At 42.3% G+C, this 144,179-nt stretch overlaps 2 protein-coding genes across 2 annotated transcripts; one reads left to right on the top strand and one right to left on the bottom strand.

The window, feature by feature from the left end:
- The first annotated feature begins 43,594 nt into the window (after positions 1-43,594).
- On the top strand, positions 43,595-104,025 carry UXS1 (UDP-glucuronate decarboxylase 1). The gene is made up of 15 exons (XM_009911428.2): positions 43,595-43,794; positions 56,897-56,924; positions 59,754-59,802; positions 60,434-60,477; positions 64,206-64,266; positions 68,310-68,490; positions 78,188-78,292; positions 79,810-79,869; positions 81,863-81,984; positions 91,021-91,140; positions 93,857-93,900; positions 95,910-95,970; positions 98,313-98,370; positions 100,689-100,792; positions 102,828-104,025. The coding sequence occupies exons 1-15, from the start codon at positions 43,698-43,700 to the stop codon at positions 102,957-102,959; spliced, it is 1,266 nt and encodes a 421-aa protein (XP_009909730.1). The 5' UTR covers positions 43,595-43,697; the 3' UTR covers positions 102,960-104,025.
- Positions 104,026-110,951: 6,926 nt separating this feature from the next.
- On the bottom strand, positions 110,952-143,819 carry ECRG4 (ECRG4 augurin precursor). The gene is made up of 5 exons (XM_054162984.1): positions 143,616-143,819; positions 117,274-117,373; positions 116,533-116,580; positions 114,179-114,336; positions 110,952-111,475 (listed from the first exon to the last, which is right to left on the bottom strand). Exons 1-5 carry the CDS (start codon positions 143,631-143,633, stop codon positions 111,314-111,316), a joined length of 486 nt encoding a protein of 161 aa, XP_054018959.1. The 5' UTR covers positions 143,634-143,819; the 3' UTR covers positions 110,952-111,313.
- Between the last annotated feature and the right edge of the window lie 360 nt (positions 143,820-144,179).

The following is a 144,179-nucleotide window of genomic DNA, read 5'->3' as shown; positions in this document are numbered from 1 at the left end:
AGAAAAATGATTTAAGATGGTTACTCAAAAGTAGTTCTCATTCTTCTGCACTATGGCTCTTTCAGAAAAACAGAATGATGGATGAAACAAACTCATTGTTGTCCACTTAGAAACACAGCTGGGCAGCCTTCCAGCCATTGCTGCAAGAGCAATCTAAAACTTGAAAAGCATCTTTAACAATATCAGGCTGTGGTGGGTTGACCCTGTCTGGATGCTGGGTGCCCACCAAAGCCACTCTATTTCTCCCCTCCTCAGTTGGACAGAGGAGAGAAAATACAACAAAAGGATCATGGGTTGAGATAAGGAGAGGGAGAGATCACTCACCAGTTAACATCATGACCAGTTCCAGGACCACTTGCCTGCTTCTAGTTGCACAGCATCTCTCACAAACCACAATGACACACCCCTCAAAAACTTGGGAATTGCTCAGTCCCTACTGGGGATCCATTTCCAAGCAGCAACTCACTGTCTGCAAATCCCAGATTTATACAGAAGTCACAGGAAGGCAAACAGGACAGCATCAAAGTGACAAAAGTCATATATTATCTATAAAGAAGTGACTAACAACACTGACTTTGACTCATTCCCTTGTCCATTCCCATGAAAGGAAGCATCACCAGTTGGGCTCATTTTCTCTCTCAGTCGTCTGCCCTTTTTACTTTGGCAGAGGAAGGCACTCAAATCAAGCTACCTCCACATACTAAATTCGACCAGGGAAGTGCTGTCCCTCTCATGTCCATCCTAGTCAGGTGAGTGCAGCAACAGTGGCATCAGGTAGTGAAGGGAATGATGTCTCTGGTGATATATTTGACATTATAAAAAACACATAGCTTGCTTACTGACCCTCTGGTTAGAATGGAGTGTGAGAAGGAGAAACAATTCAATTTAATTTCTCCATTAATTTCTTGCCATCCAAGCACTGGATAAAATGTTGGTGATATTGGCTAATGAATGCTCATTCAAAAGCCATACTTGCTAATATTTGCTAAAGAATGTACAGTCAAAAGACTATCCCTATATCCACTATTAATTTATAGTTAACAGATAAAGCATTCATTTGTTCATGATGTAGATTATGGAGGTGTGTAGGGGAAAGATGTATACATAGGTATGTCTATGGTTTTTACACGAGTGTATGTAAATACAATATGTAAATTCAATGTAGTCATTGAATTGGTGTCATTTAAAGAAAAAAAAAATAGAGAATTGATAAGATTAGAACACAGGAAACAGTTAACAATGGCCATGATTCATAATTGACAAGTCTTCTGCATATCTTGAAAACACTGATGCCAAAGCCAGCATTTCATTGCTTTCAAACAGAACTGGCTCCAAGCCACCAGTCACTTGCACTCTGAGGAGATTAGCACTCATTTGCATACAAAAAAAAAAAAGAAAAAGTCCTTTTGTGAAAAACTATATATTAGATTATGACTTAGATTCACATTAGTCCAAGAGCCAGAGGTGAATAGGAAAAGCCAGAGTTGACATTACAGAAATAAAACGCAAACTGCAGTAATATTATGGTTTCCTAAAACAACACAAAAATGCAATATTAGTCAGCTCATTATAATTACATTTTCCCCCTGAAGTATTTTCCCACTCTGTCCATTTGTTCTTTTTAAGCTACTACTTCAAATCCATTCAATTATATGCTTGCATTTGTAACACATACGTAGTAATGCAGCTGGCATTAAAGGGAAACCCGTATTCAGAAGAAGTTTTAATTAGACCTAAATACAGCCTTATTGTGCCACTAGTTATTTCAAAAGCCTTTTGAATCATCAAAAATTAACTGTCAACATAACTCTGATGTGATTAAAGGGAATAAGTATGTCACATTGACTTGGCTCAGCATAACCAACTATGTAAATCCTAAATTATTGCACTCACTCTAAATCACAGTGTTGTTGAAAGTAGGCCCTTAAAACACTGTGATGAAATTATCTGCTTCTGTCCTAGAGATTATGGTAATGCTGTTCCAGATAATTGGGCTACTAAATATCTGAAAAAGCTGTCCATATTGAGATGATTTTTCAAAGCACTTGCTAGTTTGAGAAATTCCATGGCTTTTGACTTTTTTCTGAGGCATTTTGCTTACTTGAGGAAAAGTTACTCAATCCTCCATAGAGCAGAGCCCCAAAACTCTTGACAAGGATTAATTTGGTTGTAGATTTTGTGTCACTGAACTCACTCATTTTTCCATAGATAACCTGGAGTTAGGCCTGGTGCTACTGAGATGATAGAAATTGCTGTTTCAAATATTTACACTAGCAGCTGATTCTCTTCCCACAGAGGCAGGGTGTAGCAGTGCCAGACAGCAGGGATCAGGCAGGTCTCAGGCTCTTCAACTGGCACCATAGGAGCTGCTGCATCTAAACAAGGCACACAAAATGAGCAGATGGGACTGTGGGTACACAGCTGCCACCCCAGTAATAACAGAATTATCCTAGACACCACGAGAGTATGATTGACTTAAAGTATTGCGCTTCCCAACTTCATAGAGGTGAGCATTTCTCTCAGTGTTGGGTTTGTTGGGAATCTCTTAAGGATGGAAGACAGTCCTTCAAGTCCCCTTTGTGCAAGCAGAGGTGATGGTATCATACCCTGGCCTGCAAGTGGAACTTTGAAAATACTGTGTATTTAGAATAGAATAGAATTAACCAGGTTGGAAAAGACCTTTGAGATCAAGTCCAACCTATCCCCCAACACCATCTAATCAACTAAACCATGGCACCAAGTGCCTCATCCAGTCTCTTTTTAAACACTTCCAGTGATGGTGAGTCCACCACCTTCCTGGCCAGACCATTCCAATGGCCAATCACTCTTTCTGTGAAGAACTTCTTCCTAACATCCAGCCTAAAACTCCCCTGGCACAGCTTGAGCCTGTGTCCACTCGTTCTGTCACAGATTGTCTGGGAGAAGAGACCAACCCTCACCTGGCTACAACTTCCCTTCGGGTAGTTGTAGACAGGAATAAGGTCTCCTCTGAGCCTCCTCTTCTCCAGGCTAAGCAACCCCAGCTCCCTTAGCCTCTCCTCATAGGGTTTGTGCTCCACACCCCTCACCAACTTTGTTGCCCTTCTCTGGACACGTTCCAGCAAGTCAACATCTTTCATAAACTGAGGTGTGGCCTAACCAGTGCTGAGTACAGGGGCACAATCACTTCCCTGCTCCAGATGGCTACACTATTCCTGATCCTGACAAGGATGCCATTGGCTTTCTTGGCCACCTGGGCACACTGATGGCTCATGTTCAGCCTACTGTCAACCAGTAACCCCAGGTCCCTTTCTGCCTGGCCGCTCTCCAGCCACTCGGACCCCAGCCTGTAGCACTGCATGGGGTTGTTGTGGCCAATGTGTAGAACCCAGCACTTGGATGTGTTAAATCTCATGCCACAGGACTCTGCCCATCTGTCCAGCCTGTCAAGGTCCCTCTGCAGAGCTCTCCTACCCTTTAACAGATCAACTCCTGCCCCCAGCTTGGTGTCAGCTGCAAATTTACTGATGATGGACTCAATCCCCTTGTCCAGACCATCAATACAGATATTGAACAGGATGGGGCCCAATACTGATCACTGGTGGACACCACTACTGACTGACTGCCAGCTGGATGTGGCACCATTCACCACCACTCTCTGGGCTCAGCCCTCCAGCCAGTTCCTAACCCAGCACAGAGTGCTGCTGTCGAAGCCATGAGCTGACAGCTTGGCCAGGAGTTTGCTGTGGGGGATGGTGTCAAAGGCCTTGCTGAAGTCCAGGTAGACTACATTCACAGCCTCCCCACATCCACCAGGTAGGCCACCTGATCATAGAAGGAGATCAGGTTGGTCAGATAGGACCTGCCCTTCCTAAATCCATGCTGGCTGGGCCTGATCCCTTGGCCATCCTGTAAGTGCTGTGTGACTGCACTCAACATGACCTGTTCCATAATCTTGCCTGGCACTGAGGTCAGGCTGACAGCTCTGGAATTCCCTGGTTCATCCAACCAGCCCTTCTTGTGGATGGGCATCCCTTTAGCCAGCTTCCAGTCATCCAGGACCTCTCCAGTGAGCCAGGACTGTTGAAAAATGATGGAGAGAGGCTTGGCCAGCTCATCTGACAGCTCTCTCAGCACCCTAGGATGGATCCCATCAGGTCCCATGGACTTGTGGGCATCCAAGTGTCTAAGCAGGCCTCTAACTGCTTCCTCCTGGATTACAGGGGAACTATACTGCTCCCTGACTCCATCTGCCAGCTCAGACCTACATGACCTAGCAACATCCTTAAACATTCCATGGGTAACCTCTCCTTCCTTCCAATGATGATACACCCTCTTTTTTTCCCTTAATTCACCCAGTAGTTCATTGCCCATCCAGGCTGGCCGTCTGGCCCGGCAGCTCATCTTCCAGCACATTGGCACAGCCTGTTCCTGAGCCTTCAAGAGTTCTTCCTTGAAGTAGGTCCAGCTCTCCTGGACCCCTTTGTTTTTAAGGGCTGTTTCCCAAGGTACCTTCTGATTTAGTTCTTTAAGTTACCTGAAGTCTGCCCTCTGGAAGTCCAGAGCAGGGGTTTTGTTGCTCCAACCACCACATCTCCCAGCAGCCCTTCTCTATTGGTAAAAAGAAGGTCAAGCAAAGCCTTACCCCTGGTAGGCTCACACAGCAGCTGGAATAAGAAGCTATCCTACATACATTCTAAGAACCTTCTAGACTGCCTGCTCTCTGCTGTGTTAAGTTCCCAGGAGATATGAGGCAGGTTAAAATCGCCCATAAGAACAAGGTCTGGTGATCTTGAGACAGCCTCTAGCTGCCTATAGAATAATTCATCAACTTCTTCATCCTGGTTGGGTGGTCTATAACAGACTCCAACCAGGATGTCAGCCCTGTTGGCCTTCCCACAGGCACTCAACTTGATCATCCTTAATCTCTAGTTCCACGGCATCTAGAGCCTCCATGATGTACAGGGCCTCCCCTCCACCCCTTCTCCTTCACCTGTCTCTCCTGAAGAGCCTGTAGCCGTCAATTACAGTGCTCCAGTCATGTGAGCTATCCCACCACGTTTCTGTGATGGCAACTACATCATAACTTTCCTGCTGTAACAAGGCTACCAGCTCCTCTTGTTTGTTACCCATGTTATGTGCATTAGTGTACATGCACTTCAGCTGGGCTGCTGGTTTCACCCCTGACTCCAGCTTACCACCCTCAGACTCCTGTCTGGGGGGACTGCTTTCAGCCCCTTCCCCCTTCAAATCTAGTTTAAAGCCTTGTCAATGAGTCCTGCCAACTCCCTTCCTAAAACCCTTTTCCCTTTGGGGGATAGGCTGTTCTCGTGTGCTGGGATCTTTCTCACCCTCTGGGACGGAAGGACTCCATCTGTTGCTAGCTGACCTGGTGCCATAGAAAGTTCCCCAAGATCAAAAACCCCAAAATTCTGTTGGTGGCACCAGCCTCTGAGCCACTTGTTAATTACACCTGCTGTCCTGTTCCTTTCAGTATTCCTTCCTGCAACTAATGGTACTGACAAAAAAAATTACTGCTTTGTGAGTCTTACTGGGTCAAATGTGATTATTCTACCTCATATTATGAGCAGGCTGGTGTCAGATCAGTGTAATCAATAGAGGTGGGGAATATTCTTGTGAGTTCCCATTGCTGGTGCTTAGGGACACAGCAAGCACTTAGCAAAGCAACTGACTGGCTGCTGCTGCCATTCCAGCGTCTGCACTCAGGGCTGTGGGTTCCCATTTCCCCACAAGAAAAGCCCCAAGGACCAAACAATGGAAAGGACACAAGCTCTTAAAAAATTCTGCACAGCTTTGCTTTTTCAGTTTGCTCCTGCACTAAAAATAACAAGAGCTTTGAGATTTTTGAAGGGGTTTTATTTGTTTGTTCATTGTTTTTCTGGCCTCGAACACAGCAGCACGCAGGAGTTTTCTTCCAGCTTCAGCACTTTTCTAAATTCCTAGAACCAGGAGGCCCCAGTATGTCTGAAAATACACTCCTCTCATCCACCTATTGCTTCAAGAACAATCTAAAACTTCCAAAGCAACTTTAATAGTGTCAGGTTATAGTTAGTTACCCCTGGCTGGACACCAGGTACCCACCAAAGCCATTCTATCATTCCCTCTATTCAGCTGGACAGGGAACAGAAAACATAACAAAAAGGCTCATGGATTGTGATAAAGACCACTCCCTAGTTACCATCATGAACAAAACAGATTCAGTCTAGGGAAATTATTTTATTGCAAACCAAGTCATAGTAGGATAATGAAAAATAAAACCAAATCTTAAAACATTTTCCCCTCACACCTCCCTTCTTTCTGGGTTTAACTGTACTTCCAATTTCCTCTACCCTTCCTGACCTCAGAGGCACAGGAGGGCAGGGAATGGGGGTTGTGATCAGTTCATCACATGTCTCTGCCGCTCCTTCCTCCTCAAGGGGAGGACGCCTCTCACTCTCCTCCTGCTCCATCATGGGATCCCTCCCACAGGAGACAGCCCTCCACAGACTTCTTGAACATGAGTCCTTCCCATGGGCTACAGCTCTTCATAAATGGTTCAAGCAAATATTCCTTCTGCAGGGTGTAGTCCTTCAGGAACGATCCAGTGTGGATCCCCTGTGGGGTCACAAGACCTGCCAGCAAACTGGCTTCAGCATGGGCTCCTTTCTTCATGGGGTTACATGTGTTCCCAGGAGCCTGCTCCAGTACAGGCTACGCATGAAGTCACATCCTCCTTCCGACATCCACCTGGTCCTCTATGGCTTGCAGATGGAAATCTGCTCCACTGTTAGCCTCCATGGGCTGCAGGGGAACAGCCTGCCTCACCATAGTCTTCACTATAGACTGCTCCAGAACCTGAAGCACCTCCTTCTCTTTCTTCACTGGCCTTGGTGTCTACAGAGTTATTTCTCTCATGTATTCTCACTCCTCTCTCCAGCTGCAGTTGTTGCTGTGCAGCACTTTTTGCCCTTCTTAGATATGTAATCACAGAGATGCTACCACTGTTGATGAGTTTGGCCTTAGCCAATAGTGGGTCCATCTTGGAGCCAGCTAGCAATGGCTTGTATAGCTTCTAGTAGCTTCTCACAGAAGCCACTCCTGTAGCTGCCCTGCTACCAAAACCTTGCCATGCAAACCCAGTACATAAGTGCAACTTGTCTGCCACTAGGCTCTGCCAGTACCTGAACATGCTATAGCTGGTACTGATACCACTATATAACCACTGTGACAGTTTGAGGCTATGCCTTTAAGAAAGGGACAGTTACTGGAACACTCTAGCTGAATGTTTTGGTGTAAGAATTAAAAGTAAGATATTCTAAATTAATTTCATTTGTAGATTGGTAGAATGCAACTTTAAATTTTAGCTTTAGTTCAGTCTGAATCTCAGTCAGTTCAGTCTGTTGTTTTCCGTCTCTCTGAACAGCTGTCTTCTGTCTGTGCTGGCGGGTGCTGACCTTTCAACTAACCAGATAAGAAACTAATTCTTGCATATGCTTTTAACTAACATAATTTCCTCCTTCATAATTACTTCTCTCTCTCTAACCCTTTTTGGGAAAAAAGGGAGGAAGGGGTTTCTTTGGGGGGGGACCCTTCTCGCTGGAGGAGGGAAGATTTTCTGTGTTACATTCTTTGCTGTATATTTCTGTATATATTGTAAATACTGTATATTGTGTATGTATTCATCTTCACTTCATCCTGCTTGTAAATATAGCTTATCCATTTTTGCTTCTCTGACTGAGTTAGCCGTGGTTTCTTTGTGTGTGGGGGAGAACTGAACTTTCTCTCACCACCACAAACCACTATATACAAACCCAAGACTTCTGCATATTTACAAAATAGAAAAGCTCCAAAGCATCTCAATGAAATGTGTGACAAGAATAATTAAAAAATCTGGCATCCACTGCTAAATCTAGGCTACCTCCCCCTGTTCAAGGAATGACTCTTTCCTAAATGGATTTTGTTTGCCTGCTTCTAAAGATGCAGGTAGAAGGGTTTCCATCTAGATACTCTGAAAGATGGAAAGGGAGTAAAAAAATCACTGGCTTACTTTGTGAGGAAATACAATTTCAGAAGGCTGAAGCTGATATCCACTGGGCACCTAGAGAATACACAGGACAGAGAAGGCATCTGATGTGGTCCTGGGTGACGAGAAACAGATTCCTGACAGTGGATAAGAGCAGGCTGAGCAGGAATAACACCTCTGCTAACCATCACTCCATTTCCTTCGAGCAATTTGTCCAGGCCTCTCCTGAACCCATGTAATGTATTAACACATAGTTACGCTGTCTGATAATCTAAAAAGAATAGGAAGGAGGTTGAAGTAAAACTAGTACAAAAGGTCAAAGAAAAAATCTTAAACTATAGCCATGTATGAGTGACATGCATGCGAAAATCCAGTTGAGGGCAGATATGAAGGCTTGGTGCAGTTTTGCTTCAAGTATATTAACACTTACTTGAATTATGCCTGCCATACTTTTGCTACACTGTAATATGTAATATTTTAAGCTCCATGAGTAACCTGCTGAGAGTCCCTTGTAATAACATTCCTGAAGAATATTTTAATGTCAGCTATTGCAAAATGTGTTAGAAATGTAAGTCAAGGGATGAACATAATTTACAAGCAAGCAGCAGCCTCATTTCATGCCACTCAGCTTCACTGGGAAATGGGCATTTCAAAGACATAAAAGTGATAAGCAAACACTTCTAGGAAGGATAAAAACCCAAAATGCATATTAACAGGTTACATTTAGGCAGCACATGTAAAATGGAAACTGAAGAACTTGTTCCAGACATCAGTTTGTTTCCAAGAACAAATCAGAAAAAAATTGTCCTATTGTGGCAGAGAGCTAGTATGTATTAATAATAAAAGGGAAACAAAGAGGCAAGTACGAGATTAAAATAAGGCTATTAAAACACTTCATAGAAAGTGAAGAATCAGAGGCAATGTCTACTGAAGCAAGTAGTTGGACTTAAGAGAAGTGACTCAGCATGAAAGCAATTAATGCTTGTCTTATATATAAATACAAGATGGTACAGGGCTTTTACTTCAAATGAGATTTCATCCATCCCTCTGGCTATGGAATGAAATTGTCCAAGGGATCATCATTGATTCAAACCTCTAGGTCTGTAAGGGGTTGGGGTGCACTCAAAGCACAACAGGAGAACAGCTTCTGGATTAATATTCATGGCACTCAACATCTTTGAGTGTTGATCTACTCAAAGATAGGACAGGCTTGATCAATGTCAGCTGCATGCGGTTTAACAAGGCCAAGTGACAGGTCACAACGAGACTGTGCAATGCTACAGGCTTGGGGGAGAGTGCCTGCAAAGCTGTCCAGCAGAAAAGGACCTGGGGCTGTTTTTGACAGCCAGCTGAACTTGAGTTAGCAGTGGATGGCCAAGGCAGCCAACAGCCCATGTCAGGAACAGTGTGGCCATCATGAGTAGGGAAGTGATCATGCCCCTGATCCCAGCACTGGTGAGGCTGCATTTCAAATACAGTGTTCAGTTTTGGGCCCCTCACTACAAGAAGGACATTGAGCATGTCCAGAGAAGAACAATGAAGGTGGTGAAGGGTCTGGAGGACAAGTCTTACAGGAGCAGCTGAGGGAACTGGTATTGTTTAATCTGGAGAAGAGGAGGCTGAGGAGAAACCTTATTGCTCTCTATGAGTGTCTGATAAGAGCTTGTAGTGAGGTGGGGGTCAGTCTCTTCTTCCTAGCGTCAGCTGACAGAATGAGAGGAAATGGCCACAAGTTGCACCAGGAGAGGCTTAGATTGGATATTAGGAAAAATTTCTTTACTGAAATGTGATGGTTTAACCTAACTGGAGGAAGAATTGCAATTATCTGCTTGTGTCAATTTGGATATAGACTTTTTAAATTCCTCCTTCAGCTCCTTCATGCAATTCTCAATTTTCCCAGAGTTTCAATGGCTGAAACCAAAGAAACACGTGTGAGACTATCCTCCAGTTGTCTCATTTGATCAGTGAAATGGCCAAACCTAGGAGGAGCTCCACCATAATTTCTTGCCACAATTCTGCTTGTCAAAATAGTAGCATAATTAGGAGGAGCAAGTTTGATGAGCTTTTTAGCAAGACCTGTTCCCACAGGAATTTCATCAGGATTCAGAGTACCATGATTGCCATAGAGCACTTCTCTCACAGCAAACTGTCTCCAATGTTTAATTCCCTCATCTATGGTGTTCCAGGGTTTAGGATTCCATGGAAGGTCATCTTGGGATGGGTATCTCATAAGAGCTGTCAATAAAAGGTGTGACACCTACCTAGATGTCTATCTATCCCATTATCCTTTGAGAGATTGCCTAGCTGAGATGCTGACATGTCTCCCACTATTAGAGCTGGTGCACCTGTATCAAAACACCTGCCAAGCCAAGTTAGAATTGGCTCATTTTATGCTCTGATGTAATCCTTCCTCACATGCCTTATCTCTTGCCTGGGTGTGTTAGTGATCTGAATATCATCTAGATATTGTTCGTCATCTGTCTCATCCTCCTGAAGTGGCTGTCCCCATGCTTCTGCTGCTACTCTCTTAAGGATTTCCTTAAGCTCAGAAGCACCTCCATTAGCTTCTGTCTTACCGGAACCTGTATCCTGTCCTGCATCTCCACTATCCAGTGATGGTCTCAATAATTCAGCTATGTCTTTAAGACAAACCTTCTCTTCCTCCACAGCAGGATCTTTTTTAACAGAAGTTCCCTCACCAGCAGAGGAATCTTGCTGCTCCGCCCATCAGCTCCTGCATCTGCCTTTCTCCCACATCTCCTATCTAAAGCCACTTCTTGCTTAATTGTAGCTGTGTTTGAATTTACAGCAGGCTTAACAGAAGCTGACAGGTTTTGAGACAAAGCAGCTGCTGCAGAGGCCACCTCTGGTCCTGCCAATGAAGAAGGAAATGATTTTGCCTCTCTAATGGCTGCTGAGGACATTGCGGCCACCATCTTAGGAGCTGCCACTGCTCCTGGCTGATTGTCAGAATTACCAATAGCCTTGTTCAAAGATGCCTTACCGACAGCTTCTCCCTTTCTATTCTTAACTGATTACAATTCTCCTATCTCCTCATCACTAGAAATCTCTGGATGTGAGTTAGAATTGCTTCTCCTGTGTCTACATCTGCATTTAAAAATGAAACAGGTCTTAGATACTCGTTTCTTGTGGAGCACAGCTACTAACAAGAACACAATAATTATTACCAGCAGCAGATTCACACACAGCAAACAAATTACTTTTGGATCCCAGCCATCACTAAGAATGACTCTTTCACCTAGTGGGATTTTGGACTCATGGATTTCGATAGGCAATGTTGTGGCAGTCACATTCCTGTATCTCTTAAGCCAAAAGAACCCCAAAAATTGATCATTGAGAAGCTGAATTTTATACTTAAACCAAAGGTACAATTTATACATCAGGTATCTCCCTAATTTATCACAAAAAATCCCATAATGTATTTGTTCACAGCAACACTTACAGCAGAAAAAATCAGATGCGAAAGAACCCAAAACAACTTCATGTTGCTCCCCTAATCTGAGCAGAAATAAATCAAGCAGATCTTGTCCCAAGTCTGGAAGACAATTATTTTTAGCCCCACATTGGGCACCAATTATTTTGTGTAATGTGATGGTTTAACCTAACTACATCCACAAAAGCTCAGCTGAACTCAGTCTGGGGAGCAAATGAAGGAGCTGTATTTTACAAGCAATAATGGAATGCAATGAATATGTACAAAATATACAGTATTTACAATATTATACAAGTATTTATAAAGAGAAAACAGCACAGAAATCCTCCTTGGGCCAGAGGACACTGCCCCTCTCCCCCCCAACCTCTCCCCTCCCTTTTCCTTCTGGTTAATTAGAAGAAAAGAGAAAAGGAGAAATGTTAGGGAAATGTCAGTTAGTTCAAAAGTGTCATTAAGAATTTAGTAATGATTATCTCTAGTTTTGCTGATAAGAGTCCTTCAGTGAAGCAGCCAGCATGCCAGCAGAAAGACAGAGTGAGAAAAGAATGTAAGATCATACAACTACATCCCACACATCTGACCAATGAAATTCGTTTGGAATTACCTTTCTTGTTTTCCTTTTTACGCTCAACTGTGCAGCTAGAGAATTTGGAGCTATCTTTCTTAAAGGCACAGCCTGAAAAAGTGTAGACATGGCACTTTGGGATATAGTTTAACAGCCATGGTAATATTAGGTCAGTGGCTGGACTTGATCTTAGAGGAGTTTTCCAAACAAAAGGATGAATATTTTTTCCCATCATATTCAATATACATCTTCTGGGCTTTTTTTAGGTTATATTAAAAAAAATAAAATCCATTAATCTTGGTCTTAACCAGACTACATAATTGAATCTAAACATACACATAGCTGTTTTCTTACTCTGTGCTCCAATTTGAATAATCAGTCCCACATTACTGCACTTTACAATAGCTATTCAAACTTTCATCATCACTATCTGCAAAGCCCTGTAAGCAGTGGATTGAAACACTACCTGGAAAACTGGGTAGACTAGGAAGGATGCACCAGCAAATGGAATTCACTGCTTTCTATTTCCTCTCTGATTCAGCATGGCCAAATGTGCTGAGCAACTGATGCCAAATCAAACAAGGCTGTGACCGTCTGACGCTGTGCCTTTAAGGAAGGGGCACACTGGCTAAATGTTTATAAAATATTTTGGTAGTCTAAACGAATTTCATTGGCCAAGGATTGTGGGAGGAGAGATTGGACCCAGGGGAGCTGGGAACTTTCTCTCAGTCTTCCTTCCTTCGCTGTCCCTTTCGGCTGGATCTGCTTCTGGGCTTCTTGCCAAGAGATAAGCACTAACTCACTTCCTGTAACAGGCCTGTCCGCTTCTTCCCCTGTCCTGCTAACCATCCTCGTCTCTTCTTCTACCTCTTTGGGGGAGAAGGGAGGTAGGGGGTGAAGGGGGGCACAGGGGGAAACCCCCTCTGTGGGGGGTCTGGTTTCTGGTTGAGTTCATTTGCTGTATATTCCTGTATATATTGTAAAATACCTGTATTTGTTGTGTTACATAGAATCTGTTTCCTTGTAAAATATACTCTCATTTCTCCGACTGGATTTAGCCGTGGTCTCTTTCTCGGTGGGGGAGGGAAAGCAGAGCCTTTCCTTTCAAACCACCACAAAGGCCAACATGGAAAGTGGAAAATAATGACTAAGCAGCAAGCCTTTGCTTCAATATTAATTTCTTCTTATCACTTGCCATGTGACAAATTAGGTGTTATGAATTTTTCAAGCTTACTTTTGGTCACCATGTTCTCCAACTATCTATGAATGTAAGATAACCTTGCAGTTTAACTAAAAGACTTCTCAAAGACTCAGCACCGTTTACCACCACACTCTTGTATTAAGGGCATAGAAGCCGGGAAACCAATATTCTAGCAAACATTAAAAACTCAGTGTTCTAATCATCACAGATACTTTCTGCTGGCTAAAAGAACTGTGTGAAAGTTTTGAACAAAAGCAAATTTTAAAATTTCCAAGTCAAAGTTTTCAGTCAAAACCATAACCAGCAGCAAATCTCACTTCTTTTCTGGGAAAAAAAAATCTTGAAAAGCAAAATATGATTTGTTTTTTGAGAATAAACTATTTCAATAATCAAAAGGATCTTATTTAAGAAGTCTTCATGTAAAACCTTATGCAATTTCATTGTCTCAAATGTCCTTGTTTTCCTTGGGTCAGAAGCATGATTCTCTTTCCCAGAATGGATATCATGTGGGTATTCCCAGTGTAATCTCAAATGATTCATCAAGGCAGGAGACCACAAACACAGCCAGGACTTTACCTGAATAAAGTAGTCTCACCAATACAGAAAAGCATGCCGAGTGAAACCCAAAACAACATGTCCTGTGTGTACCTCCAAGGAAAAATCATACAATGAATCATAAAATGCTTTAGGTCACGGCATGTAAAGGTCATCTAGTCCAATTCCCACCCAGCGACCAGGGACATCTTTAACTAGATGAGGTTGCTCAGAGCTCCATCCAACCTGACCTTGAATGTTTCCAGGGATGGGGCATCTAACAGCTCCTTGGGCAACCTGTTCCAGTGTTTCACCACCCTCATTGTAAAAGAATTCTTACTTGTATCTAGTCTAAATTTCCCCTCTTACAGTTTAAAACCATTACTACTTGTCCTGTCATAACAGGCCTTGCTAAAAGACTATTTCCATCTTTTTTAGAGGTTTACCTAACAAAAGGCCACAATAAGGTCCCCGTGCATCCTTCTCTTCTCCAGGTTGAATCCCAAATCTCTCAGCCTACCTTTGTAGGAGAGATGCTCCAGCCCAGTGACCAGGTTTGTGGCCCTCCTCTGGATCTCCTCCAACAAGTTCATGTCCTTCCAGTTCTGAGGGCTCCAGAGCCGGATGAAGTACTCAAGGTGAGGTCTCACTGGAGTGGAGTAGAGGGGCAGAATCACCTCCTTCAACCTGATGGCCACGCTTCTTTTGATGCAGTCCAGGATGTGATTGGTCTTCTGAGCTGTGAGTGCACATTGTTGTTTCATGTCCAGCTTTTCATCCATCAGTACCCCCAACTCTTTCTCTGCAGGGCTACTCTCATCACATCATTCTCCAGCCTACACTGATAAATAGGGATTGTCCCATCCCAACCCAGGTGTCAGACCTTGCACTTGCCTTGAAGAATCCCATGAGGTTCACAGAGCCCCACTTCTCAAGCTTGTCCATTTCCTTCTGGATAATATTCCATCCCTCCGGAGTGTCAAGTACACCACTGACCTTGGTGTCATCTGCAAGCTTGCTGTGCATGCACTCAATCCCACTATTTCATAGATTAAAATATTAAACAACACTGGTCCCAATATGGAGCTGTTGACCCTCTGAATGTGACCATCCAGCCAGTTCCTTCTCCACCTGATAGTCCACCCATAAAATCCATCTCTCTCCAACTTAGAGAGAAGGATGTTCTGGAGGACTGTGTCAAAGGCTTAATAGAACTCCAGGTGGATGATATCTGTAGTTCTTTCCCTTGTCCAGTAATGTGGGCACTCCCTCATAGAGAGCCACTAAGCTGGTCAAACAGGACTTGCCCTGTCACCCATGCTGTCTGACTTGAATCACCACCCTATAATCCATGTGCCTTAGTGTAGCTTCTAGGTGGATCTGTTCTAAGATCTTCTCAGGTACAGAGGTGAGGCTGAGGTAATTTTAGATCTTTTATTTTTAGCATTTTTTTTTAAATTCATGAATGTTCATCTAATTCCTCTATAAGTTGAAACAAAAGCAAAAACCTAAACAAACAAAACCAAAAACCAACCCCCCCCCTTTGGCATAAAATAGTAGAAAACAAAGTGAAACGTTCTCAAGAAGTAACTCAGTTAACAATATCAAGTCAACAAACACCAATTACAGAAAAGTTCATCTACTGCATTTTTCAGTTTTCAGTGGTGTAGTTTCATAATGGAGTTTTGAAGAGTCAGACAAATCCTGCAGTATACATCAAACAAATAATACAGGTGTTTCTGCAGAACAAAAAGCATTTTCCATGGCAAATATTCTCTTCCTTGCTGTTGCAAAGTCAAGATTCCGGTAAATTCAAGAGCATGATTCAAGACCTGTATTTGTTGACATGTATACTATGTTTCCTGCCATTTATGACTGAAAAGGAGAGGGTATTTGCCATGGGAAGTATCTCATGGTGGAGAAGAGATGGTGGACAATCCATAAAAGGATGTGGCTATTCAACACTTGAATCTTTTTATTCTCCATCATTCCTGACTGACCTTGTCCACTTCACTTATTCTAAAGTTTGAAAAGTTTTGAGAAACACAGAGCTGCAACCTGTGAAACAGACACATGCTCCCTCGTGCTGGTAACATTTGTTTTAAAATAACCTTTTCTCACTTTTTAAAGAACTAGGCAATGACCCTGGCAGAGAAACTGAAATATCAGATTGACAAAAAATTGCTGTACGTTACCTCACTCTCGAAAAGACAAGGCTTACACAAATGCCACCCAGCTGCAAGTCTTTCTTCAGACTGTAATGCCTGGACAAAGTCACTAAATAAGAAATAATTGCCAAGCTACAATTATATGCAACTGCTTCTTATGCTCTGGCCTCAAATGCTCAGGTGAGGGCAGAAAGAAGTCATAGTGCACTAAGTAACTTTTAACATGGTCCTGTGAATCTCTGCGTCCACCTTGTTGGACGTCTCAGCAATTGTGCAGTTCTCAGTAATTCAGTACTTTAAGTTGCTCATGAGAGTACAAAGAGAGGACCCAGCAACAGCTTTCAGCCCTTTCCCTGCGGTAGATCTGAAAGAGAACAGTTCCTCCTCTCTGAAATTCTTGCCAACAGAGGTTTGTAGAGTTTGTTATTTATGCTGCTTCTTTCCAAAAGCATAAGACTGCAAGGCACTGTGAGCTCAGCTATACTGCCATAATGTTGCTCACTCTTTGCTGACAGTATCCCTGTAATTCCTGAATCTTCTAAATCAATCCTTCAACCCCAAAAAGCCACCGTGGATGGAAAGCATTTGGTTCAAGGGTAACAATAGTCATCCTTATGTAATATGATCTAGAAATAAAATTTTTTAAAGTGTTTTGAAGAACCATGTGTAGTGAAGATGTATTTTCTCCTTCTTTTGGAGGAATCAGTCTATGCAGCACTTCGGTAGATTGCATAAGGACTCAGAGTCCCCATTAACTCTTCTGCAAATAGTTACCAAGTAGGGGAAGCAGGTAAGTGAATCCTGAAGATCCCTTCTAACCCACTTTGCCACACTACCAGCAATCCAGCATTCACCATAGCAAAGTAGGCCTGGAGATTTTGGTAATCTTTAACAGATTTTGGATTGTTACCAGAACTGTCTGTGTCACCATTAACATTACTTCAGAGATTGCCGCTATTCTGAAACTGCCAGCTGTTTCTGTGCCAGAACTCTGGAATACTTCAGGAACTTTCAGCAGAAGTGTCATTATCAAACCAGCAACATCACAGTCACAAGAAGAATCAGCATGCTCAGTTAGCCTTAATGTACTGTATTTGTGTTCCTAGCTTAACAGCCTTGCAAACTTTCCTGCAGCAGCTGTTAGGTGCAGCAAGGTCATCAGCTCTTTCATTAGGGCCGAATGGCAGACAGAACTGGCAACATGCAGAGTCTGCTCAGAAGATCTATTTTTCCTGAATGCTTATTAGTTTAGATAGCATTCCTTTCCTACAGAGTCACTCTTGCCCTTCAGTGGGATTGAAATGAGTTAGTAAATGACTACTCTTTAAACTACAATAATTTAATTATGCAAAATTCGGTGAAGGAAGGACTATAGATAAACAAAAATTAAAGTGTTTCATAATCCTAATATACTTTCTCAGCATCAGAGGGAAAAAAAAAAGTCCAGAAATTATATGGAAAGTGGTCACTTCTCAACTTTTTAACCAACATCGTCAGAATTCAGTTGCCCATAAGGAATCCTTGGAAGAGGTGCATAATACATGAGTTTGTTCAGTTCAGATATCTAAAGCAGCAGCACAGGCAGTGTAATCCAGAAGAAAACATGTACTTTCTCTGGGCCAATTGGACATTGGTCATCTACACTGAAGTTTGCCATGGTTGGCTGGTAATTTATTAACTATAATTGTTGAAAATGTAGAAATAGAAACATATCTAGAACTAAAATCATGAAACTGTGAAGTTCACAATTTCGATGCACCCATAGGTTTTAAATAAGATAGTTTTACAAATATAGACCTTCTTTGGGGGTTTTGGTTTTTGGGGGGTTGGGGTTTTTTTTTCATTGATTTTGTTTGTTTGTTTGTGGGTGGTTTTTTGGTTGGTTTATCTTTGTTTGGTGTTTTGTTGTTGTTGTTTTATGAAATGCTATATGGAAGAACAAGAGAAAGCAGATTAATCAGTACAACTGATATTGATCTGGTGGTAGCTATCCCTGGAAGATATTACAGTATCCTGAAACTGAGGACATAATTCAACTGATAAAGTTGCATAAGGCAGCTCCCTCATCAGAATAATGACCCCAGATATTTGCTGGTCCCCAGACTTTATAACACACAAATAAAAGTGGATTTTTACAAGGTCAGTTCCTAGTCTGGTTCACCGCAGCTGCATGAAAGGCAAGATTGCTTCTTTCTGCACATGTATGGTACCTAAGAGCATACAGCAAAAATAAAACAGTTCAGCTCCTCAAAGCTAGGCAGGCCATTTATAGCCATGCTCCTTTTCTTGAGCTGAGTATCTGGTGAGTAATCACAGAGAGACACCATGGCCACTCAGTAATCCCCACAGAGAAATAGGCTATGACCGTCTTTATTATTTTTTGCTTCAATCTGCTACTTGTAAAACTGCAGTGGGGTTACTGTAGGTTGTCAGTGTCCATGGGGCATTCAGCAACTGAGGAAGCTTGAATGAGTGCAGCCACAATGATGGTTTGATAAACATGCAGGGCAAACCTGAACAGACATTTGGGTATTGGTTTAACAGGAACTCTTCTACACCACAATCAGCTTGAAAGATATGCCCACTAACACTGATTCCTGTGCATTCTTGATGTAGGAGTCTTTACAGATAGTCATGCTTGGAATAAAAAATAAAGGCAGACTTTGTGCTTGTTTAAAAACCTCTTTAGCCAGGGAAGGTCGTATTCCAAAACATAAATCCTGTGGTATAAGGATGGTCAAAAATAGTTGAATTCTTCATCTAGTGAAATATAGAATCACATGCATCACCACTGAACACCAAATTCTCTCAGAGAAAGCACTACTGATTTTTATTATTCACTGTTTACAACACCTCAGTTGTGCAATTTCTTGTTGTTTAATTAGAGTTAGTTTACATCCATTTAATTAAACTATCTGCAAGAAATATTCTCCATGTGAATCACTCAACACTTGGCTCTTTTAACTAAACACTGAATACATCTTTCAACAAAGGTATAAGAGACAAGGTTTCTGTTGTTGATATTCCTAATATTAGAAAGTGAAGCAGGAAAAAAGTCTGTGGAGTGCTGCTCATTCTCCAAACATCTTCTTTGTAGATTGCTTGTAATGAAATAGTAGGTACATGTTCACTTGCTGACCCAAAGCCAGTGAATCTGGACAGAGACCAGAGCACTGCATGAGTTTTCTTCTGTACAGACACAGAGGATAGTATTTGTCATGCCAAGACTCAGTAGTAAATGCCAATTTTGCTGATTAAACTTTCCAAAGCAATTGATATATCGAGTCTTTCCAGTCATCTTACTATGTCCCAGTTAAGTTAAGACTATGGGGATCTAAAAACATGTTTCATTTCTTTGACACTGAAGATGTGTGAGTAAAAGAAATATCAGGAGTTTCCATCAGGGATCATGCTTGTCAGCTATTTTTTGCCACCAGTTAGCACCCTGGAAAGCACCTACACAAGTAATGGTCTGTGTCTGCAAGAACATTTAAGGAATATGCAGAAAAAATGAATGTTGACACTGCTAGTCCTCCAGTTCCAACCCCTATATTACTGGGTTTATACTTTACTGTGTTTTGCATTTGTCATTTATTTCTGTTCCACCTCTGTGGCATTGACAGAGAATACAGACTGCCATAAGCTGCCATCAGTCTCATGGTTCATTGTGGTATGGTACAAGTAAAACATAGCAAGAGAGCAATTACGCTTTTTATGTTTAGCTGGGAAAAAAAAGGCAAAGAGGCAGGGAAGTTATCTCACTGCACTACAAAGCACTTAATGGTTGGCAGATTGAATTCCTTAATGACATTCTATTAAGTTCTTGCTGCCAACTGCTGCTTATTTTTGCTGTCAGAACTGTCTGCATTAATAATGAGTAACTGCTTGGAAACTACTTACATAAAGCATTGTTTTCATCTCACTGCCATAGACAGCACCTCTGGGCAGGCGAGAGAGCACCTTGTGAATTACTTCACTGAACAGTCTTTTTTAGGGTACTTAGGCTGGGACAGCATTCCTGTGGACACAGTCACATTGGTTTAGAGTACAGTGTCTCAAGGATGGAGAGCTGTAGCATACTCTTCTTCTGAGTGGTCTCAACCTGTACTTTCACTATGTTTACAACTGAATTAATGCTGCAGTGAAGAAAGGCTTTTAGCTTCTTTTCTAGTTATGAGAGCAGTGAGCTGAAGTAGTTGTGGGAAACCCTCAGACAAGCATAAACACACTGAATAAGCCACTGCCCTAGTGTAATATGTTCCCAGGGGTAGGAGCCTCTTGCAGATGAGGAAGGGTTACAATACAAAAATGAGCTTTCTGGGTAGTCTTGTAGAATCCTGCAAAAATTATAATGCTCCTAGAACAAATAAACCAAAGGAAGGTGACTGTTTCCTCTGCACACTGCAGTTCCTATCTTTTTGCCTTTGCCTCAAATATAATGATGCCCCTGGCTGACATGAGCTCTGTATGCAGAACACATAAAGAATACATAATTTAGAGTGAATGCCCAACAGTGAAATTTTCACTGTGGAGCTGATTTGCTTGTAGTAATTTGTTACTGTGATGATGTGGTCTATGAGTTCTGGGATATTGCTGGGAAGCCACTACCACCAAAACTCTATTTGTGAATAATCTTGTGTGTAAGTATAATCCAGTAACTGCTGATGGATCAGTAATATGTCTTTTCCAGATAAGGTCTAACCCAGATTTACCTCTAATTTTTGAAAACGGCAATCTAGGCTTTTAAGAGTGAGCAGTATATAGCATATGTTAGAGTCCTTCTCAGCTTTAATAAGGTATTACCAAGAACAAGTTTTTAAAAGTGGAAAAGCCATGTAGTGGTAATGAGAATTTGAAGGGGAGGAAAGCTATAGAAGCCTGTAAAACCTCTCAAAGAAAAAAAAAAAATGAGCCTGAAATGATCCTGCATGTACCTTCAAACGTCTTTGTATAGCGTATATAGGACAAACTTTCACACCTGGATTTGACTTTACTGGAAAAAAGCATGGTAACATTGCTTTGGTAACTCAAATACCAGCAAAGCTACATCTAAATTGCAAATTGGAGCCTAACGTACAATATAGTGGTCAGAGGGTGCACAATTTTTTTTCTCCAAATTAGTTAGTTGTAGGAGCCAGGAATTTCATACAGGCAAGAATACATCCCTCAGCTTTTCATAATAAGCCAAATAATAACATCACTGTACCACGGTGAGTATAGCTCAGTGGGTGGGTGACAAGGGAAGATGGAAACTTTATTTCTGGAACAACTACAAAAGTAACAATGTTCAGGTATGCATAAGGTCATAACATTACTTTTTTTTCTCCTCTAAGAGGGCCCTCCTCACCTTTCAAATGGCTCTTCTTTCTTAAAGCAGTCATTGCACAGTATGATACCAGGCTACTGCTAACAAACCATACCTGCTTCCATGAATCTCTCTGTCAGGGAGCAACAGGGTCCAGCTGTACCATAAAGAAAAGGCAGTGGGGAACCAAGCATGATGAAGCAGCTGACAGACAAAGGAGATGTGCCCTAGTCCTACAGTACTTGAGTTAGGTGGCCCAAGAATATCTGGTGACAGCAGTCAGATTAGGCTGGACCCTTCTCCAAGGCATCTTTCAGCTATTTCTTCACAAGAGCTCTTTTCAACAAACTGCCCTTGAATGAAGCCAGATAAGCTCTTGGATTTAATCCTAGGCAGGCAGACTTGAGGAGGGGAGAAGGGATGTGCTTGCTGGACTTTGACCATCACCACTCTTTGTGGGTTTTCCCTCTAAATAGTGATGAAATCTTGGGAGAAATAAGAACACAATTGTACTAATATGGAATTACATATTTTCAGGGAGGCTATAATATATTTTAAGAGTAATGAGGAATCTGTTTCCTTTGCTCTGTGGTCAAAAAAGATATGTGGCTGTAAGGAGTTCTGTAAACCACACAGGATACTGCATCTAAGAAAAACAGGAAAACAAACTGCTGTCTGGCTGGGTTTAAAAATGGATAGAGATTGTTGCAGTTTAGGTGGCATCCATCCCATTTCTCAATGACAGATGAAAAAAGGAATATCCATTCACACAGACAAATGCAGTCAAGACTTTACTCTTGGTGTTGAAATCAGACTCGTCAATGAAAAATATTGAATCAGAATGTAAGATATAGTTAGCTAGCTGAATATGCTTTGGAGAGGCAGAGAACAACTGAAATCTCAAAATACTGTAGATGCAAACAATAGTAGAAGATGTAGATAGGAGCCTTGATATGAAGTTCTTTATAAAATCTCCATGAATCTATAAAGTAGCCATTCCTTCAAGCTTACAATGATAACCTTTTCTATTTAAATCATGTAATACTGATTTTGCTGATTGTGCAGCCACTTCAACCTGCAACCCCAGGGTATTTTAGGATGCTACATTGTTTTCCTCTTTTTCATGAAACAAGGGGGAAGATAGTTGTGATCTAGCCCCACGGTGATAACCAGTGCAAGAGAGGGCTTCCCAGAATGAAGGATGTTCAAAAGAAAACAAGTCCTTGTGGGAAACTGGTAGGCATTTTTAGCTAGAGATGATTAAGAACATAACCACCTAAAATTTGAACACCACCACCTAAAAAACTGAGCCCCATACATTTTAACACTTAGATATCTGACCCCAAAGTTGAAGCTATACCCCTGTGCCTTGGGTTCTTTGATAATACACGAGGAGTATCAACCATGTCAGGGCAAAATCTGAACAATGAACTATAAAGTGTCTCCTGTGATCCTGGTTTTGGGTAAGTCACACCCCCAGTAGATTCAGGACCTTCAATAGGCTGGATAAAGGGCAGAGTCCAACAGGATGGCATTTAACAAGTCAAAGTGTCGGGTTCTGCACTTTGGCCACAACAACCCATGCAGTGCTACAGGCCGGGGACAGAGTCACTGGAGAGCAGCCAGGCTGAAAGGGACCGGGGGATACTAGTTGACAGTAGGCTGAACATGAGCCAGCAGTGTGTCCAGGTGGCCAAGAGGGCCAATGGCATCCTGGCCTGGACCAGGAATAGTGTGACCAGAAGGAGCAGGGAAGTCATTCTGCCCCTGTACTCAGAACTGGTTAGGCCAAACCTTGAGTATTGTGTCCAGTTCTGGGCCCCTCCATTTAAGAAGGACATTGAGTCGCTTAAACATGTCCAAGACAGGCAACAAGGCTGGTGAGAGGCCTCGAGCACAAGCCCTATGGGGAGAGGCTGAGGAACCTGGGGTTGTTTAGCCTGGAGAACAGGAGGCTCAGGGGAGACCTTATTGCTGTCTACAACTACAGATACCTGAAAGATGGCTGTAGCCAGGTTGGGGTTGGTCTCTTCTGACAGGCAACCAGCACCAGAACAAGAGGACACAGTCTCAAGCTGCACCAGGGGAAGTTTAGGCTTAAGGTGAGGAGAAAGTTCTTCACAGAAAGAGTAATTGTCCATTGGAATGTGTTGCCCAGGGAGGTGGTGGAGTCACCGTCCCTGGAGGTGTTCAAAAAAAGACTGGATGTGACACTTGTCGCCATAGATGTGTGGCTTAGGGATATAGTTTAGTAGTGGACTTGGTAGTGTTAGGTCAGTCATGGGACTAGATGATCTTAAGGGTCTTTTCCAAGTGGAATGATTCTATGAATTGGTTGTTAAATATGTACCTTAACACTGTGTTTGCAATGAACCACTCTCAGTGATTTGCTCTCTTGAAATTTACTTTCCTTATTTTCCTTGGTTTTAACTTGTGCTTCAAGGAATTCACCTAATCTCTTGTATAAGGCTCTTTAGTAACTTGGTGGTGACCCACATTCATAAAAGGCATGTACTGTATATACAGGTCCCATTAAATTCACAGGGAGCAGAAAGACTGTGAAAAAGTGTATTCTGTGAGAGGGGCAACATACTATATATTGAGGTGTCTGACTGAGTGGCCACCTCTTAGCTCTTGTATTCCCTTCCCTTAAGTTAGGCTGCTCCCATAAGATTGGAAGGAGACAGCATTAACAGAAATATATAATGATTCCCACATTGAAACCAAAACAGTGAATAGGTAGATTATAAATAGACCTTTCTTAATTTTATCAGATTGAAGTGGAATTATATAAATTATGTGATCACTTCTGCTGATGGGAGAGATTTTAAATAACATTTCTCCAGGTCTTGTTTGGAAAACTGGATGGCCAGATGATAATTACTCTATTTCCATTTCTAAGTTATTGCCAGAGGAGGCTCAGCTATTGCAATCTAGCAGAGATCAACACCTCATCAGAATCAAGAGGCAGTTAAACTACTGAAGTCTGAAAAATATGCAGCCATGAACACTTTTTCTGTGACTTGGATTAATTATTCTAAAGGCTTTACTTACTATCTTTGAATTGTCTGTGGTGTAAACTGGGAAGATATTCTGTGTTATGCTAATTGAAATACTATATACATGAAACAGATGAAAAAATTCCCCTAACTGCCTCACTTCTAGGGATTGATTTCAAAGAATAAAGCTGAGCAGGTTCAAGACAGAGTATTTCAATGGGTAAATCAAAGATCTGAGCTGTAGAATGAGCGCTTGCTTTGTTTTTACTGTAGGTATGCATAAATTCGGTACTGGTTGCTTCACTATATTCAGAGCTCCACCTTTCCACAATGTCTGGGGTTTAGAAAGGAAAGACCACTGCAGAAGGAAGTGTCTGTATGTTTGGGGGAAAATTAATTCCTGAAAAGCTGTAAGTAAAAAACCCAAAAATCTCAAGAAGAAGCCATATCCAGGGGCAGTCTTAGTGCTGAAAGCAGTATTTTGCAGACAAAGTAACTGAAAATACAAATTAGAAAGTATAAAAAGTCATTACAGCAAAAGACCTCCTAACACTCACTCTCCTTTCAGCCTGCATGTTTCTTGTTTGATTAATGAATATTGATAGCCTTCTGAGTTTCCATGCCAAGTAGACCAACAGATGGGAAGGAACTCTTGCAAAAACAGTGAGGCATTTCATACGAGTGTACAGGAAGTCTGAACAGCTCCCTACCTCTAACTGGACATTATAGCCATCACTGCAGTGCATGTCTATCAGCATATGAACCCATAGGAGTCATCAAAATTGGGAGTGGGATACACCACATGGCACATTGAAAGCTGGGAATAGGGAATACAAAGATTTTTGTGCTGTTGTATCAGCTGTTGCACTCTAATGAATGCACTCTAATGAAAATTTTATATGTGGTTTGAGACTAAACAGTGAAGAAAATCAGGAATTTGGTATTAGGATGTCCTTCAGCTCCCAGTGAAGGACAATGGTCCTATACATAGCATCTTAACTAATTGCAGTGTACAATATAGGTAACAATTACTGCTGAAAAGACATGTTTCTTTGCCCTGGTAATAAACTGTAACTATTCCCCAAACTACACAGCCACGATGAAGGGCATCAGAGGTCCTTAATAACTGGGGGTTTTATACAGTTTTTGTTCAGGCATAGCTATTTCTATTCAGTGACCATGCAGAATACCTATGCTTATAAACATATGAGCATAGCCTTTACTAAAGCTGGACAAATATGAGGGGTGCCACATGTAAGAGTATCACAGATTTTATAATCTTACAGGATTAATTTGGGTGCTATAAACTACAAGACTACATGTCTGCAAGCTTTGAAATAAATGATAAAGATAGTCAGGAGAATCTTGTTGGAACTTCTATAGAAGAGTACACTAATCACCAGACAAAGATTGCTGATGTGGTCTTTTCAATATGGTAATTTTCTTTAAAAAAATGTAAATGGATAACAATGTCATTCGAAGGCATGTTCTTTTGAAATGTTCACTAGCGTGACAAAAACATACAGAAGAGAAATGAATGGCCTGACAGATGGAGTACAGAATTGGTTTTGCTTGCATTTGCTCTCCAGTTGACTGGATTTAGAAAATGAAGGCTGCATGAGATGCATGAGTCCCTACAGCCAAGTTCATTTTGGGTGAGACTGGGTGGGCTGAGCCAAGGCACACTATTCAAGTACCATTCACATGGAGGACACCATTCCTTCTTCTCTCCTTGTACAAGCAAGCTCTTTTTTTTGTAAACACCATGAAGTAATGGGTGTGGGGAGTAAAAAGGGACCCAAAATCTACTTTAGAGTGTTATCACCTGGCACTCTTAAAATTCTTGACAGACACATGGATAATTAGTGCTTCTGCTTCAAGATATTTGGGCACAGCTTCTTAGTTTCCACAGATTACTTGCTTTTCCTTTCCCCTTTCCTCACTACTTTCCCCTTTCCTTACTACTTTCCATCTTCTCCAGCAGTATATCTGCTCCTGGGGACTGTTTTATTTCTCCTAGGCAGCTGGCACAGTGGTCTTTACTTTTTGGTTTTGCTTCAACAATTAGTAACCCCAGAAAAAGAACAGTTAATGAAGACTGATTTCCAAAGAGTTTGTGTCTTGTGATCAGATTGTTTCATATCTAAAAATTGTGAGCTGATTGGAATTCTCACAGTCACAATGTTACAATGTCTTTCTCCTGCATGGATGCCTTGCTGTTTAGTAAGACTTAAGTAGAACGTACATATTTTCTGTTCACTTACCATGAATAAATGCGTAGGGAAATAACATCTCTGAGACCTATGCTCTTTCAGGTGAAACAAGACAGTGATTAAAAAAATTATGGAGGGACTGGAGGGGCCAAAGGGACTGGAAAGCAAGGAAAGAGCCATAAAGAGACACAGGAATGTGTGGATGTATTTATACAGGTGTATGCACGCAGGCTGAAAATATCACAGCCATCACCAACACAGACACTAGAGCACAATTTCTAGTAATAAGTGATATTACTGATACTGCTTGATTCTTTCCAGGGTACTAATTATTCTATAATCTATGTGGGCACATTTGCACATCTGGCACATCTGGAAATGAATCCACTACAACTAGGTTGGGAAAGTCTTCTGTATTAACAGATACTGGAGTTTGAGATCCTTTTCCTACCTAGTCAGCTTTCCATGTGTGCACAGAAGAAAGGTTTTCAAATCTTTTTGATCTACAGCCTCCTCCACAATTCAGAGGTAAGTCTCCTGATAATAGAATTACTTTTTTCAGAACCTTTTTCAGAGTGCTTCAAAGTGGTTCATGTGTTAAAACTTCAGGATCTAGTAATACTTCCCAAGGCAGTTCAGGTGTATGTTCTAGCTTTCTTTTCACTGTATTCATTCCTCAGCCCACCATTCACCTCACAGTATTGCTTCTATAGCTAAAAATGGAAGGTTGCATGAGACAGTAAAGTAATTTTGTATTGTTTGGGCCAGACCTAATCAGATTTACTACCTAGTGTGAAGCCCACTATAAATGTTAACTCGCTGATCTACAAAGCCTTCTCACAGAGGCATTGGCATAAAAAGATAAATATCTGATTACTCTTTTTGATCTAATAATGTGAGCACTGTATGCATTAGACTTTCACTGTCTTTTGTTGTTTGCTTTTAATAAGCACTGTGGCTGTAACTCTTCAGTGTCAATGAGAGGCACAGGGTAAAATTATACAATGTCATATTTTTTAATGCAAGTGAGTTTCCTACTCAAAAGTTCATATTGCTTTTACATGATTTGGGAATCAGTGCTTTTACTAGCAGTGAATTTATAGTCTATAACAAGAAAATTCAAGGGTTCTTTTATTAATTTTGGTTGGTTGGTGGACTGCAAAACAATTTCCAAATTAATTTAACTGGTATTCACTAGGGGGATTTACTGTTTATGTAAGACCATAATTTAACTTTAGAAGGCAGCAATGAAAGTGTATTTGGTTAAATCTCATTAGCTACTGGAAAACTTATCTGAAAATTCCTTATCATCCTTAGTTCAAAACAGAAATGTGATACAGTAAATTACCTTGACTATAGGCTGTAATTCTAAAGCCTGTAATTGCAAAAGAGAGTGAGGTTACACAGGAGGCTGTTCATTAATGTTTTTACTCACATGAATATTTCTACTGAGATAACTAAAGGCAATTTATACAAAGGCAGGCACTCACCTGGTTTTGCACCTATTCAGCTGTATCCAGGAAAAGAACAAAAGTCCATAGCTGAGTAAAATATGTGGTTCTATGCTTTTGTTTGCTTTGTTAACAACAAATCACAGGATAGTTGAGGTTGGGAGGCACCTCTGGAGGTTATCTGGCCCAACACCTTGCTCAAGGAGGGCCACCAAGAACCAGCTGTCCAGGACCATGTCCAGACAGCTATGGAATATCTCCAAGGATGGAGACTCCAGTCTATTCAGCTAACCTGTGGTAGTGTCATCAGTGTTTAGCAGAGGGGAAGAATCACCTCCGTTGACCTGCTGGCAGCACTTCTCCTAATGAAGTCCAAGATACCATTAGCCGTCTTTGCCATATGGGCACGTAGCTGGCTTTTGTTTGGCTAGGGCCCTGTGACAGTTTTGGGCTGTGCCTTTAAGGAAAAGACAGACACAGAATTATCTAGCTGAATGTTTTGGTGTAAAAAGGAAAACAAAGATAATTCTAAATTAATTTCTTTGGTAGATCAGTAAGAATGTAACTTTAAGGATTTTAGTTTCTGTTCAGTTTGTTCAGTCAGTCTGGGCAGCTGTCTTCTTTCTTCTGTTCTTGGCGGTGCTGACCTTGGACAAATGGAATAAGAAAACTAACTGCTTTTTTTCCCTTAACAGCTGCTTTGAACTAACAAAATTTCCCTTAATATCCATTTCCTCTCTAATTCCTTTTTGGGAAAAAGGGAGGAAGGGGGAAAAGGGGTTTTGGGGGAACCTTCCTCCATCGGGAGGGAGTTTTCTGTGTTACATTCTTTCCTGTATATTTTTGTATATACTGTAAATACTGTGCATTTTGTATATATTCATTACATTTCATTCTGCTTGTAAAAATATAGACTTTTCCATTTGCTTCTCTGACTGAGTTAGCTATGGGGGGGGGGGGGGGGGGGGGGGGGGGGGGGGGTGGGGGGGGGGGGTCGGGGGGGGTCAGAGCTGAACCTTTCTCACTACCACAGGCCTAGAACCTCAAATCCTTTCCAGCTGTTTCACCCCCAGCATGTACTGGTGCCTGGGGTTATTCACTTGCAGGTGCAGGGCTGTTCACTTCTTGTTGAACTTGTGAGGTTCCTGTCAGCCCATTTCTCTAGCCTGTTGAGATTCCTCTGGTAGCACACCCCTGTGATGTATCAGTGACTCCTCCCAGTTTGAATGTCATCTGTGAACTTGCTGAGGGTACACTTTGCCCCATCATTCAGATAAGCCTGCTACATGCAGCTGTTCTGTTTACAGCTGTTCTAGATCTTTCTTCAGAAGGAAATGGGCCATTATAGATAAGGACCACATAAACTTAATAATGCTTCTGTGTTGCATTCCAGAAATGTGTGAGTGCACATGCTCTCTCTGTAATTAATCTAACTTCTCTGGCACCACAGTTAGAGACATTTGTGGAAGAGGAACAATATGAAACATCAGTAAGAATTTGTGTACTCCAAATACACTGCAACTAGGCTGTGATGCAGACACTCCTCCATAGTGTCTTTCTTACAAATTTAACTGTACAAGTTCTCTAACACCTTTAATGACCTTATTGGATTTCTGTTTTATTGATAGCATTAGAGTAGTTGAACAGCACTAAGTCTTCTCTGCCTCAGAGGACAAAACAGCAATAGATATATCCAGACTGCAGAGCAGATGTGCTCTCTAGCACCTTGCTGCTCCAGTTACTCAGCATCAGCTCCTTATTTGCAATTAAGCTAATAACCCTCACAGTGGTGTAACACTGAAACACTGTCACAGAGGTGGCTTGTAAACCATCTGCCTGCAGCTTGCATGAAAAAAGGAGAAGAAAAACTTTCACACAGAATACAGTTAAAACAGCTGAAATCATATCCAGCAAGCGTTACTGCAAATAAAGATGTAGAAGGAAAACAGCTTCCTTGTTCCTAGTGCTGCACTGGCAAGCACAGACTTCCAGGTTAAGCCCCAAGTGGGTTTTCTTAACAAAGACCAGTCCTCAGCCACTACATCACATGCATGATGTACATGCATGTACATTCCTGGCCCACCCCAAGATAGGTTTACTCTTGTTCACTTTCTGGGCCAGTGAGACACTGGGAAACAGAGACATATAGCTATGACTGCTCAGTACCATCACACAAAGAAGTCATGGGCTTCTTTAGTACTAATTCCATTAGGATCTGGACTGAATGCAACCCGAAATAGATCTATTCAAAGCCACTGCTTCCCAAGTGCTTTAGGGTAAACAATGCCAACTACAAAGTTCCAAAGGGCTTGAGGAAATTCTGAAATGTAAAACAGCAGGGAATGAATAACGTACTTTCTGACCTAGATTACTAAACAAGCTTCTTTGATGGATGATGAAAGAACTTTGAGACACAGCCATTTTAACAGACCACAAGTTTTCCTTCTCAGTCATTTAGCCACTATCTACTATTCATTCTCACCCGACAATCTTGCATGTGGCCTTCTGCATGTCCAGCATAGTTATAGCAACTTAGTGTCTTTTTTTCCAACTTTGAAAATGTACAGGGCTGTCCTCAGTTACCTCAGGAGAAAAATGCATCACCAAGAACAATCACTGTATGTTGGTAATGCTAGTAGTCAATTTAGGAATGCTATTTGACTGGGTTTTTTTAATCTAGTCAGTATATTGATTTCAAGACTGAAGCCTGAAGCAACTTTTCTGAGTAGAGTTCTGTGTTAGGTTTATATATGCTTGATGTAAAAAGGTGCCTTAAATTGTACAGAATGAAATCTTTGGACTGCTTCTGTTGCAGCCACCCTTCTGAGGGCAGCTCCTGGATGTGTGCAGAGTGCATGATTCCTTAGCTGACCGATTCCTTAGCATGCGGCGTAGAGCAAAACAGTAACATTCCATGTGTGCAAAGAACAACATCCTCACATCGGCACCCTTTGATTGGGACATGCTGCAGAAGCCACCTACTTGACATACTGACACCTCTTATTGGGAAAACATTCTAGATTATATATGTGGTTGGATTTTACTGGTTAAGGGATTGATAACAAAGGCTATTAAAAATAGCCACGCTGAGCAAGAGCTGCCTTGGTTAGGGATCTTCAAGTTAGGGATCTTTGGTTAAGGATTCTGCTAAGTCTTCAGTGTAGGGATGCTGCGAGGGATACTCTTAGGACTCCAGTTAGCCGCTTGATCTGTTAAGGGCTTCCAAGGACTTCTGTAAGTCCGACTCTGAGACTCTGTAATGTTGGGGATTCTACAATGCAGCAATAAAGGACTTCTGTGATTCTCTGCTCTCTGCATTTCTGGAATCTTGTTGCTATACGGCAACGGGGTTCATGCCTTCATTCGTCACCCAGTGGCCCCTGAATCAGTTAGAAAAACAACATGCTTCTGCATGATACTTAACAAAATTGGTTAGAAAAATAGAGGGACTGTCCCATAGCACTGTAGTTTGAAAACAGCTATTTCCTTGTAACAGATATAACAATTTTGCATCATAATTTATTATTTGCAAATAGCTCTCTAAATAATTAAATGATTCACTTAATTCTTGCAAATATGCACTTAAGTAGTTATATTCATTTCATGCCTTGACACTTGCTTGTTTACATTCACTGGATGATCTGTCTCTGTGTGTTTTCAAGGTTTGGGATTGTCTCAGTTCTGCATTCATGTAATACTTAGGACAGTTGTGATAGAGTTGTATTTGAAATTGTTTACTGCCATAGCCTTTCAAATAATAAATAATAACTGTCTGAAGCTCTTGGCAGCTTTCTTTTGCTTTTGAGATGTTAAAAGAATTGACGCTGTTCCCAGAACTGCATGTTCTCAATAGTCTTAGAAAAAAAACCAAAACACAAACCATTAAACTTCGAACTTTCTCTGAAAAGAAACACTGATAGCTTTAATATTTTTATTTTTTTTTTTAATCTGAGTTCACCTCCCCACCATGACTTGCTATTGAAAGCAGTGTTCACCAAAACCCAACCAAACCAAACCAAACAAATCACATTCCAATGTTTTGGGGTTTTGAAAAATATTTCCACGCATTTTTATGTATGCACATCTGTGCACACAGAATGGCATCAGGTTTGCAAGATTATCCAGGGGTTTCTATGACTGGATTGTTGTGCTGATGCTGCACAAGAGTGATAGTCCACAGAAAAACATGCAGACTTATTAGAGGAGGCCCAAGAGCAGAATAATTTCTCTCAGGTAAGTATCACTAGCCATGGAATGCAGCTGAATGGTGAAGAAGTGCATGCATAGCCGTGCAACTAGATCTGTATTACTTTCTTTGCTACATCCAGCCTTAACTAACTTTGAGACCAAAGTGAGAAGGGAGGATAGGAGCGTGGTAGTAGTAGCTTATTTTTATTTTAGGATTTTTTCAGTTATTTGCAATTCCTTTCCTTATCTCATACACAGGAATTCTTTCTGCTCACGTCTCCGTGTCTAGGATTCACTTCTGTTTCCCAGATCATACAGTGGAATATCATCTCTTGCAGAAACATGACTAGAACAGAAAGACACAATCTTCCCTGAATTTACACAAGGCAGAAGAGTCTCCCTAACACAGCATGGTATGGAAATCACGCAAATTGTGGCAGTTGTTTGTTGGTGGGGTTTTTTAGGTTGGTTGGTTGGTTGGTTGGTTGTGTGTGTGTGTGTGTGTGTGTGTGTGTGTGTGTGTGTGTGTGTGTTGGTGGTGGTTGGTTGGTTGGTTTTTTCTTGATTCTGGAAGAACTGTTGGCTAATTGCACAGTTCTGATCTGATATCAAAGAAAGGAACATTGTGGGGGTGCTGTGAATTCTAAGCTCATACTGGTAACTTGGGTAGATACTGTAGTGAATGATGCTTATGGTCAGGATTGTGCCCCAAACATTTCTAGGATATACTTCTCTGTGTGTTAACCCTCCTTTGTACCCCCTCCTTTCTGGAGGCGGCAGGGGGGGATCCTGGCACCACTGAGTCCAGGTAAACAGCCTACCTGGGCATGGTCTCACCCCTGTGGTACACAAGGGCCAGGCTATATGTTTGTTTCCCTGGTTATAGCATATACTTATGCCGTATTTGGTAGGTGTCAGTTCATTGGTTAATCTTTGTGTTAGCAACAGATGCTCATTGGAGCAGTATTCACTGGGGCAAATGGTAAATAGGGGTCATTTGGTAAATGACACCCCCACATTCGTGTTGGAGCCTGCATCTGCGTGCGTGCCAGTGCTGTTGTGATTCACCTTGTCCGGGACTAAAACCAGTGCTCCAAGAGGCCTCGCGGTCCTTTGCCACCGTCACCCAGCTGCGTGCAGTGGCATGGACAGTACCCCGTGGGATCAACCACTGCGTGATCCATTGCAGCAGGAGAAAACCTGGTAGCCCATGTGAACCAGCATTGCTGATATGCCACAGCATCACCCTCCAAGTGGGGAACCTTTGTGTCCTGGGAGAAGCAGCAGCCACGCGGTGCAGCCACGCGGCCGGCACCATTTCCTGTCTCCTTATTACGGCATATCCGTGCCACGTTCTCTGGACTATAAACATTCTTAAGGGAAGACTTCATGAAGTTCTCAGCTTGTAAGTAAGCCAAGCCTTTCTTTATAGAGTTTCAATTAAGGTAGCATTTAAATTGCTCCGGGTGGAGGGTTGCCGGTCACTGACCAAACCCTCCCCCACCGCTCTCCGACTCAGTTTCAGTTCTAAGTTCTGTGAATCATTTGAGTTAAGTTCCCATACATAAACATTCTGTAAAGATAGTTCCACTAACCGAATAGCAATACCTGTGACGGGTGACTGTAAATACCCCGTTACAGAGTTTGTGTATATATATATAGAAATAAACTTAACATATCTTTTCATTGATATATCTGCCACTCATTTCTGAGGGCATATTCACAACACCTGAACATCTTTAATAATTAAAAAATAAAAATTAAAAACATCCACTGTTTAAACCCATTGTTTTACAGGCTGTGGTTTAGTGAAATAAAAAAAAAATCAAGATGGCCTCATAACACACTTTGAGAGCTGAAGTTGAAAACTGCAGTACAGGACACAAGGTGTATTGCCTGGAAACCGGCCCAAGGAGGACTTTCATTAGCTGAAGTCATGCTATCAGCCTTATTAAGATAATGACCTGAAGGTAGATGGATGCCTATGCCCTGATCTATAGTGCACTCCTGAGTCAGCACTCAAAAGTGTATCATCCTTCTTTCTCTGAACAATTACATTGGTGAAGGGACAGACAGACAGTGTCTGCTCAGCAAATTTGCTGATGATACCAAACTGGGAGGCTTGGCTGATACACCTGAAGGCTGTGGAGCCATTCAGTGACACTTGGACAGGCTGGAGAGTGGGCAAAGACAAACCTAAAGAGGTTCAACAAGGATAAGTGCAGAGTCCTGCACATGGAAAGGAATAACAAACTGCACCAGTACAGGTCAGGAGGTGATCTGCTGGAGAGCAGCCCCATGGAGAAGGACCTGAATGTCCTGGCGGATATCAAGTCACCCATGGTACAGCAATGAGCCCTTGTGGCTAAGAACACCAATGGTATCCTGGGGTGTACTAAGAGGAGCGTGTCCAGCAGATCAAGAGAGGTTCTCCTCCCTCTCTACTCTGCCCTAGTGAGACCCCATCTAGAATACTGCATCCAGGTATGGGCTCCCCAGTTCAGAAGAGACAGGGATCTACTTGAGAGAGCCTAATGGGGGTCTGCAAAGATGATTAAGAGACTGGAGCAGGTGCCTTATGAGGAAAGGCTGAGAGACCTGAAGCTTTTTAGTCTGGAGAGGAGAAGACTGAGAGGGGATCTAATAAATGTATATAAGTATATGAGAGCTGGGTATCAAGAAGGAAAGGACAGCCTTTTCTGACTTGTGGCCTGTGACAGAACAAGGGGCAATAAATGCAAACTACAGCACATGAAGTTCCACCTCAACATGAGGAAGAACTTCTTTACTCTAAGGGTCACTGTGGCCGTTTGACGCTGTGCCTTTAAGGAAGGGGCACACTGGCTAAATGTTTGTAAAATATTTTGGTTTTCTAAACGAATTTCATTGGTAGGATTGTGGGAGGAGAGATTGGACCCAGGGGAGTTGGGAACTTTCTCTCAGTCTTCCTTCCTTCGCTGTCCCTCTCGGCTGGATCTGCTTCTGGGATTCTGGCCAACTAAGATAAGATACTAACTCCTGTGCAAGGCCTTTCTTCCTTTCCTGCCCTGTTAACCGTCCTCGTCTCTTTTCTACCTCTTTTGGGGGAGAAGGGAGGTAGGGGGGTGAAGGGGGCACAGGGGGAAGCCCCCTCTGTGGGGGGTCTGGTTTCTGGTTGAGTTCATTGGCTGTATATTCCTGTATATACTGTAAAATACCTGTATTTGTTGTGTTACATAGAATCTGTTTCCTTGTAAAATATAATCTCATTTCTCCGACTGGGTTTAGCCGTGGTCTTTTTCTCAGTGGGGGAGGGAAAGCAGAGCCTTTCCTTTCAAACCACCACACTTTTTTTTTATTGGCTCACCAACGTGGGGCCAGGTAATTAAGTAATTAAGTTGATTTATTGCTTGTCTCAGCCGGAGAAACGAAATGAAGGTGCTCTGGGTTTTAGAACGTTTATTCTTCTCGGTTTGTGGCATGTTGGTCTACCGGTACTGCATCGGGTTGATGTTAGACCAGATAGGTAAATATTTAATGCGTAAAATCTATTTGTGGTTTATGCATAGGATCCAGCTGTTGTATAAACACTGTTTGGGTTTTTTTCGGCTCACTAATTACGGCAATAGAACGTCTTCCACTTTGCCGATCGAGATAAGGGAGTTTAACACTTCAGGAGGTCAAAGAGTAACTTTAAGTGCTGGCTGGGATCTTAAGGTGATTTATTTGACGGGTGTAATCCTGCTGTCGCTGATAATTAATGTCTATCTGCTGTGGGCTCTATATATAGAGAAAAAGGTTTCTCGACCATGTTTTGTGATTAAACAAAAATCTAGAAAGCGTAGGCGTTCCTCTAAATCTGCCCCAGAGTCCTCGAGTGATGAGGAAGGGGCTGCGTCAGTTAGAAAAATAGCAAAACCTATTGGCAAAGCAGCCTTAAATGCTCCACTCTATGACTTTGGCAAGCAGCCAGGGGCGGCTCCCATTCCCAAGATGGCGACCGGTAGTGAGGCAAGGTCATTTCCGTCCGCCATGACAGGACCGGAAGGGGCCCCCACGGCGGCTGATTTAGATCAGGACCTGTCAGCTTCTATCAGGATGGCTGTAAATTCAAACACAGCTCCAGTTAAACAAGTAGCAGTCTTAAAGACCAGAGGTGGAAAGGCCAAAGCTGATCCAGGAGCTAGTGGAGCTAATGGAGGAGAAGAGCAGGAGACTGATCCTGGTGAGGCAACCTCTGCTAAACAGGATGATCCTGGTGAGGGAACCTCTGCTAGGAAAGTGCCTGCTGAAGATGAGGAGAAGATTTGTCTTAGAGATATAGCTGAGTTATTGAGATCATCACAGGATGGAGATGCAGCTAAGACAGCAGCTGGCAGGGGCGCTTTTCAGCTTAAAGAGGTCCTTAGGAGAGTGACAGCAGGATTATGGGGACAAAACGTTCAGGAAGATGTGATAGATGAAGAGGAGGATGACCTGCAGAGCTGCTCGTCACCGAGGGAGGAGATTCGCAATGTCCGCAAAGATTACCTCAGAGCAGATAAGGAACCCATCCTATCTTGGCTTGCTAGGTGTTATGATACAGGTGCTCCAGCTCTAATAGTTGGAGACAAGTCAGCAGCCCAGCTAGGAACTCTCTCAAAGGATAATGGAATAGACAGACATCTAGCCAGGATTCTCGGTAAGGTTAATCTGTGGATACGCCTTTTAATGGCGGTTTCCCTGAGATACCCTTCCCGAGATGATCTTCCATGGAATCCTAAGCCCTGGACTACCATAGATGAGGGAATTAAGCGTCTGAGGGAGTTTGCCATTAGAGAGATACTCTATGGTGACCATGATACTCTGAATCCTGATGACATTCCTGTGGCAGCTGGTCTTGCTAAAAAGCTCATCAAACTTGCTCCTTCCAATTATGCAAACATTTTGGCAAGTAGAATTGTGGCAAGAAATTATGGTGGAGATCCTCCCACGGTTGGCCAATTCACTGATCAACTAAGACAATTGGATGATAGCATGACACGTGTTTCTTTGGTTTCAGCCATTGAAACACTGTCTGGAAAAATTGAGAATTGCATGAAAGAGCTGAAAGATTCCATATGCCAATTGGCACAAAGAGATGATTCCAATTCTTCCTCCAGGTGGGTGCAGGTTTCAGCTGTGAGGAATAGACATCCTCCAAGGAGGTCATTCCAAAACAGGCCAAACCAAAACAGACCACCAAGGCAATCACGTAGGACCATTTGGATAACTCTACGTGATCAGTTTGGTGAGAACATGAACAGGTGGGATGGCCAACCAACTTCTAATCTTTTCAGGAGACTGAGGGAACTGCAGAGTGGCAGAACCCAGGGTAGCAATACCAGAAGGGTAGCTGTTACTTCCACAGTTCCCCAGGACAACAATGACAGCTCCAACAGTGACTCCAGTTCTAACACTGCACAGTGTGCTCGTTGCACCTGTGGAAATGTTCCCCATAATTAGGGGTGCCCTGCCTCCCGCCAGGGGGAGGAGAGGGATAATGGAGATAACAGAATCTATTGGGATGTGTACATCCAGTGGCCTGGCACTTCACACTTTCAGAAGTACAGGGCCTTGGTTGACACAGGAGCTCAGTGCACCATATTGCCATCAAATTATCAGGGATCAGAGTCTATAACTATTCTGGGAGTCACTGGTGGATCTCAAGAGTTAAGTAAGGTGGAGGTTAATATAAGTCTAACTGGTAAGCAGTGGAAGAAGCATACAGTTGTGACCGGACCTGATGCACCTTGTATTTTGGGAATTGATTTTCTGAGAGAAGGGCGTTTCAAGGACCCTAAGGGTTACAAATGGGCTTTTGGAGTAGCTTCTGTAGAAATTGATGGACAAAAACTGAAGCTGTCTGCTAGACCTGAACTTTCTGATGAATCTGCAGTTGTGGGACAACACAAGATTCAGGACATTAAATTGCCGGTTGCTTCTCAGACTGTGCATCACAGACAATACAGAACCAACCGTGACTCTTTGTTGCCCATTCAGAATCTGATTCGTCAGTTGGAGAGTCAGAAAGTCATCAGCAAAACTCATTCACCTTTCAACAGTCCAGTGTGGCCTGTGCGAAAGCCGAATGGAGACTGGCGTCTGACAGTGGACTACCGAGCCCTAAATGAAGTAACACCGCCTATGAGTGCAGCAGTACCAGACATGATGGAACTCCAGTACGAGCTGGAATCCAAAGAGGCCAAATGGTATGCTACCATAGACATTGCTAATGCATTCTTCTCTATTCCCATAGCAGAGGAATGCAGGCCTCAGTTTGCTTTCACCTGGAGAGGAATCCAGTACACTTTCAACCGACTGCCGATGGGCTGGATCCACAGCTCCAGCATCTGTCATGCAGTAATCCACGATGCTCTGGAGGAAGGTGGTGCTCCAGAACATATCCAGTTCATCGATGATATCATCGTCTGGGGTAAAACTGCTGAGGAAGTCTTTGAGAAAGGCAACAAAATCATGGACATTCTTCTGAATGCAGGTTTTGCCATCAAGAGAGACAAAGTGAAAGGTCCTACCACAGAGATCCAGTTTCTGGGAGTGCAGTGGCAGGATGGACGCCGACACATTCCAGTGGATGTGGTAAATAGAGTCTCTACCATGGCAAATCCCACGAACAAGCAAGAAACTCTACGTTTCTTGGGGATAGTGGGATTTTGGAGACTACACATTCCTGGATACAGTCAGATTGTGAAACCTCTGTATGATGTGACTCGGAAGAGGAACAGTTTCCACTGGGGACCTGAACAACAAGCAGCCTTTGACCAGATAAAGCAAGAAGTGGTACAAGCAGTGGGACTGGGACCTGTCCGAGATGGTCCAGACATTAAGAACATTTTGTACACGGCTGCAGGTGACAATGGTCCAACCTGGTGCTTGTGGCAAAAAGCTCCAGGTGAGACACGTGGACGACCTCTTGGCTTCTGGAGTCGAGGTTACAGAGGTTCAGAGGCTAATTACACTCCAACAGAGAAAGAGATTCTAGCTGCCTATGAAGGAGTGAAAGCAGCTTCTGAAGTGATTGGAACTGAATCACAACTTCTCCTAGCTCCCAGATTGCCAGTTTTGAATTGGATGTTCAAAGGCAAAGGTTCCACACCACATCATGCTACAGATTCCACCTGGTCCAAGTGGATGGCTCTGATAACACAGAGAGCTCGAATGGGAAATCTTGAAAGACCTGGTCTGGTGGAGGTGATCTCAAGTTGGCCTGAAGGTACCAACTGTGCTAAACCTCTAGAGGAGAGAGTAACTCGTGCTGAGGAAGCTCCTCCTTACAATGACCTTTCTGATGATGACAAGAAGTATGCTTTGTTCACAGACGGTTCCTGTCGTCTCGTCGGGAACAAGCGAAGGTGGAAGTCTGCAGTGTGGAGTCCAACACGCCGAGTTGCAGAGGCGAAGGATGGAGAAGGAGAGTCCAGTCAGTTTGCAGAGGTAAAAGCTGTCCAGCTAGCTCTCGACATAGCTGAACGTGAGAGATGGCCAAAGCTTTATCTCTACACCGACTCATGGATGGTAGCCAATGCTCTATGGGGTTGGCTAAAGAACTGGAAGAAGAATGGCTGGCAGAGGAAAGGAAAACCCATCTGGGCAGCCGACCTGTGGCAAGACATTGCTGATCGAATCGAGAGAATTCCAGTGAAAGTGAGACACATTGATGCTCACATTCCTAAGAGCAAAGCTACTGAGGAACAGCAGCACAACCATCAGGCAGATTTAGCTGCAAGAGTGTCTCAAGTAGACAAGGACTCTGAACTTGATCTCGACTGGAAACACCGAGGTGAGATATTCTTAGCTCGGTGGGCTCACGATTCATCAGGACATCAAGGCAGAGATGCAACATACCAGTGGGCTCGTGACAGATCCATAGACATTTCCATGGATGCTATCACACAAGTCATCCATGACTGTGACATTTGTGCTGCTATCAAGCAGGCAAAGCGAATTAAGCCCTTGTGGTATGGTGACAGATGGTCCAAGTACAGGTATGGTGAAGCTTGGCAGATTGACTACATCACTCTACCACGTTCTCGTTCTGGTAAGCAGTACGTGCTTACTATGGTAGAGGCAAACACCGGATGGCTGGAAACTTACGCAGTCCCACATGCAACTGCACGCAACACCATTCTCGGTCTGGAGAGACAGATCCTGTGGAGACACGGAACTCCAGAGAGGATTGAGTCAGACAACGGAACTCACTTCAAGAACAACCTTGTAAAGAGCTGGGCAAAAGAGCACGGTATTGAGTGGATTTTCCACATTCCTTACTATGCACCAGCTGCAGGGAAGATTGAACGCTACAACGGTTTGTTGAAGACCACTCTCAAAGCCAAGGGAGGTGGATCTTTGAAAAACTGGGAGAAACATTTAGCACAAGCAACCTGGCTGGTGAATAGTAGAGGTTCAGTGAACCGAGCTGGACCGGCACATTCAGATCTGCTACGGAGAGTAGAAGGTGATAGAGTTCCTGTTGTTAGAGAAAAGAATCTGTTAGGTAAAACTGTTTGGGTATTTTCACCCTCAGGAGAGGCTAAACCTGTCCGAGGGGTGGTTTCAGCAGAAGGTCCGGGTCACACTTACTGGGTAATGCAGGAGAATGGTCAAATTCAGTGTATTCCACAAAGAAATTTAACTTTAGCTGAAAGAGTTTAATTTCAGACTGTTGTACAGCTACAACACGCCCAAAGGAAGAATCCCTGAGGAATCTACCGTGCACGAACCCTGAGAACCCTGAGAGCCCTGAGTCAACTGAGAGTCCCTGTGTTCCTGTTTGCCTTTTCTTCACTTTGTCTGCAGAGAGACAAGCTGGTTTCCATTTTCTTATTTCCTGACTTTTTTGGACTTCTGAATCATCTACATCTGAGTATAGCCGGAACGGACTATGAACTTTACTCACGAACTGCAAATATTGTTTCCGATTGGATGGACAGTGCGAACGACCAATGAAATTGTTTAGAAGGGGTGGATTGTGGCCGTTTGACGCTGTGCCTTTAAGGAAGGGGCACACTGGCTAAATGTTTGTAAAATATTTTGGTTTTCTAAACGAATTTCATTGGTAGGATTGTGGGAGGAGAGATTGGACCCAGGGGAGTTGGGAACTTTCTCTCAGTCTTCCTTCCTTCGCTGTCCCTCTCGGCTGGATCTGCTTCTGGGATTCTGGCCAACTAAGATAAGATACTAACTCCTGTGCAAGGCCTTTCTTCCTTTCCTGCCCTGTTAACCGTCCTCGTCTCTTTTCTACCTCTTTTGGGGGAGAAGGGAGGTAGGGGGGTGAAGGGGGCACAGGGGGAAGCCCCCTCTGTGGGGGGTCTGGTTTCTGGTTGAGTTCATTGGCTGTATATTCCTGTATATACTGTAAAATACCTGTATTTGTTGTGTTACATAGAATCTGTTTCCTTGTAAAATATAATCTCATTTCTCCGACTGGGTTTAGCCGTGGTCTTTTTCTCAGTGGGGGAGGGAAAGCAGAGCCTTTCCTTTCAAACCACCACAGTCACAGAGCACTGGAACAGGCTCCCCAGAGAGATTGTGGAGTCTCCTTTTCTGGAGACTTTCAAGACCCATCTGGATGTGTTCCTGTGCAATCTATGCTAGATTTTACGGCCCTGCTCTGACAGGGGCCTTGGACTCAAAGCTCTCCAGAGGTCCGTTCCAACCACTAACATCCTGTGATCCTGTATTCTTGGCTCATTTGGAGAATGACACAGCTGGCTCTTGTGTCAAGGCCCTGTAAAGGACACAGTCAGGCTGCTGCCCATGGGCTTCAAGCCTCCTCCACTATGAAGATCCATAAAGTATTCTGCTCCTTTGCTCTCCTTTTTCCCATCTTCATGGATTGCAGCCTGACTCAGCATAAATATAGGGCTGAACACTGAGTGTGGTGCCAAGTAAGGTATCTTACACAGGCAGCTTGATGGAGTCACAGATTGCATAGTCCATCTTAGGGCAGGGCAACTACTAAGTGTCTTGCCTACCCCTAAAGGCTTGTGGAATCAGTATTGTGTATGCAGATGCCATTATGGAAAATTCCAACTGCAAACAATGGAAATTTGAGGTGTGTGGAGGAAATAATACTCGTCTAATACTCTCCAGCTTTCATGAAGTGCTAATCAGCTATAGCTTTTTAATAGGCAAAATTACTCTGGTATAAAACTGTTACTATTCGAGTGATTATTGCACAGACAAATTTGCTGGTAGATTTGTGTTTTAAATGGTGATATTTTTATTCCCTTTTCTCCACATGGCTACAAGCAGTGGAATCAACAGGGAAGTCATGTGTATCAGAAGAAACTGAAGTCCAGAGGAAAGGAGTGGCCTTATAATGAAAGCACAGGGTTAGGAGTTAGGAAATTTCAATTCTCAAGGCTTCCTCAATAAAGTCACTTTGCCTCTCTGGACCACAGGAGGATATTCTTAATCACACTGAATAGCATCTTACTGCATCTTTCAAGACTCTCAACACATCTGACTGACTTTAGTCCTCGTAATAAGGAGGGGTTAGGTCCTGTTAACTGTGTGGGTCTCTGACTGAGGTCATAGTTTCTTTGTTGTAAACAAGCTGCCTTTCTCTACTATAATTAAATGATCATTTAACTCAAGAACACTTGTTTTCTCAGACTTCTCACATGGGAGAGGAGTGTGAGAAAGAGCATCCCTTAGGAACTGTGACAGCAGTAGTGCCCAGTGGGGAGGTTGGTTTGTGGAGAAAGATTTCTCTTCAGGTTAAGTGAGTGTATTTCATTGGCAGAAGAACATGTTTTTGCACACAAGGAAGGTGCCTATTATTCTGGGCAAATACGAAACTGCTGTTTGCAACAGGCCACAAGGACTTGGATGGAAGCTGCAGTGGAAATGTAAACCATTTAATAGTAACTGCAATCCTGCTCCCCTAAACAGAGGCAAATTCATATCCTTTTTTTTTGGAGGGGGGGTGGGGAGAAGGGAAATCCTACAATTTCTCTTGTGCAGTAGCAAAAAGATGTGTGCATACATGGAAAGGACATTTGGGATGAGGCCAACGGTGCTTTCAAAAGACCAGGCGCTGAAGAAGACAGCGTGACACATTTTGTCTACGTGTGTGCCCCACATCTGTCCGTCCATCCAGGCAGATCACCACTCAAGTGCTACCACGGCAGGAGGAAACAGGTGACCACGACCGTCAACGCTGAGGCACCGTAAGGCCAGGCCAGAAACTCGGAGAAGGTGCGGGTACCCTTCCTTCCCTCAGACATGCTCTGTGAGAAGCGGATACCCTCCAGGCAGTCGCTAGCCAAAACCCCATCGCTTGTTACGAAGCAAGAATATAGAGCACCCAGCCCCGCCGCCGCCAGCGGCTCAGGCCGCTGGGCGGCAGCGCCCCACGCATGCGCCGCGCGGCAGCACTGGCAGCACTACCACCGCTCCGGCCGCCGTTGGCTGCCGACTGCCGCCGACCGCATCCACAGCGGAGGAGAGGAAGGGGAGGGGGAGCCGTTGCGCCTGCGCGGGTGCTTCCCGGGCTGCCCGGGCACGGGAGCTGAGCCGAACGTTGGGTGGCGGCGCGCGCGAGCCCGGTGGCGTGGCCGGCCGTGCAGGAGCCTGGCACTGCGTGCCGCTGGGCATGGTGAGCAAGGGGCCGCTGCTGCGCCTGTTGACCGCCATCAACCGAAGGAGGATGAAGCTGCTTATGGGGCTCGCCTTCGTCGCCTATGTCGCCTGTGAGTGAACGGGGGTGGGTCTGGCCCAGTCATTCATTTGCTTACTGACCAGGCGCCACTGGCTTTCCATGCTCTCTGTCGCCGGCCGTGGGGGGAGAGGGGGAAGTAGGAGGTGGCGGGTTTCTCCTCGAGCGCCCGGTTGCACTGCCCCGTTACGAGGCGCCGCAGCGCGGCTGTTCCGGCCCCGAAAGGGGTGTCCCCGCGGCGGCTCTGCCTCTGGGCAGCGTGGCTGAAGGCTTCCTCCCTTTCCCGCCTCCCCGCGCTGCCGAAACTTTCCCAAGTCCGGGGGGTAGCCGGCTAGGCCGTGGCGTGCTCGCAGGGCCTCCGGGCGGGCCGTGCCAGGGGTCCTCGTTAGGCAGTTTCCCCCGAATCTGTCCCGAGGGCTTGTGCGGGCGGTCCCCCCGCTGTGTCCCCTCAGGTGCAGAGTGGGGAGACGTTGATGCTGGGGGTGGTTTCTTCTGGGGGCTGTCGGCCGCGCTTCCCCATGGTACCCCGCGGGAAGGGGCACTCTGTGGCTTGCCGGCGACGTGCGGCAAGCCGCCGGCCTTCAAGCCGAAGCCCGGGCGTGAGGTGGGGTGGGCATGCTGCCGAGGTGCCTGGGCAGAGGGGAAGCGGTGTGAGCGAGACGTGGCTCCAGGAGTATTTCCGCAGCCGCTTCTCAGACCGCTCTTTGTCCGCCTTGGTCGTAACCTGGTAGGTGTGTGAGGTGAGCCTGCTAGGAAGTTTTCCAGGGCAGGGCCCCGTCATTTTTTCGTAAAATGCTCCGATGTCCTCTGGGAGCTAAATAAGCGTTCGTTAGCTTAGCACGTAGCTTGAGTCTTATGAGCCTGAAGAGAGGCATAAAGGTACTCGGGAGAATCTTAGTATAGTTGCTGACAGTGATGATTATGACTTCAATTATCAGACATGAGTCACATAGAGTCTTGGATTTATAATGCGGTCCTGTCAGCTCTCTTGCCTTTCTTGTCCAGATTTTTTCGGTTTAATTTTTCATATTCAGTTTACTTAGTGTTAGTTTATTTTGCTTTTAGATTTTGGTAGATTTAATGTACATGGAACACCATGAAGAAGGGTCTTTGAAGTCTTGTCAGCTTAGCTAGAAACAAGTGTTTTGACGCTTCAAAATCCACATGGGTGAATTAGCTCTTGGGATGGGTGTGTGCATTAGATTTAGGATCCTCCCTTTCTGTTTGGAGAGGTACAACTAAAGTAACCTGGCAGAAGAGGTGGTGTTTCGTACCACAGAAACAAAACATAGCAATTCTCTTTGATACCTTATGTTGCTGTTTGCAGGACCTCATTGCTTAGATACTGCCATTACCGTTGAAGCTGTGTGACTCTTGTGACAGTTCATCCAAGTAGCTTCAGGCCCCATGAACACCAAAACTAGGACAGCATAGTCTCTTATTATTTTGAAAAGGCTTGATGTTTTGTCAAAAGTTATACTTGATTTGGAGAACAAAGTTAATAGGCTACTGTGGAAATGCTGGAATTGCATGGCAATTGATACGGTCATTGGGACCTGGCCATTGATTAGATTCTATAAACAGTTGGTGTTTGCTTTCTAGATTAGTGAGTAAAGTTAGCCTTAAGGAAGCTTAAAAAGGGGACATGTTGGTGTCTGATTAGAGATGGTTTTTGCAAAACTAACATGTCAGATTGCTGTATTTTCAATTGACTAGTGCTCAAAAGTAGCAGAATAGTAAAAACTGATGTGTGTTCAATATAGCATGCTAGCAGATGCCACTGTTCTCATAGATTCTAGAGAGACTTTTTTTTGTTTTGTATGGAAGTAATTATGATCCCATCCCCCTATCCTAAAAGTGTACTCCTTGCAATATTACTGAATCATCATTGTGCTCTGGTTGCAGTCAGATAATACCAGACTAAAATAGCACAGAATCTGAGAAAACTGAGCTGCTGGTGTAGGTGTTGGCACTTCTTCCATTCCTTCTTTCTCAAGTACTCTCCAAATGACTAAGTGTTTTCAGGCTTTGCACCTCCTTTTCATGAATTTCCATTCAGAGTTAGTACATGGGGAATCAGATTTGGAGCGTATTATGTTACAGGGAATGGAATCCTTGGCAAGTACATTTTTATTTTTTTATGATCTAGGAGGTAGAACTTTTTGATAGTGCCATTTTGCTGGTTTGTGTGTGAAACTCTGAGAGGCTCTTGGCTATCTTATTCTTGAGTCATTGGATGTCTCTCTTGGTGGTTTCATGGCACAAGGTGTTGGATGGCAAAGCTGGCTTATGTAGCCCTATTCCACATCTTCCATTTCCCCAGCTTCCACTGTGTGCAAGGACTTAAATTTCTCTACTGTGTACCTGGTAAAGTATCCAGTCTGGACTAAGATTATTTTTTGAGATTGCAACCATTTAACAATGTGGGTATTCAGCCAGCTCTTTTGGCCCAGCTGAGGAGGTGGTGCAGTGATGAATTGGGCAGCTGGGAGTACTGTTGGCAGTGTTGCCATCACATGTTTTTTACAGGTCTAAAATTAGTGTCTTGCTTAAGGAGTCTTGTTGACGTTCGTTAAAGTACCACCATGACGTGAGGTGCACAGTCAGGCTTATGTTAAAGATACCTAGAACTCTTTCCATGGTCTTCACTGGTTTCTTGAGTGGCACTTAAAGAGAATACTTATTTACATCTGGGTTTGAATTCAAGTAATATTTGATGTCTTATTTTTATGAAACTTTTTTTTAATATTGTTCACTTGAAACAGCATGCTAAGCATAGTTTGTGTATATAGAAGTAGAACCCAAAAGTAGCGTTTCTGTGCAACAGGCAGTTAAAAGCTGTTGTAGTTTAAGCAGCTGCTCCTTGGCAAAACTGAAGTGATCAGGCTTTGAGTAACAGTTGCATTTACCTTATCTGCAAGGTCTAGGTGAAAAGGGTGTTTTCCCCCCCAAATGGCTCAAGTGACAAATCTGGAGATGGTGCAGCTAGTGAGTTGTCTGAATCACTCGAATCTGGTAGAATGCTATTCAGTTTTTACACCACACCCTTCCCCCCTCCCACCCTGGTATTTTTTCAGAACTAGCTTGATTAACTCATTTGCAGTGCTGTCTCCTTCTGTGAGCATTGCATGGCCATACTCTGCTGTATATAATGGGAAGCCTTGCCCAAACACTGAATTTTCATTGCCCTTTTAAAGGGACAGAAAAGAGATGAGAGTTTATTGTTGCTTTTTAAAGAGTTCACCTGTTTGTGGATTGGTATGTCAAAACATGAGACACCTTAAACTTGTTCCCTTCAAAGTTTTAAATGTTTATTCAGCTTTACATGGGCATACTGAGATGCTGTAGTGAGACTATTGTAGAATTCAGGCCTTAATGAAATTTTTGGAAATAATACTGTAAAACCTTGTAGCTAGCATTTAAAGGTCAGAGCTCATCAATTTGCATGGTTTCCTTTAATCTTGGTGCTACTGGAAATAATCTGCAGGTGTCTTGGTATAATAAGGGAGTTGCACATTATTAACAAAAATAAAGTAAGAGCTCTGTTTACAGTAAAGAAGTTCTCTTTGCTCATTTGTAGATCAAATAGTTCTCAGGAAGTATGTCAGTAGCATTGTTCCTTTTTGGGGGTGGGGAGGGGAAGGAATGTGTATTAGAGTTCTGTCATAAGATCAAATATTAAGAATTTGTTACCTTCATAAGGTACAGCAGCTACTAAAACTAACTTAAAAGCACAATGTAAAAATAATGTGAGGGAAGTATATCCTGGAGTGTAGTGGCTTGAATTCTCCCAGCATTGTTAGTTTCCATGAGTGTTATCCTTTGTTTTACAAGGTTAGCCATTTGTTTTTGTCGGATTTCCATGAGCTGTGAAGAATGTATAATGTGCTCTTCTCGGAATATCAAGATGTAAGATTTCAATTTGAATCTTACTAGCCCCTTGCATGTTGCCTGTCTTGCATGTGTTCAAAATGGAGGTTAAATGCTACTGCATATTTTGTTCTGATAAGCTTTTACTTTCACTTTTGGTAATAGCAAAGTAGTTGCAATTTGGTCCTGTCCTAATTGCTCAAAGCTAGTTGAAAGTTACTCAGTATTGCTGTGCAGAATACCAGAAATCTTCCTTCCACAGCTGTTCTACAACTAGACAGAACTGACTGACCTTAGAAGAGTTAGAGATGGTGTGATGTGACATCAAGCTCTCTTGGTTTTTATGTCAGCATGCCATGGATTATCTACCCAACACCACAAACCAAAACCATTTGCTTCCTGGCTTCATGTCTTGCAGAGCTGCCTTTCATCTGTGGGTTTATACAAATAAGTTTGCTGTCTTCGGCAGCTTCCAGTTCCCTGCTCATCAGGCTTCCACTAGCTATAATCATACAGTTTATGAAAATTTGTTCTTGCTTCAGTTGAATGTGTCAGGAACTCTGCTTTGCTAGCCATGGTATTTTAAACCAGTTTTTTACATTCTGGAGAAATTCATCCTTATGGTTCCCAGCTTATCTCCATTTAATATTTGTCTTCAGTATTTATCTTTAATATTTTATCTCCATTTAGTGTGTTTTCTGTGGCATGTGCAGAAGGTGGTGTTGTCATCATTCAACTCAAGAACAAACACTCTTGAAGCTTTCACTTTTTTTTTCCCCCCATTATGTTTTGGCAAAGAGGAAAGATTTTATTAATATTTATATTGCTTGTTTCTTTTCTGTAAGGTTGGTTGGCCAAAGCAGAGTTTACTTGAAATTAGTGGTTTTCAGTTTCTAGTTCATGGACCCTAGAGAAGGAGAGATGGGGGTTACTGCATCAACTTACTTGGAGGGAATTGTAAAAAAAGTAACTGGGAAAAGTGTCTGTTTTGCTTACAGTGCTGACTATTGGGGCATGCTATGAGTCTGCTGAAAATTATCTTAGCAGTCAACAAACTTAAAATGCTGAAAGTAATTGATTTGAATCATGAGCCCTCATTTCATTGCCATCTTAATTTAAATTATGTTACCTTAGGTGGCTGCTCTTGTTTCTGGGGTTTGACATGCATGCCAATGTATCATTGTTATCTTGAGTGTGTAGAATATTCTCTGCCTCTGATTTTATTGAAAAATGTCCCACAGTACTGCTGGCTGTGTCTGAGAAACAAAAGGTCAAGGACTAATAGAGATGACTTCTCCTCTTCTTATTTTATTTTTCATTAATATTTTAAAAAGGCATTTGAAAACTGAGGGCTGCTATCTAGATGGGGTACAGCATGATTTGTGTAAAACTGCATATAATGCATGATGAATATGATGTATTTCTCTTTCTTTCACTTTAAATAGGGAGATAAGTGACCCAAACAGGAGCACTCACAGGTCTGTTGACTGAGAATGGTTCTGGTGGTTTCTCTAACCTGCCATGTTGCTTTAAAACAAAGGGAGAAAATGCTTTTTCTTAAGAGATTTTATTAATTTGAATTGCATAGGTCAAATCTATCTGGAAGTAGATGCCATTTCTTACTAGTTCACTCACTGTCTGCAGCTGAACAAGGAAAGACAACTTATTGTCTATTATTAGGTGAAGAGAGAACACGGGGTTGTTAGCATTTTAGATTGCTTAGCTTACACATTGCCAAAATAATTTTGATCCAATTAAAAATGTGCTACTCCACTTAGGTATAGGTCAAAATCCTGTCTCCTTTGGAAGTTCAAAACTTTTGTAGGCAGTTAATGTATTTGCAAACCACTTTGTTTTTTCAAGCAGGTAATTTAAAGCTAGAAAAGCATTATGATGTCCAGACCTGCTTAAGTATATGTGGTGATGAAAACTGAAGGTGCTGTTTGGAATTTCATAACTGTGATGAGTTATGCATTCTGGTTTTTGTTGCAAATACTGGAGGTTTTTTTCTGTTTGTACTTACAGACATTTGGAGCACATTACCTTAGTTGTGGCAAAATACAGACAATGGATGAGTAGTGGTAAAGAATTGCATACTGAAGATATGAGATAGGAAGGAGCAGAAATACTGAACAGAGAACTGTAAAAAAGTGACTTAATAGAAGAGTTGGAAAGAATTTACAATCTGGGAAACAAAGAACAGAATTGAATCATAAATTGACAATGCTGACTGAAATGTTAGAGTAAGTATTTATGGTTAGCTTCCCATCCACTATGAAACATCATTAACTCTTGTAAGGAAAGAAAATTAGCATAATGTTACCTCACAGCAGTAGGAGTGCGTCATTTTGCCAAATTTAAGTATTCATTCTTGAGAGAAGGCACAAAATTATTGTCTTAGTGGCTGTGATGACTAGCTGAGAGATTTAGCATAGAATGGCGATGTTATCCAGGTTGAAGAGAGCATCTTTCCCATCACAAAAGCCTGTATCTGGGTGACTAGGGAAATTTCCATGTGGTAAAATTTACAGTTCCTTTCTGCTGTCTTGGAGTTGGGGTGGGAACTTACTGCAGATCAAGGTGTCAGTTCAGGAAATAAACCAGGAAAAACTACTTACCATACAGAAATCTGTATAGACATACCTGAGGAATATTGCTGTGTGTTCCCCAAAGTCATAATCATAAACATTACCAAGGAAGGTGATATTCTGTAATAGGGAGTTATGAATAGTAGTTTTGTCTTGTCTTCACTGATACTGCAATGTGGCCTGGAATGCTTAGAGGGATGGGACATCCACAACTTATCTTGGCTGCCTATTCCAGCATCTCACCACTCTAATCACAAAAGTTGTTCCTTGTATGCAATTTAAACATACTCTCTTTCAGGTTCACACTGTCGCTCCTGCTCGTATTACTGCAGGCCCTGGTGAGAAGTCTGTCCCCATCTCTCACACAAGCCTCCTTTAAGTACTGAAAGGCTGCAATAAAGTTTTCCCAGAGCCTTCTCTTCTCCAAGCTCATCAACCCCAACTCTCTCAGCCTTTCTTCACAAGAGAGGTGTTCCAGCTCTGTAATCATTTTATGGCCCTCCTCTGAACCTGCTCTAAACAGGTCCATGTGTTTCTTGTACTGGGGATGCTGGAGCTGGGCACTCAATTCTGCATCTAATTGAGATCTTAAAGAGAATTAAGTTAACACTGATGTGTCTATAATAGTAAGCATTTTGACACACACACACCCCCTTTTGCCTCCTTTATCTTTTTGTCAAATTTTTCTCTGGAGACAAAAAATTTCTTTCTGCCAGGAAACTGAAGTTGCTGAGTGACTGGAGAGTCATATTTAAGGGAAAAAGAAGACCTCTTTTGAATGACATTGCATCTGTCTGAAATAGAAGGTTTTGCAGAAGCAATTAATTTTGGGCATTCAGCGCTTACAGTTTTGCCTAGAAATTCTGTTTATGACTGTCTATCAGTTCATATTGTTCCCACATGCTGTTTCTATTGATAGAGATCCATTTGAAACAGACATAATCCTGTCAACAAACAAGGGCATTTGGGAAGAAAATTATTTTAAAAGAAACTGCATCCCTTTTTGGTACAGTTGAATGTCTGGGCATCATGGTCTCACTCTTTAAAAATGTCTCTTTTAAAATGCATGTGATGCTGAAACTCATATTGTCACTGATAATTCCAGCTTAAGAGTGTGTATTATCACCAATGCCTTCTGATAGTTTATGACTTGATTTGAATGCCAGATATAGAGCCCCAAAGAAGAAGGGTCATGCTGGGGTAAAGGCACAGGCTTTCTTTGAGACTCTTTTTCCACCATCAGATAGTGATAGTGTTATTTTTATGATTTCCCAGCCTGTTGTGGTTTGATTAAGGCACATACCATTCTCTGAGAAGTAATCTGTGTTTTATAGAAACCTATACAGTAAGTAGTATTGCAGCTAACAGGTTCCAAGGATGTTGAGGTGAAAACATACATCCTTTTCCTGCTACGAAGTGCAGCTGGTCAGAGCTAAGTCTGACTGTGGCTGCTCAACAGTAAATTGCTTGGGATTTCTGTTGTGCTTTTTCCAGTGTGACTTAATAGATTTTGTGTTTTGTTTTTAGTTTGATTTTTGTTTTTACTTCATGCAGGAAGGATTGGTTTGTATCCAAAAGATGGCTCTTGGAATTTGCCTTTGCTGAAGGCAGCCCAGTTGTTGTACTACTCTGTTGTACTACTTCAGAAAGGGTTTTGTCTAGAAAAAATAAACAAATCTTCAGTAGAAAGAAAAATGTTCTTTACTTGTCTGTGATTGCTTGGCTTTTGTTTAAAGTAGTTTTAAGAAGTCTTGGAAATCTACCACAATTTTTCCATAAGGCTGTGTTTGCCAAATAGGTACAGCTTTATCTCTTAGAGGGTGCAGGGGGAAAACCCAAACAACAAACCAAACAAAAAAGAACATTGGGATTTTCTGAAAAGCGTGAGTGATGAATGTTTAGTTGGCAAAATGTAAACACCTCTCTAATAACAATACTTTGATTAAGGCTTTAAGAAACAAAACTCTTTTAGAAAAGTACAGCTTGTTATTGCTTTATCCAAGGCATGTCATTCTTCCCTGGAAGTTGTCACTTAAAAGTGAAAAGTCTGTAGGAGTGATTAATGGCTCTGATATATTTTTAACCTTCATGGCACTTGCAATTAATCTTTGCAAAAATGCTACAATAAAACTTATTTTTCTCATTATTTTGTGCAAGGGATGAAGTGGGGGAAAACATCCCAGAAGAGGTAGTCAAAACGGGGTTAGACCTTTCTCATGCAGGCCATTAACCCAGGTTTTTGTGGGTTTCAGAGCAATCCAGATGTTCTGATTACTTACTACTTTATTCAGTCAAAAAGTGGAACCTCTGTTTCTTCTCTCTTGTAGGTGAGCATCTTGTTTGGTTACAAGTCATGCTTCTGTCTCTGTAGTCCAATTCATCATGAATTCTTCTCTTGTGCAGTGTTTCAGCAGATGACAGGAAGATTCTCTGTCCATGAATGCTCTCTAATTGGGTGAATAGGAAGTTTTTCATAGAGTGTGTACTGTATATGACTGTTGATGGGTGAGGGTGTTAAATCTCTAAGGTTTGAGATTAGCATGGGACTGTCATCCTGGATGAATACCTCTTGACTTAAAAGATTTGGCTTTAAAGTCAGAATTGTTTTCATTGTTTTTTTTTAAAGGCTGGCTTTTGCAGTGCAGTGGGATGCTCTGTTATGTCAGTTTGCTCAAATCAGATTCATTAAGAAGTTGATGCATTTGAAAACTGGGTTTATACATAGTGCTTGATTCATGACCTTCCTGGAAAGGACATGGTGGGTCTGTCAAGGTTTTTTATGGTGCCTGTGAGGGTTTTTGTCTTGGATTTAGCCTTGCAATTCTGCATCATTCAACTTGTGGGTTTGGGCCTACTTGCCTGATATGTTTCCATCATTCTTGCCTGAATGCCAGGCTGGTCTTGGCATAACCCTTTAGGGCAAGGAAGCAATAAGTCAGGGAAATACTCTGTAAGTCGTACTTGCACTGTTGATTCTGCAGCTGTTTAAGCCAATTATATAAAAAATTGTGGTGTACTTTAACAAACTGTGTGAATGTGCAGTAGCCAGAGATCCTCCTTAGAATTGTGCATTCATAATACTTTGTGAGGGTGTGGTAGTTTTAGGCTGCGCCTTGAAAATTTTCCACAGATCTTGAACAGACAGTAGTAGAATGTAAATACATTACTATTAGATGTAAAAAGAAAAATTATATGCTCTAAATAATCCCATTGGACAGATATCTGCCATAAAACTTAGATCTGTAAATTGACTCACTCTCTTTTTGCTTCCTCCCTCTGAATGGTGCCTCTGCTGGTTTTTGCTGATGTTGGCTGCATTGCTGTGTTGTGGTTAAGTACTAACAAACAGCTCTCTGCTCTTCTCTCTCCTTTACTGTATGCAGGGGTGTAGGGAAGGGAACAAGGAAGGGGAGGCTATTAATAGCCCCCTGATTCTGGCCAGGGAGGTTCTTCTGTTGTTTATAAGTTGTACATATATGTAAATATTGTATATTTTGTACATATATATTGCATTTCATTTTAGATTGTAGTTTTGCTTAGATACAGCTTTATTTGCTTTCAACTGAGCTGCTCTGGCAGTTTTTTATTGGGGGGGAGGGGGTGGGTGTGGAATGTTCAACCCACCGCAAAGTACTTCAAGTGAGTTTTTGCTGCATGTGAAAGAGACTTCAGGGTTCCTCAAATCCTTCCATATGGTATTTGCTATGTGGTTCATTTTGCAGCTTCATTCTTTTATGCAATGGTACAAAAATAGACTTCCTCGAAGATAATTTGCTTTTACAGAGCTAGGATATCTAGTATAGTGTTTCTGGATGTACGTTAATGTCTTTCTGAGCTCCCTTTCCTTGCTGTGGACACTGAGCATGCAGAATTAACATATTTTCTTTAGAAAACCTGTTTCTTGTATACAGTATAGCTGCACTGCCTTTGCAACAAGTCTGGCAGGGTGGCATTTGTGGTGCAGCTGGCAACTCATGTTTTTTTTCTTCAGTTTGTGCTTCACCAAGCCCAGATGTTTCCTGCCCCATTGTAGACAGTGTTTCATTATTTGTACAGATTTCTGTAGCCCCCCCAAAAAATAACTATTCTAAATGTTGCTGTGTAATGTGTGACTTGATAGTTCTGTACTTGTAGTTCTAGATTGTCATCATTCACTTTAATGGATTTTTAATTTTTTTTATTTGTGTCATCATAAATAATTCTATAATTCTAGCCACAGGGTAAATAACTTGGATTTAACTTAGTGTTCAGTACTGTATCCCATTTTCCAAAGGAGAATTCATTTTATCTAATATTAATATAAAATTCACAGGCTTTCTTAAATTCAGTTGGATTTTGTTGATCCTCTGTTCTAATATGAAGCTTCCTTATCCTTTTCTTCAGAAAATGACATGGGTTTTATGATACCACCAGAGGTATCTTAGTGTCCTGCAGTTCGTTTGATAATCTGTAACAGATTGGAGTTACTCTTTGAGTTGCTCAGCACCGCTAAGTTGTTACAAGCAGTTTAGTCACTTTGCCATCCCTTAAGGGGTGTAATGGTGACTGCATTATTGCATCCTCAGTCGATTTTCCCTGCTGTCCTTTCCTTGGTGTTTCGTTTCTTCTTTGGCTGAGGAGGTGCCTGTGACTATGACATCATTTTTAATGTTTCTGTAACACTTGGTTGTCTGCTTGAGAATCAGTAAGTACTAATCATGAAAGTATGTGCAAAACCTGAAACTAGGCAAAATACTTCATTATCTGCAATGAGACCTGAAGTGCAACTTGCAAAAACTGAGGACACTTCAGAAGCTTTTTGTATGTATATACTGTATATATACTTCTCCTCCATCTTATGACTTAGTGAAATTAGGGTTCTTGGGTTGAGGCTTATCTCCTAAAGAGCAGTAGGAGCATGATTTTTCTGGAGGTATTTGGGGTGGATTTCCTGCGTTGCTTTTTGTTGCAGAGTCACTTACATAACTGTTCTATATTAATCATTTTTGTCTTGACAATTTGAAGCTGTCCACTCTCTAGTGTAGCTTGGTTTCATGTTAAACCACTTTCTGTGTCCTAGTTGAAAGTTAAAATGAAAATGAGTGTTTGTCTTCCTTATAGCTTTTTTCCATACAAACGGTGTAATAAATGAACTTTACTTGCATAGTGAGGCATTTGGTTACATTGCTTAGGTACAATAGTTACATATTTAGAGAGAGAACACGTGTGCACAAATACTTGCTACCTGTAAAGCAGAACTCCTGTGGCATCAGTTGGCGGGTGTTTTGACTCTTACCAGTCTGCAGTTTCTAGTTTGTGTAGTTCAAGGTCCACAGGAGGATTTTTTTTTTTTTCTTGCTGTTTGTTGGGTTTTGTGTTTGGTTTTTTTTCAATATCCCAGGTTTGTTTGATGTGTGCAGTGTCAAGGTATAGTAGAAAATTCTTGTACGAGTCCATCATCAGTAAATTTGCTGACGACACTAAGCTGGGGGCAGGAGTTGATCTGCTGGAGGGTAGAGAGGCTCTGCAGAGGGACCTGGACAGGCTGGACAGATGGGCAGAGTCCAACGGCATGAGATTGAACACATCCAAGTGCCGGGATCTGCACATTGGCCACAACAACCCCATGCAGAGCTACAGGCTGGGGTCAGAGTGGCTGGAGAGCGGCCAGGTAGAGAGGGACCTGGGGGTGCTGGTCAACGGTAGGCTGAACATGAGCCTGCAGTGTGCCCAGGCAGCCAAGAGGGCCAATGGCATCCTGGCCTGCATCAGGAACAGTGTGGCCAGCAGGAGCAGGGAGGTCATTCTGCCCCTGTACACTGCACTGGTTAGGCTGCACCTCGAGTACTGTGTCCAGTTCTGGGCCCCTCAGTTTAGGAAGGATGTTGACTTGCTGGAGCGTGTCCAGAGAAGGGCAACAAAGTTGGTGAGGGGTTTGGAACACAAGCCCTGTGAGGAGAGGCTGAGGGAGCTGGGGTTGCTTAGCCTGGAGAAGAGGAGGCTCAGGGGTGACCTTATTACTCTCTACAACTACCTGAAGGGGGGGGGGTTGTAGACAGACGGATGTTGGTCTCTTCTCCCAGGTAGCCAGTACCAGAACAAGAGGACACAGTCTCAGGCTGCACCAGGGGAGGTTTAGGTTGGATGTTAGGAAAAAGTTCTATACAGAGAGAGTGATTGCCCATTGGAATGGGCTGCTGGGGGAGGTGGTGGAGTTGCCGTCATTGGAGGTTTTCAGGAGGAGACTTGATGGGGTGCTGGGTGCCCTGGGTTAGTTGTTTAGGTGGTGTTGGATTGGTTGTTGGGTTGGATGCGATGATCTTAAACCAACCTGGTTTATTCTATGTAATTCTATGTAATTTTATTTCTGTAATACAGTGTGGGGATAATGATCAAATAAGTGTATCTGCTCATTTACTAGTTGGGTAATTCCAGGTGTGACTTGGAATAATCTAGTCCTTTTATTGAATTACTGTATTTTCTTTCTCTTTGTTACAGTCTCATGTGATTTCGTCAGAATTCCTCCCATACTCTTAAAATGTCTTTTAGTCACTTGGAATGTGTGTGTATGTATCATGTATGTAACCTATGTAGGTAATTTCTGATTAACATAATACTGTTTTAAATTCCTTCTGATGATAATAGGAAAAATGTACTGTTACATGGCACTGTAATATTCTCTCTCTTCTTATTTTCCAGCTGTATGGGGAAACTTTGTCAATATGAGGTAAGGTGTATGTATACAGTTTTTGTATTTAATATCCTTATCTGAAATAATGTTACTTTTCCCATCTGAGAAAACAGAACAGCAGCTCACACTGTTGTTTGGATGGTTTCTGTGCTGCTGTGATAACCATTTTTTGCATACAAGGTGTTCAGGCTCAAAAAGGCTTTTATGTTTGCTGCAAGTCTTACCCAGGATCTTACTCGCACTTCAACATCTGCTTTCCTTACACAAATTCATCCTCTGGTTTTGAATTCTTCAGCCAAATATCTGAAGCACATAGTATAGCTGAGGACATAGTCTTTGATTCTGCTTTTCTACAATGCAGTTCTGACCATCTCTCAATGACAATAAAGGTTTAAACATTGAAGAGCTGCAGATCTTGCTTTCTATAATTATATATCTGTACATATAATTGGAGAAGGTTTTTTAAAGGATTTTTTCCTTGTCTACAATTAATTGGGAGAGAATCCAATGGTTTTAACTGTTGAAAAGAAAAACGCTCTAATGCTATCTCCCAGAATTTTTATGAAGCAAAACATGCACATTACCACAGTGTTTCTACTCACTTATGAGCGTTTGCCTTCTGGCAAAATTCGCCGAGAAGGCACAACTGAAAAAACAAGAGAGTATGGGGACAGTTTAACTACAACAAAGTCTTTATGTATAGAGGACAAAATATTTCAGCATGTTGTTTTGCTGGTAGAGAGTTTTGGTATTCTGTCGCCATTCTTAGCTGCACAGAGTAAAGCAAATTTACAGCAAAGTAGGAAAACTAATGATGCCAGTGCAGCTTATCCTGAGATCTGTTGCTGTCCCAAGCAGTCCTCTTCTCTTGGAGTTTCCCATCCTTGCTGTGAAGTGTTCAGCTGTGAGGTTAACAGCTGCTGAGCTGCCAAAGCTTACAGATGGGACCTATCATTTAGATTACCATATTACTGTGACCAGCAATCTATGGCAGCTTAACAGCTGTAACATGAGCAGCTGAGTGTGTCCAAAGGAAGGACAAGAACCTGAGATGAGTTCAAGAGTAGGTGGGTATGGGGTCCAGCATGTTCATTCCCTGATAAGCTGTCTTTACCGTAAAAATACTGCTGTTAGCTACATCTGACTTTTTGAGTTGTCTGTTACAGACTTGTCAAGGGGGAAGACTATTTCTGAAGGTCTGATATTGGCCTCAGTCAATAAGATGGTCTTTGTTTTAAGGAAGAGCTTATTAAAAACTGCAGGCTGCCAGTCCCTAAATTCAAGGATTTATGAATAAACAGTAGTATGAAGCATTATTGAGGGAACATATTCATACTCTCTTCCAAATTTTCCTTGCTCCTGTAGCAGAGAGGAAGGGCTAGATGTTGCACAGATTGTACATACAGGTTTTTGTAGAATTATATTATTTGAGAAGACATTTGGAAAAAAATGACAAGAATTGCATAACATTGCATATTTTTAGTAAATTCATAGTCTGTCAACTGAAGGTTTTTCATTTGCCACTACTACAATAAACTACAATTTGTTTTGAAAAGTGTAGGAGTTTACTCCACTTTATACTGATAGGACAAAACTGATCTATATGATTTTTTTTGCCTTACTTCTGGAATGAAGAGAACTCTTTTGTAGGAGAGTTTTACAGAGGGATATGAAAGGAATCATTGCTCTAATAGCATGTGTATATTCTGTGTATATATGTTCTGTTTCTCTAGGTGTAATGACTTCAGATCACAAGTAAAAGGAGCTCTGTTCTATTTGAAAGAACTCCATTTTATGTTGGATACCGGTGCATTCTTTCGTATGCAAAGTCTTACTACTGTAAGATAAATAATTACCCTTTGGGGAAGATTTGATTGAAAAAAATATTTAAAATATATTTAAAAACTTATGTTCTATGCTTGTGGAAGTTTACTCAAAGAGATGAACACAACTAAATGAAATAGTTTAGACAATTAGATACTGAATAAAATTATACAGATTTGAGCAAGGCACCAGTTTTTTAGTACTCTGTTTTCACAAGTTACTTTGACATCCTTCATCTTTGGATTCATTTCCAATGAGTAGCATTTGTATGAAGTCATTGTTGTCCATCAGATGGTCAATTAAGACAAGTTTTAATGTAGGGTTGTTTCCATTACATTTGGAAAAGTTCAAAGCCAAATGCATTTGTCATTTTATCCTTTTGATTGATGTTACAGTTATGGCATTAAAGGAAAATGTTCTGTTAGCACACTTGTGGCATAAACAGAGACCCTCTGTAACAGTTTAGCACAAGGGCTAACCGCTAACCTGCCTGCTCTCCCAACACAAAAGTGGGGGGAAGAGACACAACCTAGGATTGAGATAAGGAGATAAGAGTTGGGTATAACATGAGATATCATGAGCACATTGTGTAATTACCTTAGGTAATAATGTAATTAATGTAATAATACAATGTAGGTCTAATAGTAATACAATGCATGATTACCTTAGCTTATCCTATTTGCAGAAGCAGCACAGTGAAATGCAGGAAAAACCCAGCATAAAACAGAAAATCAAATCTACACGACATCCACTCTTTCTGCCCCCATGTCTGCAGAAAAAGAGACCATACCCCAGAAGCAGCAACCAGAACAGGAAGCCTCACATGTTGCAGTCTGAACTTCAAGCCCTGTAGTACTTTGCTCCAGTTAGCACTTTCATTTTTTTGAAGCTGGCATGACTGTGGCATGGTATGAATAACGGCAGCGGGTTCAACTCAATCCATGACACCCTCCAAAAGCATGATGCAGGTGTAGTGGAGCAACTGCTGCTTAGATATGGATTATGTGGTGGGTTTAGTTGTTTGTTTGTTTTTCCCAACAGGTCTCTTCAAGAAAATGGAGATCAGAAGGTGGAAAGCAAAATAGAGGAGGTTAGTTTGCCAGCACTTGCAGTCTGGGGGTTTTTTTGTGGTTTTTTTGAAGACTTGGTTTCACCCATTTTACCATATTGAAAGAGGGTGTTTAATTCTATGTCACTATTCTCCATTCTCTAAAGTCATTCAAAGCATTGGATTTGTCTGTACATACCTTTCTGAACTGTTCTTCACTATAGTCATGTTTCATAAGTAAGTGTATCTGCTGTCAATTTAAATAGTTGAGGTTTTACTGACTGTCTCACTGTGCTTTTGCTCAATGTAGATTGCCTCTAGCAACCTCAGATAAGTAAATTCTGACTTAGCTTTGCCAAAGAGGAATTGTAACATTGGAAGAACTTACCAACAAGGCTGTGATATTCACAGCCTTGATGTGTTTTGTTTTCAGTGGTAAACTAAGGATTTTCACACTGTAGCAGAGGATTTGGTATTTGGTGTGAAAGGTTAGAGGGTATTTTAACATAAAGGGTGCTTTAAGTTGCAAGTTTCTTGGAGCGTCTTCAGTGAAACTCTCCATAGGAGACTGCTTACCATGATTTTTTTTCTCTAAAATAACTTTTCATTTGCATGTTTTGTGATGTGAATCTTGTCAGTTCTTCAGAGATTAAATGTTGTTCCATTATTTTAGGTTATTGCACCTCTAAGGGAGAAAATCAAAGATCTAGAAAAAAGGTACGTCTTGTGTTAAATTTGGGAAGCAGTTAAAAAGTAACCGTTTCTGTTCAGTAGTGGTCACTTCTGTAGTTGTGCTCTTGAGAATAGTGTATACTCTCAGGACATTTGGATTTCTATTATATCAAAGTGAGGATGGGGTTCTGCAATACATCAATGCTTAAGGTATTCTGATTGATTCATTCCCCTAAAGTAAATTGGGGCGCTGGGTTTTTCTAAAGTCCAAATCCTGTGACGGAATTTGCTGGTTTGAGTCCAGCTGGTGAATGCATTACTACGGTGTAAAAAGTCCAACACGAATGTGTGCTAAAATATTTGTTTCGGCATCAAGAGACCAAGAACATTTTCCCTCACATTTCTGACACTTGTGGTCTGTTATTGTGGTTCAACTAATGTAGTATGATTTGCTTGTGAATTTTCTTCTGTACATGTGCTTTGGATGAGCTTGACTGACTTACTTCCCTCAGGATTTGTAAGGGAATATGTTAGCTTGGTTTAAACTGGATGATGCAGTTGAGGGAAAGCAAACTAGGTTTTTTATGTTCTTTAGTTTGGCAAACACCTTAAATTGACATAGTTATTAAACAAAAACAAAAGAAAACAAAAATCTATGCCTGATCTATTTCTCCCTCCCTGTGTTTGTGTCCAACCTGCAATATCAGATCCTCGCTTCTGTGCCATCAGAACCACTCTCCAGCCTGGTTGCCTTTTGACCATCTGAGTGTTCTCATGGGGAGATGCTTTTCATCACAAAATAACTAGAGATGGGAATTGTCAGTTCTGATGATGAAACTGCTGCTTTCGACATCAATACTGTTTCACAGGTGGCACTGTTGATGTCCCAAACAAGGAGCTAGCTGAGAATGCTGCATAACAGAGAGCCAAGTCTGGGCTTAACCAAGCAGTACCAGTAGACTGTATGGTTACATATGGCATACTGGTGCTCGTGTCCTGTTTGTCTGGAGCGGGGCCAGAATCCCGTTGCTCTTTGCCAGAGGTATGCTTGATACCTGCAGTGGTGTTTTGGTGTTTTGAGTTTTGTCTTACCAGTGAGCACTTGTCCCTCCTCCTCCCACCTCACTTGTGCTGTGAAAAAAATTAAAAATAAAAACAAAACAAAAAGATAAAAGGAAGAATAAAAATTGTCAATTCTGGTTTGGTTTGGTTTTGTCAATTGATTTGACCTGTCAATTTGATTTGACCTGCCACATGTGATTTATTTCAGTAAGAATACTAATCTGATTGCTCATCTCTTAATATAAATGTGAACTTCATGGATTGAACTAGTGATGTACTTGCTACATGAAACAAATTTCAGACTGCATCACCTATTGTAGCTAAATGTGATACTACCATACCAATTGTTATAGTCAAATTATGGAGTAAAGATTTTATGTTCAGAAGACAATTTCGATGTCCTGCCTCTATTCAGATGACTTAATCTTTATTGATAGCCCAGTGTATCTTCTATTTCAGTTGTTGGCAATTCATGTATTTCCTTCTACCATTCACAGAGGACCTCTGTGGGAGATTATCCTGATTGGCTCTTTTTAAAATAATTGTTATTTTTTTTCCCCAAATGAACAATGATTTCTTGAGTGGAACTGTTAAATTAAAACTTGATCCAGGAGCCACTTCAACGGCTTTTTCTTCTCGTGTTTGCAGTGTATTGATGAGTCTTGTTTCAAATGTCTGGCAATGAGGAAGAATTTTTTTTTCTTAGCCTCTGTATGAGCCCATCTGAGAAATATACCTTCACCAAGTGTAGGTTTATGGGCTTGTATGGTCTATAGGAAATACTGGCTTTTATTGTTGTTGTTTTAAATAGCATAGCCATTTATCTCTGGTTCATGTGAGTTGTTGCAATTAATAAAGTAACAGTAAAGAACCACTCACCACAGTCAGATGCCTGAAGGCTGATCCTGTTTGCAAAGCTTACTGTTTAGTGTCAGTGTTTCATTTACCTCATAAGCTGATAAAACCTGAAACCAAGCCATTGTCATGCTTTTGGGAAGCAGGAAAGAGAAGAATTCCTTAACGCTAGTCTCATGACATGAGGTTGTTTAACTGAAGCTGCAATTGGAAAGTTTTTATTTATAATTTGCACAGCAAAAGCATTGCCATGTAGTCATCAAAGCAAGCATTAGGTCAGGGTAAACCCAATGGTGTTGCCAGAAACTCATTCAACTGGACCAGTTCAAGACTTCTGCCCGCTGCCTCTAAGCTAGTACTTGTGTAATGAAAGGCGCAAAAATGGTTGGGAGGTCCCTTTAGCAGCAGTATGATGACTCCACGCTGGATTTGTGTGACCTTAAAACAGTGGAAACTAACTTTACCTTGCATTGATTTATTTGGTGCATGACTTAAAAAAAAACAAAACAAAACTCCATAAATCTCTTGTTGGTTGGTTGATTTGCCTTTTGCTCTCAGGAAGGAAGGCTGTGCTTACATCTCTGTGTTATTCTTAGGCACTGCTGGTTCCCATTGCTTCATCTTAAATCAGATAAACCAGGGTTACCATTAGTGACCCATGTAGTGATACAAGGCAAACATAGGTAGATTTTTATTTCAGTCTACCTTTATGGATGTCATTGGAAGATTCTGCTGCCATATTTCCTCTATCTTGGAAATTGAAAGCAATTTTTACTCTGTTGAAAAGCTGATGAAAAGTACAGAAACATCACTGCTTTACCTCTAAAGAATTCCTGTTGAGCCAGTACTGCAGGTTAGAAGCATAGGAGGTGCTTCAAGATCAGAGGTGTAGGGTCAGTTCAGTCAGAATCTATTTATGAGTAGATGAAAATGTAATCTTGGCATGAACTCCTGACATGTGTATCTCCTGCATACAGTTGCATCCAGTCGCATCTCTAACAGCTGGATTTACTGAAGGAGAGGAGTAACCATAGTTTGGTTTCTGTCCAGTGTTACACTGATACTTAATTAAGAAAGACCTGAGCTATGAAAATACTGCCAAGCCTGCAGTGCCAGTTACTGAAATCAATAAAAATCACACCTCTCTTTGGAGGAGTTTGTTTCTCTATGCAGAATGCATGCTGGGGGTGGGGAGAATGAAGTATGTAATTCCATGTCCATGAAAGTCATCTAAGGTTCTAAGAATCAGGAGCTTGAGAGAGCACTGAGGATTTGTATGTTACATGATCAAAATGATAACATTCTAAAATTACATTCCTATAAAGAGGAAACTGCAAAACAAAACAAAAAAAGAAAGTAGCTTTAAGAAGAATTAAAACTTCACATTATAAACTTCACGTTGAAACTTCAAGGAGAACTGTTTGGAGTTAATACAGTAAGTCAATGACTTGCTTTCTGCTACAGAACATTTACAAAGGTTATTTTATTGGAAAAGAACAGGGTTTTTTGGTTGTGATTTTTTTATGAAGTCCCATTACTGCTCATGTTTTGCTCTTTTGTTCTCTTCCGATGTCATGCCTGGCACAAGGTCTATCTATCAAAAGACAGAAGTGATTCATTTTAGTAAATGAATGCAGATCGATTTTGGTATTTCTCACAGTACTTTTACAAAGAATAGGCACCTGCTCATGTTGGCCCAGATACTTTAGAGGAATGAACTAAACATAGACTTAGCAGAACTTTAAGAGTGAGCGGTTTCCAGAATTGTTTTTCATATTTCAAAGACAGATCTGTGATAGAAGCAGCAAGGCTGAAGCTTACACAGTTTCTTTTCTTTGTTTTGAAATGTTCTGTAGTTTCACCCAGAAATACCCACCGGTGAAATTTTTGTCAGAAAAGGATCGTAAAAGAATTCTGGTAAGTTGGTATTTACTCAGGGGTTACTTTTTGGGAAGTTAAAAACTATATATATTAAAAAAATCTGTGAAATGTCATCAATCTTGTAGAAGTAGTGACATGAGCAGGAATAAAGAAATGGCCTTAGATGTCATATGTGCTGCACAAAGTTTCACTTTGTTTTCAGACTTAGCATATGGATGGCCTCAAACCACACTTGGGCTCTGGAGGTTTAATGTGCCAGTTAAACTACTGCTTGTAACATCTCAGGAATGCATTACTAAAGGGTCCTTCTGTGTGCCCCCAGATGGTTTTAAATTGTAGAAACTGGGAAACTTTTTAGGCATATCTTGACAGAAAGCTCGTGTGACCTAATTGGACAAAATCTAGTCAGAAGGCTGGAAGAGCAGCTGCACTGCAGCCCTGTTAAGAAGGACCAGTTAATTAGACTGAGGGTATGTTCATACCTCTTGTTCTTTGTTGGTTCTGGTATTTGCATCATAGGTATTTTGGGGTGGAAGAGAGGGGTGGGTTAAGTCAGGCCAGTTAGTTGTCCAAGTAGTTGTCCAAGGGATTCTTATCTCAGCAAGTTGTGATGCAACTTTGGCTTTCCAGTTTGTCTACAAACAGCTGTGAAGTTAACAGTGCCCCAAATTGTTCCTTGTTTCAGACTGTCCTGTGGAAGGAAAAGGGGAAAAAACCTCCATGTTATGAAGGGACAGAGAAACTATAGCTACTTGAGGTATAAAAATAAAAGAGTGTGAACTTATGGAGTAGAGAGCAAAAAAAGTTTAGGACAAATCCTTGCTAAAGTGCCTGACTTACCCAGTGTTCTCTCTCACTTTGACTTTAACATTTCAAAGAACACTGAAACGATGCAAATAAACACAAGCTTTGCTTTTACTGCGTCATTTGTCTTAATTGCTATTGCAAAACTTCATAAAGAATAAATATTACCAATTTAGTTTAGTTCTGCAATGTTATTCTGTGATTTTTTTTTTTTATGACAGTCTGAAGGAGGTAGACCTGTAGACTGTGATTCCTCCTTAAATATGGAAGATCTGCTGAGGAAAATAGCAGAGAGGGGTTTAATAGTGAGATTCCGGAGTTGTGTGCTCACATGTGCAAGGGTAATAAAGTTACCTTAATGTCATGTTTTCTGTGTAAGCCAGAAGGTGCTTTCAAGAAAAGTGTCAGTGCAAGTTGCCAGTAAGTTGTGGATCTCTTAATAGTAACTTACAGACTGCCACTGAAAGATAATGGCTATTTTGTTGAAGTCTATTGTTTCAAGAGGCAGGTAGTTGGAATTAGGAGTGTGTAGCTTTTTGGCGTCCACATGCTACTTTTTTTTTTTTTTTTTTGGGTGTAGTTTAAATTACTAAAGAGAAAGCTGGGTAAAAGGATGAGCAAGTTGTTCAGTCATTCTGTTGTGGTCATGATGGTGGTCAAGAACTAGTTCAGCGACAACTAGAATGGGTATTCACAAGCCTCATAAGCACAAGTCATCATACTGTTGTGCATGATTGATCTATTTGCTCAGTTTGCTGAAGGGACTAGGCCATGGTGTTCTCTATGCAAGAGAAGGAATTCTGTTGTTTTTTGGTTGTGGATTTATTTTTTTTAAATAGAATATAGTAGGCTGATAAAAGCATGAAATAATGTAATTTCCATATGGGACAGCAAGTGTTTTGAGAGAGCAGAAATGGCCCCATGCAGTAAATACACAAACTTTCGGTGGAGGAAATCATCAGTAATACTTATGTCTTTTAGTAGAAGCTGAAGTTACCAAGCATATTGGTACTACTAAGTAATGAAATATTTTTATTAAGGGTGTCTTACAAGAGAATGCCTATTGAAGCAGGTGCTGGTGCTTCAGCTCTGATCTAGAAATGGTTCTCATCCAGTATACAGTGTATGATTTTGTGGTTTAATATATCATTGTGATCTGGAAGTCATGTTTTGAAATTAAGTATATTGACCTTGCTTTTATGAGTAAATTACAGGAAGATTATACAGAGAGCTGTAGTGATGAATTGTCTTTGCTTTTTGAATGTAGTCTCAAGTAATGATTGAAAACAAATTTACACCATTGTTTACTTTTCCAGGGGAAATTCAGCTCCTTTTCCAAGTAGTTCTTTATCTTATACTTATGGAGATATAAGGCTAATGTATATTTATCTAAAAGTATTTACAGATTTGAAGTAATTTGAAACTTCTTTCCAGACAAAATTGGTTTGTGCTTTTTTTTAATTATTTTTTTGCTTGCATATAGCAAGAAGAGTGGTGTAAGTAGTGCTTGGTTTGGTATGGTTTGTGGTTGTTTTTTTCAAAAGGGAAATGGGGAAGATGACTTTTTACTGCACCAAAGACACCGAGTTTGTCTTCTCTGGAGTCCTGGAAATAAAAGTAGCAGCAAGGGATTTCCTTGACCCTCAGCAGAAAGAATAGGTTTAGGCTATCTACAGAGAACTTTGTCATAATCACCACAAACACCCCTTGGAACTTCCAGCAAGGGTGCAGCTCACTTCCAAGTCAGGATAAGCTTGTGGCAGTAGGTTTTCTGTGCATAATATTTTTTGCCCTGGTAAGTGGAGGCACCTGGCAGAAGGCTGTTCTCCCTTAGTTACTATCCTCCTCTCCTTGTTCACAACATTCTGCCAAAAACATGTTCTCTCCTGTCTATTTTGGAGTAGTGGGAGCCTTGACAATATTTCTTTTGTTCAAAGAGAGCTTCTCTTAAATCCTTTCTCCTTTGAGTTTGTCAAGGAACTGAATTACATATTGAATCTGCTACAAAGAAGCCCTGACAAACCCAGAAGAATACTAAATAGACCAACTAAATCATTCTTTTATTAACTGGTACTTAGAATTGTCTTCAACACACTGGTGGCCCTGAATTTTTAATAAGAAAAACAGTGTCAGAATACAAGAAGTAGATATTCAAGTTCATACAGAAGAAAACAGATGTAGTTAACTTTTTTTTTTCCCCCTCCCCAATTTTTCTTAGCCTTTGTCTTTCCTAGTTGTTTGTTTGTTTTTAAAGAGAACTTTTGCTAATCTGGCTTTTTTCAATAGTGGGTGGCAGGGGAGTGGATAGGATAAATGTTTATGCTTTGACTAGCCCAAAGTGAAGGAACTTCAGACATCTGTATCCTTCTCCACGGTGCTTGTCACTGCAGCACACCATCCGTTCATTAGATTCGTTCTTGACAATTACACCATGTCCATGTGTTGTTTACTTAGCTGTCACTGCAGCTGAAGAATGGAAATAATGGCTGAATCGCTTTCAAAAATGTAAATCTCACTATAGGGAAATATCATAAATTTCCAAGACAGGCAAATGCTGAGTGTTGGAGCTAATGGTATAGAATGGAATAGAGTATTTTCAGTTGGAAGAGACCTACAGTGTTCGTCTAGTTGAACTGCCTGACCACTTCAGGTGGGAATGATGTGGTCTGTGGATGTATTAAAACACAAAAAAGAATAATATTTGGTTTGGCACATATCTTAAATGAGAAATCTCATCTAAAAATACCCTTCCTTCCCTCTCTGAGTGGTGAAAGAATTTGTAGCACACACTTAAAATATCCAACACGTCTTCAATTTAAACTGGGTAAAAACTGGACTTTACACATCTGATGCTGTAAATCTTACACAAAAATAAACTGGATTTTGTCTCATTTTTCAGAGAAGTGGGAATTGCAAAGACTGCTCAGTTTACCTTTCGGGGACTCCTTAGGCCTTGCCATCACAAAAAGGCACAATCCAATTTAAAGGAAAGAAAAGGAAATTAATCTAATCTGAAAAAGATTTTGTTGGTATGAATGGTTAGCTGAACTTCTAGCCTTGACAGTGATGAAACATGTCAAGCAATGTATCTTGAAATTTTGAATGCTATAAATACTGGGGAGAAAAAAATACAAAACAAAACATGGAAATGGAGTTGTTTCCCCTGGAGTAAGCAAAGATCTGAGAGCTACTGTTCTTCTGTCTTCATGTTTGTAGACTATGTCTGGTGTTTCTGTAAAAAGAAAAAGAAATTTATACCAACTGTCCTAACGCAGATAACTGGAGGAGCAGGGTTTGTGGGTTCTCATCTTACTGACAAACTAATGATGGATGGCCATGAGGTTACAGTTGTGGACAACTTCTTTACGGGCAGGAAAAGAAATGTGGAGCACTGGATTGGTCATGAGAACTTCGAACTGATAAATCATGATGTCGTTGAGCCCCTGTACATTGAAGGTGAGTAGTCTCTGCTTTGGTATCTACATTTTGTGGTTTACCCTTAGTGCTCTGACTTCTGGATTGATGTAATAGCTTTGTGCTTTATTTATTATTAGCCTATTTTCTGTGACCAGTGTGGGGTGAACCATTCGGAGTGCTTTTTTCTTTGAAATAATTTCTTACTTTCTGAATGGATAGGACCAAAGAAATCTTTAAAGACTTTCTATTGGGGACTGATACTGTGGAAAGACAAGATGGCAACAGGTCAGTCTATCAGTCCCATCCGTTGTCTTGCATCCCTGTGTACTTGCACAGGCTTGCACACAGAATGTGTTGTCTAAACACTACAGTAGTGACATGCATACTGCACCTGCATATGGTCAGTTAAAAGGAGAATAAAATCTTTTAGAGGACAAGTCAACTCACTTTCCTTAGTAGCCTTAAGTTTCTTCCATGGGAAACATTGTTCCTGCTACAGGTACAAGCATTCCACAGCCTGTAGAATAGGAAAATGGCAGTACTGAATTTTTCCAGTTTTCAAGATTTATTTTTTTTGTTGATACAAAACCCTAAACAAACAAAAATCAACAGCAAAACCCAAAAGTTCTGGTTTGAAGAATTAGAAGTAGCTCAACATCTGAACTATCGGAAGCCTCAAACTATTACGACAAATTGTAAGATAGCATTACCATAGCCATATTTGAGAGAGATTCCCAACAAAGTCTAGAAATGCTGGTATGTAATTGTATAGTGAACCAACAAAAGCATTACTGAAATTATACTGCATTTCTGGTGAATTGGTTCCATCCCTTTAAAAATACCTCAGATTTTTTTGTTTAAAAAAATATTAAACAACTACATTGCTATTAAGTTTTAATTTTTGCTGAATTCTAATGGAAGGCATTCCACAGGGAAAATCTCTAGTAATTTAATCTCTTGTCTTGGTTTTTTGGTACTGCTTGTGATGAATTCCTGACTACAGTTAATACAGTCCTTCATACAAATGCTCCTTCTCTGCTCTGACAATGTACTGGTTCAGTTACTGCTTATTTTACTTCAACCTTCTGCCTCCACTGACAGGATGATGGAGCTGGGATCTTACTAATTGGCTCCAGGTGCTGGTAGCTTATACCTCAGCCAGTTCAATTTGTCAACTTGCCTAATCCCTTCTTTTGTTACCTTTTGGATTGATTACACTTGAGACCTTCTTAGAGAATGATCATTGCTAATACTGCTGCCCTGTTAAAAGGCACTAATGAATGGGAGTTCTGAGATCATTCAGCTATGTCTCCCATGTTCCATGTAATTAGGGCACCAATTCCCCATTTTATACTGAGAACAAATTATAGCATGTTATTCAGTAGGTAGTTTATTGAATGTGTTCTCATCCTCCAGCAGTGTAAATTAGAGCTGGCATGGCTAAATGCTAACATAAAATTAACCTTGATACAGTAAATTAGGAAGATGATAACATTTAATTTCAGAGCAGATTTCGTAGTCCAAAAAAGAAAACAGGTGAGACAATGAGGGATAAGTATTGTAACAGACTAACAAGTTGTTGCATAGATCAGTTCTTCATAGTCCCAGTTTCTCCATTTTACTTGGATTGACTAAAGTCATGACAAAAGAAGTTTTGTATCTAAAGAACTCCTGTTTATTTGCTGCCCTGTTTAAACAAGGTCATATAAGGTTGTTTGGCACTGAAATTCCTGAGAGAGTAATCAGTGCTTTATTTCTGAAAGAGACCTCATTTCTGATCTAGAAAGAACAGTGTATGCACTTTTGATATGAAAAATGAGTTCAGTCTCAAGACGCTTAGCTTTCACTAAATCTCTTGATACATTTTTTTTAGCTTCACAGTGATGCCTACGCACAATCTGCTTTGTCTGAGTCATTATCTTTGATCCATGACATGAAGTGGCACTCAGCATTCTTGTATCTTGATCTAGATTGGCCAGAGACAGCAATAAATCACCTAAAAAGAAATTTTATTTCTTAGCCCTGTGGTAACTATAGTTAACTGTTCTGGTGACTGACTTTGTCCTCCACTAGGATTTCCTTTGCTTTAGCATTGGGCAAAGATGTCAGCAGAAAACACACAAGAATATAGTGTTCACTAAGGTTTTTTCAAGCAGAAAAGCAAAGGCCCTGGATTCTTTAATGGGGTAGAAGTGGTTTGGGAGTTTTGAAAGTCAGGAAAAGTGGGGGGGAAAAAACCAAACCCCAAAATTTTGCATAGTAATTGTATTAACCCTTTTTTCTCTTGTAATTGAGTTCTGTTTTTTTTTTAAGTACTTGGGTTTTCTAAAGATACTTTAATTTCAACCTAACCCTCATATTGAGGTTTAATGCAGTAATAAATTTGGAGGTCTGGTTATTAGCTACCTTTGTGCACACATATCACTATGTCTACAATAGCTCCATTGGTTGAATAAAACTGAAGGAAAACATCAGGCAGATGCACAGCCTCTGTCTTTCTTCTGCTCGTGTTTCTCCTGCCTGCCTGCTCAACAATCATTGGAAGCTTTAGTACAGTCTTTTATAAAGTGATACATACACATTCCCTTTACCTGCAGCTGTCATTTGCATCTGAAAGATACTCTCCTCAATGGAACTGTTTCACAACTCACATGAACACATTTAGACCTTTGGTTTCTTTTTGGTTGTTTGTGGGGTTTTGGTTTTTTTTTTGGGGGGGGGGGGGGGGGGAGTATTTTTGGGGGGTTTTTATTACTCCTTTCACAAGTTTGAAAGTAAGCCAGGCCTGACAATGCCACATATTTCCAGTCAATAGTGGAAATAATTGACTTAGTTGACCTGATTTCACTTCCCTAATCACAAATGCACAGTACAATTTGCATGCTCCATCATTATATCCAAAAAATTGTGTAGTTTAAATCATAGCAACATGGAATCATTTTGGTTGGAAAAGAACTTTAAGATCATTGAGTTCAGCCATCGACCTAACACCACCACGGCCATTAAAGATCCTCTTCCTTCAGAAAGGTGTTCAATGTAGTCCTCAAGGGTTGTATTTTTAGTTGTAAGGCTTCACTTAAGAGATTTTTCGTTTGCTTTCCAACTTAATTAGGTCACTCTACTTGCTCTGATTTTGAACCAAAGAAGCACAGTTGCATAGTAGGAATTTTGTTGCTGGGCTCAAGTATTTCATGGCATAAATAGGAACTTTTGGTAAAACACAGAATTTTCAATTGGAAAAGAGCTTTGAGTACAACCATCAGCCCAAAACTACCACACTGCCATTTCTACACATTTTTTTTTTAACACCTCCAGTAAATCAATTTTTAATGATATTCAATCTAAATCTCCCCTGATGCAACTTGAGGCCATTTCCTCTCATCCTGGCAGTAGAATACTACTAAAATTGTGGCCCGTGACGGCTGAAAGCAAAATAGGTTTATTTATGTTTGTACAGAGTAGCAAAGAGTAGTTGCATTCTGACACTCCGACTTTTTAAAACATATGCAAATGCACTGCCTATCTAATGCAGTATGCAGTGCTGTTTAACATCTTTGTCAGTGACAGGGGCAGTGGGATCAAGTGCCGACAGCACCAAACTGTGTAAACATGTTGGAGGGAAGGGATGCCACATAGAGGGATCCATGCCAATGTCATGAAGTTCAACAAGGCTAATAGCAAAGTCCTGCACCTGGGTCAGGGCAATCCCAAGCACAAATACAGACTGGGTGACAAGTGTATTGAGAGGAGCCCTGCAGAGAAGGACTTGGAGGTGATTGATGAGGTGCTTCACATGAGCCAACAATGTTCACTGGCAGCACAAAAACTATATGCTGGGCTGCATCAAAAGATGCAGGGCCAGCAGGTCAAAGGAGGCAACTCTGCCCCTCTGCTCTTGTGAGACCCCACATGGAGTATTACATGGAGTCCCTAACACACAAAGAACATGGATTTGTAGAGAGGCCCCAGAGGAGGGCCCCAAGGATGGTCAAGGGGCTGGAGCACCTCTCTTATGAGAACAGGCTGAGGGAGCTGGGTCTGTTCAACCTGGAGAAGAAAAGGCCTCTAGGGGGACCTTATCGTGGCCTTTCAGGACCTGAAGTGGTGCCTACAGGACAGATGGAAAGCAACTTTTTACAGGGGTACTTGGTGGTAGCCAAGGGGCAATGGTTTTAAACTAGAGCAGGGTAGATTTAGATTAGATGCTAGAAGGAAGGTCTTTGCTATGAGGGTGGTGAGACATTGGAACAGGTTCTCCCAGAGAAGTTGTAGGTGCCTCATCCCTGGAAGAATTTAAGACCAGGCTGGATGTAGCGTTGAGCAACCTGGTCTAGTGGAAGATGTCCTTGAAAATGGCAGGGATTAGAACCAAGTATGTTCTTTAAGGTCCCTTCCAACTCAAGCCATTCTGTGAGTCTGTGACCAAGAAGAATGTTCATAAGTGGTGTACCACTTGTGTCCTGAGATTAATTGAACTACTTCATGTGAAGATCAGTTAAATAAAGCTGTTCAGTTTTGGTCTCAGTTTGTTGTGGGTTTTTTTTCATTCTTATTGCCAGCAGTCCAGTTTCTGACAAAACATTTCTTAAAGGTCACCTTCAGTGACTGTTGTGAATGCAAAAGCAGTTGGGGATTTTTATCGAAAAGCTTTCCAAATGATAGAATGAAACCACCTTTGTCAAGTTGAGGGAAATGCTATAAACACATGGCATACATAGTAAAAAGGAGATTGGCTTTCAGAGTTCTCAGAAGGTATACAGTTAGTCAATAGACACAGATATATTAAATATAGAACTGTAATGGATCTTTGACTTAATTTGCACTAAAAATGACTTTGGCTTATGGCTCTGAGTTGACATTAAGGCTGAAAGCTGCAGTCTCAGCAAATTGGACGAAACAACAGCCTATAGCTGCCTTGAGAATAGCAACTTTCCAGAAGTTGTGATGATGAAATTTTACTAAATACTGTTCTCCAGGATCCCAGATTGATTCAGTCTCCAAGTAATCTCACATGTAACTTAAGGCACATGCAAACAGAGCTTCTAATTTTCTGTGCCAGTACCTTTTCTTAATTTTGTTTGTCCAGAGCCAAGTTAAAAGTAGTGTTTGGGCCTCTGGTAAAGCTCTCCAAAACTACTGCATTACAAGTGATATGGTAAATCTGTATAAAGGTATTTTAGATTGCCTTAATTTACAGGCAGATTTTTTTTAACATCAGGAAAATGAGTTTGTGTTTGTAGTCCTTTTTAGCTTAGTGCAGTAGAAATGCTTGACTGTGTCGGTATGACCTACAGTAATGGAACTGCTGTAGCTGTTCTTTACAAGGCAAGTCCATATGTTTAAGCTGTAGAAACTAGTTTGTATGCTTTTGATCAATGATTTTCTGCTTAGTACTTCCTGACTAGCAAGTACAGTGAATGATGCATGTGCTTAGTAGACTTAGTGACCCATTTAATCCTTTCTGGTACCGTGACCCATTGAAGGTAGAAATTGAAGATGAAGGTCATTCATAGAAAAGAATGTAATTTACTGTCACAGGAAAGGTGCTAGATTCTGCCCTTACGGTCTACCTAAGAAGCATGCAGAACACATGTAGTGATGCAGATAGAAAATAAAGATAGATGCTATGAAGGAAGTTTTATTGCAGTGTTTTGTGAAAGTGATTGTGTTGATTATCATACTTATTTAGCATTAAGGAAAACACAAGACTGCACATTTGTGCGTGTATTTAGATGTTCCATATTCCATGTATACTCTATTAAAAAGGGGTGGATTTTTATCTTTTCACATAGAAAAGGGCACAACTGACAATTTTTAGTTGCTGTTGATCTTACAATATGTTAATAACATTTTTACTGTTGATCTTAGATTATTATACTTGTCACTGTGTACCTGATGGCTTGAATGTTTATCTTAGATTCTGCGTTTCTGCTGTTTTGACATAAGCTTTAATGGGGGGTTTCTGCCTTTTTTTCTCCAGTGAAATTGTAACATGAAAAATTTGTTTAATGCTTTTTAACATTAGTTTACTATCCTGTGCTTGGTAAGCTATCTCTTGCTTCTGTGTTCACAGTGGTTTACAGAGTCCTAGCCCCTGATGCGAGTTACATACAAAACTTGCAGAATAATGTTACTGTTATTAGTTTTTCTTCTTGTATAGTCCTTACCTATCTATGTACAACTCTGCACAACCTTTCACACAGTTATTTTCAATTAATTGCACTATGGCTTTATTGCAAAGCTAGCTCAAGGTTTCTTAGCAGGCACAGATAAAACTAAAACTTTTTTTTCTTTACCTCATAAGAAAAGCAATGTGGAGGTCAGTTACAAGATGCAATTATTCCTGTCCTTCGGTAGATGCTGTCCCAGCCATGCAAACAGTTAATCCTCTGAAAAGCTGTAGGTAGGATAGCTTGCCATAGTTCTGCCTTGAGAATAGTGGAAGTTGTCTGCTGTCTTTAACTGCCAGCTTTGCAGCAAAGCACACATGGTTGTCATCCAACATAGGTAGATGACTTTGTCTAGCATGTCTGGTTGGCCTACCGAAATTCTGAGACAAAAAAGTATGTGCTTTTTAGACCTGACAGTAATAGAGGGGAGGTGGAAAGAGAAATAATTGTGCTGGGCTCAACATCTTCAGCTTAATGGCTCAAATGTGACCAGTTTGGAGTAGAAACTTGTCTTTCCACACCACTGAAATACCCAACATTCTCTAAATGTTTTGGAAAACCAGTCATGTTTTTAATTGATGTGAGGCTCAGTACTGGAGAGCCAAATTTTCTTCATGGGTGAAAGAGGAAAAGTCCTGGAGCTGCCTGCCCCTTTGACCCAGAAGATGGTCATATGAGACTTGGTAAATGCTCCATCTTCCATCCGTCTGCTAGTACTGCTCTTGATGTGCCTTTTTGTCATGGTGGTCTATTTCTGCCTTTTTGCATCTGGGGAAAAGTGTCACAGGATGTTAAAAGTTGGGAGGGAGCTCCAGAAATCATCTAGTCCAAAACCCTGCTGAAGCAGAATCGCCTAAGGCAGGCTGCAAAGGCTGCATCCAGGTGGGTTTTGAAAGTCTCCAGAGGAAGAGACTCTACAACCTCTCTGGGTAGCCTGTTCTATCACACTCACAGTAAAGTTTCTCCTTCTATTGAGGTGGAACTTCCTGTACTCCAGATAATACCCATTACTCCTTGTCCTATCACTGGGCACCACCTCAAAGAGTCCTAATCACCTTCATCTTGACACCCACCACTCAGATATTTGCAGACATTGGTAAGATCCCTTCTCAGCCTTCTCGGTCTTTCTTCCTAAGAGAGGTGTTCGAGTCCCCCAGTCATCCTCATAGTTCTCCGTTGGGCTCTCTCCAGCAGATCCCTGTCTCCCTTGAACTGAGGAGCCTGAAACTGGACACAGTATTCCAGTGCGGTCTCACCACTGGGCAGAGTAGAGGGGGAGGAGAACCTTCCTAGACCTGGACACACTCTTCTTGATGCACCCCAGGATGCTGTTAACCCTCTTGGCCACAAGGGCACATTGCTGTGCTATGGGTAATTCTCTGTTCACTAGGACTCCAAGGTCTTTCTCCATGGAGCTGCTTTCCAGCAGGACAATCCCTAATTTGTACTGGTGCCTGGTGTTTTTCCTCCCCAGATGCACAGCTCTACGTTTGTCCTTTATTGAATTTCATGTCTCCATGGAGACTCAGGTCTCCATCCTGTCCAGTTCTTGTTGGATGGCATCACAGCTTTCTGGTGTATCAGCTACCCCTTGCATTGTACATTGACACAATGCAGACTCAGACAGGCAAGACTGGCAAGGAAAACTTTTTCCTCTCCAGGTCCTTCTCATTGTTGCGTTTAAAGCAATTGCCAGCTGGAATGCAAAAGAAGGAAGAAGTACTAGGAGGAGGAAAGCATCTTCTATTTTTTCTTTTTTGTGGGGGCCACTATGCATTACACTTGTTTAAAAATGATAAGGAACCTTTGGAGTTTTGTGTTTTGTTTGCATTTGTTGCTAGATAACAATTACACAAGCACTTGGATAATCACAGGCCTAGCTGTATGCTGGTGCAGCAAAAGAAAAGGTGTTCTTTGCTCCTGTTCATCCAAATTGCCATGTACCATTAGAGGATGCACTCGTATAGGAGCTGCTGTGTGGCAAAGTTCAACAAGTATCTAAAAACTAAAAAACTTTAGTGAATAGGGAGTGAGGCAGGAAAGCAGTAACTTTGGGGCAGTAAATTACTGGTGGAACACAATGCTTTTAGTGTGATGCTTTTCACTGCAACAGTTACACCACAGCTTGTTGAAAACTAGATTGTGAAAGGGTTGTGAAGGAAGAGGTAGAAAAGCATAAAATTCAAGTCAGAGTTCAGCTTTGAATTGACTAAAGGTAGCCAGCTATTGCTTTGCTTTGTTTTTCTGAGCTACTATGCTCAGATTACCTGCTGCCTGCAAGCTGCAGACAGTGGCTTCTTTGAATGCTGGGTCTGGGACTGGTTAGAGGGCCGAGCCCAGAGAGTGGTGGGGAATGGTGCCACATCCAGCTGGCAGCCAGTCACTAGTGGTGTCCCCCAGGGATCAGTGCTGGGTCCTATACTCTTTAATATCAATAAGTTTGCAGCTGACACCAAGCTGGGGGCAGGTGTTGATCTGTTAGAGGGTAGGAGGGCTCTGCAGAGGGGCCTTGACAGGCTGGACAGATGGGCAGAATCCAATGGCATGAGATTGAACACATGCAAATTCTGGGTTCTACACATTGGCCACAACAACCCCATGCAGTGCTAAAGGCTGGGTTTGGAGTGGCTGGAGAGTGGCCAGACAGAAAGGGACCTGGGGGTACTGGTTGATAGTAGGCTGAACATGAGTCAGCAGTGTGCCCAGGTGGCCAAGAGGGCCAATGGCATCCTGACCTGTATCGGGAGCAGTGGGGCCAGCAGGAGCAAGGAAGTCATTGTGCCCCTGTACTCAGCACTGGTTAGGCCACACCTTGAGTCCTGTGCACAGTTCTGGGCTCCTCAGTTCAAGAAAGGTGTTGCTGGAACATGTCCAGAGAAGGGCAACAAAGCTGGGGAGAGGTTTGGAGCACAAGGCCTATGAGGAGAGGCTGAGGGAGCTGGGGTTGCTTAGCCTGGAGAAGAGGAGGCTCAGAGGAGACCTTATTGCTGTCTGCAGCTACCTGAAGGGAGATTGTGGCCAGGTGGGAGTTGGCACCAGAACAAGAGGACACAGACTCAGGCTGTTTAGACTGGGTGTTAGGAAGAAATTCTTCATAGAGAGAATGATTGGCCATTGGAATGTGCTACCCACAGAGGTGGTGGAGTTGCCATCACTGGAGGTGTTTAAGAAGAGACATGATGGGGTGCTTGGTGCCATGGTTTAGTTGATTAGATAGTGCTGGATGATAGGTTGAACACAGTGATCTGGAAGGTCTCTTCCAACTGGTTTATTCCATTCCATTCATAACTGAAATTTTTACAAGTGGAAAGTGTCAACACCCACACAGATTTCTGTATCTTTGCCAACACTGTTGATATATATTATGCTTCACTTCTGGTTTTATTAAAAATTAAGTCTTTCTTTGATTTACAATAGATTTGCATACATACAACCCATAGGTAGCTGAGTTCCAATGCTAGGAAATGCAGAAAGAAGTACTGGTTTCTTGACTCTGATGCTTTCTCCTTTAATAAGTTGCATGGGAAAATAATAATGCTTTCTTTCCTACCTCTGGTTTTCTGTAGTGGACCAGATCTATCATCTAGCATCTCCTGCTTCTCCTCCAAATTACATGTATAATCCTATAAAAACATTAAAGACCAACACGATTGGGACATTGAACATGCTGGGTAAGTGGAAATCTATTTTTCTTACTTAGAAGTTGGTTACACATCATATAATGTAGACAGGGTTATTTGGGACAGGGGGTGATGGAGCAGATGAGTTATACATTTTAAAATAAGTTGTTTCTCTAAGGAAAAAAAGGATGGGGTTTTTCCCTCATGTGAAAAGTTTTCTTTTTTTGTTTTTCCCTTTAAGTAGATCTGCAGATGAACTCTGACAACATGCAAACTTGTCTGTCAAAGCACAATAACTTCATCTCTGTAACTTGGCTATGGAGCATGCAGTAATTATAGAAGTCTTAGGAACAATTAAGAGATTGGGATTTTTATAGCAAAGTTGTGTCCATGACTGCACTTCTCACTTTCATGACTGTGAAACGTCTGTATATTTGCCACAAATGACTGTTTCCACCACATCAGGTGTGAAACTACTTATAACTGTGTTGACTCTGTAAACTCCAAATATGAAGAGTACTGCACCCTCCCTCACTTGGCTGTCAGATTCTACAAGCAAGTCTAGCTAACGCTAGATAATTACAAGGCAACATTTCAGTTTTGTCTATTAGTTTGGATGCCTCATACTTTCACTGCTTTTCCCTCCTGTCTTTGATCCATTTGCCATGTACTGCAGCTTGAACATGGTATCAGTAATCCTGAATATTACTATAAGGCAAAAACACCTGGGCATTAGCTCAGCTGGGTTTCTCATTTGGGTCACACTCTAGAGAGTGCAATTCAGAGAATTAAGTGATTTAGAAGTTAATGAGGTAGTAGACAGTTGTACAGCATAGGTGAGAGCTTTGTTGATTTGCCATACCTGAAGCCAAGAAAGTCATTGAAAAGAAGTGCAGAGAAATCTTGAGAGATGAGTAAGATTGTCCAGGCAGTTTGAGGGGGCATAATAAAGGTAAAATCATAGAATCATAGAATTATTAGGGTTGGGAGGGACCTCAAGGATTATATAGTTCCAACCCCTCTGCCATGGGCAGGGATACCTCACACTAGATCAGGTTGCTCAGAGCTACATCCAGCCTGGACATAAAAACCTCCAGGGATTAGGCTTCAACCACCTCCCTGGGACTGATTTTCTCCTATAACATATTATTCAGTATTGGTTTCTTTATGTACCTTATCTTAAAGTTTTGGTAATCCTAATACAGCATGTTGTGTCAAGATCCTGTTTTCATAACTGGGGTGGTTTATTCCTCATTGCCCTGCCTTTAAGGTGTGGATCTATTAAGTTCTTGGATCTTGATTCAATGTAACTTTTAGTCCCAGAAGCAAACATACCACATATGCAGGTGCTTCTCTGCTAGTTCTCAAGTTACCTAGCTTGGGAGTGAACGGATGTGATTTACATATACGTAAATGACTCTGATTTACAGCTAGATTTATCTAGTAAGAGAATTTGAATTCTCTTTAAAAAGATGTAAAACAGGATCACACTAAAGTAGTTAACATGACTGAAAGATTCATGCACTTGCTCTAATGACATTGATCTTACCCTCTCCCCCATAATTTAGGGTTAGCTAAACGTGTTGGAGCACGGCTGCTGCTGGCCTCTACTTCAGAGGTATATGGAGGTAAGAAAGATAAAAATGCTTAGAGCTTTTGAGATGTGATTGTGTAAAAGGATATTTACAAACCTTTTGTGAGCTGATAAAATGATACATTTTCATCACTGTCTTAGCTTGATTTCTTCATCAGATATATTTCTTGCAGTTTAAAATCTGGGTGTCAGTACTTGGTTTAAATACCTGGTCAGAGTGGTGGAAGGAGACTCTGACTGTTGCCTGTAACTTTCCAATGTCTTTGTTCATGTTTCTTTTTCCAAAGGGCATTTGGGGGAATTTTGAGTATTGAGCTCTAATTAGATCCAGATGCCATAACAAAAACCTGTGAGAAAAGATAATTTAAGCAGTTAATCTGCATGTCTCTTCCCAGTCACTTACGTATTTTTGTGATTTAACAATTGCCCTGAAGTGCAGAAGACAAGGCTAATCTCCAAGCTAAGAAAATCATGATTGTGCATGCAGGCTCTTGTGGTATCTCTTAAAATGTAATATTCAACTATTGTGCCAGATCTCTGTCTTCCTTTTATTGTTACAAAGAAATAAAGTAGTGAGAGAATGGCTGATAGAACTGCTTACTGAATGCAGCAAGAACCTTCAATACTTCCTTGGGGGATGTGAGACTCTGTGCCTACTAGAGAAACTTCCTGCTGTTGTGTACTCTTGCCTTATTGATAATATCAGTGTTGTGAGATTAATGGAGACACACCAGCCCAGTCACCTGCTCAACAGGAGCAGCTGTGAGAGTCTAGGCTTTAAAGAACCAACAACCAGACCAAAAATACTCGTCTATGTAACAAGTGAGAAGGAGCAAAAAACATACCTCAAGAAACAGACCCCTGGTGGAATAGTTTTAGTCTAGAAGATTAAAGGTAAATATGCAAGCAAGAGATGAGTAAATCTGGAGTGGAAAATTTGAAACACATTATCAGGCTTGGGAGAGTCTGCTCAGATTAGACTCTGACTAAACAGGCAAAGCAATTTTGCTGAAAAATAAAGGACAGTTCTCAATGCAGTGTTGTTCAGAGAGTTTGGAAGTGCTTCATAGGGCTGCCTCTGTCAGAAAGGGGACAGAAATTGAAGTGCCCTTACAGATCGCAGCAGATTCTGAGGCCCCCTTAAGGTTGCTACAGGCTGTTATAATCATGAAAAACCTTTCTGCATTTACCATTGTTCTATGGTTCTTGCATGGTATGCTGCGATCAGCATAAAAACTGGAGAGGTTAATCAGACCTGACTGCCAAAGTTGTTTCAAAATGTAGCCTGTAACACTTTTAAGTTTTGTAGTAAAGTGCGCAAACTGTTGCAAGCCCATAGGAAAGTGATTGTATCATTTCAAGCATATAGAGTGTACAGATTCCTAGGAGATTTTTAGTTGGTTGGTTTTTATTGTAGTCAGGAATTTTGCATTAGATCAAACCAAAGGATTGTCTAACCTGATTGTGCCCAGTGCTAGTAAAAAAATGCTTAGGATAAAACGGAAGAAACATGGCAAGTACACTGTGGCACCTCACTCTACTCTTGCTTTAAGAAACGCAGTACTTCTCCATTCTGTCCATTTTTCTTTTATTCTTTCTTATTTTATAAAACTTGAAGATGCTTTCTTTTTTCCCAAATATGATCAAAAGTGATGCCTATATAACCTATAATATTTCCTGTGAATTAACATTAGGTAAGAGTCATTTGTGCCCTTGAGGTGGTCTGTCTTTGCAGAGAAGCGTTGAATTTAACCCTCTGTGTGCTCTCTTTTAGGGGAAAACAGGTTATGACTATTGTTTGCTTGTACTCTTTTATCTTACTAGTCTCATATCTTACATAGCTGTAATTTTGGTGGTTCTAGTAAATTTTGGTTTTAAGGAATGATATGGAAACTTAACCTTTTTAAAATTCATAGTTCAGTCATGAGATGTTGAATTGTCTAACACAAATGATCTACTAAAAGACTCATTGCATATAGTCACCATTTCAACAGAAGATCGTTTAAGTGGTTTTTTTCACCCTATAGATCCTGAAGTTCACCCTCAAAATGAGGATTACTGGGGACATGTGAATCCAATAGGACCAAGAGCCTGCTATGATGAAGGAAAACGAGTTGCAGAGACCATGTGCTATGCATACATGAAGCAGGTACTGAAGTTGTCTCAGATTTAATGGATTTTCTGTAATTAATGATGGCTAAATGTATGGCAAAACTGGGATATGTGTATTTAGGGGTAGGAAGGCAAAAGAGAATGTCTTTTGTAGCAGCCCTCATAGTGTAGTTGTGATGTCTGTTTTCTTGAATGCAAAACTTCTGTTGCTTCCATCTGTTGTCTCTTTTTCAGGAGAGCATTATTCTTCAATAAGATGTGCTTTAGTCTTCTTAGTAGACATAATACAACTTAGGGTATCGTAAATAGTTTTTAGCTTAAACTGAGGTGACTTTACTAATTTGTGAGCCAGATAAGAGTTGGTTTAAAGTTGGTTCTGTACTGAAAAGTGCTGTGCTTAATAGGGCCATTACTGATAAATGTGGAATGTTAAATGAGCATAATTGAAATCAGAATATAAAGGTAAAGATGACTAAGTTTTTTAGTGTGTACCTGTATAGGAGCAATGTACTTTAAATCTCTTCAGAAACATCTTAACATTATGTAGGTATAAATACAGACCTTAAGGGAAAACACGAATACTTGGCTATGCAATGCACTTTTTCAGATAAATACAGTAACATGAGGATAAAAATGCAATTTAAAATATGTTTGTGAAGTTATACATGTCAGTTTCCCTTAGTTTCATAATCAACAAATTGAGACTCATTATTAGCTAACCCTGCAGCAACTATTTACCTGCAGGTGAATCTTGTTTAATTGCTGTTCAGCTAGCCTCTGGGAGACGATTCAGTTAAGAAATGTGGCACACTAAAGGAAATCCAATCACTTTCTTTGTGCTTGCAGTCTTAATATACAAAGGTTTGGGATGGAATCATATTTTTGTATAGAGGCTGTATTAATTTTATCTCTTCTGCTAGACAGAGAAGGCAGAGGTTTGTCTCTCTTGTTCATTTGAGGTCCAACATGACAGTACTGCTTTTGTTCAGGTTGATGTCTTCTGTATTTTGCTGTAGCAAAACATTCTTTGTGTGTCTGAAAATCCATCCACAGTTGAATATTGTACTTTTTATGAGAAATTAATTTGCTCATAATGCAAATGAGTTCTCGCTCCTAGAGGTAGCTCTATGAGGTATTTCTTGTACTTTATTATGGGTCAGTGAAGTCTGCCCAAGTGTGTCCTCTATTCAGGTATATTCTGAAATATTGCTGAGCTGGATTTTTTCAGATTAGATGATTCACCATTACTAGTGGAGAAAACATTATCTTTTGCTAGTGGAAAAGTCTGACTTCTACTATAAAAATAAGTATTATGCTTTTTATAGGGTTTTCAGATATGATTTAAATCAAAACAACTGCATTTACAGGGTTTCAGGCTAAAATATCTACAGAATCTTCTCAGCTTCAATAAAAAGAAACAAGAAAACTTACTTCTGCATTATTTATCTTTTTTCCCCCCAAAGTTCTCTGTCATCATGCATGTTGTTATGTGCCTTAAATACCTAATGTATTTTTCAAAAAAAACATAAAAATTGAGTTCTACATCATACTTCCAGACAGGATATTCGAATCAACTACCTGAATTAACTACCTGAAGGGAGGTTGTAGACAGACGGATGTTGGTCTCTTCTCCCAGGCAGCCAGTACCAGGACAAGAGGACACAGTCTCAGGCTGCGCCAGGGGAGGTTCAGGCTAGATGTTAGGAAAAAGTTCTATACAGAGAGAGTGATTGCCCATTGGAATGGGCTGCCTGGGGAGGTGGTGGAGTCGCCGTCACTGGAGGTTTTCAGGAGAAGACTTGATGGGGTGCTTGGTGCCGTGGGTTGGTTGTTTGGGTGGTGTTGGATTGGTTGATGGGTTGGACGCGATGATCTTGAAGGTCTCTTCCAACCTGGTTTATTCTATGTATTCTATCAAAACAGTTCTTGAATCTAGTCAAAGATTCATTCAGAGTTGTCAGAGTTCCTTGGTAGGCTAGTCCTGACCAAGACCTTTTTCGTACATTCTTTTCTACTGGTAGCATTGTTTTGTTCGTTTATTCTGACCCTGTGAATTAAGTGTTTCTTGAGTTTATCTCCCTTTACAGCTCCTGTCTTTCAAAAATGCAAACAGTTCTCCGTATCACAAAGTCCAAGGGCAGTAGTGTAACATTCAGTGCTATGTAAGCATCTGTTTGAAAGGAGAGAGATAGAGGGAGCAAAATACTTGCTGAAGAATTGCAGGGCTCTCAGATTCAAAGCACATATACAAGTTCATCTTGTGAAAGGCACCTGAGTGTGTGGTTTGAGGAGGTAGTTGCTATAGGCTTCTGGGATCATCTGTCCTTCCATAAATTCATGTGGGAGGGTGGGTCAGCCAAGCTCCTTAGTGTGAGTGGAAGTGCCTGCTTCTAAACATTTCTCAAGTTACTAGATCTTCAGTTCCTTGTGCTGTTGAACTGGGAACCAAGTTGCATCCTCTGATTCAAACTTCAGCATTGCCTTCACCTCTTTTTTTCAGTGCTTGTTAGCACTCCCCTCTGGAAAGCCTTTCTCAGTTCACTGAGTTGCCTTAAGATGCAAGGCATAGTTTTGAAACTCTCTTACAATGACAACTTGTTGATCTATTTGCTGTCTTCATTCTGTACTCTTACCTTTGTTACTATTGTGCTTATCCTTACCTGTCCTTCTCAAGTTCTCTTCTGCATAAACGTCAAATATGGGTGCATGACTTGCTTATAGGTATGATACAGTTGCATAGCAAGTATTTTTTCTCCTCCCCAGAACTTCTGTTTTACTAGATAAGGTAATACTACCATTTTCCAAATGCAAGTAAGATCATCCTAGACATGTGTAGGTGGAGAAAACATAGAGGTGCAGGGAGGATAACTAGGTGGGAGAGGACTTTCAGCATGTAGTGAATGTTTTGTATATTAAGGGTGTTTTGGGAACTAATTTAATTTCTCCTCTTATACCATTGATCTGTATGGAAATTCTCCAGAGGTGAAGCAACACTTGAGATCACTGTGGAATGTTGCAGGGCTCAGTTGTACTTGACATGATGTGACAGGCATTTTAGATAGAGGTGAAATTTAATATATTAGTGTGAGAGAGTAACATGGAAGTGCATTGCAATTACAGCATGAGGATGATTTTTCTGGTTTAATTCACAAATTGAGCTGGTTTCAATAATCATAAAACGCTTTCATGTAAAATGTAGAGTTATTGAAAGCTCTTGATTGAATTGCAACTGAAAAGGCATTAAGTAGTGAATAATGAGGTAGTTATTGAGTAATTAGAGAGAAAACAAATAGCAATGTTGAATTAAAGCAGTTTGGTTTAATGTCTTTTGGGAGTTTATCCTGTATTCTCTCATTATTGCTCATTGCAATCTTTTCATGATACTCAATTTAGATTATTTTTAAGCACACAGCATTCATTTTTGGCATTGGCACATGAAGTTTGCTGGCAGTTTGTTTAAGAAAAATGCAGAATCGGTGTTGTTTTTGTGGAGTTATGGTGTTGAATTGTTTGTGGTTCTGACAGCAAATGGGGAGAAGAGGAGGCATTGCATCTCCTGAGGGCAGTAGTCAAAAGCCCAGACAATAGTCTTTTAATGACATACAGTGACTACTGTTGGATGTATACCAAGCCAAAGCAGGTGTAGTGTTAAGAGCCATCATGGATCCCTTCAGCTGTTTAGAAGCAGTACAGAGGGATATCGAGGAGTGTTAGTGAAGCGAAATTTGGAGAGGTGAGTCTGTAAGATGATCCAGGAAGGTCAGCTACCTTGGGCATTGCCTGTAAGGTACAGTTGAAATACTACAGTTCTCTTACTGCTGATTCAAAGGGTGCTGACAGTGCAGGCATCAGCACCGCAACTGGTGTCCCATCTGAGTTATCATTTACTAAGTCAGTGGAATTCTGAAAAAAAGAAAATAAATCATCCACCATTCCTCTACAAAGTGTGAGAGGTTTTGCACTCACAGTGATGTTAGTATTTTCGATAGGTGTGGCAGTTCCATTGAAATGATCAAGTATTCTTCGTTATTGGTTGCTTTTATCTTGGTTAACTGGCTCTGCTTTGAAAGAGGAAGTAGTGCTGCTTTCAATCATTGTAACTGCATGATTCACTATTGCTCTAAAAACGTTAGTAAGGCGTGTGCTTTCACCTGTAACTGTCACTGACTCATTTATCTCTGCAGAACTCTTCGTTAGGCAGATGACTGGCCTACATCAGAAATAGTGTGGCCGGCAGGAGCAGGGAGGTCATTGTGCCCCTGTACTCAGCGCTGGTTAGCCACACCTTGAGTACTGTGTACAGTTCTGGGCCCCTCAATTTAAGAAGGATATCGAGACACTTGAATGTGTCCAGAGAAAGGCAACAAGGCTGGGGAGAGGTCTGGAGCACAAGCCCTATGCGGAGAGGCTGAGGGAGCTGGGGTTGTTTAGCCTGGAGAAGAAGAGGCTCAGGGGAGATCTTGTTGCTCTCTACAGCTATCTGAAGGGAGGTTGTAGCCAGGTGGGGGTTGGTCGCTTCTCCCAGGCAACCTGTGTCAGAACAAGAGGACACAGTCTCAAGCTGCACCAGGGGAAGTTTAGGCTTCAGGTGAGGAGAAAGTTCTTCACAGAAGGGGTTACTGGCCCTTGGAATGTGCTGCCTGGGGAGGTGGTTGAGTCACTGTCCCTGGAGGTATTCAAGAGGGGATTGGACATGGCACTTGAAGCCAAGGTTTAGTTAGTCATGAGATATTGGGTTGGACTTGATGATCTCTGAGGTCTTTTCCAACCTTATTGGTTCTATGATTACAATTAAATTGTCTGGAGTATATATTGCTGTCTGTTTGCATGTATTCCTGACCCTTATTGGAAACTTCCTGGAAGCTGTGATACAGCTCTCGTTCACTGAGCATTATTGCACTGGTTTTGCTATCTGTCACCTCATGTTCAGAAGCCATGTTGTGCAGTAAGATATTGAAGGTAGAAGTCCTGTCTGAAGGGAGTAACCTCCAAATTCAGATATATGTACTTAAGTGGGTATGCGTCCCTTCCCAATAGCAATACCTCCATTGAAGTGTTGGTGGAACAGGCCTGGGCTGTTTGCATTGCCCATGTACAGTACATATAAGAGGCATGCAAGGTGAGGCAAGTGCTAGAAGTAGGACACTTTTATCAGGGATGCGTAACAAATGGTTTGAGAAGACCTCAGAGGGAAATTGTACTGTCCCTAGTCTGGTAAGTGTTGAACTATAAGCATGGCAATATTTCAACTGTAAGATAAGCGTACTGGAGGTGCTCCTCAGCTGTATTCAGGGACCTGCATTATGCCAAAAGTAGAGTCAGATAATTATGATTGTCTTTTCTGGCTTGATTAGGAACTTTACTGTGCGTGAAATTCAGATCTGAGCTTCGCTGTTTCTGTGAAACATTGGTAATCAGGAATTAATCTTATTTTGTTTATACAGTAGGCAGTACATGTATGTAAAATACTTTCCATCAAGCCTCAGTGTAAAGTATTGTAGTTAAACACATCAGAGATGGATCCTGGTGAACACTGTGCTAGTAATTCTGCGGTTACAATTTAGGGGTTTGGGAACAACTTTGTATTAACGATCTCTGAAAGATGTGGGAAAGAATATGAATCAGTAAGAAATGGACTATTAAAGCAAGGGATGCAGGCAACAGTCTTAGTAATTTTAGCTGAAGCATTGATACAGGCTAGTGTCAGGTCACACTGATAATCATGTAACTGTCTGGGCTTTCCCTGGCAGATTCTTTTAATTCATGCAAATTGCCTGCCAGAGAGCAGCTTATGGTGGCTTTCCCTTTCCTGATTCTGTGTGCAGGGAGATTTACTTCATTTTTTTACATTCAGCTGGATCCACACACTCTACAGAGAAGGAAGCACTGTTAATTAGTAAGAGCAGCTTGCCTGATATCCTTGTGAATTACAGCCACAGCCTGCCATTTCAGTTAAAAGAACCTCTTGACAATTGAATTGTTTTCTGTATTGATCTATTTTCTGAAAAGTCAATGCAAAGAAATATTTTTGTAAAAGACCTATAAAACTAAAGTACATATTTTAAAATTAACATGTTATCCTAGTATCCTTGATACTTTCTGGAGCAGGGATCTCTAGAATTAAAGTAGCAAAGAATTGTGTTGAAGACTGTACAAGTTTGTTCAGCAGGGGAGACTGGGTGACTAATGTTATTTTCTGACTGGCACCTATAGAATAGTCTGAGTGTTCAGAGGAGGTATCTCTGTAAGCCATAACAGTCTTTTCTGCATCTCTCCTCTCTTTTCCCTACATCTGTATGGTCTTTGTGAATGTGTCTGTGCTGATAAATAATAGAGTGAGCCAAAATGCTTTAATAGCTCACAATGCTGCATTTTATTAGCTTGCTCCTAGGCCTTTTTTGGATTACTCAAGGGAATTTCTCTCTGGTTAATGTGCTGTAAGAAGGCATAGTCTTAAACTCTGAAGACAGAATCCAGTTAATCACTTGATCTCAGTGTCAGGGATTAGTCTCAAGCTGTCTCTAGCCAAGTAAGTTTTTCTCCTTTCTATAGGATATAATAAAATATTGTATGTGACTGACTGCCACAAGTCTGGTTAAGTAATGTGGTGGAAGTAGTCAGTCATAGTTAACATGTTTTTAATATTCAGAGTAACAGGACATCATAGGTCAGAGTGTACCATAAGTATTTTTAGGCAGTTAGTACAAAAAGGCATAGTTACTCAATGTGCAAAAAGGATTGTTTCAAAGGACATGCTAGTGAAATGGCAAATGGAAACAGGCTTCAGAATCTCTTATGTAGAAGAGTTTCTTTTGCAAAGATAGATCCCAGTTTTGCAGGCACAAATAAACTAAGCTGCACAGAAAATAGTTTTTTTCAAAGCAGTAGGCTGCACAGAAAAGCTTTGCTAGATAACACTATAAATAAAAAGTTACTCATTTTAAAAGACAACATTACACTGGTGAGAGGGAAATAAACAGAAGGGAGAATAGATACTGGATTCACTGTGGCTATGAGTAAGTGCCTATAGAGGATGTGTTGTTTTTTTGCTTTTTCTAGAATCCTGTCTATTTTCCAGCCAATACTGGGAAATACTGTAGCTAATGTAGTACAAGAGAGGCTTTTTGGTCAGCATTGTTAAATGAGTTGGTTTTATCTCGAGTACTATCTTCCAAGAGCCTCATTTTCTGTCCTTGTTATTAATGGCAATATCTGGAAAGCCCACATGAATTGCAATCCCTGCCTAAAGGAGTCCGTGTCCTTTTTAAGACAGAGTGGTGAGCAAAACCAAAAAAAAACCCCAAGCAACTGTCAGAGTGTTTATTTCCAGATACAGCAAATGCCCTGGGAATGGCTCTGTAACATGCTACTGGAAGTGCATGTTTGACATGTTACACTGGTGTGCCTTTTTAGCTAGCAGGAAATTACGTGTTTATTACTAGTGCATTTTGCATGGGAAGGGACTTAATGCTCTTTCCAGCATCTCTTAGCTAGAGTCAAGTGGATAATTTGAGGTTAATATTTTGGCTCTCTTGTGGATGCAAGCTTGTTGTGTGCCCAAAACTCCACAATTTTGTTTTTTCTATGGCACAAGTTACCTCCTGGTTACTGGTTGCTTACAATTTGGTTGCAAATAGAAGCGGTAATCATGGCAACTGAAACCCTACCTGCATTTAAGCAGAACTGAGTATTATTTGTCCTTCTCCATACTAGGAAGAGTTGGCTATTACCTATACCTATACCATGTGGTGCTTCCCATTTCTCATCACCAACTGTTAAAGTTGCCTTTTGACACTCACTCTCATCTGCAAAACAATAATGCTCTTGGTTTCACAGATGATCAGATTTCCCTGCAAGTTTCTCTTGTATGTGAAGCTACATTTATTTCCATGAAAAAATGTGTTTCTGTGTCTCTGCTGTGTGAAGTGTATATGAGCTGCAGCCTTCAGCCACAGATGTGGCTCTTTGTCTTCTAAGAAGATGACAAGCATTGGTCTAAGCCCTAGTAAAAGGCACTGGAAATACTGGATGTTCTATGTATCCTCTGAAGGAGTAATTGAATGTTTGCAACTCCAGAACATTGTTCTTGTGACTTTAGTTGCTTTGGTTGAATCGGCAGCACAAAGTTTGCTTCAGATCAAAAGTGTTTCCTTGTGACTGATACAAAGATGACTTTTTCTGGGAGGGTGGAAGACCAGAAAATGTGAGGAGGATGCATAGGACTGGGCTGAAGTTGGCACTTTCTTCTCTGCCTTATTGCTATCGCTATTGCATGATAGCATCTGTCTGTTTACAGTGCACCATACTGCTCTGAACTCACCAGCAGCCAAATGCATGCTTGAGCTCACAAAGACCAAACATCCTTCTTGTAGGCTTGTTTGTCCAAATGAATATGTCAATAAACCAAATGTGTCCAATGTGTGTCAATAAACAAAAAATACCTAGAGACAACTTCAGTCTGCAGTCTCTCGATGTTCAAATGTTTTGTCCAGACAGCTTCCAGTTTTACAGATTTGTTGCATTTTGCTTTGAATATTTGCAAAATATCATGCAGAAAGGACTTCAAGGAATGATAGAAGTGTTCCTTGGAAAAAACTAAGCCATCAAAGAGACTTGGATTCTAATGCATGTGTTTACACAGCCTAATGAGTAGAAGAGAGCTAAGAAACAGTGTTGATTGTGGTTAGAAATCCACTCATAGCATTCATAGAAATACTTACCTGAAGTGTTAAACTTCTCTAAATTTTGGAAATGCTGTCTTGGTGCTCTAACTGATGATTGTGAGACTTCAGTTATGTGCAGAAATGAATAAGTCCCAGGTGAAATAAGTTATTGTTGGAAGGGTACTACTGAAAAAACTCAGAGTTCTTGGAAGAAAAGGCACGTGCTGAAATCATCAGTTGCATGCACTGCAGTTTCCAGTAGTTTGGAGGAGAGGTTAGAAGTATTTAATGGTGAGAAAACAATAGATGTAACATCTGTAAGAGGGATCCCTAAAGACAGCTTTTGGACATGGCAGATTTAATTTCCACTCCTATTAAGGTAGTAACAATTCTTTTTCTGTGGCCTACAGGAAGGAGTTGAAGTGAGAGTTGCCAGAATATTCAATACCTTCGGCCCTCGAATGCACATGAATGATGGTAGAGTTGTCAGTAACTTCATTCTACAAGCTCTCCAGGGAGAACCACTGACAGTAAGTAATGGCAATGACCTCTCTGTGATGTGAAGAACTGATTTTGTTTATATCCTGTCTTTATGTACCATGAAAGAGGATGATCCTGTCCTAAAAATCTAGTCTTTCAGTATACCAAGTTCAGAACACAGAATGTTAGGAGTTAGAAGCAGCCTCCAGAAATCACATAGTCCAACCCACCTACCCAAGCAGGATCACCCAGGGCAGGCCATACAGGAACACATCCAGGCGGGTTTTGAGAGTCTCCAAAGATGAGACTCCACAGTCTCTCTGGGCAGCCTGTTCCACTGCTCCATCACCCTCACCATAAAGAAGTGACCTCCAGGGGTCCAAGTGCCAAGATCCCCATATTCCAAATGATTCTCCTAATTATGTTGACCCATACATAATGATTTCCAGTCCCTTACAGTGTCTCCTCACGTTGAGGTGGAACCTCCTGTGTTCCAGCTTATATACCTACCCATTGTTCTTTGTCCTGTCACTGGGCACCACCTAAAAGAGACTAATACCTTCATCCTGACACCTACCCCTGAGATATTTATAGACATTGATAAGATCCCCTCTTGGCCTTCTCTTGTCAGGACTAAACAGCCCCAGTTCTCTCACTCATTCTTCCTAGGAGAGATACTCGAGGCCCTCAGACATCCTTGTAACCCTAAGTTTTCCTTGTGTGATGTAAAAATGAAGGCTTTCAGCCTGTATCACATACTAGAAAATAAAGATAGTCAGGATGGGTGTTGTTACCGTTGACAGACTGGTGTGGCAGGACCTACCTCTATGCAGCTAAATACTCCTGCTGAAACAAGTTGCCACATCCAAGCTATTTGCTGTGAATGGTCTTTGGCTCTTGATAACGCTTAAGTAATGTCAGATCATTGTCTGGGAGAGCAGGAGCTGGCGCAGGCCAGTACTCTGTCTAAGATGCTGCTGGTAATTTAGCAATAAAGACAGCGCCTGACCTACACCCTGATCCTGTCTAGTTTACTGTTATAATACAATCCGTGGGATATTTCAGAGTGTCAATAAGAGATGTCTGGAGTCAGTACTGTGGGAGGGAATACTGAAAGCTTTTTTAAACAATTATTTTTGTACCTGCTGTTCTGTCTAGATTTTATCCAGAATGTAACAGAGGACAAAATAGAACATTTTGCCCAGCATCACTGTGCTGCAGGGACTAACTGTCCTACATTAAAAAAATACTAAATATTAAAAAAAAAACTAAGGGAAGTTTTTTAGCTGACCAGGTCAAATAAAATCAACTGTCAGCAATAAGCAGTAGTTGAGATGAAAAAAAATGTCACCCTTGTGTCGTCACAGAATTTGGCTGACTGGGACACTAAGTGTTGAGCTTTTTTAGAAATTGAATGTGTTGACAGTCTCTTTAAAGTAATTGTTCAAATGAAGTAAATAAACTCTTGAGAAATCAATCTCCTTAATGTGAAGAAATTGCAGCCTATGCTAACGTGCCCATTGTTGCTTTGTATTGCTGTAAAGGAAGGGCTTATTAAGAGAAACTGGGAGGAGGAAACTGCATTGTATTTTCCAGCCACTGCCTGTGAGGCAGAAAAGGTGGACACATGGATGACTTCACAGAAATCATGCACAAATAGATAATTCTCTAAGTCTTATCCTATAAACCAAAAGAAAACAATCACGGAGCTTTATACACACACACACAAAATCTGCTTCCTATTTGCTTCGAGAGTCCATCAAGCTGTCAATGTGCTCTCCTAGTGCATTTCTCTCAGAATCAGTTGCTGGGTAAACCTCAGGCCCCTACAGTTACCCAGTGCCTACTGAAATGTGAGCCCTTTTGGTTCTGAATTGACCTCAGAAAGCAGCAGGCTTACCAAATGACAGATGATGGCCTGTACACCAATTGTATTGTCTTTCCTGAAAACAAACATGCTTTCTGCTCTGTCTTCCTAAAAAGCTTTTCTATCGTAGCAGATCGATGGTAAGATGCACGTGTCTCAAGCGAAACTGAAGAGTTTTCACCTCTTCAGTATGCCTGTTGATAGCTTTCAGAATTTAAATATTCCTATTCTATGGAATTTAATATGGCACACAATTCAACTGTGAAAAAAATCACCTGATACTGTCATATACACTCTTAGTAATAGTTTTATGCCTGTTTCAGCTTAAACAGCATACTTGCTCCAAAGCAACATCTCATAACCTGAGAAAAAAAATCTGATTTTTTTAAGTTTTATTTTATCTGTCCTGGTTGCTTTAAATGCTTACAGTGCTACTTTTCTTGACAGTTTTTTAGAGACCACTAATGTTTGGTGGTCTCTTTGAAGCTGACTGTTGTTAATGAATGAATAAAAATTATTCATCATAACCACATCTTAGTAGGCTGAGGTTTGCTTTAAATATTTGGTGTTCTTTGCTGGCTGAGTGCATGCTGCAGCCTCTTGCAGTGTTCCAGGAGAGGACAAAGCAACACTGTCCTACATCCCTGGGAATGTTCCCTACATTCAGAGTTCTGGTTAACAAATTGCCTGAGGTTACGTTTACCAGAGACATGGAAGGTTAAGAATACCTTCAAAGAACCAATATTCTGCCAAAGGCTCTGCACGCACAACGTTTTCCTTTCCTTTCCTGTAACGTTGATCATGTTTCTCCTTGAGACATTTTTCTAGAATAGTGAGGAAAAGATTATTGGGCTAGAGAGGACTTTTATGTTACTTTTCTTATTTTCCTCTGGTTTTAGGTCTATGGACCTGGAACTCAGACAAGAGCTTTCCAGTATGTCAGGTAAGCCTTGTTTGTACTCTCTGATGTTTACTTAACTTGATGGGTCTTTGAGCTTGGCCAACTTAGCCTGGAGAAGAGAAGGATCAGGGGTGACCTCCTTGCCCTCTACAACTACCTGAAAGGTGGTTGTGGACAGGAAGGGGTTGGTCTCTTCTCCCAGGCAACCAGCACCAGAACAAGGGGACACAGTCTCAAGCTGTGCCAGGGGAGGTTTAGACTCAAGGTGAGGAAAAAGTTCTTCACTGAGCGAGTCGTTCATCATTGGAATGTGCTGCCCAGGGAGGTGGTGGAGTCACCGTCCCTGGAGGTGTTCAAGGGGAGATTGGACGTGGCACTTGGTGCCATGGTCTAGTTGTGAGGTCTGTTGGGACAGGTTGGACTTGATGATCCTTGGGGTCTCTTCCAACCTTGGTTATACTGTGATACTGTGATACTGTAAACTTTGCATACATTTGCATTTTAGCAAAAGAAATTCTGTCCATCCTTAGGCCAGCCTTAATTTCAGAAGGGAGACAGTGAAGCTTTTAAAAGTTCCAAAACAGAAACAAACAAACAAAAATTAGTTGAATATTGACATATTAATGTATTCTTCCCTTCAAGGGACAGCAGCTAGCAGGCAGGTGAGTTTGTAATGTTGAGCAGTTTGTCACTCCCTGCATTTTAATGCAATGCTGCCACCGTGTGTCTTTGGCCATGACGTGGTCAGCACATCTGCTGTACATCTATGCATCTAGGGGAAGGAACTGCTTTGAAGGGTGTATTGCTGTAGTTAATGTTTGCAGTGTAAGCAGTGCCAGAATGTTATTTTCTCAATGAAAAAGTGTATCTGTTCTTTAGAATCTTTTGTTCTGTCATGCTAGCTGAACTTCCATGTCAGTCTTCTGGGTTTTTTTAATCATTCTCCAGTTGGAAATGTTCTCTACCTCTGCTAAAAGTAATAAGGGCTATAAGGATAAGTAAAAGACAGTCCTCTCTTATGAGGTAAGACTGAGAGACCGGGTGCTGTTTGGTCTGGAGAAGAGAAGGCTGAGGAGACCTTATTAATGTCTGCAGATACCTGAAGGATGACTGTCAGGAGGTTGGAACCAGTCTCTTTTCAGTGCTAGCCAGTGATGAAGCGCAATGAATGGAAGCTCAATCACAGGAAATACCACCTTAACACGAGAGAAAAATGCTTTACAGTGAGGGTGTTGGAGCACTGGAACAGGCTGCCCAGAGAGTTGTAAAGTCTCACTCTCTGGAGATCTTCAAAACCTGCCGAGACACATTCCTGTGTGACCTGCCCTAAGCGGTCCTGCTTTGCAGAGGGATTGGATTCAATGATCTCTTGAGGTCCCTTCCAACCCTTAGCATTCTATGATTCTATGAATAACAGCAATTTACAGACATTATGGATACCCCATCAGTTCAAAGTAGCCACTTCTTACCTAATGGTTGTAAGTCATAATGAAAGGCATCTGGATTTGCATGTCCAGTGGCAAGCTGCTAAGATTGTTACTGATAACATTGGGTTATTTTGCTGGGGAGACCAAAATACTGATTTTTAACAAACTTGGTTTAAGATTTTCTGAAAGCAAGAAAGCAATTCAGACTGCAGAGCCAGGTGGTGGTGTCCTGTGCCTCTGTATTACAACCTACTCTGTTGTTGTGAACGTTAGAAATAGGCCGCTAAGTATGCTTGGGTACTGGAGGGAAGAGGAAATATTAATTGTTTTTTAGTAACTTGACTGGTTTTTTATATTCTTTGATACACTTCAGTAAGCCAAGGTATCCCAAAGATAATTACTCTTCCAAAATAACTTCCAGTTCAGTGTATCTTAAAATGTAGACTGTGTAACAAACAGCTGAGAAAACGTGCATCCATTGAAGTATACACTGTAAATCAGATTTCAGTATTCCTTGGTTACCTGATCTGCTTTACTCGAGCTCTAAGGAGGCAATTCTTTTTTAGACAAAAGTACTGCTTACAGGGGAGTGGAAATTGCCTCAATCTGTTCTTTTCTTTGTAGTGATCTCGTGAATGGATTGGTGGCATTGATGAACAGCAACGTCAGCAGTCCTGTCAACTTGGTGAGTATCAGAACTTTGCTCTACTGTGTTTAGTTTGCAGTGGGCAATGGCACCTGTTTTCCTCCTCATCACTGATGCTGATTTGTAGAAGAAAGAAACTCAGCAAACAACCCACCTCTTCCCATGATGAATAATGTAGTCTTCCATGTTATTTTCTTTATACATAGGAATATTAAGCCCCGAGGCATTGAGATCACATAATTCCAAAAACAGAATGAATTTTCTGGTGTTTTTCATTTGGTTTAGTAAAAAGATCTATGTAATTAGAATGGGGGGGGGGAAGAAAAAAAAACAATTGAGTGGGAACACAAATCACACCAAGGAAATGACTAGTCTGGTTTTAATGAAAAAAACACTGAAGGAATACTTGCTTCATACTAGCTTTGACTAGAGGAAAGTGAGATAATAACTGATGGAATAAGTTTTTTATCTTGATTAAGGCTACTTAGAAGTTAGCACTTACACTCAAAAGATTTTTGTTCTGTCCCATTGGTTGTCAGCTTGTTGTCAGCAGTGGATATAAGAACAGGAAAAGAGTGCATGTGCCAGGTCATTTCTGCATATGCCAACTTCTGACAAATCAGATGTTGAACTCTGCAGGGCAGTTGTTCACTAGAATTTCCCTTTTTTACTGTGGCCATGAATTAATTTCTATGTTTCTATCCAAATGCTGATATTTTAAAACATCATCATATATTTTGTCTCCAGAAAACTCAGTATTTAAATCTGCATGTCCCTCAGTGTTCAGCGGTAGGACAAACAAGATGTAATAAAAATAGATTTTTCCATAAGGTAGGGAATGGAGGGAACTGATTCTGATGAAGGTGTTTTGGGATTAAATAAATGAGGCAGGAATTACAAAAATATAGTTATCTTTAATTTCCTCAAAACCCCACCCCAAAATTATATACAAAACTGATTACATTTGTTTACAGGTTCTACTCAGTCATGAATTCTACAAAGATGCTTATGGGCAAGTTTAACACAATTTAGAGAATTCAGAAAATGGAAAAGGCTAAGCCACAAAATAGCTTTGCCCCACTTATAAAACCAGAGGCAATCCAGGACCCTAGGGAAAAGCTGAGAATGCCGGTTTTACTCAGAGGAGAGAGCAGGAATTTGGAGATGGTCCCTAGGGTCTGTCTTCCGTGGCAAGCTCCAGAACTGCAAGTTTATAATCCAATGTGTGGATAATGCGGCACAAATCCAAAGGGAAAAAAGGGACCCACTGAAACTAAAGTGTCCTCAGACACAGCTCCCATGAGGCAAACTCATGTAGCAGCACTGTCTGAGCAATGCAGGAGAAGCCACACTACCAGCCTGTTCCAGCCACCAGCCGCAGTTTTACAGCGGGCTGGGTCACTCCAGCAGCAGGCAGGGAGCAGATCTGGGGAGCAGCCAGGTCTAAGTGATGATCTCTCTAATTTTGCCACAAATCCAGACTGAAAGCAGAGCAAGTCCAAAATGAGCACCGAGAATGATCCCAAAATGAGAGCCCAGACTGCTTTTAAGATTTTCCTAGACGATGTGTCCAGTGCCAAATTATACTAGGCACGAAGAACCCAGCCAATCACAATTCCAAATCCCAGCGCAGGCTTCTCCCACGGGTGAATACATGTGCGGGACCTCAGCTCCCAGCAGGAAGTGTGGGCACCTTTTTACCTGTCCCACAGCAGGAGGGGAAGGCAATTTCGTACCTTTGTGGGGTGAAGAGAGGTTTGGAGCACCCTGCAACAGAAGGTGAGCTAGTGCTCACAGGAAGCCTTCAGCATTTCGTTACGAAATGTTGATCAGGAGTTCACATGCAGGTTTTGTTAAAAAGAAAACGTTAAGAAAAGGATTATTTTATAGGAAAGAAACTAGCCCTTATGCATATTGATATGTAAACCCTCATAAAGGCAGAAGTAATTATTTGCTGCTAAAATTCGTTTTCTTCCCTAATTTTGGATGAACTGAGAATATTGTATACTACTTTGTTACATCCTCTCTCCTCAACTCATCAGAGTCCTTGAATCCGGATTTCAAACTGATGATGTGGTTATGCGGCCCGCTGAATTGCATATGCCTTTACTGTGCTTGAGGTTTATTACCCTGTTCTCTGCAGACTGATTTTTTGGGCCCCATTGAACTACCAAGGCAAATGTAATGGCAGGAGACTTTCCTGATGAGTATGGAGCTTCTCAAAGATCTTTTGTTTTTTCATCAAAGCAGGAATAAGGTGTAATGTTTAGTTTTGTCAGAAAGAGTTTAACATGACCCTGTTAGAAACATCTCATGTCAGAAAGCTAGCATGTCATTAGGTATTTAATTGTTATTGTAATGAATATCCCTCCTATTTCTAGGGAAACCCAGAAGAGCACACTATCTTAGAATTTGCCCAGTTAATCAAAAAACTTGTTGGTGAGTATGATAAGTAATTCATAATAAAACTGCTGTAATACTGATTATTACTTAATTGGTGTGTGCAATATATGGATAATTTAATAGGTCTTTGGATTTATTTGTAACTTTATCAAAGACATTTAATTGTATCCTGGTCATATAATTAAATATTAATAAGATAATCCAAATGCTCTCAATTACAAGTAAAATACTGCATGAACAGTGGAATGAATATCTGTGCAATCTGTACTTATTATTTTGCATGACATTTATGCATTTTTAAATTTGTTTTGGCACGAGGGCAATGTGTAAATGAAATGTAAAACACCTGAGAGAAAACAGCTGGTTTTTCACACTGTTCTCCTCCAGCTACCATTAAAAACCTCCTGCTGTGGTGGAGTCTTTCTATACTTTTCATTGATCTACCAGTGACTCTTGCAAGGGCTTTCTGCACTTCCCTTGTATGTGACTGGGAGGAAAACACAGTGACTTTCTCTTCATTCTTGCTCTGATACCTGTAGCAAATCAGAGTACTCAAGGATGGAAGCAAAGGTCTGTGCTTGGTCTTCTACTGTGACTTCCTAATGACATGAAACATACTGATGCCATTAGCTAAGGAATTTTAGTCTATAGGTTCCAGAAGTCCTTCTGAAGAGTCTGAAAAAGACAAGTTCAAACATACAGTACAGAAGCTGATGCATGTGATGTTACTGGTAGAGGACTGTTCCCTCTGGAAAACTTCTATGAATCCGGAGATCAGGGAAGGAAAGTGAAAATCATACCACCAAACTTACCAGGCACCTATAATAATTGTTACCTCCATTTGTCTGCTCACAAATGGATCTGTTTCAGTCTTCACAAATAGGCAGTATGGTTTTACATAAAATCCCACAGTAGCATGACATATAAACCATTTGCTAGATTTGGTGTGAGAAATTGTTCGGTTTCTGTGTGTTGTCATGAAGAAAGGCAAGTTCTGTGTTGTCTATTCAAATCAGACTGGAGAGTCTGGGCAAAGAGCAAGTGAAGCCCTTTTACAATGCAAAGCACTAACAGAATCACAGGCTGGTTGAGGTTGACAGGCACCTCTGGAGGTCATTTGGTCCAACCCTTCTACTGCTGGCAGTCGCACAGGACCATGTCCAGGTTGCTTTTTAGTATCTCCAAGGATGGAGACTCTAGAGTCTCACTGGCAATCTATGCCAGTGCTGGGTCACCCTCAGAGTAAATCAGCATTTCTTGATGGTCAGAAGGAACCTCCTGTGTTTCAGAGGCCGACTGCCACTGGTCTTGTCACTGGACACCACTGAAAAGAGCTTGGCACCCTCTTCTTTACTCCCCTATCAGATATTTATACAGATACATAACGTCTCCCTAGGCTGAACAGTCCCAACATTCCTAGCCTGTCCTCATAGGAAAGATACTTCAGTCCCTTCAATAGTCTTAGGAGCCATTCATTGTATACTCTCTTCAGTATGACCATCTCTCTCTTGTACTAGGGAGCCCAGATGTGGATCCAGTACTCCAGATGTATTTCATCAGTGCTGAGTAGAGTAGGAAGCTCACCTCTCTTGACCTGTTGGCAGCACTCCTCCTAATGCATCCCAGGATATCTTTTGCCTTCTTTGTGGCAAGGGCCCATCACTGGCTCATATTAAACTTGCTGTCTATTGGGACCCCCTGGTCCCTTTCCTGCTAAGCTGCTGTCCAGCTGGTTGTCCCCCAGCACATACCAGTGCCTTGGAGTTGTCGCTCCCCATGTGCAGGACTTTGAGCTTCGTATTGAACTTCATGAAGTTCTCACAAGCCTCCTGCTTCCTTTCTTGGGGTCTGTCTGGATTACAGCACAACTCTCTGGTGTATCAGCAGCTCAGTATTGACCCTTGGGATCACTAGTTGTCAGCCTTCAGCTGGGTCACCACCCTCTGGGCCCAGCCAGTTTTCAATCCTCCTCAGTGTTTATTCATCCAGCCCTCAATAAGGTTGTTATAGGAGACAGTGTCAAAAGCCTCATTGATGACAAGGTAGATGTTATCCACTGCTCTGGTCTTGGCTACTAAAGTGGTCATTTCATTGTAGCAGGTTATTAGACTGGTCAAACCTAGCTTCTTTTTTGTGAATCCATGCTGAAAGCTTTGTGAAATGCTTTGTGAGAGTCCGTGTTGCTTTGGGACAGCTGGTTCACCCAGGTGTTGCCTGCAGTGTAGCTGTTTATGGAAAGCATTTCAGTGGTAGAATTATGAAACAGAAAGCCTTAACGGTCCAATAGGTATGGAAGATGTAAATGCAAAGCATAGTGAATTGTGGATGATAATGCTCAGTTTCTTGTTTAATAGGGAGTGGGAGTGAAATCCAGTTTCTCTCAGAAGCACAGGATGACCCTCAGAAACGAAAACCTGACATCAGAAAAGCCAAGTTATTGCTTGGCTGGGAACCTGTGGTATGTACAGCTGTATTGCCGTTGTGTGTGAAAACTTGGGGAGGCAGAAGGGGGTAAGGGAGGACCACACGATAATGATTTGTTTTCCTTCTCAGAGTATCTGCTTAGTATAAGCTTCAGGACTGCTGTTTAAAAGACTGTGTCTTGTATATTGTTGTAGCTTATGATTCAGGAAGTGCTGGATGAGACTGTGTGGCCTGTACCATGCAGAAGAGCATGTTAGCATTCCTAACTTAAGTAGGAAAAAAACCAAAACCAACCCAAAGAAACAGAACCCAACCACGTTTTTAGGATAGGCATTTTAACTTAGTTCACTTGCATACTAAGATGTTTTTACCTTTCTGTAAGCCCAATGAACCCTTTGAAATGCGTGGCACGTAGTTATGGGTGCTAATAAGGGTTGCTGCAGTCCTCCTTCCTGTTTTACTCTGGTAACACAGATTATGGAAGAGAAAACTTTGCTTTGATTTTCTTAAAATATTTTTAGAAAATTTTTGAAGTCTATTTTTATGGTGCTCTGTGGCATCACTGTAACCAAAAAATTTGGTTGGAGTAACATGGTGTAGTATGAGCACTAGAAAAGTGTTCCAGTTTTCAGTTTGTTTAAAGGGAAGTACATTAAACTCAGGTGAAAGAGAAGCCAACCAGATTTGGGGTTGCTTATTATTATTATTTATTTATTTCAGCTTTATTTTATTTCATATTCTGGTGAGTTATGGTCTATGGGTGTGTGGGTAGAGATAAGCTTGAAATGTGTTCAGGGTTTGTCTCACATTTCACCACCCACAAACCCACAGTAATGTCTGTCCACCTCTAAAGCTTAGTTTCCAGCCGTCTGAGGCAATGTCAAGATTGTGGTTGTTCTGCACAGCAGTTGCACAGGAAATGCAAAATGCCCATGCTTGCTGTTTTTTGCTTCCTTAACCTTTTTGATAAAGTTGTCTGTGGAAATGTGTAACCAGGCATAGCTAGTAAAAGCTGCTTGATTCAGGGAGGTAAGGTCTACTTAATGCCCAGAAAGGTTGTGACTTTCTTAGCCTGCTCTGCATTCTAGCTAGCACAGTGGCTTGCAGGATTTTTTAGATTTGCAGACCAATTTTTTTCCAGGAAGCATGTGAACCTATCTAGTAAATGCAAGCCTATTAATAGAAAAAGGAAGCTCCAAATCCCTCTGGAAGGATTCACAGAGGCACCAGATATTAATAGACTGTGTCTGAAAGCACAGGAACTATGGCAAGTGTTACAATCACAAAAGGTTTACAACAGTTACCTTTTATACTTCTGACCTTTTGTGTTCAGCACAGTCAGTACCAAAACTTACTCTGAAGGACAACGCAGTGTTGGTACATCAAGGTGATTAGGTTTTGTGCTGCTCTTTTATCCTCTTGTGTTGATGGTGGTGTCAGCAAGCGTATCTGAGCAGATGGCTTCTGGGAAGAGCAGGCTGTATGTCTGTTGTTCTGTCTACAAGTTAGAGTGTTTAAATACAGGCACAGAATACCAAAAAAAATAACAATTACTTGTATAGGATCTAAAAATACCAACTGAAGATACTGGATGATAATTTGTATCCCTTTTTCTGTGTATCAGTGGAGCTCTGAAGAAATAAATAAAAACTAAAAGAAAACCCCACCACCTTCATACCTTTCTGTGATAGCATTCCATGAGATTCTGCAAAAGAGGATCTTTAATCAGTAAAACAGAAGGGGCTTAGATTTCTGTGTGCTTATCTCTTCCAATGCATTATGAATCAAAAGTAGAATTATGTAAGTGTTCTGACACTGAACAGACGGATCATAACCATCCGATGAGATTACAATTTGTTGTGGTTTTGGCTGGGCACATCAGAAATGTGTGTGTTGTGTTTAAAAGCTAACATGCATTAGCAGTGCAGAGATGTAACCAGTATGTGGTGCTGTTAATACTTCTATTGGCTGTGAGTGAAGCTTCCCAGCAGTCATTTGATAGCTGTATGAAAAAAGATAACTGTTGTGAACTTAGAGTGAAATTATTCTCTCTTCACTTTTGGGAACAGGTCCCACTGGAAGAAGGTTTGAATAAAGCAATTCATTACTTCCGTAAAGAACTTGAATATCAGGCAAACAATCAGTATATCCCCAAACCAAAACCTGCAAGGATGAAAAAAGGAAGAACAAGACATAACTGAAGACTGTTAGTTGGACAGGAAATTCCTTGCTTGACATTTGACAGATGTGATTTTTTGTTTGTTTGTTTTGTTTTGTTTTGGGAGAGACTTTGAAACAGGTATCATGAAGAACAAACTGGAATTTCATTCTGAAGCTTGCTTTAAAGAAGTGGATGTGCCTAAAAATAACAAACCATTATTCCCCTTCCCCTGCAAATCTTGCCTTGCACTTTTTAAATCTGTCTTTTTATGTAAAATAGAGTAGAAGCATCTTTTAGTATCTTCAAGTTTTATATCTTGCTGTGAGATCATTTTGTTGTGACTGTCCTTGACAGTTTTATTTACTGGTTTCTTTGTGAAGCTGAAGATAAACACAAATGGGGTGGAAAATGCCAATTTATTTATAAATGGGAACTATAAAATATGGTATGTTCTACTATGCATAAGAGAAAGCTAGTGGTGTTGTCAGGTGACAGATACTGACATCTAAGCATTGAGGAGTTTGAGAGAATTCTGTATGAGAGCTTTATGTATTCTTTAAAGGAGAGATTTTTTTCCAAAGGTTTAGTTTTAGTTGTACACTTGAATTGGAGATATTTTCATTGATTACCATGGATAAGGATATTTTGAATCACTACTGTGTTGTGCATACTCTGGGAATAAAGTTAATGTATTATTGGTTACAGTGGTTGAATATGCTATTTTAATAAAATATTGAAACTTCTATTTACTAATTTCAGGGTTTTACTGTGGGCACTTCTCTGGCTTTAAACATCTGTGCATTTATGGTGTGTTAATTAGAAAGTAATAGTCTGTAAATAATTGACTCACAGTTAATAACGTTGATTTTTCACTGCTTGTCTCTTAAGAGATAAATTACAGGTTGCAGAATGTCTGTTGAAATAGACTGGACAAAACCATCAGGATTTATTCCAGTTGAGATGGTTGATATAGTTGATGCTGGAGTACAAGATATTCTCAAAGTGTAGCCTCCCTAATGGAGGAAATGTTCCTGTTTCAAGCAGTTATTGTATTGCCAGTAAACACTTTCAGCTTTGATGATGATGTCTGTCGTATAAAAAAACCCCAACAAACTACCCCAAACAGACATAAAAACCATTGCCTTTCATTTTTAGTAGTTCCCCTTTATTTTTTAATACTTAACACTAAATACCCAGGAAGGGATATTGACAAAGTTTTTAAAAGGTATTGTGGCTTAGTGCCACCCAAAATTAAAAATCCTATATCTCATAAAGCAAAATAAATTGACTTTATCTCATTAAAGCTTGGTGTTTTATTAGCTTTTGAGTATCTTTAGATGGATGGTTGAAGTGGGCGTTACCTGTAGCAATGACCTGATGCCCAGACCAAGAGAAGATTGTGAGAGCCATGGTGTGTAGGCCACCTTGTCTGAGCGTACCATTCACCAGAGCCTCATGATGCTTTCAAGGCTTGGGAGCCCCATCTAGTCTGTCTGGTATAGTTCCCCAGGAGTCCAGCAGTTCTGGGGCTGCTGTGTTCATTTGTGTGGCCTGCCTGGACCAGGTCTGCAGTGATCCTTTTAAGACAACACTGTTTCTTCCCTGCTCACACAGGCAGGTTTTTCTTCCAGTGGAAATCTGCCATGCAGCTAAGATGGAGAGCCAAGGATCATTTTCCTGTCTGGACTCAGATGCCAAATTCAGGCATTACACATTGCCTCCATCTTTTCACAGCAAAGCAGCTTGAGGTCTTTTTGTTTGAAGCTTTTTTTCTAGGTACTGCTAGGGCATTTATTTCATACTAAATTGCCTAAGAAGTGCCACCATGGTGTGCAGTACTCCAAATGTGCCTGTGACCTGTCATTACTGATAACACTCAAAGCACAGCCTCTCTTTGTACTTGAACCCACAGCTGGATGTATGTGAAAGTAGTGCCCCCTATTTTAGTAGTTCTGTGGTGAGAACTGTTAATCATCTCCCAGCACGGTGGTTTTAACACTTGAGCTCTAGACATAGAGGAAGGTGCTCTTTCTCCTTGGATTTTACTGCTCATACAGATTGTGCCATTGGAAACCAAAGCATCTGTGGAGAAGCGCACAAGGGTGCAAGCCTGGTCCAGCATTTAGAGAATAAATAGGAGCTGTGGGTGCCAGCTGTGACTTCCAGAGCTGGTTTTCATTCAGTCCAATGACTGCAGTGCAAAGTATGCAAACTGTACTGGAACAAACGTGCTTCTGGAGGCTAGCATGAAATGTGCATTTTCCAAAAGAAAAAAAATAAATTCCCTCAGGAAGTCAGAATGTTTGGATAGTACACATACGGATTTAAAAGCATTTTAGGTTACCTCACAGCCTGACCTGCTTCATAAAAGGAGAAAATTGGAGAGAGGGCAAATGGCTGGTACCAGTACAACCCATCTGTGAGTATGTGGCATGCCTCCCACTGGGCCAGAGAGACAGATTGTGCTGATTTGCTACTTTCTGTGTACTGTTTCTAGTTTTTGCTTCAGAGGTTTCTGATTCAGTTCCCATATTCTTTCTAAATGGTGTCTTCCAGAAACAGCAGCTGAGGCAGCTGTTGCCCATTGTGTTAGAGGCCTTCTAGCTGATTCAAAAGGTGTGAATCTTGAGTGTTCAAACAGAGTCTGCTAGTGCTTGAGACTGAAGGCCTGGGGTAATCTCAAATTTGGTCTAGTCTGAACAGAGTCCTTGAGAAGGCAGATGAGGTTTTGCATATTGGTGCTTTCTGCTGTCTGGGGTTAAACATCTTGGCATGAGAGATGCATCAAGTTTTCAGGGAGCCACAGGTGAGAAACAGCTGCTGCCTCTCCAAAATAGCCATTTTTGATGGAGGGAGGTAGAATACATCACTGAAAGCTTGGAAACAGGACTTGGGAGTAAATGAAGCCAAGATGTGTTCTCATCTCCGTGCCTGAACACAATGTATTGTAAATTTACTTTTTTACTATTATTTATTTCCAGGACATTGGACAGTTGGGATTTTCTGCTGTCACCTGATCAGGCAGGCAAGGTAAAACTTAACGTGAGCAGACCTGAGGTGCCTATTCATTCACACTGATCTGCGTGAATGGGCAGCTCAGCTGCTGTTAGGTGTAGTCCTCTCTCAGCAGGGTATATGCAATGTAGCAGAGGTCTCTGCCGAACTGGCCAGCTTTGTGCTGGTGCTGCCTTCTAGAAGGGGAGATGTTCAAGGCATCCGCTGATGTGGATTCCTTCAACCTCATAAGGACAACCACATTTGCTGCTGAAAGTTCTTAAGAGTGTGAGGTGCATAGTTGAATTTTATTCTTTTAAACATAGCGTACTTTTGCTTTATTTCTATACGTACAGTGCTCAGAAGCATTGTAAACCACATTGCTGGTCTACAGACAAGCTACAGCGGGGCTTGCAAACCTGATTTGTTTGAAACAGTTCTGTGAATGTGTAGTCTGGAGAAGCCTCATGTCTAGCTTTAGGTTAGAATTATTATTATTTTTTTTTGGTCTGTGGGGAAATCATGATCTGACAGTCCTGTGTCTGGGATGTTTGCAGCTTCTATTAACCGAGATAGAACCTGATGGGTTTAGTAGCCAGTGAGCTCACTGTCCTCTGGGCATCTGTGAATGCCTTTTGGTCACCTGTTGTTTCAATAGATTTGAAAAAACTTCCACTTTTGTTGTATGGCGTTGGAACTGAGTTTCAAAGTTGAGGGAAAGAGGTGGGGGGGAAGGGAAGACACAAAACATAATAGCATAAATTCATTAGCCTTAGATAACAGATTACAGAGGGCAAAACAGAGCTTTGATTAGTGTGACAGAGTCAGCTAGTCCACAGGCCTTTATGAGTAGCGGGTTTAATGCTACTTGGGGCCAAGAAGTCCCTGAGGGTTGTTAAGATGCTGATCAGAGAAGGCCTGTTCGCAGGAAGAAGATGCTTGGTTAATAGTAGGGAAAGTGTGTGGTCAATGTTGCTAACATCCATGCATCCCCTTGCTGAAATCAGTAGGAATGTTGGTCTCGTCTCCCAGGCAACCAGCACCAGAACAAGAGGACACAGTCTCAAGCTGCGCCAGGGGAGGTTTAGGCTGGAGGTTAGGAGGAAGTTCTTCATAGAAAGTGATTGGCCATTGGAATGGGCTGCCCAGGGAGGTGGTGGAGTCACTGTCACTGGAGGTGTTTAGGAAGAGACTGGATGGGGCACATGGTGCCATGGTTTAGTTGATTAGATGGTGTTGGGTGATAGGTTGGACTCGATGATGCCTTGAAGCGATCAGAAACAACAGCAGTTCATGTGAAGAAAAGCACAGCTCCTTCCATATAGCAAGAGGTTCCTGAATACGATTCCATATCAGGAGGGAGGTTTTGCTAAAATAATTCGTATTTCTTGCAAAAACCAGACTCACATTCTCTATTCCTTTTCCCAGTCTCTTTCCTTCTCTCACTTGCATATTCTATAATATGCAAATGTGGAAATGACTTTTTGTCCACCTTGTCTTGTTGCCATTTACAGCCAGGAACAAACAACAATGGGTTTAATCTTGCTGTTTTCCCTAGTTTCTGACATGCTCTTCAGCAAGGACAGGGGTCCTCTGAATTCCTGGGATCATGCTGTGGCTGAAACAGATGGAAGTTCCAAATCATGAAGCCACAGAGTACTATAGGATGGATTTATGTACAACAATCTGGCTTTTGTCCAGTCCACTGCAGATAAAGCTGTTTTGAGCAAGGAAGTTACGCCTTTCACCTGGGAAAGGACCTGAGTTAAAAGTGCTAAATCCCCATCCCCAACATCTGTGACTTACAAGTAGGAGCTTTAAGGTAGTGAAGGCCTCAAAATAAGAAAATAAATATATATTTAAAGCTGCAGATGAAGACACTGGATCTGGAGAGAGTCATCTTTGTCTAAACTCAGGGGAGTATATGAGAGTCGCTACAGGGGTGTGGCATTAGTACTTCTGTGGTTTGATACTGAGGTTACCTGGCAAGTATTACCAACGAAGGAGATAGGACTGCCCCATCAGTCTGCTGGGCTTGCCTGGCTGACACCCACAAGCTGGGGAATGTGTTAACACTGGGTCTTGAAGAACCGAGCTATGGCCAAGCTGTTCCTCCTCTGTAAGGGAGGCACAAGAACAATGGCTGCTCCTCTGCCTTGGTGCAGAGGTTGCATCATGTCAAAGCTGGGGTGGCTGGGGATTATGATGATATGAAGCACTCTGTGCTGTTTGCATAGCAGAATAGACAAGCTGGGAGAGAGTGCAGTTTTGTTTGTTCTGGGACAAATAATCAAAGGAAATTAAGTTTGTTAATGTAGTTTGAAGCACTCTGCATATTTGACACACATTTTTAAATAGTTTTCCTCCTTTCGTCTAATCCGGTGATTACATCATTGCAACTGCTGCACCTCAAATCAGCTGGACCCCTCTGCAAGAAGGAAGGTGCCCTCAACTCAGAGCTGGGTTGACCCCAGCCAGCAGCCAGGTACCCACGCACCCATTCACTCCCCCTACCCCAACAGGACAAGGGAGAGAATAAGAAAAGCAAGATGTCAGCAAACTTGAGGATTGAGGTAAGAGCAGTCTGATAAGTGAAGGAGAAAATTAAAACCCAAGTAATGCAAAGGACACTTAATATCTCCCTGATGCCCAGCCAGTCTCTGAGCAGTGACTACCATGGAGGGCAGAACTCCCATCCCTTTGTTCCTCTTCCTCACTTTCAGCATTGAGCAAGTCATCATGGAATGGAATTAGTCACTTGGGGTCAGCTGTCTCACCTGTGTCCCCTGCCAGCCTCTCACTCATCCCTAACCTACTTGTTGGGAGACAACCTGAAACACAGCCTCAATGCTGTGCAAGCACTGTTCAACAACAGCAAAAATGTTGGTATGTTATCAACACTGGTTTAGTCAGAGATCTGAAACATGGCATCACACGTGTTGCTATGAAGGAAATTAACTCTGGTCTAGCTAGGCCTCAATATGTGGTTGGAAACTAGCATGCAACATATCAGAATCATAGAACACACTGGGTTGGAAGGGACCTCCAAAGGTCATCTAGTCCAGCTCTGCTGCAGTAGGCAGGGACATCCCCAGGTAGATGAGGTAAATACATCACAAAGATCTGTTACTCAAAAATAATGGAAAAGATCGTTGGAGAATCTAGAAGACAGAGATTGCAGTGTTCATTGTGAGCTTGCAAGGCACAGAAAGCTGCTGGAGTCAGCCTGCAGGGACGGCCTGGAGAGGGATGGTACTTATGTACAGGAGTTTTGGTGGGGTTTTTTTAGTGTTCCTTATTTGGCAGATCTAAATTCCTACTTGTTGTAAATTCTGGGAAATGATGGAAATTATCAGCATGGTTCAAGTGTTGCCATACTGGTGCTGTGCTTTTTTGATAGGACACAAAATGGAAGTATTCTTCCAGGAATAGGTGTTTTCCAGCTGTGCAAAAGAGGGTGTGTTTGACTCATTATGAGTTTTCCGTATGTGTAATAACGACTCTTCTACCAAGGAAATACACCCCTTGAAACTGATGAAACTGGCAAGGATTCTGTTGAAAGCAAGCACTCCAAAAACTAGGGGAACGCTGAGGTTTTGGAGCACGTTAGGCTAGTGTGTATCCGTGCGTGCAGAGGAGAAGTGACTAACATGTTTGTCCAATTTGGCTTCCCCAACAAAAAGCTGTCTCCTTGGAAGCATTCCTGCAGCGAGTAGCATAGTGCTGGGCTGCCTCTCCCGGATACTAGTCCCTCATGCAATGAGGGCTTGAAGTAGGAATTGTACTCAAGAGTTAAGAAAGCAATGTAAAGAATGGTGTTGCTATGATCCATGCTTTGGAAATTTCTTTTAAGCTCTGCATGGCAGACAGCTTAAAGCACCCATGCTGTCTGACTGCTGTAGTTTGCAGCACACATTTCATCTGTCTTTATCCTGATTCTTCAGCTCTAGAAGTCATGGAGAAGCCAGCTTCATTGCCCTTCTTTGGACACAATCCAGCACCTCAGTGTATTCCTTGTACTGTACTTACTGCAGTATTTGAAGTGTGGCCTCATGCAGTACCAAGTACAAGGGGACAATCACTCCCCTAGTTCTGTATTCAGTATCACTAAGGTTGGAAGAGACCTCAAAGATCATCGAGTCCAACCTGTCACCACAAACCTCATGACTAGAGTAGGGAAGACACTAGTGCCCACTGCAAGCTTGAACTCATGACCTTCCCATTAAGGGTCTTATGTGCTACCAACTGAGCCACACCATAGGCTGACCATTCTATTTCTTGATACAAGCCACCCTTCTGTTGGCCATCTTGGCCACCCAGGCACACTGCTGGCTCATATTCAGCCAGCTGTCAGCCAACATCCCCAGGTCCTTTTCCACTGGGTACCTTTCCAACCACTTTTCCCCAAGTCTGTAGGGTTTCATGGGGATGTTGTGGCTCAAATGTGGGACCTGGCACTTGGCTTCTAACCTCTTTTAGGTTAGATTCTCTGCATCTCAGCAATTCTGAAGATGAGTTCCTGCATCTCTTTCCCTGGAGAGGTCTTTCTTTTCACAGGCTTTGCAGGTAGGTGCAAAATGTGGTGGGTTTGAAGGGAGACCCCCAGTTACCAGCTGACGGAGGAGGAAGAAAAAGTGCTAGACCCCGCACTGGATCTTATAGTGGTGCAAAGAATCATGGTAGGAAATACACACAATTTCCTGTGTCCACCCCTCTGGGCTGGACTCCTGGACACAGGAAGTGAACACATCAGGGGGCACCCAGCTCAAACTGCAACAGCTCCTCTGCACTGAACTTAGCTTTAGTGAACATCTGAGTCCTTACTTCAAGAGGAACTGTAGAAGGGCCACGTCACACAAGTTTGGAGGGCTCTATGAAGTAGGTATGGAAAAAACCAGAGGAGGCAGCAAGACAGCAGTTCAGTTGAGAGGAATGTTTTTGGGTTGTTTTCCCCCAAGAATAATGGGATTTACTTGCTGACACAAATTGGAATAAGCAGGCACATCTGAAATGTATTGGCTCACATTAGATATTGTATATGCCAAGCTAAATGATACAATGTAATTTTGCAACTGATTGTAGGAAAGCAAATGAAAAAGCCCTTTGAAAAGGAATCTGTAGGAATACACTTGGAATGAAACTTGCTGTCACAGACTACTAAATAATGGCAACCTGCTTATTTTCTCAAAAAACTTTATTCCTACAACACTTTCTATACAGTGTACTACTAAGTAATGATGATTAAAAAAAAGGTCGTGTTGCTTCCTTTGAAGTTTGGCATTTCCTTTACTCTTGCTGTTTTACGCGACTGTAAGGGAAGCAGGGCCATTCTGAGGGAGGGAGGGCTCAGCCTTGCCCAACGCAGCCCTGCAGGCACTAGCTGTAGTAGGATAAATGGCATTAGTAATCATCGTAATTGACACCTGCCCCGTGCCTGAAGGTGTGCGGATTTTGTGGCCCAATTGGTGAATCTTCATCATAATGGTGTTGATAGTATCCACCATAGTATTCATTCCGAGCACGCCCCAAGTTTGTCCAGTAGGACATGTCATCTTCAAATTTCTGCCAAAAAAAACCAGGAAATGTCTCTGTCAGAAATTCAGATCTTTTATGTATTTGTCAAAATGAAATGTTTAGAGCTAAGGGGGGCTGTGACTTGCGCCAACGTTCTCTGTGGGATTTTCAGGGTCCCAAGTGCAGGAATCATTCTGCCCACCTACATCTGGGAGGCACCCCCACACCCTCTGCCCACCTACATCTGGGAGGCACCCCCACACCCTCTGCCCACCTACATCTGGGAGGCACCCCCACACCCTCTGCCCACTGTGAAGTGCTTACACTCAGAGCTCCTGCAACTGAGACATGTGCTAAGCATGTTTAATGTTCCTGTTACCTCTTCAGCAGTGAACTATGACAACATTTCCATGTTTCATACTTAAAAATTGAAAGGTTTGATTCTCTGTTGCCTTGTGCCTTTAGTCAAGATGTCCCTGACTGCAAAGTGGTGCACCAGGCTTTTGCTTTATGCCTGTGACCTTTCACTCTCATTTTGCATGGATAAAAGTGAAGGTACAGCACAGCCTTCTAGCTATGGAAATGCAATAAGCAGTTCAATTCTGCTCATACCAGCAGAGGGAAAAACCGTGTGCAAGGATATCAAATACTTGCCAAGGCAAAAACCTTTCCATCTGAATGAGTCTTTGGAAATATTTTTGGCTGAGATTTGAAAAGAAAGAGTCTTGCAAAATACACAATGAATAAGTATGGCCTAAGTCTTTTGCTGGAACAAACAGCTATTTCATTGTTAAAACTGTGTTTTAATACTCAAGAAAACCTCCTAACTGAATTCATTGTATCCTACAACAGGCCTCATTTCAGTTTTTGAAATGCATACAGGAACTTGGAGAAGAATTCATCTTATCTTAAGTTTTTTTCCTTGCTACCTACTCGTATTTGCCCCCAGCCTTCAGTTTCTGATGCATAAAACCACATTTTTCCTATTGCTACTGGGGGGGGAGGGAAAGGGATATAGCCATGCTGTTAGAAAGTCTTTTTTATGTGCATAATGTCCAGGAGCAACAAAAAAATGTATCCTTCATTTTTCAGTCCAAGCAAAGGCTTATTTTCCTAATGGTTCCAGCTTTGAAAATGAGTGCATTCATCTTCTAAGCAATCCACATAACACGAAGGTCCAAAATGTACTCCAGATTGCCTGTGCCAGCGCGATCTCATTAAATGTATTCATGCAGCTGACACAAGCCAAGAACTCAACATCTATGACTATTTTTACCTCTTATTAAGGTAGAAATTATTCTGCATGTGGGACCACAAGTAAATGCACATTTTTTTTCTCTATTACAGTATCTCTTTAGTAGAGCCTTGTGTAGAGCTGGGTACTCCTGATTCCACATCAGCATTTTTAGAAATCAGGTCTTTTTAAAGAAAAAAATGTCTTTCTCTCTCTTTGGAAGGGAGGTTGACTGCACACTACCAAATTATTTTTATAGAATCATAGAATCAACCAGGTTGGAAAAGACCTCAGAGATCATAAAGTACAACCTATTACCTGTTGCCTAACACCTCCTGACAACTAAACCATGGTTTCAAGTGCCACATCTAATCCTTTTTTGAACATCTCCAAGGACGGTGACTCCACCACCTCCCTGGGCAGCACATTTCACTGGCCAATTACTCTTTCTGTGAAGAACTTTCTCCTCACCTCGAGCCTAAGCTTCCCATGGCTCAGCTTGAGACTGTGTTCTCTTGTTCTGGTGCTGGTTGCCTGGGAGAAGAGACCAACCCCTTCCTGGCTGCAACCTCCCTTCAGGTAGTTCTAGACAGCAACAAGGTCTTCCCTGAGCCTCCTCCAGGCTAAACAACCCCAGCTCCCTCAGCCTCTCATCATAGAGCTTGTGCTCAAAACCTCTCACAAGCCTTGTTGCCCTTCTCTGGACATGTTTGAGCAACTCAGTGTCTTTCTTGAATTGAGAAGCCCAGAACTGGACATAGGACTCAAGGTGAGGCCTAGCCAGTGCTGAGTACAGGGGCACAATGACTTCCCTGCTCCTGCTGGCCACACTACTTCTGATGCAGGCCAGGATGCCATTGGCCCTCTTGGCCACCTGGGCACACTGCTGGCTCATGTTCAGCCTACTATCAACCAGTACCCCCAGGTCCCTTTCTGTGTGGCTGCTCTCCAGCCACTCCAACCCCAACCTGTAGCACTGCAAGGACTTGTTGTGACCAAAGTGCAGAATCTGTTAAATCATTGTTAAATGCCATCCTGTTGGACTCAAGACACAGCTGCCAGTGCTCACAAAGTTTGGGAGCTGCCCACAGTGCAGAGGCACACCCATGCATTAGGTACATGACAAAAGTTAGTGCAGTTCCAGTCATGACCAGTTTGGTGCTGATTTCTCAGCACATTCAAAAGGAAATTGATTGGGCTGAGGCTGCCAAATTAATTTCCTGGAATACAATTGATTGCTTTGGGTCTGGCTGCCCATTTTTCAGGACAAACTTCATTTGTACATCCATTATTAAACTTGAGTTTGGTAGCGGGCAAGAGCTCCACACAAGATTTTAATGTCATCTTTCTCTACTAACACATAACTCTAACAAATAACAGCGCTTCCATTTCTGTGCCACATTTGAAAAACATATAAATGGCAGTGTCTGTGAAGGGACACCAGGCAGTTTCTCCCTGGCTGCCCCCGTGGCTGTGTCCAGGCTCACAGCTGTTCACTCTGAAAGATTTCCACTCACCGCCTCATCAAACCCCAGGTACAGGAACTGCTGGTACCACTGCTGTACGTCGGGCTGGCTCCTATCCCACAGCTGGCGTCTCTGGCGTCTCAGGCTGCTTAGGAACTCCTTGGCTGCTGTTTCTTTCACTAACACCTCAGGCTTTGTGGCAGCAGGGGCTGAAATTAATCCACCACCGCCCCCCCCAAAAAAAATGAAAAAAATGAAGGCATGCCAGGGAATTATTAGTCAGCCTGAAGTGTACTGCTTGCAGCAAGTAAGAAAATGCTTCTCATTTGGCAGTACGATGCATGTAGCAGCAGTAGGGCAATAAACCCAGGAGTCGTTGATGAGACAGGGCTTCTCAGCTACCCTCATTCTCCCAGACTTTTTAAAAGCTGCTCAAGCTCAAGAACAGAAGCTAAGTGAGAAATTTAAATAAACAAACCCAGTGTGTTGAGGGGAAAAGAGGAGACTGGCCTGCTGTAGCTGTATCAGAAATTGAAATAAAGATGAGAAGTGACGCTCAAAAGCTGGAAAAACACTGCTGACTTACCAGGCACACATAAAAAGATAAGGTTTCTTTAATCTGTTGTGTAAAAATGCAGCTTTTAAATCATGGATGCTACTAAATGCCCAGTATGCCTGAAAGTAAAAGCCCAGCAGCCTTTCACGGCATACTGCTTGCTGGATGCGTGGAAATGCTCTCAACCTGCCAGCCTCAAACATGCCATCTGGCTGTCCCCATGCCTTGGAAGCTGACAGTTTGCTGTGGCTGCTAGGGGGATTTATGTATCTCTAAAAGGTACGGATATGAGGCCTGTCTAGCTCCCTGCCATGCTTGGAAATTATGAAATGTGGTATGATATTTGGTCTTCCCACGAAACAAGAAGCACATGTAAGGAATGTCTTTACTTCAGAGGGTTCGTTGCAACAAGGGATAGACCAGGAATACTGATGTGGATAGGCATTCTTGGAGGATGTTGGGGGTCAAGACAAAAAGGGAAATCAGGTGGAGATGTGAAAACTCTTGAAGCAGAAGCTGTTTAGACTCACAGAGGGAGGAAAAAGCCTGCATCAGAAAGGAGATGCAAGAGGTAAAAGCAATAGATGAGTTGTAGCAGGAAGAGTGGGAAGCAGGAGGGTGCCCTGTAGTGATGAGCTGGAAACATAACTCACTGTGTGCTTGATCAGAGTGTTACTGCAGGAAAGTGAGACAGCTGAACAAATGTCATGTGAATGAGCCTTGAACAAAGGGCACTGCCAGCCAGGGACCTGTACTGTGTACTGGTGTGCTTGCTTTAGTGCACAACTGGAAAAGGGGAGTTATACTGGAATTAAGCAAACGCATAATACCCTCCATCAATCAGTTCAAGGCTTTGCAGCTCTTCCTCATCTAGGCCATGTTGTCTGCGTGCTGCATAAGTCTCCCTTTAGGTGTTCTTCTCACCAGGGGACCTGAACAAACAAGTGGACTGATGGTGTGATGCAGGGAGGCTTGCTATTGCAAGTGGTCATGCCTATCTGCATGCAAGCATTGCAGAGGAGTGAGGGAGGGAGGGAAACCATGTGCATGGAAAACAGCCATAGATGGGACACATGTTTTAGGGCTGTCAAGACCTGGTGGGTTATGCCAGAAGAAAAATCCAGTGAGCATTTAAGGCAGGCTTGCTGCAGAAGTGGAAGTGCCCCCTTAGCGGGTTATAAATTCTTTTGCTTCAGTCACAGAGCAGGCTGAGGAGAGGCAACCAAACCTTCCCCTTATCTGTTGCAAAGCTGTTTATCCCCAACCAGCTCTGTTTCCACTCCCTTCTCTCAGCCAGTGAACCATTCGGTACATCTGCCCACTGGGCTTTGGCCCAGTCGCCCTTAGAGACAGCAGTCTTCCAAGAAGGAAGTATGTGTGGGGCCAAGAAGACAAAGGGACCAAGTCAAGGTATTGCAAGCAAGCTCCGTTTGCACATTTTCTTCTCTGCACCTGAGCCAGCAGTACTGCCACATCTTACAATTCCTTGGAAAGTCTTGTGACTTCCCAGAGTTAACCAGCTAAGCACCATATCCACCATGCATATGCTGGACAAGGTAGCTGCATACTGCTTGTGACTGGGAGCCCTGGTTGTCACTAGGGGAGGGGGCCACGATCAGCAGAGCCTCCAGCCTGGCCAGTACAAAAGGGACAAGGAGGCACAGTCTTGCTATGGTATGTAGCAAGAACAGCTGTGTGCAACCAGCTTTGAACTGAGTGCTTGTACAGTGCACCTCTGCCTGCCCTCTGTGAGCTGGAGACAGAGTGACAACATGTGGGCACCTTTGATCGTCAGCAACTTACTCAAGGGAAAAAATAAGAGAAAGCATTTTGCTGTCTCTTTACTTACCTTCACGTTTCTGAAGCAACAGTTTAAGCTTATGTCCCCTTGAAACATCTAGTCAAGTAAAAATAAAACACATACAAGTATGAAGAAGGAAACAAACACAACAAATAAAGATCATTTCTCCAAAAATACTGGAAGTGTTTTTGTCGTAGCTCCAGCCCAACAGGCAAAACTCTGCAGCAAGTTTCTCCCTCTTGCATGCCTGAGCACAACATATGCAGGGAAGCTTCTGATGCTCCAGCCTCCTCTCCCCATCTCTTTTTGGCAAAGGAGCCCTTAAACTGGCCACTCTCACCAGTTAAATTGTTATAATTTTAAGCAGAAGACCACAGTTGGTGCTGGTATCATGACCTGGCGGCCAGGGTGGCACAATAACCTGAAAAACTCTGGTCACTGAGCAAGGGGTTACACTAACAACCAGCAGCTGCAAAATTTTGCCTCGCAGCTTGTCCCAAAGCACATCAAAGCTGTTGTCCTACTGAAGCCTCTTCCCAAAAGAGATCCAAGGCTTTAGTCTGCGGCTGAGCCGTGTAACAGGAGCCCTGCAAATGCTTGGCTGCTCCAAAATGCTTTGTTTAGCTCAAAATAAGCATTTTTAAATAGATGCTCAACTCGCACAAGTTCTGGAGCGATGAAAAGACTTCGCCTACTGGTGGTGCCAGGGGAGGTCTTTGCCGGGCTCCCCAAAACGGCACCTGCGGCACCGGTTAGGTTCCCCCACCCCGGACGCGGGCTCTCACTCACCGGGGGCCGCGCAGAGCAGCGGGAGGAGGAAGAGGAGGAGGGCAGCTGCGGGCAGGACCCCGTGGAGACACGGCGGCGGCATGGCGGCGCGGCGACCCACCTGGGCGGGAGGAGATGGAGAAGATGGAGATGAGACGGAGACGGAGCGCAGGGTAGGGGCGCGCCCGCCCGCCCCACGCCGCGCCCCGGCCCGGCCGGCTCGGCCCGGCCTGACGCGACGCGACGGGGAGGGGCGGGGAGGCGCCCAGAGGAGAGGGACGAGGGCAGCCTGGTGGGCTTCTGCCCTGAGCTTGTGCCCTGTGCGTCAGATGCGTTTCGGACGGACAAGGCATCAAGCCTTTTCCTCGGCGTGGAACATTTCACCAGTGTCCAGCAGCGATTTTTCTTTTTTTTTGGGGTAGTTACACATAACCCAATACAACTCCTGAAGACGTTTCAGCAAATGGTGCTGGGGGATTAAGAAAAATAGTAGCTGCAGCACGTCCTTTAACTTTTCACTGCTGTAAAGGCAGTTCATCAGTTGCCTGTAACAGCAGATGGAAATCAAGACCTTGCCTTGCTGGCAAAACAAATCAGAATCAACCAAAGGTGAATTAGTTCAGGGTTTTTTTCTCTCTCCTTCCAAGTCCTCAGAATACTGCAAAGCATTTCAACTGGTCAGCTTTAAAAAAGAAAAATTTGAATTTCTTTTTCTGTATCAGGCAGGTTAAGCATACACTAAGAACTCAGGGACCAAAAGCCAAACTCACAAATTAAAAGTCCTTATTCATCAGGATCGGAACTGTAATCACCTCTAAAATTTCCCACCTTCTCCTAATTCAGACTTAAGCTTCCCTCAGTGAATTCAGCTTCTCTCAGCTCTTTCCTCTGCAAATGCCAGAAACACCTCAAAAGAAGTCTAGCGAAATCCTTGTCCATCCTTGGACACAAACCTCTCTCTTCCCTTGCAGCAGACCCACAACACTCAGGAGACCATTATGGGCACTCGGCCTCTAGCTGAAGCTGTTCCAGGGCACAGTGAGGGATCTGGGGGGAGGCAAGGGAGAGACGGGCTCTCTGTAACCTACTTGTGCAAAATCTGGCAAGCACTGTGCCTCAGCTCCCTGATCCATGGATTCTTTCCAGATTGCAGATGAATGTATGCACACACACACTCTGTATATGCTGTATATATTGTAGTTGTATATAAATATGTCTACTGAATACTTCACCATACTGTGTATGGTGAGGGAGCCATGCAGTGGTGGCAGATCCCTGAGATCAGATGTGGAGCTGTCAGTGCTATTTTTGGCACAGCTAATTTTGCAGGGTAGTGGGGAAGCCTCTGTGCCTGGCTTCATCACTTACCATGAAATGCAGAAGGAGCACCTGCACAGACGGGTCATCAGTGATTCCCCAGCCTGAATGTTCCTTCAGGAGACCACTCCTTATTGTCCCATGCATCTTTCCCCTTGTGAAAATAAGTACTTAGAGCTGCAATTAAAGCCCTTCACTTTGCCCCTCTCTTGTCCCCCAGCACCCTCAAGCAAACACTCAGGCCTCTCAGCTCATCCCAGTTGAAGCAGCAGTGGCAACATCTTGAAATAGTGATGTGGTCCCTCCAACCAAAGCACCCTTTGGTTTCTGCAGGAGCCACAGATTCAAGAGGGCAGTGCAGAAGAGAGCAGCACCTTCCATACTCCTGTGATTTAAGCACTCCCACAGGAGGTTAGTGCCCCAGCTCCACTCCCATGCAGCTGAGAACTGAAATTAGTTTGTCCTTTTTGTCACTGATTTTGAGTGTTTTTCCCTGTAGCCCCGTGTTTCAGGCCTCAGCAGACAGCACCATGTGCTGGAGCAAGCACACTGACTCCTTCTGAATCAATGCATTCTTCCATCAGCTTAATGTTGCCAACCTCTTTACTGAAACCATCCAAGATTTTTGGATAGCCAGTTGCAGAATGTAGCTAGAAGGGACAGAACTGAAGAGCACATATGTAAGGCTACATGAAACAGCCATAATGTAGATAATTATAAAATCGGAGTGTAACTCATGAATATTTATGATCTATGGCTACATTGGTAATGGCAAATGGTGTTTTGTTCAGCTGGTTGGTGTGTAATGAGACTTGCATGGGAACTGGGGCTCTGCAGAACTTCAGGTACCTGGTGCTTCTTGGCCAAGGGATTACAAAGAAACCTCTTCCAGATACCAAATTTATCCCCATGACTGAAGAAACTGCTGAGATAAAGTGCTGTCTGGTGAAACCCAAAGAACAGACTCAAGTGCAAGGTTAGTGCAGAAAATCATTGTTCTAGTGGTAGAGGAAGTGATGACAAAAGAATATAATACTCGTGGTTAAAGTGAGAGCAGTATCTTCCCAAAAAAGTCACATTCTTAGTTCAGGGGAAAGAGGTTTTTGACATAAAGTAAAAAAGTTGTGTAAAAATATAACACCACTTCTTTTCAGAGGCAGTGGAGAAAGGTCACTGGCAATTTTTAGTAGCAATCTTTATTTCTGTTCCGGGTTGTTGTAAGGATTAAGGCAGTGTTGCCCTGGCATAGTAGTAAGACAGTTTTTTGCTGAGCTTGTGACTACTGCATTATTAGTAGTAGTATTTATCTTCAAGTGATTATCTGTGGTTATCGACATGCCTGCAGTACCCCTTTCTGCTGTTTGCCACTTAAAACCACAGCTACTGTGTGCAGGACTCAGATACTGCTGTATCTTCCTGGGATCTCTCCATCAGCAGTGACATCACCCTCTTTAAAACATCCCTTCCTTAACATGGAGGAATTTAAGGCTTGTCTTAGGGCTTGGTTTACCTCTGTTAGCACAGTAGTGCTGGGAGCTCTCTGCCAGCATGGATGCACAGGATCCCCAAGGGGTCTAGGGAAGTAGGTTTGCTGTTAATGATGTCATTGGCTTAAATGTCTTTCATCACCACTGGTGACAATGGTAGGCTTTTGGTGTGGAGACTTTGTTGAAAGATGTTAATTACTGCCATCAGCAGGACTGTTCTCCAGACAGCTTTGGGATGAGGAGCAGTCAGCAGGGCCTCTTTCATGATGCCTGTAAAACTTCATCAAGCCCCTCACAGTAATGGGGACTGCTAATTGGAGGAAAGCCCACAGCAGGGTAGCAGGATGGAGCTGGCAGATTTCACTGTTTCCCCAGCATGGGGCTGGGCTATGGTCTTGCAATCCTGCATGTTGAGGCAGAAATTTGGGAGCAATCCAACAGAAAGCCACTCTGTGCCTGACCTTGAGAAACACAATGGGTATAAGCCATGCAAGGGGCTTGCTGGAGCTGGAGAAATCTCAGTTGCTGGACCTACTGCCAGCCAGTGTTCTCTCTGGAGTCTACCGGACCTAATGTACGTTTTTTAGGGTAAGCAGATAAGATTTTGTGTGATGTTTCAAACAGTTCTGCAATTCAGTGCATGTTTGGCAACCGCTCAGAGAGCCCTGTTTCATCTGTGTAGTCTCTGAGTTTATGCTTAGTGGTTTTAAAGCCAGCGGCTTCTACATTTACCTGAAGCGTCATGGGCATGTGCAGTTGGTCTTAACACAGGGAAAAAATATCACTGCCTCAAAGCATCACTACATTTTTAGGTGTTGGATTTTTTTATTAGTATTATTATTGTATGATTTGCCTTCATCTCATCACAGTAGCTGCTGGGAGAACTGCATTGTGTTCATTAAAATGTAAGAGATGATAGCATCAGTAATGTCCACTCAAGGATATTCAGAAATACAAAGCACAAAGAATTGTGTTTAAAGATTGATCTTGGTTTCTTTTCTTCGTCCATTATTAAGCTTCATGTTTTCAAGCATTTCAACACAATAATGTTTTTTTCACTAGAGTGTAGATTAAATGCTTATGCAATCACAAAACTCCCTGGTTTTTTTAAGGAAAAATCACCAAATACAACGGTGCTTATGATAAAATACTAAGACCTGGCATAAGTTTACTAACTCGGTAGGCAGATAGGTTGGAAATAGGCCAGGGATTGCAGGAGATGACACTTGATCTTTTGCAAAGCAGCACCATGAAGATTTGAATGATCTACTAAAAAGGCCCATTTGGTCAAGAACATTGCAGCCTTGAGCAGTGTTCCCAACACGCAGAACAAGAGTATTTTCTGTTAATAAGGTTTTTACAGAATCTCCCATCCACACTGGCCTGGTCGTTAGCCTTAGGACAGAGGCACTCCAGACTGTTTTCTGCAGACTGTTCCAAGAAAACTGCAGGAGTCATATTTTCCTTCCAAACAGAAGAAAGAACATTTCTTTCCCATATGTTTTGAGTTACATACTAGTTCTTCCACTGCTTCAGAGTCCTCCCAAGTATTGACAGGTCCTGTCCCAAGTCCCAGGACAAGCATCTTTAGTTTAGGGAAAAAGTATTTTTTGCTGGCTGTGAGTCTCATTGGACTTAAAACATAGTTTGGGACATGCTTTGTCCATTGCTTCTCAGGTGGTCACATCATTAGTTTGGTCGACAGCATTAATAAATACTTTAAATTTATATTCTCCATAGAAAATAGCTTCAAATAGTCTTTTTTATTCTTCCACCTTTTCCTCCGTGCTTGGCTACTGCTGATATTTTTTTTGCAACTTCTGGCTGACCCTGTTAGATAAGAAATGGTGTCTTTTGGTCTGTCCATCCTCCTCCCTTCATTAACTGACAGTACTTTGCTGCCCTCACTACAGAATTAGTGAACCTTATTGCTCTTGTGATAAGCACAGTGAGAAGATTAGCTCAGCAATGCTATTTGATCATGGCCACTACCTTTCTACAGAGGGCAGAGGGATAAAAAATATTTCCTTGCAAACTCCTCATCCTTTTTCTATTCCACTGCCCTCAGTATATTTTTAGGATAAACCTGGAAGTATATATAGCCAGTCTGCAAGTCAGATCTAGCAGGAAGGTAGATGGAGACTCTCTGTAGTACATCTCAGTGTGTCTTTTTACCACAGACTGAGTTCATCTGAATCATTCTTTCTTTCACTGCTGTCTCCTGGGACTACTCTTTTGCTTCAAAACAGTTTTTTTCTGAATTTGTGAGCTGTTTTCGACTTGTTTTCACTCCCTTAGTTTACCATTCACATCTAGAAAGCATACATGCTCTTTAAGAAAAAACACAATCCCAGACCCAACAACACCCCCCCACCCACCCAGCAAAACAGCCCGAAAACTCCACAAAGACAAGTAAATGCAAAATCTTTAACATCTAACATTTTGCAGTTTGATTTTAGCACCTATCTTCCTACATATTATTGCTGCGAGATATTGTGTTGCCTTTAATATTTGGCTTTCGCAGGGACCGTGGGGTTCGGTCGTTGGGCTGATTGGTTGGTGATGGTCTGTATTGTGTGGGGCACTGGGAGAGAAAGGTGAGGCGCCAGCAGGTCTAAAGACTGGCCAGGTTAAAAGTGCAGGTTTTGTCTCAGTCCTGGTGGAGAGGGGTGGGAGCGTGCTGGGGAATATATGAATATGTACGTTTTAATATATGAATATGTATGTTTGCCGTCTATATAAGTTCAACTCGTGTTGTTAGGGTGTGCCTCTAGCAAACTCGCTCCGTGCCCAGCGCTGTGTTGCCTTTATTGTATAATAAACTGGTTATAAATTTCAGCAGTGAGTTCGTTTCTCACATTGGGGGTGAATGGTGCCACATGCAGCTGGCGGCCAGTCACCAGTGACGTCCCCCAGGGATCAGTGCTGGGCCCCATCCTCTTTAACATCTTCATTGATGATATGGATGAGGGGGTTGAGTCAGTCATCAGCAAGTTTGCAGATGACACCAAGTTGGGAATAGATGTTAGTCAGTTAGAGGGTAGAAAGGCTCTGCAGAGGGACCTCGACCGACTGGACAGATGGGCAGAGTCTAATGGGATGGCATTTAACAAGTCCAAGTGCCAGGTGCTGCACTTTGGCCACGGCAACCCCATGCAGAGCTACAGACTGGGGTCAGAGTGGCTGGAGAGCTGCCAAACAGAGAGGGACCTGGGGGTGATGATTGACACCCGCCTAAACATGAGCCAGCAGTGTGCCCAGGTGGCCAAGAGGGCCAATGGCATCCTGGCCTGTATTAGGAATAGTGTGGCCAGCAGGAGCAGGGAGGTCATTGTGCCCCTGGACTCTGCATTGGTTAGGCCACACCTTGAGTACTGTGTCCAGTTCTGGGCCCCTCAGTTTAAGAAGGACATCGAGACACTTGAACGTGTCCAGAGAAGGGCAACAAGGCTGGGGAGATGCCTTGAGCACAAGCCCTGTGAGGAGAGGCTGAGGGAGCTGGGATTGTTTAGCCTGGAGAAGAGAAGGATCAGAGGTGACCTCATTGCCCTCTACAACTACCTGAAAGGTGGTTGTAACCAGGAAGGGGTTGGTCTCTTCTCCCAGGCAACCAGCACCAGAACAAGAGGACACAGTCTCAAGCTGTGCCAGGGGAGGTTTAGACTCGAGGTGAGGAAGAAGTTCTTCACTGAGCGAGTCATTCGTCATTGGAATGGGCTGCCCAGGGAGGTGGTGGAGTCGCCGTCCCTGGAGGTGTTCAAGGGGAGATTGGATGTGGCACTTGGTGCCATGGTCTAGTCGTGAGGTCTGTTGGGACAGGTTGGACTTGATGATCCTTGGGGTCTCTTCCAACCTTGGTTATACTGTGATACTGTGATACTGTGATTGCTGTACACATTTCTGTTCTTTCCCCAGAATTCTGGCCTTACGCATGGAATGGGTTCCATCCATATAATAAACAGAATGCTACCTGACCTTGTGCTACATCATGCTGTCAGTGACCATGCACTATGTATGGTGATTAAGCTCGCTCTTGAAGAGTGCCCCACAACAATGCCAGCCCTCCCGCCACAGCTGCTGTCATTTCCCCATGTGGTAGGTTGAAAGGGCGATCCTTCCCACCACAGTCAAAAAATGAGACTCAAACAGATTGCAAAAAGTTGTGGAAAGTTTAAGTAGAAAAGCAGTGAATATTTTACAGAGAACCACAAGCACAGTGACAAAAGAGACCCCAAAACATATCCAAAGCATTCCATCCCCACCTGAGTGTACACCCAAAACCCCCAGGGCTCTTTCTTCCCCCCCCACCTCCTCCATTGTTAGGCAAATCTCAGCTGGCCAGATCTAAGATTGCCCTTCCCCCCGGCCTTGGGCCTAGCCAGGCCCATGAGGCCCCAGGATAGCTCCCCCCATTTCCAGACAGCGGTGAGGGAAGAAAGAGGAAGTGCAGGACCCCGCAGGTGGCTTTTGTAGGGAGCAGGACATGATGGGGTGAAATACACAGCTTCCTGTGTACACCCACTGGGCTGGACCCTTCGGGACACCGGAGGTGTGCCTCTGGTGCAGTGTGAGCTGGGTGCCCCTGCTGTGTTCACTTCCTGTGTCCAGCAGTCCAGCCCAGAGGGGTGGACACAGGAAACTGTGTATTTCTTACCGTAACTCTTTGCACCACTATAAGATCCAGTGTGGGGTCTGGCATTTCCTCTTTCTTCCTCCTCCTTCAGCCGGTAACTGGGGGAGATGTCTGGCTAGGCCCAAGGCCACGGAGGGATGGGCAGTCTCAGGCCTGGCCAGCTGAGACTAGCCTAGCGGGGGGCAGGGGGGAAGAAGGAGCCCTGGGGGTCTTGGATGTACCCTCAGGTGGGGATGGGATGCTCTTGGGTCTGTTTTGGGATCTTTCTTTGTCACTGCACTTTGGGTTTTCTGTAACATTCACTGCTTTCTATTTAAACTTTCATCACTGTTGCAATCCATTTGTCTGAGTGTTTATTGCTGCCTGTGGTGGGGAGAGGGGGCTGCCTCAACACAGCACAGTCTCATGTGGCCACAGCAGGGGGGCACCCAGCCTGAACCACCACACCCCATCTTATCAGGCCCCCAACAAAATCCTCATCATGAGAACAGTATTTGTCCCTCATGCTTTGCTGCAGTGCTGTACTGGGGACAGAGTGTCATCATATCAGCGACTGCAAGACCAGGGGAAGTTGTGAGGAGTTTCTTGAGAGCCCAACCACCTTCAAAAGAGGCATGGACAGCAGATCAAGAGAGAGGATTCTTCTATTCCACTTTGCTCTGTTGAGACTTCCCCTGGAGTACTGTGTCCAGCTCTGGGGCCCTCAACACAAGAAGGACATGAACCTGCTGGAGTGGGTCAAAATGAAGGCCACAAAAATGATCAGAGGGCTGGAGCACTTCTCCTATGAAGACAGGCTGAGGGAACTGGGGTTGTTCAGCCTGGAGAAGGCTCTGGGGAGGCCTGTAGTGGCCTTTCAGTACCTGAACAAAGGGAGCCTACAGGAAAGCTGGAGAGGGACTATTTACAAAGCCATGTGTGGTGGTTTTAGGCTATGCCTTTAAAATTTAGTTACAGATTTTGAGCAGAAAAGAAGAAAAATATAAATAAATCACTACTGGGTGTAAAAAGGAAAACAAAAGATTATTCTAAACAAATTCATTGGGTAAATACATGGAATAAGAGGAGCTCTACCATAACAATTCTTCCCTTTTCCTTCTCTTCTGATCTCGGCTATGTTTGCTTTGCTCAGGAGAGACAGCACGCTTATCAGCTGGCTTTGGCTAAGCCTAACCCATTGCTTCTCTCTCCACTCCTTTCTCTCTTGGGACAGGGGGTGGGGGGGCAGTGGAATGGCTTCCTGGGAGGGGGAGCGTTGACCAGGTGGTTTTCATGTTGTTGGCAAATTGTAAATACCTGTATAAGATTGTAAATACTGCATATTTGGTATATATTCATTGAATTCCATTGTAGAGTTTAGATTTTGCTTGTAAATATAGCTTCATTTGCTTCTAAAATGTTGGGGGGGAAACTTCAACCCACCACATTGCCAAAAAAATTGGCACCCAACGTGGGGCAAATGCTTGATTGATTAATTCCTGATCAGGTTAAAGAAACAAAATTAAGCCATTTTGGGTTTTGTGGCATTTGATAATATTCTGCCCTGATGGTATGTGGCTCTGATGTCAGATAAGCTGGGAAGATGTTTGGCATATAAAATGTTTCTTTGGTTTAAATACGAGCTAAAAATACTGTATGGTCACTGCTTGGGGTTTCTTTGGCTTCAAAAATCTTCCTGTGGAAATATATGAATTCAGCATTCCTGTAGCTGAGAGCTATGTGAACAGCTGGGATTCCAAAGTGATTTATTTGCTATGTGTGATTCTGTTATTGGTAATAATTTATGTGTTCTTGTTAATGGCACTGCTCTGAGAGTGACATGCAGTGAATAGGTGCTCTATTTTTAGATGCAGCAGATGCAGATGTAGGACAGGGCATTCTAACTCAAATGCAGAAATTTCTACTGATGATGAAGACACAGAAAGAGGACAAACATAGGGAAACAGGCAGGCAGGAGTTAATGGTAAAGCAGCCCTGAGTGAGCACAGCAGCAGTTCTGGTGTACAACGGCAGCAGCAGCGACTGTGGCTTCACCAGCAGCCATTAACAAGGCAAAATCACTTCCGCCTTCATCATCAGGAGCGGGAGTTAGTTCTGCAGCAGCCACTGTGTCCCAAAGTCCACCCACTGTGTCCCAAAGTCCACCCACTGTTGCTGTTTCCTCGCAAACCCCTTCTGCTTCTGCAAAGTCTGCTATAAATTTGAACACAGCTCCAGTTAAATAAATTGCAGCTTTGGATAAAAGGGGCAGATGCAAGGCAGATAGAGAGGCAGAAGAACAGCAAGGAACAGCCAGATCCCTCTGCTGGTGAGGGACCTTCTGTTAAAAAGGATCCTTCTGAAGATGGAGAAAAAGTTTTCCTTAAAGATATAGCCGAATTATTGAAACCACCAGTGGATAGTGGAGATGTAGGACAGGATACAGGTTCTGGTATATCAGGAGCTAACGGAGGTCCTATGGAGAGTAGCAGCAAGATTATGGGGACAGCACCTTTAAGAGGATGTAATTGATGAGGAGGAAGATGACATCCAGACAGCTAACGCACCCAGGCAGGAAATTAGGCATGTGAGAAAGGATTATATTAGAGGAGAGAATGAGCCAATTCTGACCTGGTTAGGCTGATGTTATGATACAGGTGCACCAGCTTTAGTAGTGGGGGACAAGTCCACATCTCAGCTTGGTACCCTCTCAAAAGATAGTGGAATAGAGAGGCATCTAGGCAGGTGTCTTGGTAAGGTTTCACTGTGGACACACCTATTATTGGCAGCTCTTATGAGGTACCCTTCCATAGATGACGTTCCATGGAACTCTAAGCCTTGGAACACCATGGATGAGGGAATTAAGAGCTTGAGAGAGTTTGCTGTGAGAGAAGTGATGTATGGAGACCATGGTACTCTGAATCCTGATGAAATTCCTGTGGGAACAAGCCTTGCCAAAAAGCTCATCAAGCTGGCTTGTCCTAATTATGCTACCATTCTGGCAAGCAGAATTGTGGCAAGAAATTACGGGGGAATGCCTCCTGCTGTTGGCCATTTCACTGACCAAATGACACAGTTGGAGGATAGTCTCACACGTGCTTCTTTGGTTTCAGCCATTGAAACTCTGTCTGGTGAGATAAAGAATTGCGTGAAAGAGCTGAAGAAGGAACTTAAAGCCTCCATATCCAAATTGGCACAGGGAGATTGTAGTGGGTTAACACCCATTCTGAAAACAGGGTGGAGGGCTTGCGAGTGCTTTGCCCTCCCTGCAGGGCATTTCCCCTCTGGGAAACTGAGTCTGTTCCACTCCCCACTCCCTGCCAAGGCAGGCAGCGATTTCTTTCCACAGGTCAGTGGCCCAAACAGGCTTCCCTTCTCTCTGCCACCTGTTCCTCCTCCATTCCTTCAGCCACCCCCACAAGGCATTGGCTACCATCCAGGAGTCAGTATAGAGGTAAAGCACTGGCTAGTTCTCTTGTTCTGCTACATCCAGTGCCAGCTGGACAGTTTTTACCTCTGCGTACCAACTGGATTTGCCTTCTCCATCCCTTGCTTCCACCACTTGCCTTGTCGGGCTCCAGACAGCTGCCTTCCATCTCCACTTGCTTCCTACAAGCCATCAGGACTTAGAGCATAGAGGCATAGCCCTTCTCCTTGTCAGGGAGATCGTTGTATGGGGGAGCCTCCTCAGCACAGGTCACTGTCTGCTCTGGTGGCATTCCCAAGTCAGCACCCTCTGGCCGAGGTGGAGATCACTTCCACTATACCAAGGCATTCAAAGCTCCCCATCTGAGCTTAGCTGAGTTATCAGGGCCATCCACTTACTCCAGGTGGCATCTGTGGCATGATGTGGGGTTGAGCCTCTCCCTTTGAACATCCAGGTGAGGACTGGAAGCCTTGGAGCTAGAAATAGAGGTGACTCAGTCCCAATTACCTCATAGGCAGCCCAGACACCCTCACTAGGCAGCTAGGATTTCCTTCTCTGTTGCAGTGTAGTTGGCCTTCGGAGCCTTTGTACCCCTTACTCCAGAAACCTAGGGGCCTGCCCCGGTTTCACCAGGAGCCTTCTGCCACAAGCTCCATGTAGGACCATTCTCACCGGCCGCAGTGTACAGCACATTCTTGATCTCTGCTCCAGTTTGAACAGGTCCCAGAGCCATAGCCTGGACCACCTCTCGTTTGATCTGGTCAAATGCTACCTGATGCTCAGGTCCCCACACAAAATAATTTTTCTTCCTTGTTACATGGAAGAGAGGTTTCACAATTTGACTCTACCCAGGAATATGCATTTTCTGGAAACCCACAAGCCTCAAAAAGGACTGTGTCTCTTTCTTGTTCGTGGGTTGCACCATAGTGGCTACCCTGTTCACCTCCTGAGGGATGTGGCGACTGCCATCCTGCCATTGAACACCCAGGAACTGAATCTCCCTGGCAGGCCCTTTGACCTTGCTTCTCTTTATGGCAAAGCCAGTCCCCAACAGGATATCGATTATCCTCTTACCCTTCTGGTAAACTTCCTCTGCTGTCTCACCCCATAAAATTATGTCATCAATGAACTGCAAATGCTCAGGGGCTCCACCTTTCTCTAAGGCAGTCTGGATCACCTCATGGCAGATGGTTGAACTATAGACCCAGCCCTGAGGCAACCGATTCCATTGGTACTGTACTCCCCTCCAGGTGAGAGCAAACTGTGGCCTGCATTCTTCTGCAATGGGAATGGAGAAAAAGGTATAAGCAATGTCAGTTGTGGCATACCACTTGGCTGCCTTCAATTCCAGCTCGTACTGGAGCTCCAACGTGTCTGGCATGGCAGTGCTGATCGGAGGAGTCACTTCATTCAGGCCACGGTAGTCCACAGTCAATCTCCATTCCCCATTTGCCTTCCACACTGGCCATATTGGGCTGATGAAGGGTGAGCAAGCCTTGCTGATCACCATCTGGCTCTCCAGTCATTGAATCAGTTGGTGTATGGGATGCAGAGAGTCTCTGTTGGTCCTGTATTGGTCCTGTACATGGCCCAATGTACTGTGTGAGAGGCAATAGGTAACTTCAAATCCTGCACCTTGTGGCTGCCCACTATGGAGGGGTCATCCGACAGCTTGGGCATGGTGGACAGCTGTTCTTTGCCTGCAGTCTCTACAGTTGCTACCCCAAATGCCCACTTGTGCCCCCTAGGGTCCTTGAAACATCCCTCCCACAGAAAAGTCAATGCCAGGAATGCAAGGTGCAGCTGGACCAGTCACTATGTTGTGCTTTCGCCATTCATTCCCATGGTCAGACTTATCTCAGCTTGCAGTACAGTCAGGTCTTGTGAGCCCCCTGTGACTCCCTGAATGCTTATGGGCTCAGCCCCTTTGTAGCTCAATGGTATCAGGGTGCATTGGGCCCCTGTGTCCACCAAAGCACGGTACTTCAGGGCTTCTGAAGTGCCAGGCCATTTCACATACACATCCCTAGTACACTCTGTTGTCCCTGGCCTCCACCTGGCTGGAGGTAGGGCACCTCTAATGCTGGCAGTGATGCCCACACTTGTCACAGGGTCCTGTGTTACTAGGGGAAGGGTCTCTTGAGCAAGAGGGGCCACTGCGGGAAACTGGGGCAGCCCTTCTCCTGGATGAGTTCTCCCCGTTGTGGCTACTTGCAGTTCCTGCACTCTGTTCCAGAGGGCAGAGGTGGGTTGGCCATGCCACGTGTCCATGTCCTCTCCGTGGCCACAGAGGATCCTCCACAGAGACCCCCTTGATATCCCCCAATTGGCTTGGGGTGATCTCCTAGGGGAAGGTCACCTGCTCCTGATTGTGACTCGAAAGAGAAAGAGTTTCCAGTGGGGTCCTGAGCAACAAGCAGCCTTTGACCAGACAAAGCATGAAGAAGTCCAAGCAATGAGTCTGGGACCTGTCCAAACTGGTCCAGACATTAAGAACATTTTGTAGCCGGCTGTGAGTGACAATGGTCCAAGCTGGTGCTTGTGGCAAAGAGCTCCATGTGAGGCATGTGGACATCCTCTTGGTTTCTGGAGTTGAGGCTACAGAGGCTCAGAGGCAAATTATACTCCAACAGAGAAAGAGATTCTAGCTGCCTATGAAGGAGTAAAAGCTGCTTCTGAAGTAATTGGAACTGAGTCACAGCTTCTTCTAGCTCCTAGATTGCTAATTTTGAATTGGATGTTCAAAGGTAAAGGTTCCACACCACATCATGCCACAGATGCCACATGATCCAAGTGGATGGCTCTGATAACACAGAGAGCTTGAATGGGGAATCTTGAAAGACCTGGTCTGGTGGAGGTGATTACAGGTTGGCCTGAAGGTACCAACTGTACTAAGCATCCAGAAGAGAGAGTAACTCGTGCTGAGGAAGCTCCTCCTTACAATGACCTTTCTGATGATGAAAAGAAATATGCTTTGTTCACAGACGGTTCCTGTCGTCTCGTCGGGAACAAGCGAAGGTGGAAAGTCTGCAGTGTGGAGTCCAACACGCCGAGTTGCAGAGGCGAAAGGATGGAGAAGGAGAATCCAGTCAGTTTGCAGAGGTAAAAGCTGTCCAGCTAGCTCTCGACGTAGCTGAATGTGAGAGATGGCCAAAGCTTTATCTCTACACCGACTCATGGATGGCAGCCAATGCTCTATGGGGTTGGTTAAAGGACTGGAAAAGAATGGTTGGCAGAGAAAGGGAAAGCCTGTTTGGGCTGCTGATCTGTGGCAGGACATTGCCGATCGAATCGAGAGAATTCCAGTGAAGGTGAGACACACTGATCACTCACATTCCTAAGTGCAAAGCTACTGAGGAACAGCAACACAACCACCAGGCAGATCTAGCTGCAAGAGTTTCTCAAGTAGACAAGGACTCTGATTTTGATCCTGACTTGGAAACACCGAGGTGAGATGTTCTTAGCTTGGTGGATTCACGATTTGTCAGGACATCAAGGCAGAGATGTAACCTACCAACGGGCTCGTGACAGATCTGTAGGAGAAGGCTATGTTAAATAAATAATAATAAAAAAAAATATAGGCACCTCTGGAAAAAAGAAGAAATTGAAGAGAAAGTGAATCCGCAGAACTGCGAAGCAGGAGGTGAGCAGTTGGGATAATCATAAGGGGGCTGGACCCTCTTTTTTGGCAAGCACATAAAAGAAGGGAGAGCAATATTCGGAGTCTTAATCAGATCTTGAATAAAATGCTACAGCTCTCTTCAAAATATTTTAATTGCAGACAAAAGGGACCTTTTCAGTGAAAAGTATGACTTGGGAGGAGATACCTGTCCTAGAAGCTTTTCACAAACTCTTTAAAGAACACGAGAAATCTATCAGTACCTCTGCTTTTCAGCAGATGCTCTTCTTAACTAACTGCTGAGCTCCACTCCTCTTTCACAAAACACCCGGTGTATAATGCAGGAATCTCGCATAAGATCAGAACGGAGTTTTGGGACTATGTAAGAAGGAGACTAAGATCAGAGAAATTAAAGCAATGCCTACTTTGGAGAAGAAATTGAAAAGCACTGATTTCCAGAAACTTTTGTGTACCATAATGCATCAACATCCAGCAGTATGGAGCGGGGAAGAAGCAATGGTGTCTGCTCTAGCTATCTCGAGTTTCAGAGCCGCTCACAGCCGGAGGACAAGTGGTGCCTCAGCAGGAGGCTCAAAAACATCAATTAAGCTATCACCTCCCCTTGGTACTTGCTTGTTGTCTTCAGGTGAGAATTTTACAGCTTCTAGCAAACTTATGACATTTTTCAAGCCTCCTAATGAACACTGCAAGCCAATCCCATGGGACTCTCTGTGCCAGCCAAGAAATCCTACAGTTTAACTGAGAGCTACTTGACAAGGCAGCTGCTCTGAATTTGGCAACGTTCCCCCCGCCTTTTCCCATCCCTTCCTCCCTGCTCTGTAGCTGCAGTGGTTTTGCTGAGCCTGTAAGTTCCCCCCTTCCCCTGCCTTCTCTTTCTGATAACTCTCCTTTCTCTCCAAAAGCTGTGTCCTGATATAAAATAACAGTGCTAAGTTTTGTGTTATTTCTGATTGTAAGGCACTTTAGCAATTTGTTATTTCGATGTTTTTAGAAGTTAAGTTTCAATAGTAAGCCTAATGAGTACTTATATTAGGTATTTAGTGATTATAATAAGATATAAGTGATAATGGGTAAGTTTAAGTAGAATAAGTTATTCTAGCAGTTCATAGGTTAAGTTGAGGTTTTTTTCTCTCTTTGGTTCGAAACTTTTTTCTTTTTCTGTGTGCCACAGCATTTCAGAAGAGCTCTATGTAACATAGGAGAGGGTTGTAGGTAAATAGCTTTTCATTTAAAAAAAACATGCTTTAGTTAATGGAACATCTCTTGTGTTTCTTTTTAGACATTGATTTGATAGTTTAATTTTAACATAGTTCTTTAAGTGGTTTAGGGATTTTTGGTATAAGTTAAGAGTTTGATGGAGGGATATTATGGAATGGTTTCTTTGGTCTTTTCTTTGTATTCATAATAGATTTAAGGATTATATATATATATATAAAAGGTGTGTGTGTGTAATACATATTTTATAACCTACGGCTTTAGTGATAGCAGCAAGGAAAAGCCCACCTATGTCACGACCTGGAACATCAATTTTGCAACTCAGTGCTGCAATCATCTCAGCAGAAGACAGCACAAGGACAGCACAAGTATCAAGAAGATGGGACAAGCAGCATTTCCCATGAAACTGAAACTCAGCAGACCTCCCTAGCACTGATGGCAATGACTGTCATGATAATCTGAGATCAAAAGCATCAATCAGAAGCTGGCTACCCAAAAATGTACCACAAAACATCTGAATTAGGACTGAAGATTGTGGTTGCTTAGTTTTTTGTGATTTAGGGAATATATTCACATGGATTTATATGTTAAATCATGAGTCTGTCATAATTAAGTAATAATTTTAAATAGTTAAAGGGAAAGTCAAAATTAATTATAGCACAAAAGACATTTTCATTTTAGGTTATAAAAAAAAAACAAAAAAGAGGGAATTCAGGTATTATGTCACAAAGAAGAATCGTTAAAGCATGTTATGTTCTCAAATTTTCATGTTATCTGTGGTTTTAAGTGTGATTTAACAATTTATGGAGGACATGAAAAATTGGAAGGTTTTAGTTGGGAGAAATTCAAAAGAAAAAAGAAACAACATTAGGACAAAGTTACGATCAATAGGACTCAGTACCTTTCCTTAGCAAAAACAGAGCATCGAGAGATCAGTATGTTAGGATGAGTAAATATGGATTATTGTGTTATGTTCAGTTTTACATTGGGCAGAACCATGAATAGTGCTTACCAAAACGAGAATGTGGTAGAGTGATATAATCAATCTGCCAGGCTTCACCATACTTGTACTTGGACCTTCTGTCACCATACCACAAGGGCTTAATTTGCTTTGCCTGCTTAATAGCAGCACCAATGTCACAGTCATGGATGACTTGCATGATAGCATCCATGGAAACGTCTATGGATCTGCGTTGTAGTATGGGTGTTAGGTGTTTGGTCACCCTGAGCACAGCTTCCAGGACAAGATATTAGCAGGCAAAGACATTTATTATGTTATACAGCAAAGTTATATAGTCTATCCGAAGGCACGTGTCACATCTTAACGGGTTATTTTCTCTGGCATGCACGTAATTAAGGCATACAATAGGCTAAAATAACAAAACAGTATTTTAACACATCCAACCAAATTCTGCCACATTTCTTCCTTCAGTTACAAGATGTTTACATTCTTTTCTAAGTCAGAGACTAAGCATAGCCTTCTCCTACATCTCCCCCTTTTTCTAATCGAACCACACTTTTGATCGACCTCTCTAACATTCTCTGCATACATAGAAGCAAGCAAGGTAAAACTAACTACATAGCAATAGCAAAAGCAAAAGTTCTGTAACGTAGCTGTGTCTAACAGACTGATGTAACCCATAAAAGATACAATACTCAGAGCTGTACCAATTAGCTCATTCTAACACAACTGGCATAATATATGGTTAAAGATACCAAGACTTCCAGCTCAAGCATACATTCCTTTCCGCTTATCTTACAAGATCAAAATACAAACAGAAAGTTTCATCCTACAGTTTTGAACTTACTTCTTAGTTGCCTGATCTCTTAAAGGAGAACTTAGATCTTACTAGTTCCAATTCTTACATTTCCCTTTTCTTATTAATAAAGAAGATTTGATTAACCATACCAGTTCGAGCCTGAACACATTGTACACAGGAATTAAAATACAAAGACCTACAAATACAGCAAACCCAATCCTCAGCACTGTCTTTTACAATCTGCTTCAAAAGTATGAATGTTACCCCTTTGCCTTTTTCTAAGATGGTCAAAAATCGTAGAATTGTTTAATGTCAGCAAGATTCTCCCTTGATCTGTGAGGGTAGGGCTGCCCAGGCTTCATCTCCACAGATAAGGAAAATACCTGCAGGCAGACAGCAAGAGTGAAAAGGATCCTTCACTGGGTCAGAGGTGACATCCTGGATATTCATGAAACATGAAAACAGACATTACTATGGTAGACTGGAGGGTTGGATACTTATGCAGTTCCACATGCAACTGCACACAACACCATTCTTGGTCTGGAGAGACAGATCCTGTGGGGACACGGAACTCCAGAGAGGATTGAGTCAGACAATGGAACTCATTTCAAAAACAATCTCATGAAGAACTGGGCCAAAGAGCACAGCATTGAGTGGATATTCCACATTCCCTACTATTCACCAGCTGCTACAATGCTACAAAGGTTTGCTGAAGACCACACTGAAAGCCATGGGGGAGTGGATCTTTGAAAAACTGGGAGAAACATCTAGCACAAGCAACCTGGCTGGTAAATAGTAGAGGTTCAGTGGACCTGCACACTCAGATCTGCTACAAAAGGTAGAAGGTGATATAGTTCCTGTTGTTAGAGAAAAGAATCTGTCAGGTAAAACTGTTTGGGTATTTTCTCCTTCAGGAGAGGCCAAACCTGTCCAAGGGGTGGTTTCTGCTGAAGGTCGTGGTGACACTTATTGGGTAATGCAAGAGAATGGTGAAATTCAGTGTATTCCACAAAGAAAACTAACTTTGGCTGAGAGAGCTTAACTTCAGAGCGTTGTACAGCTACAAAGTCATGCCCATGAGGAATCTACAGTGCACAAACCCTAAGAACCCGGAGAGCCCTGAGTCACCTGAGAGTCCCTGTTCCTTTTCTTTGCCTCATCTGCAGAGAGACAAACTGTTTTCTGTTTTCTTGTTTCCTGGTTTTGGGACTACTGAATAATCTACATCTGAGATAGCCAGAATGGACAATGAACTTTATTTACTCATTATTGTAGATATTGTTTTAGATTAGATGCCAGATTAGCAGCCAATGAAATTGTTTAGAAGAGGTGGATAGCACTAGGTCAAGAGGCAATGGTTTTAAACAGGGGAAGGATAGATTTAGATTAGACATTAGGAAGAATGTCTTTACTACTGGGATGGTGGGACACTGGACCAGGTTGCCCAGAAAGGTGATGGAGGCTCCAAGCCTGCAAACTTTCAAGGTTAGGCTTGATGGGGCTTTAACAACCTGATCTGGTTGGGGATATCCCTTTTCACTGGAGAGGGGGTGGATTAGATGCCTTCTAGAGGTCCCTTCCAACCAGTGCATTCTATGATTCTATGATTTAGACACCTTCATCACAGATGTAGGAATATGCCTCCCCATAGCACCTGCAGTCCTAAATTCTTTCACAGAACAGTGCACAGGAGCCTCTTCCTTCAAAGAGCATCACCAGAGAAGCCAGTCTATACAACACACAGCTGAGTCCAGCATAAATTGGAGCATGACTTGGAAACCTGGCTGTGCTTCATAAAGCCACTGCTTTACCCTTAATAGCTTAAGTCAATATGTTTGGTTCCTACCACCAATATGGGGAAGTCTCTCTGCCCCCTGCTACTTCATTTTCTTCCTTACTGGCATTGGCTCTAGTACTTTTTAGAGGAAGCACAACTTTTCTAACAAAGAGATCTTCAGGACTGGTGAATTCTGATGTCTCAGGCAGGTGGTTTGCAAGAGCTGGGGCAAAGTAAGACGGCAGTGGGACAGTATGACCAGAAGTGGGAATAGAGTGAAAATGATGAAACAGAACTTCTCCTTTTTGCTGGAGGACGGTATTATGTCTACTGCACCCTAAGGAATAGCCAGGGGTCCAGCTTATGTGGTGTTCAGTATTCACTGTTCCCAGAGCAGGTCATCACAGAGAGGCTGATCTGAATCCACACTGATCCCATTCTGCCTGAGCACCCTGGTCAGATTGCACACTCCTGTTTCATGTTTAAGGCTCTGGCCGTGCCTCAAACTGGTTCCTGCAGGCCAAATGGGTGTCTTCATGACCTTCTGTGGGTGACTAGGATGCTTATTAAATTTATGCATGTTCCAGAGTGGATCTCTGCCTGTGCAGGGAAGGGTACTAGCAGAACTAGTTTGTTTTCTGAGGAGCAAAAGACTTGAGACAGTGACAGGTTAGCTCTACCTAAGGTTTCTTTCCCTGTGCCTCAGGCTCCTCAGCTTTTGCAGCCTTCAGCAATGCATGACAGCCTGGGAAGCAGAGCAAGCCCTGTGCATCTCCAGTGCCACCTCCCCAGCAGGGACCTGCAGGAATACAGTGCATGTCTACCAAGCATGTGTTTTAATGTATTTTTTTCCGCAAATGGGGTGCATTTTCACGAGGAAGGAAGTGGAGCACATTCCAGCCACCCCTTGCTCAGTTTGAAGTTCCTGTTTAAAAGCACAGGACCTGGAACATCTCTTGAAGCCTGCCAGGCACTTTTAGCATCAACTTGCTTTCCTTTGCCTGCCTTCCCAGGCAGGTAGGAATCACATGGACTGAAATTTCCAGCAGTACCACTAGCCTGCCTGAGGCAGGTTCCCAGCACACAAAATGCCTGCCCAAATGGTTGAAATGCAGCAAAGTCATCCACAGCAGAGGGCAGGTGATTGCTCTGTCCTCAGGTCGAACACAAGTCTTTGGGAACCTTAATAACAGACAGCACATCCCAGCTCCAAGAAGATTCTCAGGTTATCAGAGCAGAAACCTCACTTGTCTTGCTGACATTATCATGTGTGACCTTATGCCTCTCTTGATCTGCTTTGTGGCTGCTTTATATCTGTGCTCTCCAGTTTCTCCAATGCCCTGCCTAAGCCCTGTCTGTGAACTAGCCTCTCTTCATCTGCTGGTGGATTACCTTTCTGATTTATGGTCTGATTTGTTTCCGGGAGAATGCACTTTCTGCAGCCTTTCTGTGCTACTGCTGAGTAAGAGATCATGACATCTTTAATCTTGCAGCACAAAGCCCCACTGCCCCTGGCTGTGCTGGGATGCCAGCAGCTTCAAAGGGCGGGAGCCAATTTGACAGGACAATGGTTGCAGGGTATGGAAACCTGAGCTTTTGTTCTCTTGTTGTGATCATTTGGGTGTCTGTCCTGCAAATATTCATGCACGCAGATTTGTAATCATAAGAGCCCTAAGGAATCTCATTCATCTCAGAAAGATTAAATCCCAGTCTGCTGCTGGTAGATCTCACAGAATGTTGTCTTACAGAAGTGTGGCTCCCCTGGAAAGGCAGCTATTTGTTCCCCAACTCTTTGATCTCCTGGGGTTTTGTTTAGTGGGTGGTAGAGGGGAATGATGCTGGGCTCTGACCAGACCATCACAGGGTCTGAGCCATCTCATGGCCGAGCCCATTAAGTCTGTCTGTGCTGCTAGGGCTGCGCAACTTCTGAGCTCAGCTGGTTCTCCATTACCAAAGCAGAAGAACCTGCCTGTTTCTTCTTTTTTTTTTTTTTAAATGCAGACAGGCTCCTGAAATCCCTGCTAGCTCCTCTAAGCATCAGCAGAATTGCTTCTACACCCTGGAGACCTTGCCATAAAGGAAGGCTGTGGCACAGAGGTGCAAATACACTGCCCTCCATCTCCAGCATGTTGTTTCCTTTCCATCAAAGCTGCCCTGGTGAGCAAGACAGCCCTGTTTGGGGCCAGATCACTCAGTTTTGGTCTAGACCAGAGGCACACTTCAACCAAAAAGCTAATCTTCTTCAGAATTAGGAATCTAGAGGCTGTAATCCTCAAGCAAGCAATTTAACTGCTTACTTCTACCAAAACAGCACAAAAGGCTTTCTCCTCCTCCTTTCTCAAGATCTGCCATTAATGTGGAGAACTCTGTGCAACTCCTGCAAGACTGCAGTGATTTTTATTTTAAGAACATATTCCTGTTTGAATGTCTCTTCACACCCTGCAATGCAGGTGTAGAGTACTCTTACTAAGCAAAGAGTGATTACCACTTAATGGCCACAACAGAAAACTGCTTTTACCTGGTAATTATCAGTAATAATGCAGTGGCTGTAAGTCTAATACACAACAGTTGAACATTATTTGGAGATGGGAAGGACCTGACCACTGCACTTTCAGAGTGATGCTCTGGTAACACTGTTCTCTTTCTCTCCCATATGTGCCCAGGTTGGTGTTTAGCCATACAGGTATAACTAAACATGCAGACAAACCTTTTAGGACTTCTTGGACCTTACAGAAATTGCACAAACACAGTAACAACTGTAGAATAGATTAGGAGAGGCCACATGCTGGCATTAGGTTGTGTATTTTCACTCAGGTAACAAGGGAGTTAGGAACACCTTTGTTAAGATGGTAATTTACATGATCGTTCTTTGTGTTGATTACTGCAGGTTCAGGGACAGCATGCAACATGCAAAGTAACTTTGTTGTCGGTAATTACTGGTTAATCAGGGATGTTGAAAACGAAGAAGGATAGAATAGTTTAAGTTGGAAAAGACCTCTAAGCTCACCAACCATCCAACCACTAACCAAGCCATGCCAAGTCCACCAATAGACCATGTCCCAAAGTACCACATATACATGACTTTTAAATACCTCCAGGGATGGTGACTCAACCACTCCTGTGAGCCACAGGGAAGAGGAGATAGAAGGCTTGCTGGCTGGGGTTTTTTTTGTGGGTGTTTTTTGTGTGTGTGTGTGTGGGTTGTTTGTTTGTTGGGGTTTTTTGTTTTGTTTTTTAGTAAAGAGAAAACTAGGGGAGCAGAGAAAAATCATACTTTGAAGCATGCAGTACTGGACATAGGGACACTCTTTTCAGAGGCCTAGTCTGCCCTGCCCAAGTTTTAGGCACCTGGACAAGAAGCATTTTGGTCCTGTTGATTTAAATGCAACACTTGTCATTGGATTTAGCAATGTTAGCATTTCACCCTTGATGAATTCATATGAAATTTTTACCATGGGCTTTGAGTTGGCCATTTAATGAGAAATAGTGTTACACTGTTAACAAAAAAACCAACCAAACAAACAAATAAAAACCCAAACTGGAACAAAAAAACCCAACCAGACCCAAAACCCCAAAACAAAACCAAGCAACAAAACCCAAACAAACAAACCCAAACAAAGACCAATAAAAACACAAACAAATTAAAAATAAAAATGAAAAAAAACCCACCAGTGTAACTAAATTGCTGAATCATTACAAAGCCACTAAGCATATTTATGGAAAACCTTTTCCATAGAACTAATCTTAGATGACTTCTTATTTTATACTTAGAATAAGCCATACTGAAAAGTTTAGAGAGGAAGGAGGGAAATACACAGAGAAAAGAAGAGATAAATACATAGCAGGGCAAGGACTTCTTGTCAGAAGAAGGAGCATATGGTGTGAGGTGTACGTTTTAGTAAAGAGGGCAAGCCCCTCAAAGGCCCACAACTGTCACCATTCCTGTATAGTCTCAGTGTGTGAGACAATCAATCAGTGTCCCCTAGCATGGAGAAATCCCACTGCCCAAGGCACAGACTCATTTCCCCACCAGTGCACAGACAATCCCAGACTAGGTTGAAAAGAAGAAACAAAATAAACCAAAGGTTGACAGAATACCCTCGCTGTGGTTTCATTAGGGACAAAGCCCACCTGTTCTTGTTTCATTAGAGGTTTTTCTCCCGTACATCTCCAGTTTACACTTAAACATCACAAAATAAGCTCTCATGCACAGAGAACTACACTCTGCTATGTAAATAAGCAGTACAATCCAGAAAACATTCAAAGATCCAAGCACATTTTCTGCATCACAATATACTGGGAAATCTATCTGCCTTTTCCCTTCACAGACAACGTGAGCAGCTTCAGGATTAAATTAGCCAAAATTATCTGAGGCAGAGCTTGTGACAAGAACAATTACACTTACAAAACATGTATATTTTATTTACTAATATCTGATTCTGTGCAGGTAGTGGAGCAGCCTTCCTCCTGGAGGCTTATAACCTAATTGTGTGTTTAATGGGCTCAGAGTTTGACTTCTGAGGGAAATCATGAGATGTGGAAGCTATAAGACACTCTTCTTGGACAACACTGAAATGACTTCAAAAGGGCTGCTTTGGTCTATGTGGGTCTTCCTTAATGAAGGGTAGGTTTGAAGAGGGTGGTGGTTCTTGCTAAAAACTCTCTGTCACAAGTACTTTTTTTTTGATCCTGAAACATGAGTTTATGTAAGGATGTCAAAGGATCTGATTTACACAGGTGGTCAGCCCAGAACGATGTCTTCTAGCCTTAACATCAATGCATCTCTCTTGGATATGAAAGGAAGGCAAACACAGGTGGTAACGGAGACTTTGTACTTTTACAAATGACCTATGAAACTGATTGCTCTGAATTTATCCTAAAATGTCAGCCAAAGTCAACTTTCCTTCAACCTAACTGTTACTGTTTTCTCATTAAGGCAGCGGCTTCAGGCAATACCTTGAAAGGCACAATAGCTGTGATGACAATGCTATGAGGAGCAGAGGGGCTGCAGGTGAGGAGCAAAGCAGGCAAAGGGTGGCAGCAAAACAGATTAGAAAGACCAAGAGGCAAAAGTGGGACCTGATTCTGCAAGGCCTTGACAAATCACATTTAATCTCAGAAGTTAAAGACTTGTGCTTGTGCCTCCTGCTGAGGATGAAGGCCATGTGGTGAATGGTATGAATATTTTCTGTGAACAGAGCCTTGACAAAGCACAGTAACAAAGGTGTGCATTTTCCTGTTGATACACTGAGATCTAAGCATTAGGCCAGCTGACTGCCATGAGGACAGACTGACATAAGGGCTTATCCTTCCTATAACTGCAAATCCAGGTTTGATCCACGTTCTGTTAACTGTTTGGTTCCAAAGGCATCTTTTCCCAGTAACCACACTTGGTGATCAACATTTTCAGAGTCCATTGGCACAGGCATTAGGCATCCCATCTGTGTCTATCACTGGAGAACTTCTCATCTCTATATATCCCCATTAGGATATTCTCATCTCTGTATATCCCCATTAGGATTCACAGAGAATGAAACCATATTAAAAAAGCCCACACTGAGTATGAGATGTCTACGTAATAGCTGAATGGATTTATTACAGTGTCAGTGTGCTGCAACATCCAAAATGAACATTCAGGAGAGAAGCTCCAGAAAATATCACACCCTACATAATTTCTTTCAGACAACCCTTCTGTACATTGAGTCTTGCCTATAGTAAGTCAAGCCAAACACAGCATGCAAACATCTCTGTATTTCAGCCTGTGCCAAAGAAATATTTTTTTCCCCTGTTGTTTTTTTAATCTCAGATGTTTCTCATTGAATCTTCTTGAAGCATAGGTCCTTCTATTGGTACCTTAAAATTCTGCATGTGCACATGAAGAGTGTGCAATGGTCAAACGTGCAGATGAGTGAATAGATCCCTGCACACTATGTTTTTTTTAAACAGTGTCTGTCTATCCCCATTTAACCATATCACAGTTGTCCCATTGTTATTAGGCATTTGTTTGAGGTCAAGAATATAGCCTGCCCTAAAACAATACCTTGGCAGATCTTGACAAGAGTCCAGTTCAAAGAGTTTAGGAAAAATCCATGCTTGATTCAACTGCATGCCTCCAAACGACAAACTTAAAGTGGGCTGCCTTGCCCCAGGGCCCCTTGTCCCAGGTCCCTTTGCCCAGCCTGCCAGCACAGCATTTTCTTGCACACAGCCTGCATTAGTTAGGGATGTGGTGAATTGTCATTTCTGACCATTTTAATCAGTCCCACGGGATGGATGCTACTGTGGCTGGCTGAGACACGTGTGCCCTGGGGGCACGTCGGCTACAACTGCATTGCGGCTTCAGCAAACTACACCTTCTGCAGATCCAACTGAAGTCCTCAGCTTATCTGGACTATCAGGTGCAAAAAGCAGTCTTGGAGTGGGACAATCTAACCTATACCAAACTGATTATCAGATCTGAGGATTAAAAGCATGCTGTGGCTGTTGTGTTCAGCTTGCTTTCAAGAATGACAGTGAAGCTGAGCTACTCAATTGTCAAGCTTGCTGTTGTTAAAAATACCTGCCCTTTCTTCCCCAAACATGGCATTCTTAATTGCACCCATAAATTACTTCTTCAGTCCTCTTGTGTAGCAGCATGAAAGGCAAGTTTTGAAATGGAATGTGACATACCTACAAAAGTACATAAGCCATAATGCATCTGTGCTACGCATGGCAGCTTTTATTAAAGCAGTAATTTTCAGTTGTTTCCTCATTGGTCAGGTGCAATAAAAGGAAATATTAGGAAACAAACAATAACATTACTAGAGACTTTGACAAAAATCCCTCTGTGTGCACCCACTTCTAATACTTTTAGCTGCTGGCTCCACTACAGGGGGTGCACTCACACTCCCATGCACACAACCCCCACACATGCAAACATGCACAGACACACATAGGGCATCCTTCCATCAAGGAAAATATCCTACATGAGGCTGCAGATCACTGAAGGGTAAGACATTTCTTTACAATACCCCACAATTGTTGTCAGGGCAAGAATAAGATGCCACAGTACTTTTTTTCCTAAAGAATGCTGGTATAGTTTCGATATTCCTCCCCTTCCTCCAGCAATCAAATATTTTATCAATTTACCTTTAAAATAATATGCATCCTGTCTCCTTCCCAAATGCTTGGCCAGAAGAAATTACCTTTCCTGCCACAGCACAAGTTTCTCTTTATTTCAGCCTGTTTTGTCTCCTGCAAGCAGGGTAAGAAGCAACCAAGGCTGCAAGCGCAGGAGCCACGGGACTGCTGGGGATGCTGGGCGTGAATGGCGCATTTATTCCTCCTCTCCCAGATCCCGGTCTCTTGGCTGTAGGCATCTGCTGAATGTTCCTTGGACCAAGCGTAGAGAATCACATTTCTGCTTAATCAGGCCGGCTGCCTGGATAAAGATGATTGCAAGCAGATGTACCCATGCTCTCATGTGAAAGGAATTTGGGCTGTTGTGTCAGCTCCATGATGAGCGACCATCTCCAAGGAGTGTTTTAGTGCTCTTTAATTTCTTACAGGTGCTGGAAGCCAGTATGCACTGGTGCAGCAGATCTGAGACCCAGCATCCAAGAGGTGCATGGAGGGATGGCACACCTAGGGTCAGCAGGAGGGCCAGAGGGAAAAAGCATGGCCAGCAGGCTCACCTTGCTGCAGGAAACCAGG

Source organism: Dryobates pubescens, chromosome 7, assembly GCF_014839835.1.
Source record: "Dryobates pubescens isolate bDryPub1 chromosome 7, bDryPub1.pri, whole genome shotgun sequence".
Taxonomy (NCBI): domain Eukaryota; kingdom Metazoa; phylum Chordata; class Aves; order Piciformes; family Picidae; genus Dryobates; species Dryobates pubescens.
This window is presented reverse-complemented; position numbering and strand designations above follow the sequence as displayed.

Excerpts from the sequence above, each read along its gene's own strand:
- UXS1 (XM_009911428.2), top strand. The coding sequence starts at position 43,698 with ATGGTGAGCAAGGGGCCGCTGCTGCGCCTGTTGACCGCCATCAACCGA. Across the intron at positions 68,491-78,187 it reads TGAGCCCCTGTACATTGAAG|TGGACCAGATCTATCATCTA; the intron begins GTGAGTAGTCTC and ends GGTTTTCTGTAG. Across the intron at positions 98,371-100,688 it reads GTTAATCAAAAAACTTGTTG|GGAGTGGGAGTGAAATCCAG; the intron begins GTGAGTATGATA and ends CTTGTTTAATAG.
- ECRG4 (XM_054162984.1), bottom strand. Across the intron at positions 116,581-117,273 it reads GCTGCTCTGCGCGGCCCCCG|ATGTTTCAAGGGGACATAAG; the intron begins GTGAGTGAGAGC and ends TTACTTGACTAG. Across the intron at positions 114,337-116,532 it reads GTTGCTTCAGAAACGTGAAG|CCCCTGCTGCCACAAAGCCT; the intron begins GTAAGTAAAGAG and ends GATTAATTTCAG.